This window comes from Taudactylus pleione, unplaced genomic scaffold (assembly GCF_031769625.1).
Source record: "Taudactylus pleione unplaced genomic scaffold, aTauple2 ptg001058l, whole genome shotgun sequence".
NCBI lineage: Eukaryota > Metazoa > Chordata > Amphibia > Anura > Myobatrachidae > Taudactylus > Taudactylus pleione.
In genome coordinates, this window is record NW_028285459.1 from 534,585 (window position 1) to 678,763 (window position 144,179).

General features: G+C 45.8%; 1 protein-coding gene and 1 long non-coding RNA gene across 4 annotated transcripts; one reads left to right on the forward strand and one right to left on the reverse strand.

Annotated features, from left to right (window-relative positions):
• Positions 1 to 1,569: 1,569 nt before the first annotated feature.
• LOC148453944 (presenilin-associated rhomboid-like protein, mitochondrial) lies at positions 1,570 to 99,738 on the reverse strand. Of its 2 annotated transcripts, XM_088461465.1 has the most exons (11): positions 99,638 to 99,738; positions 93,987 to 94,107; positions 66,999 to 67,185; positions 48,106 to 48,246; positions 47,779 to 47,827; positions 47,599 to 47,694; positions 28,795 to 28,944; positions 18,560 to 18,630; positions 17,207 to 17,308; positions 8,055 to 8,152; positions 1,573 to 1,920 (listed from the first exon to the last, which is right to left on the reverse strand). In XM_088461465.1, the coding sequence occupies exons 2-11, from the start codon at positions 94,046 to 94,048 to the stop codon at positions 1,815 to 1,817; spliced, it is 1,062 nt and encodes a 353-aa protein (XP_088317591.1). In that variant the 5' UTR covers positions 94,049 to 94,107; positions 99,638 to 99,738; the 3' UTR covers positions 1,573 to 1,814. The 2 variants fall into 2 exon arrangements, with proteins under 2 accessions (XP_088317592.1, XP_088317591.1); XM_088461466.1 differs by lacking the exon at positions 8,055 to 8,152 and having other exon boundaries at positions 1,570 to 1,920.
• Positions 99,172 to 119,104, forward strand: LOC148453945 (uncharacterized). 2 transcript variants are annotated; one of them, XR_015874856.1, is made up of 3 exons: positions 99,172 to 99,832; positions 100,597 to 100,718; positions 118,632 to 119,104. It is a non-coding gene; the product is annotated as an uncharacterized LOC148453945 (long non-coding RNA). The 2 variants fall into 2 exon arrangements; XR_015874857.1 differs by lacking the exon at positions 118,632 to 119,104 and adding an exon at positions 108,436 to 110,231.
• Positions 119,105 to 144,179: the final 25,075 nt, after the last annotated feature.

Genomic DNA, 144,179 nt, shown 5'->3' on the forward strand with positions numbered 1-144,179 from the left:
GTCCTAGTGGTGGAGCAGAGGACCGGGAAGACACTGAACCATTCCCTCCAACAGCCTCCCCAGCCAGAGGGGGTTCGCCGCTGTGTCCCGGGTCCCAGCAGTGCAGGGAGCCACACCAGCCCCTTATGCTCCAGTCACGGTTTGTCCCTGCTGTGTGCTCCAGGGACTAGTTAGTGTCACTGACTCTGGCCCCAGTGCACCGGCCACCAGAGCAGAGTGATGGAGCAGCCACCAGGAACGCTGTCTCTGCAGCATCACCATCAATTAAACCTTTTTAGTGCCTATAGTTCTCCAGTTCCACTTACACCTAGTGTACTCTCCAATATCCCCCATGGATGAAAGAGATTCAGAGAAAGATCAATTTTGCATAACTGTCACAAAAACCTCAAATGACAAGCATCCCATCTGACTTCCCATTCCCGCCATCCCTTATTCCACAGTTTGTAAATACATGTACAGTGACAACATACAGAATGATCAATGGGGATTATGTTTCTAAAGTTTTTGGTCTCCTTATCGGTCAAGAGCATTTATAAGCAACACATTTAGTAGCCCTATATTCAAGAAGCTAAAAATATCTGCTGTTATAATTCCATGCAAGTAACTATGGGAGTCACGGGAAAGGAGAATTGTGCCTTGGTTAAACATGTGATTGCAAACTGGATCCCTCCTCACCTTAAAGCCATGCTAGAAGTTGTCTAATGCACATAAACCTTTAACTACAGAAAACAAAATGTACTTAGTACACTATACTAACAAAAAACTCCTATCTGTACAACAAGAATATTATAACATACACTGGGGGTATACAATCGGGAAGCCGGCTGCCTTAATACCGACAGCCGGCTTCCCGACGAGGGTGAAATGCCGGGTGTCTATATCTAGACGCCTGTCATTTCCCCGACACCGGGAGACAGGTGCCCGGCATCCCGATTGAAGGGATGTCGGGCGCCGCGAGCGGACAGCCGCAGGGGGGAGGGTTAGGTTTAGGGCACCCGGGGGGGACTTAGGGTTAGGCACCCCCCTGGGAGGGTTAGGGTTAGGCTAGGGGGAGGGAGGGTTAGGCACCCCCGGGGGGAACTTAGGGTTAGGCACCCCCCCGGGGGATTTAGGTTTAGGCAGCGGGGAAGGGGGAGGTTAGGCACTTAGAGGGGGGATTAGGATTAGGCACAGGGGGGGAGGTTAGGGTTAGGCTCCCCTAAGGAGGGTTAGGGGGGTTAGGTTAGTAGATACTTACCTTAGGACGATCGGGATTTCTAGCGCTGTCGGGCTTCCGCTGCCCGGCTCTGCTGGTTTGTCGGCCTGCCGCTGCTGGGATTTGAACTCCCAGCCATGCGGCAGCCGGGATATCATACCGATACCACAGTGGGATAGGCAGAGGGAAAGCATTTTACCAAACACAATTAATTAATAATATGTAAAGATCTGCATATTCATCATGGTACAAATCATAGGGGAAAATAAAATGGTGTTGGTGTAACTGTTATGTGACTCCTGCTGCTCAGGTTCTTTTGCTATTTTCTATTATGAGCAAGGATCAAAAATACATACGACTATGGAACACGAACATTTTCTTTGCAACAAGCAAAAAATCACCAGCTCTTACTGCCAGCAGGGCAACAAATATTAACATACATATACTTTATAGACATTAAAGCTTTCTCAAATGATTGAACATTTACTTTATACATATACATTAAACAAAATGCCACATTACATCAGAATATCATATGTTGAGTATCCAAATGCATTCTATGCTGATAATACCAGCTAAAAGCTATTGTGACTGTATTATTGTTCTTCTGTAATGGCTGTCAGGATCCTCCAGTCCTTGGGGGGTTGCTACGGAAATCATGCCACATTTTTACTAAAGGTTCCCTCTTTTTCCATATAAGTTCATGGCCATACAAGGCATACCAACTGCAACACATTTAGTGGAAAAAGATGCAGGTTATTAAATGTGATGTACTTGTATTTCTGAGCAAAATTAAAAATCTAATAATTATTATTCAGATTTATAATCTACCAGAAATTACTTGTAATTCCATAAAAAGTAATTTATAGGAAGACCCTAATTTTCAGCAAATCAATAAATATAAATAAAACGGTCTGTAATTGTAATTCTTTTAAGGCATTGTCAACTTAGACGTATAGTTTACAGGAACAAATGTCAAGAAGAACAACAATTTTTAAGCAAAACTAAGTTGCCACCTATTGCTACACAGTCAGCAATGCAAGGAGTGCAAATAAAACATTTTGCATGTGGAGTAAATACTGGCTGCTTTTGCATGCAGCCCAAAAATGCTTGACAGCTTTATTTTTAAACTGAAATTTAGATTTCAGTTTAGACACACCCCTCCCAAATCTAAAGCTGGGTACACACTAGATGACCTGTGTACCCCGCCGTAGGCAGATGTGACGGCACAACATATCGTGTGTTCTGTATAGAACACACAATTTGGTGAACGACCACACGATAGGCCGCTCCCCCACCACATCCAAATGCATGGGGTCATCAGTCACATCTTCAGTTTGAGCAGCATGCACGGCAGATCTGAAGATGTTACAGACAACCTCGTCGGAGCGCGCATAGTGCGTACACAATGGACGATTTGAACGATTTGTCATTCTAATCCATAGGGAAAGCAACAAATTGTTTAACAAATCGTCTAGTGTGTACTCAGCTTTACATTTTAAATCTGCCCCACCTGCAGTGCAGCATGGTTTTACCAAGATACAGTCAGTGGCGGATCTAGACTTTTGATTTAGGGGGGGCAGTTTAATGATAATAACTGACTCCTTTTCTCTCCTGGCAACTCCCCTTTCTGGTCCCAACTCCTCCCCTTGGTGACTCAGTGTGCGGCAAGGGACTAACGCAGGATTCGTAGGAGGGGGTTGTGTGTGGGTGTATAGATATAGTATTGCACATTCATATTTTACATACACACATATATTACATAGGACACATACACACATATATTACATAGGACACACATATATTACATAGGACATATACACATATATTATATAGGACACATACACAAAATCACATACATACACTACATAGGAGACACATACTACCTAGGACACATGCACACACATATTACATAGGACCATATTTTTTATTATATATATATATATATATATATATAAATACACACATACATACACATATATATATATATATATATATATACACACACACTCACACACACACTTTCACTTACTTTGTGACCCTATTCTGAGATGCTGCAGCAGGTTGTTGATGAGGGCGATGCCGGCCAGACCCATCATTAGGCTCCGCCCCCCGCAGCAAAATCCCGCGATTCGCGGGTCTGGGTAATACTAAAATGATGCAGCTCTTATAAATGCTAATCATTTTGGCTCCGCCCCCTCCCCATAGACCCGCAAATCGTGGCATAGCGGGGCTATGAACGAGGGTAAAGCGAGGGTAAAACATTTTTTGTTTTTTCAAGGGGGGGGGGGGGTTTGAGTACTGTCGGCACCTGATACAAGCGGCAGGGCGGAAGAAGGAGTTGCTGCTCCTCTAGGAGGACTGGAGTGCTGTGCATATCTGTATGCATTGCCCCGACACAAGAGCAGGAGGGGGAGGAGCAGAGAGAGGCAAAACCGCTAGGGGGGGTTATCGCTCCAATCGCCCCCCCTGGATCCGCCACTGGATACAGTGTTACTTGCTCTTCTATTCCCAAATCGGAATCAGGCCCAAAGACTTTTGCCCTCAGCTCTCAAGAAGCTCTCGTGATGTCAGTAGTGGAATTCCGGCTCTATTAGAGCAGGAAGTCCACTCGGCACTGCGAGCGCCGAGACCCTACCTTAGGGTCTCCTCGCAATGCCGATGGTCGCGATAATCGCGACCATCGCCAGGCTGCTCGCAGAAGCTGTGGGTGGTCACCCACAGCTATGCGAGCGGCCTGGAGGAGGAAATTAAAAAAAAAAAACTCCCTGATTCAGAGCGAGCTTTTAATTGAGCTTAATCTCTTCCATTCTCTCAAGTATTTACTGTATATGTTCTTCCAGCCCTGGTAGGACATAAATGTTCATGATGGAGCCTGAAGGCCGTTTGGTGAGCTGTGTACTATAATCAAAAATATATAGCTCTGGGACATTTTGTAGCAAAATTTATCCAGAATTAGATTTGTAACATATAACTTGGGAGTTATTATATTAGGTTATTACATTGTAGTTGGGGATTTTTTCCCACTGAGTTACTCTTTCAGTTCATTGATGTTTGAGGGGAGTTTTTATGTACAGCTCTTTTAAGGTACCTACACGGCAAATCAAAGGGTGGGAGGTCTGCAATTTGACTTGGTAATTACAAAACCCTTGTTCTTTATAGCCATTCATTTGTAAATTTGCTTGTGTGCTTTATCCTATAGCATTATCCAGTTTTAGCTATGCTACAGTTGTCTGACAGATGGTCTGAAATTTCCAACTACATACTGGACCAAATGTACATAATTTTTCAAGTCTTCAGGTCGGATTTATATATTTTCAAATAACTAATCAAATAAGATCTGCTATGGGTTTTGTGTCAAATGATGCTAGATTTATCAACTTTTAGGATTTAGATCCTAGTTAAGAAGCCCAACAAATTGACTAATTACGGATGCATATCCTGGCTGGCATTAGAAGCAGACATGCCTTGATCAGCTCCTGCAACTGGGTTCTTTTTTGGGCAATTTAATGGGACTGTCCCATCCACAACACTATGTAGAAGTGCCCGCCACTACCTACAGCATCGTGGACCCCAGTAGTATTTGCAGCCGGGGGCCTACCTGTTGCTGAAGCTGCGGCCTCGAGTGCCAAACACGTGCTGCAGTGGTCCCAGAGACCATGAACCTGTGGAGACTTACTGATCTGCTGGGTGCGCGGTTCATGGTATTATAATATTGTTCTTTACAGGTGGCCTACAGGTCCCAGCAAGCCTGCCCCAGCACTTGGAGAACCACAAGTGCCCACACGCCTGGAAATTAAGGGCCAGCTGGCACCTGTGGCCTGTAAAGAAAATATTAAAACAAATACAAGAGACTTAACGTTTTAATAAAAGTTTATTACTCACCTAGGGGCAACCACCTCCCCAATGCTTCCAGCGTGTTCACCTGGGGTCGTCGCCTCCTCAGGGCTTCCGGTGTCTTTACCTTGGGGGGTGGAGGCCTTTAAGCTCTTTTACAAGGCTGCCGCCTCACCAGGGCTTCTGGCGTCTTCACTAGGGGGGCAGCGTCCTTTAAACTCCTTTACATGGTCGCCTCCCCAGGGTCTTCGGTGACTTCTTTCTTCGGGAGCTCTTGCACGCTCCTTTACCCCTGACGGACTTCCAGCCGTTGCCTTGTGCTTGGTTATATAAGCCAGCCAGAAGGGAAGGGACGATGACTTGGTGAGCCGTGATTGGCTCGCAGTGACCATCTTGAATTTAAAAAATTATGCTGAGGCACCATTTTTTAAATTGGAACTGATGCCGAACTCTGCAGAATGGCTGCAGAATGGCTGCCAGGCTCCACCGGGTCCTGCCGCATATGCCCCCAGTGACGACAGCGGATCCATCATTGGACAGCGGATCCAGTGATGGATCCGCTGTCCGATCACATATGCCTGACTGCCAGGGGCGTGCTTTCATGTGGGCTGAAGACATGTCCCTGTCAATGAGGCAATTGTATGTGTACCACTTTGCCCTATTTTTTTTATCGATGGTCTTTTACAGCTCGTAGCATGGCCCCGCCCACCCTCTTCATCTCCTCTACTATTGTCACCGGGAGGCAGCGCTATCACTCCTCCTCGGTTGATTATTCTAATAATTTCTGTAGTAATAATGCAAAGCAAATATTTATGACAGAATCTGTGTTATAAATATCTTCTTTGCATTATCTTAATCATTATGACAGGTGAGACTCTGCCTCCCCTAACTGCACGTCCCTGGATAATACAGATATCTCATTCAGTAGCTCCTAGTTACCGATGTGGGTATTACCCTACTGTCGCAAATATCGTCTTTCCTTGACAAACACAGACTAACTCCAACCCGCTTCCATCCTCTTCCAGATAGAGAACTTTAAGAGCCAAATCAACACTCTCCCATAGAGCTGCATTACTCTAAACTAACGCTTTTACTACAAAGCAGATAAAATAGACACTATGATGGCAGATAAATGGAGACAAAACCAGGACTTGGATATAATTGATAAAATGCACTCCAAGAAATCAGGATCGATCACATTGGAGTGAACTGCTCAGAGGATAGTGGCAGGTGGGGAGACTGACTGGGTCGGTACAGCCTGTCAAACCGTAATGCAGGTGTTCTAAGGCGAGCTCAGGGAGGACAGAAACCTCTCGTGGAGCAGAAGGAATTTCAAGGGTTTTTTCTTGTAACTTCCTAGATGACGTATCTGCATTATACCGCACACCATCAGCTATGTTCAAATCATGTTACCTCTTCTACCTTCGGGATCACGAATGCTACGCAACAAGGCTGTCTCCTCTCCCTTACTTTTTGCACTGGTCACAGAACCTTTGGCAGCAAGGATCCATGGCAACTGTAGTATCACTACAATTAGGGTCGGTCCCTCTGAACATAAAATTGTGTTATACGCGGACGTTTTTAACTATGTGTAGCGCGACTTGTAACAAATGGAGGATAGATGTATGTGGACACATCTGTACCTCCTCTTTCATATGGGCAGGTAGGCATTTGATTCTGATTTTTCATAAGCCTGACTTTCCTCAGGCAACTCCGCAAATGTATTTACTTAATAATGGCAGGTGACATCAGATACCTGAATGATCTTGTTCATGGTAACAATTACTCCTCATCTTCAGATATGCTATCTAAGCTTACCATATCTTCTAGGAACTTTTATCAATCCTCCAGCTTAGACACAATCACTTTAAAGTTAAACACCATCTCTCTCACAGATTCCTCACAACGATCAAAGCTCTTTGCCTTTGATGATCCTTGACAAAGCATCTAATCTCCCTCCTACACTCTGCGTTGATTGAGGCGTCCACTTCTCCATGTGATCCCCATGAGTCGGCTTGAGAAGCAGACTTGGAAGACACATTGGATAAAGATGATTGGTCAGAAATTTGGGAAAATACAGCCTCCAGTTCAATTTGTCTTAAAGTAAAAGATTGTTTATTAATGTCTGTACAGATGGTACTATGCGCAATCCAGTCTAAGTAAAATGTTTTCAGAAACATCCAGTAAATGTCATCTTTTTAATTTCTCACATTCTCCAAGACCCTGGCCCTGATTCAGAGCCGGACGCTCTGACAGAGCACTTGCTCTGAATCAGGGCGTTTTTTTTATTTTTTTTAATGGAGCAGCCTCATGGCCGCTCGCATTGCTGTGGGTTGCCACCCACAATTAATGAGAGCGGACAGGATGATCTTGACCATCGCGACCATCGGAGTGCCTGTCGCTATCCAGGTCTCGCGCATGCGCACGACAGAACTGGCTCAGTCATGCGTATGCGCTCAGCGCTTGCGACCGGGTCTGAATCAGGCCCCCTGTTCTATATAACCCTAAATTATTTTTCCGCTGGGTCTCTCAACTGCAACCCGGCACCAAAATAAATGAATACGCCACATATCTGCAATCTTGCATGTGGTGGCAGAAGGCGACCTACATCCCAACACTCAATAATATAAAAAACTTGGTAAATACACAGAATAGAACTAGTATAATTAATAACTCCTCTAATTCTTTTGATAAGGTTTGGAGCCACTGATTTGCATAACAAAACTCTCCCTCCCCATTTCAGTTAGGTTGGGTTACCCTGTTGGCTAGATTGGAGACCATCCACACAAATCTCTTCTTTTCCCCTCTTTTTCTTTCTGAATATGATCTTCTCTTTACTTCTTAACGTGGGTTGCCATGTATCTATCTCTCCCACCCTCTCCCTCCTCTTTGAAAAATTGGTTTTGTTTTGCCCATGTTATTCACTGTATATTGCTTTTCCCACTTATCATGAAGATACTCAACAAAGCTAATCAAGCACATAGTATGATTCAAAAAACTTAAAATAAAAAAAGGTTCTTACATTCCAAAGAGAGCCCCTCCTAGATGAGCTGCATGGTCAAACAATTTCCATCCCAGGAACAGACCAGCAGAATCCAAAGCAATGATAACTTTGAGAGCCTATAGGAGACACACAGTGATATCACTTATGAGGCATATTGTAAATTACCCATATACCCATATCCTATAATAAACAGACTATCCTTTTAGGTGCACTGTTTGCAGTAAGCCATAGCAACCAACTTACTTTGTTTACTTTCTACTAAACAAATAATAGTTGCTGATTGGTTGACGTGATCAGTTAAAATTTTGTATACAGATGCAATGTCCGTAAATGAGCGCTCATGATTGTTACAGAGCAGTGTTCTCCCCAGGCTGTTTTCTGCGGGCGCATCGCCCGGCAGAAAGAGCCTACCGCCTGGCACTTTCCCATACCGACCCCCGTTGTGGAACGCTGGCCTCCGAAGTGACCGGAGGCTAAAGAAGCCTCCGATCGCTTCAGAGGCAAGCGTTCCCAGTGATGCACTGTGCGGGTGATGTCATGACGTCACCCGCGACGTGAGGAGCCTACCCGCGCACCTGCTGGATCTAGTTAGATCCAGTCAGCACGAGGCAACGGGAGTGGGAGCGCGAGCGGCAAGCAAGTAAAGGCAAGTACTGGGCTGGGACCAGTGCCAGGACCAGTCTGGGGGCACTGCATAAGGGACACTATTTAAACCTGGGGGCACTGCATAAGGGACCAGCCTGGGGGCACTGCATAAGGGACACTATTTAAACCTGGGGGCACTGCATGAGGGGCCAGCCTGGGGGCACTGCATAAGGGACACTATTTAAACCTGGGGGCACTGCATAAGGGGCCAGCCTGGGGGCACTGCATAAGGGGCCAGTCAAGATAGCTATAAGATGATTGGTTGCTATGAGCAACTTCTCCACGTTTGCTCTGTATCTCCATCTATAATATCTGGAAGTCAGGTGTAGGTGATAGGATAAGGGGTTATTTATTAAAACTTTTATTATGTTATTATAAAGTGGACGGTTACTTCAGAAATGCTTGATTTTAAGTCCTTAGGCAAAATTGTGCGTGAGCCCACCCCCTTGGCTGAGAAGCAGCCCCACACATTAATGGTCTCAGGATGCTTTACTGTTGGCATGACACAGGACTGATGGTAGCACTCACCTTTCCTTCTCCGGACAAGCGTTTTGCGCCAAACAAGGGGATTCATCAGAGATAATAACTTTACCCCAGTCCTCAGCAGTCCAATCTCTGTACCTTTTGAAGAAAATCAGTCTGTCCGTGATGTTTTTCCTGGAGAGAAGTGTCTTATTTGCTGCCCTTCTTGACACCAGGCCATCTTCCAAAAGTCTTCGTCCTGTGTCACACCAACAGTAAAGCATCCTGAGACCATTCATGTGTGGGGTTGCTTCTCAGTCAAGAGATTTGGCTCACTCACAATTTTGCCTACGAACACAGCCATGAATAAAGAATGGTACCAAAACATCCTCCAAGAGCAGCTTCTCCCAACCATCCAAGAACAGTTTGGTGATGAACAATGCCTTTTCCAGCATGATGGAGCACCTTGCCATAAGGCAAAAGTGATAACTAAGTGGCTTGGGGAACAAAACATCAAAATTTTGGGTCCACGTCCAGGAAACTCCCCAGACCTTAATCCCATTAAGAATTTGTTGTCAAGCCTCCAGAGGCGGGTGGACAAACAAAAACCCACAAATTCTGACAAACTCCTAGCATTGATTAGGCAAGAATTGGCAGCCTGTCAGTATGTGGCCCAGAAGTTGATTGACAGCAGGCCAAGGCGAATTGCAGAGGTCTTGAAAAAGAAGGGTCAACACTGCAAATATTGACTCTTTGCATAAACTTAATGTATTTCTTAATAAAAGCCTTTGACACTTATGAAATGCTTGTAATATTACTTCAGTATATCATAGTAACATCTGACAAAAAGGTCTAAAAACACTGAAGCAACAAACTTTGTGAAAACCAATACTTGTGTCATTCTCAAAACTTTTGGCCATGGCTGTATGTTGTATTCATGTTATCATGCTATTATATTTATTGCATTTATGTATGATATATTTATAATCCCATACAAATAAAATCCCTTTGCAGAGTATGAATGCTCCTGCAGCTGCTGTTAAAAGAGTCTGCTACTCAAAAATAATCAAAGAGAAAGAAATAAAAGTGCGTATAGTAGCAAAATAAAAAGAACACGATGAAAACTTCAAAACAAAACTATAATCTAAAAAATCAAATTAAAAGCATTAAAAATTCATATACAAATTACAATTTCTTAAAAAAACCACACACAAAAAAAAAAACGCTATTATAACAGAAATGCCTGCAGACTAAATACAAACTATAAGATTTGCTGAAAGGCATTTATATTACAATTAATCGTGTCTTTTAGAAATTGTGATTCAATGTGTATTTTCATAGCTGTAATAATCTTTAAAATGTGAGTGTAATGAAAGCTAAGTTGTGACCATAAGCGCTGTTACAGATGTGTCCTCTATGCTGCAGTCGCGCCAAACAGCCCCTCTCAGCGCTACGTCCTGTAATACTCTGCTAGCGCCGGTCGTCTTTTTTGTGTCTTTTTACGATGTGACTTGTACACACCAGTAGACTTAAAAAGTGGGAGGCACATATAGAAACCGTTGTAATTCCTACAACGTTCACCTGATTTGGATGTAATTAACCTCAAATTAAATCTGAAAGTCTGCAGTTAAAGCACATCTTGTTTGTTTCATTTCAAAGCCATTGTGGTGGTGAATAGAGGCCAAAATATGAAAATTCTGTCAATGTCCCAATATTTATGCACCTTACTGTACCTCAATTTGGTAGTTATACAGAAATAACAGAAGACACATTGTAGGGTAAAGAATTGGATGACCTTTTAGATGAGAACTATGGGTCCGATTAGCCTAATCCAGAAATGTATGGAATGACAAAATTTACACAGATCGAGCAATTGGTAGCCAATACACATGCGTGAAAAGCGTACTACACACACACAGTGATTGGTTTGCTATTACGCTTGCACAGGGGATTCAATCGCAAAGTTAGTGACAGGTAATCAGTGTTTGGGGGAGGTAATGGGAAGTGGCTAGGCAAACGCAGACGTGTCTGACAATTTATATCATGGTCGTGCATAAATTAGCCATTGTGATCTCTTTCACAACATGAGAGCTCTCAGTGTGTCAGGAGATATGCAGTTTTTGAAACAGGTCAGACTTCACTCAGAAGCTGTGTGGCTGCACGATCTGCATCGATGTTCCGGATGTTTATGCTGATGAACGCTGTTGGACAGATATGGGGAGGCAGAAGTGGATGTCCATATGCTTGGGTAAGCTTTGGAAGACATTAGCATATCGTCGCATATATCATAAGAGATCACAGTTGTGAATGCATTAGCATAATTCTCTGAATTAGGCCCTATAACCTTAACTATGAATATAAAACCGAAAGAAACAGACTGACATTCATGTGACTTTTAGAAAGTGGCACAGTTAATTAGGAAAAACAGTCTGGCAGCTACATTCAAAGGTGCCAGTTTGGTTAATCCTGAAACCAGCAGCAGAGGAGTTCCAATAACGGACATGGGAAACAAGGCCATTAATTAGTATGTTAATGGTGTCCGTGCAGTAAAAGCAGAAGAGGGAGATATCCCTGAGTGGAAGCAAGGCTTTTTTTTTTTTGCAAAAAGTTGAACAACAGCTAGAACTACAAATTGGTTTGTGGGTAATTGTAGAGTTGGTCCCTCAAATAAAAGATTCCTATGTGTGGGGTGTGCTAATAGAAGGAGGAAACCTAAGACATGAACAGAGGAAGTTTCAGAAAGCAGGGGTGCATGAACAGAGACACAACAAGATTTTGGTTCTCACCTGTTAAATCGGTTTCTCTGACGCCGTGGGGACACTGGAGATATACAATGGGGTATAGCAGTTCCAGAGGAGCCTGGGAACTCAAAGGTTAACTTTTCACAGGGCAGCCCATGCCCCTCCTACCCTATACCCCAACTCCCTGCACATGCAAGGCAGTTTTCATTTAGCAAAGCCTGAGAGGTAGAGGGAAAGGAGAGGAGCAGAAAACCCAGTAACACAACTGAATCATGCAAGAGGGTGAGGTACCTGAGCAAATGCAAATCTGAACATACTCCAGGAAAGCCAGGAGCGAACAGGAGGATGTCCAATGTCCCCCATGGCATCAGAGAAACCGATTTAACAAGTAAGAATCAAAATCTTGTGTTTTCTCTCCACTGGATAGATACCATGGGGACGTCCCAAAGCTGTCCAATAAAAGAGAGAATGCTCCTGGGATGCACGGAGTACCCTTCAACCAAAACCTGCATCCCTAGAGGTGAAGGAGTCTAAGCAGTAAAAACTAATATAAGTGTTTGCCGAGCTGCCCAGGAGGACCAAACCGACCGAATAGAGTGGGCGGCAACCAAAAGAGGAACGGGAAAGTCAGCTAAGGTTTAGACAGGATACATAACTTCTCAAATTCACCGAGCAATGGTTTATCTGGAGGCAGGCCAACCTCTCAACTGCTGAATAGAGAACAGATAGAGTCTAAATGACAAAATGCTCTAGATCCATCCATGTAAATGCAGAGAACCCTCACAACGTCCAAGTACTTGAGATACAACTGTGAACCACTGGGCTCCTGAAAAGGACAGGACAACAATCTCTTGATTTACATGAAATTTAGAAATTAGGAAAGAACGGGTTCAGTAGTTCGCAACACTGCCTGGTCCGGATGAAAGATCAAGAATGAAGACCTATGAGACAAGGCACACAGTTCGGAAATTCGGCAAACTTAAGAAATAACCAAGAGAAAAACTGTTTTCCATGTAAGCCATTTAGGGTTGTCATACTACAAAGGCTCAAGGGTGAGCGCTGGAGAGCCCGGAGAACAAGTAAATCCTTGTTGGTGGTGTGGGAACCCCCTTGAGGAAAGTTTTAATAGCTGGAACGATTGCTTAGCACATCAGAAACTAAACAGAGAGAGCAGAAACCTGGACTTTCAAGGTGGACAGGCGAAGGCCCAAGTAAAACCGAATTTCAAAAAGGACAAAACCTTAGCCACGTGGAACATTTCTGGCTTATCACTCTGCCGAGCACCCTAGGAGAAATTGATTGTAACGCACAAAGGATGCTACCAATCACAGTGTCTGAAAACCCTCTGCTTTCAAGAGGGCTGTCTCAACAAACACCCCATCAAAACCAGATGCACTAGGTTCGGGTGGAAGCACGTTTCTTGAGAGAGAAGGTCCGGTTTGAGGGGATCTTGCGCACCACACGAGGCAGAAGTGACATCGGGGGAACGATGTACATCGGAGAAAAAGTCCAAGGGAATGAGAGAGCATCTATATGGAACCCCCTCAAATCCCTAGTTCTGGAACACTGAGGTGAGAGACCATGAACTGATTGAAAATGTCTCATGAAGAGACCATTCTCTGGGGTGGACGTCTTGATGGCTGAGATAGTCAGCCTCCCAGTTTCCGCCCCCAGGACGTAAACCACCGCCAGAGTCAGAAGAAACAGTTTCTGCCACTGCAGAATTTTGGCGACCTTCCACATGATCTGCGGGCTTCTTGTGCCACCTTGATGCTTTATGTAGGCGACACCCATCACATTTGGGGAAGGGGATGTGCCTAACACAAAACAGATCGCCCAAAGTTATAAAATGTTTATCGGAAGACTAGATTCCTTTTTCGTCCAACATCCCTATAAAATCAACTCCTGAGTGACTGCCCCCCCAGCCCCTGAGGTTTGCATCCTTAGTAAGAAGAGCCCACTGATGGACCAGGAAAGACAGACCCTTGTCCAGGTGAGACACCTGGAGCCACCATAGAAGGGAGTGCCGAGCTTTCAAGAACAACAAGATCATCTGAGACTTGATCTAAATGGAAGAGCCGATCCACTTGGCCAGAAGTTCTTCCTGGAAGATCTGAGAAAGGAACTGGGCAAATCCCACAATTTTGAAAGTAGACACTATCTTCCCTAAGACTTGCATGCATTGATGCACAGATAATCTCCAAAAGCGGGAGGAAGGATCATATCAATGTCAACAGCAAAACAATCTTGTCCCCGAGACCCATTGAAGCTGGGTATCCAAGATGGCTCAAAGTGTCTGAGCTACATACTGATTCAAACTCCAGTTGATGAGCCACCCATTAGATTGAAGCAGCTGAACAGTTAGGGAGAGATGGTCTCGCAGAGTGACCTTCGATTGGGCTGTCAGGAGAAGATCGTCCATGTATGGAATTATTCTGACTCCTTGAAGCCGTAGGGAAGCTGGCATCACCGACATCACCTTGTTGAACACCCAAAGAGATGTCGACAACCAGAAGGGTAAAGATCAGAACTGGCACCGAGAGGACAACTAAGCTCAGGAACTGCTGGTGTTCTGCCCAAATCAGGACATGTAAGTAAGCATCCTTGACATTCAAGGGCGCAAGAAAATCACCAGGTTCGAGAGACTGCATCATGGACCGAAGAGACTATTTTGAATTTTGGAATCCAGAAGAAAACAGTCTGGGTTTTAAATAGTCAGTGAACTAGGTGGGGTGCGGCATACCCCCTAGCAAGATTAAAACTCCTATAACTTTGTAAAAAATATTGCTTGCAAGTTGCCATTCCATGTAGCTGGAGTTGTGATGTTGCCAGCTTGCGTAGTGACTGCGTTTTCGTGCGCTGAGCGCTAGAGCTGGGAGTACACTTGCATAAAGTGCGTGTGGGCATCTCATACTCCACCTAGTTCGGCACCTGCCTTGATGTCAGCCAAGAGTGATCTCATTATGACTAAACTGCAAAGATTATTTCTAATAGTTCATAGCTTTAATTTTTATTAACAATTGTGATTCAAACTTGTTCCAAATAAAAAGTTGTTACTAGAAGACTTAGACGTTTAGTTCCTAAAAATTAGAGTTATTTTCTTGTTTTAAAAGATTAAAGAATTTATTCCCTTTTTATTATTTTGTTTTAATTTTATACCTTAAGAGACAAGAATCAATGTTATGACTGTCGTACTACATTAGTATACTTATGGTGAAGTACTGTATAGCATGGGGTATGGGATACCCCACATGGTTCACCATGTTTATTTGTTCACCTGGTTCACGGAAGGTTGAGTATTAATTGGAAAGAACAGTCTGGTTTTCCAATGAGGAATAGGATGGAATAGAAACTTGTGTCCCTTTGATGTGGAGGTACATGGGAAATAACTCCAGAGTCAAGAAGGGACGGAACACGTCATCGACTGGGAGGAGGCTCTTTGAAGGTAAGGGGTCATTGCCTCGACTCACCACGCTCCGAACCCAAACATTAGGAGGTGTCCTCTACCATTCCTCATAGAACAACTGCAGACAGCCTCCCACCTTGAGGGCCCCCAGGTGGGAGTCTGGCCCGTCATGCATTTTACTTTTCAGCAGGATTGGGGAAGAAACTCTAAAGCCTTTTTAGATTCAGTGTCAGATCAACAAGTGCGAAGTCAGGAGGGCTCTACTGGCTGGAACCGTTAATGCCGAAATCCGAGCTGAGAGAATACTGGAGTCCAAAGATGCCTGCCCCAGACAGGCTACAGCACAGCACCCCGGAATGAAGACCCTCATACAGAGAGTCAGCTCAACTCTCCTAAAGCCTTGGAAACCCAAGCCGCAGCTAGTGCAGGCCTCATGGAGGCTCCAGTGGCTGAAAAACTAGCGTCCTACAAAGAGGCCACTTACGGAAGAGTGTTGGCAATAGCCAACAGAGTTATGAGACTGTCCACAGGTGGGGGTGGGGGTGGGGATGGGGGGGGGGTGGAGTCTCCCATTTAGACCTATCTGAGGTTGGAAGCGGATAAAAACATAAGACGTCTGGAAATCTGGACCCTCTTGTTAGGAAGGGACTACTGTTTTGTGAGAAGATGCTCCAACTGCACCGAAGAAGGGAAAGTTATTGTTTCCTTTTTCTTGTGCTTGAAGTGGATACTGAGGTGGAGCATCGGCCAAGTCCTTAATGAGCATAACAGATTGAACCACTGCTATTAAGGCATTAACATTTACTGTACTAGTATGTTCCTCCTCCGTAACAGAGGACATTTCTGGACCAGTCTTCTGGAAGAGAGGAAGCCTCAGAGTCCGATTCATAGCCATACTGGAAGGGCGCGGGGAACGCACGCTTAAATGGCATGGATACACATCAGGATCCAACTTCTGTTGGAGAGAGGTGGACACTTGGACCAAGCCCTGAAGACAGAGAGAGACTGCGCCCACGGAGGTTCCACCATACGCTGCGGAGGAAGGCCCTGCAGGTGGATGCCGATGTGGTTGCCATGACAGGATAGGTTAGTTGCTTACGCTGGTTTGGGAGAGGGACTTACTACCTGGGATCTTGGTTGCAGCGCTGCGGTGGAATAAGAACCACAAAAATAAAAATAAAAAACTTTTGAAAGTTAAAGAATAGATGCAGAGCAGCCAAAAAACGTGGGCCAGCATTCAGGGCACTAAAAAAAGAAAAAGCCTGGCCTGTGCAGGGAGGCAGGGTATAGGAGAGGAGGAGCATGGGGGGATGTAGTCTGGAACCCGACGGTCTAAATGCCGACCATCTGCTTCCAGACTGCTTTATCCCGACTAGGGACGAATGACAGGCGTCTAAATCTAGACGCCTGTCAGTTGCGGCCAGCGGTAATAAATATCACATCCGAGCATGGGATGTCCTGTGAAAAGCTAAACTTTTTGTGCGCAGCCTCCCCCAGCACTGCTATAGCCCATGGTATCTCTCCATGACCGAGAGAGAAAGTCTAGAAACAAAGCTCCAAAGCCACAACACTCATGATTTGCTGCGTACCAATTAAATACATGTATAAGAGATCAACTTCACTAATAACTTATTAAATCTAACGATTTCATAAATAAAATTAATAATTGTTAACAATATTTACACTAACATTAGAAGCAACAAAATGCACTGCCAAATTTTGCAGTTGCTAATGTACACTTGTCCAGCTGGTGCACATTTATATCCATCACAGTATTTAACCACAGCATAAAGCAGTAGTTTTTTGAGTTTTAAAATGTATCTTGTACAGAATTTCCTACCCAATCATTTAAGGTCAGTGACCACTCTTCAACTACTAGGTAACACAACACTGTAAAAAGAGAGAGTGATACTTACATTCCCTGCAGTAAATGTGATCATGGGGAGGAAAATAATGGCCAATTTGGCTTCAGGCATCTTGGTACACACCATAGCCAGGATCGTCATGATTGCTCCAGACTGACAGCACAGAAAGAGGTTTGGTAAGAATAAGTAGAGATTTATACTCCCCCCCCCCCCTTTGGAAAATACTTAGAACAAATTGGATTTTGCAAATATAAGTGTAGATGTATAGATGTGTCCTCACAAACCTTTCCTCAATACGCCATGCAGAATTGTGTATTTTTTTTCCTGAAAATGCATTGTAGTCACAAACTGGTTTGACAAACCACTTCACGAAACTGATTAATTTCATGTGTGACACTTGTATATCTGTGACTGAATCTGTATACAAAGCACAATGGACCTTGAAGTCGAAAAAAGCTGCATCACAATTAAATGTCTGTCATATATCAAATTAATCAATGCAGTCTCATTAAGAGGTTTGTCATATCAGTTTGCGAATAAGACGCATTATTGGGCCAAAAAGACACTCCGCCATGCTGAGTCAGACTGGATCTGGCGTGCTTAGGAGGGCACAACTGCAGCAATAGTTTCTGAGGACACATTTGTATTTAGAATATATAATAATAATAATAATAATAATAATAATAAATAGTACTACATACCCAAAACTAGGTTGCTTCTTGACTTGCTTGTTAAGGCTTTATATAAATTGCTTGCATGTTTATTACAGAAAGGGTTTGAGTATTCTCTCTGCTATCCATAACTTGTGTAGAATTACCCAGCAGTTGGGTAATATTTGTCTGCTATGTAAGAGGTTAGAGCAGTGGTTCCCAAACTGTGCGCCGTGGCACCCTGGGGTGCCTCAGGACACTTGCAGGGTGCCTCAGGTTAGTGGGCCAGTACCAAATATAATTATTTATGGTCAATGTAATGCAAATATGTGGGCAAACAGAAGCGCAGACCTGTCCACTACCACATAACTGAACCTAAGGATGACAGGTAAGCACAATTTACTTCACTTTAGTACATTTTGTTCTGAATTTCTCAATATCAAACTTTTGGCTTAGGGGTGCCGTGAAAACAAAGCTGATACTCTAGGGTGCTGTGATTCAAAAAAGTTTGAGAACCACTGGGTTAGAGCAAGCCTACACTGGCAGTCTGCTGTTCCTATTACTAGAGTTAAAAAGTTTTACAAATGGTCAGTGATCATAAACTATACACGATACAGATCAGAAATACTGTACCTCTTACCTGCTTCTATGCAACAGAATAAATCTTCTATTATAGGCCAAATTCCTAGCAACACATTAGCATGAAATTTAAGCAAAGCATAGGAATTACTAAAAAAAAAAAAAAGATACATACAGCTCCAAGGGATGGGCCAAAGCGTCCTGTGGCTATTTTACAGACATAGCTTACAAATGTAGACACGACTCCTATAAAAACAAAGTGAGCCAATGAAAAACACATTAATTGGATAATGTACTATTAGATACTGTGAAAACTAAGCACGCCTTTAAACATTTTTGTGGGAATAATGTACAGCATCAGTACAGCATCATACCGTATTGTGAAACTTAATTTTACAGAACACTTTTTGGAAATAGGAAATTGAAAAACAATTTTTATAACCAACATTAAATTAAACAAACAATCATCTTTATAGTAAATGGTTAAACCTGGCGCTGATCTAATAACCAATATATGCTAAAACTGCTGCTCTCAAGATAGACAGTTTACTCAGACTGCCCTTGCAGACATAAGAAAAAGAATTAAATATAAAAGAAAGTGCTGAATCAGCTAAAGGTTTAATATATTTTAATATATCCCTATTGGTTTGAATAAAAATATAATGGTATTACAACCATGTACCAGATATAAGCCGACAATTATATATAAATTATTTCAACAAACATCACAGATAAGGGGCCCACAACACATGAATTATAAAATAAATAGAATCTCAATCTAACCTATATTACATAGCAATGTGCACATATCATTTAAATCTGTCTTCCATATAAACCTTGGATGTTCATTTAGTAGAGAGACCTCCACTTTTGTGTAGTTATACAGATACAATTGTAGCAATCATGTATTGAAATCCAAAATTGATACACAGCGTATAACTTCCCTGTCAAGATCAGTTTCTGGGCAGTGTGTTTATTTCAGACTCTCAACAGTCCTGATTCAGGTATAGTCATTAGATGTAAAAAAGACACATTATATTTGTGCAGTATATTTGTTCCTTTAAGCAGTATTATTCCCTGCTATTATAGGTACATTTAGTTCACACTCCTTCAGAGGCTTTAAGCTGCCTTTAAAGCCAAGAGATTCCTCTCAAAAAAATTAATAAAGTCTTGATCTTATGTCCAACATGGCCATGTAAAAATTAAAAGGAGTATAGCATAAAAATATATATAAAATATTCTTTTTACCGGGATGCACGTCTGCCGCGTCTGGGGATCTTCAGATCAGACAGCTTACTGCGGTTACACACCTCTGTTAATTGTGCTATTGCACCTGTGTATTATAAAGGTGGCCACGTCTGTGCTCCATTTTAATCCTCCGGACAATATGCCTCCTACGGCTTCCCTCGGTAAAGGCTATTAGTCTCTGCGGGTACCCTTGCAGATTACATTCAGTTGTGAATGAATGTGGATCCGTATTGCCGGCGTCTTTATAGTATCCTGCTTGTCATGAAAATTGTCCATAACTACAGCGTGAATTTTTTTTTTACTTGCGTTATATAAATTTCTTGTGTGATCACCATGGAATCACCATGTGGAACAGAGTGCAGTGACAGGTCCTTTGGCACTTTAAATTTACAGCAAAAAGCTACATCTCCTCCCACTTTATATCTCATTGGTTGCCTGGGGACTCATTAAATTTGAAAGTCTGAAGCGGTGTACTGAACACCCGGTGACTGCCAGCACAATTGCTCAGTAGAAGCCACATGCCACTCTGCCCAGGAAGCTCCTAATGCACACTCACATTATATGAATGGTCTGTCTTGGAGATGGGCAGCAGTTCTTATGGTCATCAAAGAATCAAATCAATAGAACAGCTGTCCTGGTTTAAACAAAAACTTTCAAGTGCCTTAAAAAAAAAAATCACAATACAAAGACCCTTCATTGTCTGGATTAAAATGTCCCAATTCAGACTGAATTTAGAGACCACAGTAAAGTGAAAGGGAGTTTTTGTTCAAAGAATAGCCACATGAACATGGAAACGTAGAAAAGGCGACTTACAAGACCACGCCCCCAGTTCCGGAACTCTCATAGCTGTGGAGATATATAACAGGTAGTCAAATAAGGAACTTAAACTCCATTGAACTCATAAGTTCTAAAGAAAATTTCTGCAAAGCTGTCAGCACCAGGTGGAGATATTGGGGGTGTTATGGAGGCTGCACATGCATAATTTCCTGTAAAGAGGTCTGCATTTCAGGTAAAAGAAATCCAGGTTTATCTGGAGTAAAATCAAAAGTCAGAGACTTAAAACTTGAGAGTTTAGGTGTAAACATTTGAAGTTTCAGAGTTAAAAAAAAAAAAAAATATATTTATATTGGCAGTACACCTGTCAAACCGTAACGCAGGGTCCTAAGGCGAGCTCAGGGAGGACAGAAACCTCCCGTGGAGCAGAAGGGCATAAGCTTTTCAGACTGTTCCAAAAAAATAGCACCCAGTCCAAGCTTAAAAAAAAATAAAGGAGTAGAATTAAATCCTCCAAACTAAGTGATAATTCTTGGCAAATATAGGTTGTTCAGTTACAATAGTTCTAAACCACAGGGTTAGAAAAACAGTATGTATAATATGGATCATGGCTACAACAGCCATGCCATTAAAGCCAGCTGAGAAAACCTCTGGTGATGAAAGGGGCCAATGGTCCATTCATCTGGAAATTTGCTTACTAATTTTAAACACTTGGGATGAAAACCATTGCAGTGTCTAAAATGTTTGTACCACCCAATGTATGATCTTGCTGGTCGCTCAAGCCCAGGGAACGCTTGATGCCCCCTAGGTGATTTATTAATGTCACAGTCATGGGATTGTCCAACTGGATCTAAAGGTCTCAAAAACCATCGCCCTAAGACTAGTGTTGAAAACACTCTGAATTTCAGCACATTATCAATTTAGAATCCTGTGGAGTTTAAAAACCCTGTAAAATGGGATGGAAGTGAAATGACCCTCTAGTATCAAAGGCTGGCAACTATGGTTGCAATCATCCTGTACCACGGTTTCATTTCAAAATTAGCTTGATTTGGAACACCTTTGAATGGGACCAAGCAAGTATAATCACCTCAGAAAGTGGACAATCATATTTCCTAGGGTCAACAAGCAAATTTGACACTTGTCTGTGGACTCACCAGGACATCTAAGGGTCCTGTATAGAGAACAGCTTTGCCCGATAGTAAAAACACCATTTCTGGTCTCAAAAAAGGATCACCATCAACTGGGAACGGATCGTATTACTGAGAGTATAGAAAAGGGGTCTCGAAGGTCTCCCGTTTCTCCAAATATGGAGCGTGTAAGAAGATCAGGGATCCTGTCTTGATCTGCCAATCTTCCAGGTAACATATGCTTGTCATCTCCCTGGGTTAAAGAATTGCCTGTTTCATACAGATGATGACCGATTTCCAGGGCTCCATCTAGAGCACAGGTTCTCAAACTCGGCCCTCAGGACCCCAAACAGTGCGTGTTTTCCAGGTCTCCTCACTGATCACAAGTGAAATAATTATCTCCACCTGTGGATCTTTTAAAATGTGTCAGTGAGTAATGACTACACCTGTGCTTGGTGACCTACAAAATGTGAACTGTGTGGGGTCCTAAGGACCGAGTTTGAGAACAACTGATCTAGAGGATAGCCATCCACAGTCTGTTTGGAATAGAATGGATAAAAAAAAAACTGTTTCTGCACCTTGAAGAAATTGAATAAAAAAAAAAAAAAGCCAAATCTTCTCTAAATCATTATGACAAGTATCCATCTCCCCTGAATGGACAACAGCAATACAGAAAACCTGTTCCTCTCAGAGAGTGAGAGTGAGAGAGGGTGGGATCAACAGGCAGACTTCCTCTACAAAATAGTGCAAAAAGTGTTTAAGTGCTTGTGGTGATCTGAGCGGACAAACAAAACAAACATACAAATAACACATATATGTTTATGCTCTTTTGTTACTAATGAGAGTGGCAGCTTGCTGGTATCTTATCAGCGTTGCTGTGGGTGGGAGTCCGTATGCCCGTTCCTCTCCTAACTGTCCCTTACTATACCTCAGAATGTCCGGTGATAGCGGCGGTCTTCTCCCTTGCACGGGGTGCCTTCTCACTCCGGAACATGACTCGGCTTGCAGCGCTGTAAGTGCGGCCGCGGCAGCCGGGTATCTGCAGGCTCTAGCGGTGAGGACTGTTCCACGTGACTCCAAACTCTCCTGCTCCAACGCGTTTCGGACCTCGCTGGGTCCTTTGTCAAGGATAGGGATTGGGCTGCTCATTGCCTCTATTTATACTGTTCTTTATTAAGTGCTAAGTTAAAACAGGAAGTCTGTACCTTGTGACTTCCTTATTTTTTTGGTGGCAACCATGTGTTGTCAAATTTTTTTTTTTTTTTTTTTTTAAATAAAATCCACTTTAAAATCCATATATTAGTCATTTGTATTTCTTGCCGGTTCGCAGCTCATTCTATAAATACTATGTGTGTGTAAAATTATTAAAAGGATATTGTGATGTATGAAGATATATACTAGGAATTCTATGTCATTTTTAAAAATTTATAAAAAAGCTTTTAGTTCAATGTCTATATTCAACCCATATGGGTCCAAAGTTCTCAACATATAGATCCATTTTGTTTCAATTTTTTTCAATAAAGTGATTATGTCCTCACCCCTCCAATTGGGGGTCACTTTTTGAATGCCCATAAATTTCAAGCCTTCTGGGTTTCTTCTATGATGTTGGTGGAAATGGGCTGATACACTGTGAGTCATTAATCCTTTCTTGATGTTATTGATGTGTTCGTAAATTCGTGTTTTGATTTTTCTCTTTGTTTGTCCCACATACTGTATGCCGCATGGACATTCCAGTAAGTATATGGCACCCTCTGTTTCACAGGAAATTGCATTCAGAATTTTGGGTTGTTTCTTTGTTGTTTTTGAAGTAAATTCCAGAATAGGTTTTGTACCTGTTGTTTGATTTCTACAACCTACACATTTTGTGCAATAGTAGAATCCATTTTTTTCTTTATTTCCTTTATTCAAAGTGTTTGTAGGTAGAAAACTTCTGGTCAGTTGTTGTTTTAGATTTTTTGCTTTGGTATATATTATTTTTGGTTTTTCCGGAAGTATTTTCTTCACCTCTTCGTCCAGAAGTAAAATATTCCAGTGTTTATGCAAAATCTTTTCAAAGATTGTGTGATTACTGTTATATTGTGTGATGAATGATAATGGTCCGTAATCTTCTTGTTTCTTTGGTTTGTACTTTATTAGATCTTTTCTATTGAGTTTGGACACTTTGTTGATTTCAGATTCCAGATATTCTTCTTTATACCCTTTTTGAACAAAATTACTCTTCATTTCTGTACTTTGTTATCTAAAGGTTGTGTCTTCCGTACAGTTTCTTCTAAGACGGCGAAATTGCCCCCCCGGAATGTTATTAATCCACTTCTTGTGGTGGTTGCTTTGGGCTGGTAGAATGTTATTTCCATTTACCTCTTTCAAATGGTTTCTTGTTTGTAGGTGGTCGTTTTAGACAAAAATTTCTAGATCTAAAAAGATAACCAGTTCTTTGCTGTGGGTCGATGTGAATTCTAGGTTAAGGGTATTGGTGTTCATCATTTTGAAGAATTCCGTTAGTTCTTCCTCCGGCCCGTCCCATATGAAAAAGAGGTCGTCTATGTATCTTCGCCATATTTTTATCTTGTCTAGAAACGGGTTGTTCTGCCATATATGACTGTCCTCCCACCAAGCTACAAATAAATTGGCATAGCTTTGTGCGAATGATGTGCCCATGGCGGTACCTTTATCAACCCTACAACTGGAGAAATTTCACCTACAATTAACCAAATCCATATAAAATAATAAGAGATTCCTACCAGAAGGGGACACTAGATGCAAAACAAGAAGAACACAACAACTACCGTACATTATTACAGACTATAGAAGATAAGAAAGACCAAACACTAAAAAAGAGAACATTAAAAAGAAACTACACAGAAGATTTGGAAAGTGACGATGATGAAACTTTTTTAGACATCAGCTGGGGATCAGGAAAACCGCCAGACCATATACCAACACAGTACAGAAGATACATAGACGTCCTTTTTTTCATATGGGACGGGCCGGAGGAAGAACTAACGGAATTCTTCAAAATGATGAACACCAATACCCTTAACCTAGAATTCACATCGACCCACAGCAAAGAACTGGTTATCTTTTTAGATCTAGAATTTTTTGTCAAAAACGACCACCTACAACCAAGAAACCATTTGAAAGAGGTAAATGGAAATAACATTCTACCAGCCCAAAGCAACCACCACAAGAAGTGGATTAATAACATTCCGGGGGGGCAATTTCGCCATCTTAGAAGAAACTGTACGGAAGACACAACCTTTAGACAACAAAGTACAGAAATGAAGAGTAATTTTGTTCAAAAAGGGTATAAAGAAGAATATCTGGAATCTGAAATCAACAAAGTGTCCAAACTCAATAGAAAAGATCTAATAAAGTACAAACCAAAGAAACAAGAAGATTACGGACCATTATCATTCATCACACAATATAACAGTAATCACACAATCTTTGAAAAGATTTTGCATAAACACTGGAATATTTTACTTCTGGACGAAGAGGTGAAGAAAATACTTCCGGAAAAACCAAAAATAATATATACCAAAGCAAAAAATCTAAAACAACAACTGACCAGAAGTTTTCTACCTACAAACACTTTGAATAAAGGAAATAAAGAAAAAAATGGATTCTACTATTGCACAAAATGTGTAGGTTGTAGAAATCAAACAACAGGTACAAAACCTATTCTGGAATTTACTTCAAAAACAACAAAGAAACAACCCAAAATTCTGAATGCAATTTCCTGTGAAACAGAGGGTGCCATATACTTACTGGAATGTCCATGCGGCATACAGTATGTGGGACAAACAAAGAGAAAAATCAAAACACGAATTTACGAACACATCAATAACATCAAGAAAGGATTAATGACTCACAGTGTATCAGCCCATTTCCACCAACATCATAGAAGAAACCCAGAAGGCTTGAAATTTATGGGCATTCAAAAAGTGACCCCCAATTGGAGGGGTGAGGACATAATCACTTTATTGAAAAAAACTGAAACAAAATGGATCTATATGTTGAGAACTTTGGACCCATATGGGTTGAATATAGACATTGAACTAAAAGCTTTTTTATAAATTTTTAAAAATGACATAGAATTCCTAGTATATATCTTCATACATCACAATATCCTTTTAATAATTTTACACACACATAGTATTTATAGAATGAGCGGCGAACCGGCAAGAAATACAAATGACTAATATATGGATTTTAAAGTGGATTTTATTTAAAAAAAATAATAAAAAAAAAATTTGACAACACATGGTTGCCACCAAAAAAATAAGGAAGTCACAAGGTACAGACTTCCTGTTTTAACTTAGCACTTAATAAAGAACAGTATAAATAGAGGCAATGAGCAGCCCAATCCCTATCCTTGACAAAGGACCCAGCGAGGTCCGAAACGCGTTGGAGCAGGAGAGTTTGGAGTCACGTGGAACATTCCTCACCGCTAGAGCCTGCAGATACCCGGCTGCCGCGGCCGCACTTACAGCGCTGCAAGCCGAGTCGTGTTCCGGAGTGAGAAGGCACCCCGTGCAAGGGAGAAGACCGCCGCTATCACCGGACATTCTGAGGTATAGTAAGGGACAGTTAGGAGAGGAACGGGCATACGGACTCCCACCCACAGCAACGCTGATAAGATACCAGCAAGCTGCCACTCTCATTAGTAACAAAAGAGCATAAACATATATGTGTTATTTGTATGTTTGTTTTGTTTGTCCGCTCAGATCACCACAAGCGCTTAAACACTTTTTGCACTATTACTATTTTAATTTTAAGCAGCTAATTAGTCAAGCGCATACACTCCATTTCTTCCAGACTTCCTCTACAATAGAGCCTAGACTAATGACATGCCCATCATGCTAATTTGTTCTATAAAGGGTTGAATTCTGAACAACTGTACAAAAATATTTAGTTCAGACTCAACCGGTTACTGTAACGCCATGGGAAGATCCATTGAAGGTGGCCATTTCTATTACATATACACACAGGGTATAGAATAAAGGGTCTGTAGCTTATGCGAGACCTCAAACATTTTATCAGGACTGATCCAAGCTTGCAAATAGTTCACACAAGATGAGAAAGATGAGAAGGAAGCAATCATTCTCCTCATCCTCTTAGTCCAGGAATTTGCAACATAACCAGCTCATTGTCTTCCTGAAGATTTAGGATAAGCCTTGGACTAAGGGGGTCATTCAGATCCGCTCATGAGCATCAGGACGCTCGCAAGCGGGTCGATGTTCCCCCACTGCGCATGTGCACGACGGAGGGAGCTCCGTCGTGTGCATGCGCGAGACCCGGCGAGCGACGGGCTCTCCATCGCTCCAGGTCTCGCACCAAAGGGGGCGTGCTGTCGATGTTGATTGACAGCATGCCCCCTTTGGTGGGCGTGTCGGGGGTGTGCCTGCCAGACGGAGGCGTTCCCATGGGAACGCCTACCGTCTGAAGCCGGCCCCACTGACATCACTAGTGATGTCAGTGGGAGTGATTTTGGCTCTGATAGAGCCAAAATCACTCCAGGGCTTGCGGCACGAGACCCTACCGCAGGGTCTCCGTCGCAAGCCCGATGGTCGCGATGGTCAATACCATCGCGATCATCATCATGGACGCTCGCATATGCTGTGGGTGGTCACCCACAGCTATGCGAGCGTCCAGGAGGACGCTCCATTTTCATAGAGGAGGGCCCTGATTCAGAGTGAGTGCTCTGGTCAGAGCGTTCAACTCTGAATCAGGCCCCAAATCCCTTAGGACTCAAACGCCCCCAAAAACAGATCTCCTCTAAAGATTGAAGTGCGGCAGGTGTCAGGCGCTTTTGCAGGTTTGGTTCTTTCTACCCATGATGAAAGACTGACAAGGTAATGCACAGACCAAATGGAAAAGTCGGCTTGTCTGATAATGCAAAAGCATGGCCCGAAAGGCTCATGTTGTGGTACAGGCAGGGAAGTTAAGTCCCGGGGCTTCGAAAGAGGAAGGAAGGATCCTACTAAGCATCTGAGAAAAAGCAGCAGATGAAAGAGCTCTGCTGGACACCCACCCAGGCAAATTCCATCATTTTGGTAGAACGCCGCCACCAGAAAGGAGGTTGCTGGACCTTAGCTGTGCATAGCACCCGGGTCATGAAAATATATTAAAGATATATCACTATTTCATCCCAGTCATATCCCTGGGCATACTCCACTAGTCTAACCTGAATGGAATGATGAGAGGAGTATGAAATGACAGCTGCATTGTACTGCAAAACCAACTCACAGTTTAACCACTGCTGCCACAGGAAGTGCATTCCCTCACCCAATGCATTACTCTGGAACAATTTCTGGCCTTCAGAAGCCATGGCATGCTATTACGATGGCCAAATCTGTACTACAGAAGAGAACGAGTAACAAAATACTGTTGGTAATCTGGGAACTGCTGTGTTCAATGGGTAGTGCAAGTATGATGGCATGGATACTAGTGGATTAGAAAAAGGAAAACGTTCCCCGAGCACTCTACAAAGGACCAGCAACGAGATTTGAATACTACATGGTAATAGAAATACCGGGATCTCAGTTCGCATATATTTGCAAAGATATAGTTAAGCCACCAGGCCGCGTCAGCTTCCCTGTTCTGGTGGTCCCTAACGATATGTGATATTAGCACCCAGTTTGGGTAATTTAATTGCGTACTGTGGTGCTACATGATAATAGCACATACATTAATATATCTAAATTGGGAGAAAACTCACCTGGTGAAACCCCAAAATCCTCCAAATGGCAGTACAGGAACCTGCACACCCTCCAAATGCTGGTCCCATCCATGCCTCTCAAAACAGTAATATAAAATGGTGGTTACTCAAAATCATATCTCTGCAAATATATGTGAACCGAGATCTCTGTATTTCTATTATCATGTAATATTCAAATCACATTGTTGGCATTTGCAGGGTGCTGGGAGAGCATTTTCCCTTTTTCTTGTCAAGATTAACCCCTCCCTTTTCATGCACATTTATATTACTAGTGGGTTAGTCATTTGTGTTTAAAAATGTTTAATGTACCCAAATCTGATAATTATTAGCATCCTTTCATAAATCTAACTTTTCTTTGCCCCTACCTAAATGCCACATACGGACATTGAATTTTTCCTCAGAGCTTGTTGGCACTTCACTTTGGTCATTAGTGACAATTATTGAGCAAATGTGTCATGAAAATGGAGTTAAACTGCATATATATAAAATTGTAATTTAAAGAATGAATAAATTGCTGTGAAGATACCAATGCATACTCACCTGCTGACATGTAGACTGCCAAAAACTGCTCCTGGCCCAGAAAAGAAACTATACTGGAGGAAAATGTCCACAGAACATACATATTTGCAGCCATATGGAAAAGAGAGAAGTGGCTAAATGTGGACAGAATCATGGGTAGGCAGAGGTACTCTGTAAATGAAAACAAACAATAATAATAATAATAACAATATTATTATTATAAGTATACAAATACAGAAACTGAAAACAGATAATGTGAAAGAACAAAAACCATAACTACACACACAGACAGACAATTAGGTGTAAGTTTACTAAGGTCGAATGACATTGAATGGGGCAAATTCGGCCGTTAAATGCATATTTGGAATTAACTAAAGGCTAAACTCCAAAAGCAAAACTCTGCCGACGTTGCTCCATTCGATGTCTAAAACTCTGCAGACAATACCTGTAACTCTGCCAGTAACATATTTTCGGATACAGACCATCAGAAAACCTTGGCAGCACTTTGCCATAGAAAGCAATAAGACCTGGAAATTTACTAAGGATTCATATTTGTTTTAAATAAATATAGTTCAAATCGGCAGCAAAAGACACAAAAAAGAAACCAAATAGAAAACTCAAATAGAACACCTTTTCCTATTCCAGTTTCACATCTGAACCTACAAAGATGCATGCACGGATCAAGGAAATCCGTGATACAAGCATCTGTGTGTAAATAAACACAGAAGCACGGACGGGATCACTTAGATCCATCTAGGCTTCTGTGTTAAAAAAAAAATGGAAACCAGTGTAAAATTAGAAAAAAAAAAAAAAAAGGCATGGCCCCCTCCCCAAAAGGACAACCAGCATCGGGCTTTGGAGACCCAGTACTGGTTGTGCTAAGTACAGCATACAAAATACATAGGGGTCCCCTGTATTAAGCACAACCAGCACCATGCTATTCAGAACAAGCCCTGGTTGCCAAAATACAGGGGACAAAAGACATAGGGGTCCCCTGTATTTAGCGCAACCAACACTGGGCTCTGTGCCGGTCCTGGTTCCAGAAATACGGGGGAAAAACAAATGTGTAAGGATCTCCTGTAAATTCCAGAACCAGCACCGGGCTGTTTCTAGTCTGTCCCCCAGCATTACCTCTGACCGCTAGTCAGCCCAGGCAGGACACCACAGGCCTGGGCTGATCGCCCGGGGCTATCCCCAGCAAACCTGGCCAGTGGGTGCCAGGTTGATAGTGTAGTGTGGTGTAAGAAAATAGATTAAATAATATTGTCTTTTGCTGAACTACAGGTACCAGCAAGCCTCCCTTGCATGCTGGTACTTGGAGAACCACAAGTACCAGCATTACAGGCCCGCTGCTACCTGTATTTCCACAGCAAAACAAATATATAAAAAAAACACAGAGCACACACCGTGACCAGTACAAGTTTAATTACACATACATGCACACACACATGTACAGTCAAACTCCCTATCTCAATAATGTATCCATGAAGCCATCACATCCACTTCTCCAAGTATATAATCCATAGGGTAAGTAAACAAACTATACTCACCTCCTCCTATGTGTGGATCATGTCCTCTTCTGTCCATGTAGGCATCCACGGGTTTGGCAAAACAAAAAACTAAAAATTGCGGACAGACGAACTTAGTACTGTCCTCGAAGGACAGTACTACCCAAATGAGCACACTGCCGCAGGATTTCAGTATAGAAATCCCGGTGCTGAGCTTTCATTGGCTGAGAGACGCAAGCCTTCCGCCTCTCAGCGAATGAATGGGTCCCACCATTGACTTCAATGGTGAGAACCGCAAGGGTTACTTAAAGTTACTTTGCGGTTCTCACCATATAAGTCAATGGTGGGACTTTAATGGGGTAGTACTGTCCTTAGAGGACAGTACTAAGTTTGTGGGTCCACGATTTTTCATTTTTTGTTTTGCCAAGCCCGTGGATGGGCAGAAGAGGACATTATCCACATATAGGAGGTGGAGAGTATGGATTTTTTATTACAGGTACCCTATGGATTATCTACTTGGAGAAGTGGACGTGATGACTTCAGGGATACATAGGTGAATATGTGAGATAGGGAGTGGGCGTGTGCATGTACTGTCACGTGTATGTTCTGTGGTTTATTAAATATTTATTTTGTTGTGGAACTACAGGTACCAGCGGGCCCGTAATGCCCGGCATGCTGGTGCTTATAGTTCTCCAAGGACGAGCATGAGGGGGAGGCTTGCTGTGACTTGTAGCTCCACAGCAAAAGACTTATCTTGTCTATTTTTTTACACCACACTACACTATCAACCTGGCACCCACCGGCCAGGGTTGCTGGGAAAAGCCTCAGGCTATCAGCCACGGGTGCCCTGGAGAGGAGGACCCCTATATTAGGGGTGTCCAGCTCCCCAGGGATCCCCCGCCTGGGATTACACCTTGACCACTAGCATTACCCTAGTGGTCAAGTGTAATGCTTTAGCTGAGGAACCTGGTGAAAGGGTTTCCATGGCTGTGACATTACCTCCCCCGCTAGAAACAGTCCGGTGATGGTTCTGGAATTTACAGGGTAACCCTACACATTTTTTTACCCTGTATTTCCAAAACCAGGACTGGCTCAGAGCCCAGTGCTGGTTTCGCTAAATACAGGGGACCCCCACGACTTTTGTCCCCTGTATTTTGGCAACCAGGGCTGGTTCTAAATAGCCTGGTGCTGGTTGTGGTTAATACAGGGGACCCCTACGTCATTTGTACCCTGTATTTAGCTCAACCAGTACTGGGTCTCCAAAGCTCGGTGCTGGTTGTTCTTTTGGGGAGGGGCATCACAACGGTTTTTTTCAAATTTGACACTGTTTTTCATTTTTTTAACACAGAAGCACAGACGGATCTCACCGATCCCATCCTTGCTTCTGTGTTTATTTATTTACAGACCATCGCGGATCACCATCTGTTCGTTCGAGTTAGTGAAAACCGAACACTAAATAGAAATGAATAATACGAATGATTACACCATCGAACAACACGAATGACAGGAACTCGGCAGCTTAGTAAATTCAGTAACCTGTTTGGAAAATGAAACGCATGAATCCGGATGATGTAATCCGAGATTGATCTCAGATGACATCGAATAGAAATTGTCATCACTGCCAATTACTAGAACATAACACACTACTCTACTGAAATGTTAAATGTGAAAAGATACTTTTCCTGATATAAAAGGTAGTCATTTGTGATATTTCAGAATTAATCAGAGCGGTCACGGCAACGTAACTAATGTAGTACTCAGTTTGTGCCTGCTGTGTTTTGTAAAGTGTATAACTTTGAATAGGTTGAGAGATCGTTTTCTATTATACTGAAGTGCTAAAAGTTATGGGATAGCAGTATGTAAAGGTAATGATAGGTGGCATCACCGTACTGTGACATCTTGGAAATGCCGAGACCTGCATCAGTTGTAATCTGACATCTCATGAGTCAGTTTGAACACCAGTAAGGCTGCTCATGGCAAGGTGACGTGAATTATCGAAGTTACACGGGGAATGATAGTAGGTGCCCAACGGATGGGACATTCCATTTCTGAAGTTGTGGGTACACTCAACATTCCTCGATCTATGGCGTTACGTGTGTACTGGGAATACCTCATGGCAAACGCTATGTCACAGTATCAGTGGTTGTAACACTGTAACGTAGTGTTTAGCATGCAAATACACCCGCAGACGCACAGAGAACATAGACATGCTGCATATCATTTAAATCAGCAGAAGCTGCTTGTGCTATCTATTCGCCAAATTCACAGGAGATTGGGAACATGAATTGCAACTCCAATTAAAAATACAAGAAAGGTTTTTGTCTTTTAGGTGGCGCACAAAATGTATCTTTATTTTTATAAAAAAACAACGTTTATTAGGTATACTTTAAAAATTTCCTTTTCTTTAGGACGTTAGCCAGCGAAATAGAGGTTAAAAATTATAAAGTGGTGACATGAAATATATTAAAGAATGTGTATTAAAATAAAAATATCCCTGCTGTGTGTCTGTGTTATTATGGCTTTGTGGTATATATTTAAATATTCAAGTTAAACTCTGAGTCATAAGAGCAATGAGAACGTGAGAATTACATTACACTCAATTATAGTTGATCATATGGAGCACAGTGATTGCATGACATTCAGTCATAGCTAGCGACATAAATCTTAATACATGAGATTCTGTATGAATATCTTGACTCCTCCAGTCAGTATGTTGATCACATATTATTCACTTATTTCAGTATAGCATGATACTTATTATTAGGGATGTGCGCCGACCCCCGTGTTTTGGTTTTGGATCTGGGTTTGGTCTTGCAAAACCACCCTCAAGTGTTTTGGTTTTGGATCTGGATGTTAAAAAAAAAAAAAAAAGATAAATGCTTTAAAAACAGCTAAAATCATGTAATTTATGCAATCCAACACCCAAAATTCGGGTTTAAAATCCGAATTCCGAATCACAAAAAGATCAGACCTGCGACCTGGATTTACGTGGATCTTCTCAGAAGATCAGAACTGCAACTAACATTTACCCAGATTCACGAAATTCGGGTGGATTCGGATTTATGGAGAACCGAACCGCACATCTCTACTTATTATATTACGTCTGGATAGATGTTCCACTTATTAATTTTATTTTTGCTATTTACCGTATATTAGCATTTGCAGAAATTGAGTGGATTCATTGGTCTCTCTCCCCTGACCATATGTTATTATTATATACATTAACTCAGACTTTATAATTTTCTTCAATATGTTTTTTCATATTATGACCTTTAATAATGTATAGGTCTATTATATTCACAGTCCAAGATCAACCTTCATCCATAATTTTTAATTAGTGTGCACCTCTCACTGCAGGCTGTGTTCACTTTCTCTTGTAGATACTGTCAGAATGTTCAAGAGAGATACATTGTTACACTGTTACCAAACACTATTCATTTTGTGTTACTGAAGGGCTCATTTACATATCAGTGTCCCTGTAATTAGGACAAATCCCACCAAGCTAGTTCATATTTTTTCTGTTAAGTATTCAAAAGGTTTGCCATTGTAGCATGTATATGCTTCCTCTAGTAGCTATTATTAAAGCAAACAAGGAAGAAACACTATAACAATACTGTTACATTCTATTCGGTTCAGGTTTATACGACTCAGAGACTCAGTTCCATGTCATGTCCCTGTAACTAGGACAGTTCCCACATAGCAGTTTTAAATTTTCACATTCTTTGTTAGATTATATCATCACAGGTCATAGTAAGACAGGCATGCAGACACACGTTTCGCTGATAAGCTTTCTCAAGGCAAAAAAGGTGAGAGCTTATCAGCGAAACACGCAGAAAACTGAAAATTTAACAGAGAAAATATGAAATAGCTTGGTGGGATTGGTCATTACAGAGACACGGATATAAATGAGCACCTGAGTAACACAGTCCAAAACGAATAGTGTTTGGTAACAGTGTAACAATGTATCTCTCTTGAACATTCTGACAGGTTCAATAAGAGAAAGAGAACACAGCCTGCAGTGAGAGATCACATTAATGCAAACTAATTAGAAATTATGGACGAAGGTTGATCTTGGACTGTGAATATAATATACATATAATATACATTATTAAAGGTCATAACATTAAAAAAGATTTTGAAGAAAATTATAAAGTCTGAGTTAATGTAAATCATAGACAAAAAAACTTACAGTTTCACATGTCCCATTAAGGCTGCTTGGACATGATCTGAAAATTCACAGAACCTATTGACTTTCTGCCACTCAAACTCCAAAAAGCAATGAAATTATGATCATTAAAGGTGACGCCTTAATGGACGTGTTCCTTGTGCAATACAGATATGGTATGCCATCACACCCTGTGGTTAACTGCAGATTCAGCACTCTCACAGAATGAAATTGCTGTCACTCACAAAATGGTGGAGCTGCTAATTCACAGAATTGTGTGCTCATTGGAATACACACATGCAGTCTATGCAACTGAGGTTTGAGCAGTTATGTGGCTCCCACATACCACTCAGTGCCCACAATCTTCCCATTTGATCACCATAACAATCTCCTGGCTTCTAACATCCTTCTCACTGCATACATTTATCTCATTTAGAATACACATTCAGCTCCCTTATTTTTAAAAATATAATTTTTTCCCTATATGCCTCCATGCTGCTATATATTCCCCAATCTCTACTGCTGTGTGGTCTCCCAACTGTGATATAGTCTGTGTTCCCTCATCTGCACCAATTTTTTCCCCAGCCACACCGCCCTGCATACTTGCCTTCTCCACAGCCACGTTGCTGTCTTTCTTCCTCCATCTGCACTACTCTGGTCCCCCAACCGTGCAACTCTGTCTCCCCCCACCACCTGCACCACTCTGTCTTCCTCCCCATCCACACCCATCTGTCTTCCCCAATCCCTACTGCTGTGTGGTCTCCGAACTATGGTAGTCTGTGTTCTCTCATCCGCACCAATCTATGTTTCTCCATCTGCACCACTGCCATCCCCTAAGCCATGCCGCTGTCTTCCTTTCCTCTGTGGCACTCTTTATTCCTCCATCTGCACCACTCTGTCCTCCCCAACTGTGCAACTCTGTCACCTCCTCCCACCCGCACTACTCTGTCTTCCTACCCATCCACACTAATCTGTCTTCCCCAATCCCTACTGTTGTGTGTTCTCCTATTTGTGCTACTCTGTATTCCCTTATCCACACCAATCTGTCTTTACCCATCTGCACTGCTTTGTCTTCCCATGTCCATGCCACTCTCTACCCCCATCCACGTTGCTGTCCCCCCAAACCGTGCCACTCTGTTTCCTACCATCCGCACCACTGTTTTCCACCCATCTGCATTACTTTGGCTACCCCCCCCATACTGCTTAACCTTCCCTCCTCTACATGCCTTTGTGTCTCACCTATCCACGCTGCTGTGTCTCCTCCCCCCATCCACACCACTTTTATCCCAACTGCACAGCTCTATTTTCTGCTTTGACCTCAGTTGCATAGACTGCATGTGTGTATTCCAATGAGCACACAATTCTGTGAATTAGCAGCTCCACCATTTTGTGAGTGACAGCAATCTCATAAGAGTGCTGAATCTGCAGTTAACCACAGGGTGTGATGGCATACCATATCTGTATTGCGCAAGGAACACGTCCATTAAGGCATCATCCTTAATGATCGTAATTTCATTGCTTCTTGAAGTTTGAGTGGCAGAAAATCAATTAATTTTGTGAATTTTCAGATCATGTCCAAGCAGCCTTAATGGGACATGTGAAACCGAAAGGTTTTTTTGTCTATGGAATTTCATAGCTTTTTTAAAATGTATTAACTATGTATTAACTATCAGGGTTTGGATGAGCAAGCCGGGCCACCTGCAGGGGAGAAGGGTAACAAAATGGTACAATAACGCAGGTGGAAGAGGGGACAGCACAGGAGGTTGGTTTGGGAGCTGCAGAGTGTGAGACGGCTGTAGGAATGTGGGGTAGCGGCAGCAGCAGTGGTGCAGAGCAGTGGCAGCGATGCGTGCAAAGGGGGCATCTGTGGGCGACAGAGGGCTCACTGGTAGTGCATATGCACTTGAGAAAATCAAATCAATAACCCACAGATGGACGAATGCAGCAGTGAGATCCATCTACGCATCATGTTAAAAATTGAATGTGCAAAAAATAAATCGTAGCCCCACCTTCCCCCCCCCAGAAAACAACCAGCGCCGTGCTTTGGAGCCCTAGTACTGGTTGTGCTAAATACGAGTTGACAAACGACATAGGGGTCCCCCGTATTAAGCACAACCAGCACCAGGCATTTCAGAACCTGTCCTTGATGCCAAAATATGGGGGACAAATGATGTAGGCATCCCCCATACTTAGAGCAACCAGCACTGGGCTCTGAGACAGTCCTGGTTCTGGAAATACAGGAGGAAAAAATGTGTAGGGCCCCCCTGTATTTACCAGAATCAGCAGGGGGGTGATGCCACAGCCAGGGGAGCCCTTTCACTGGGCCCCCAAGCCAAAGCATCACCCCTGACTGCTAGTCATCTCAGGCCGGGGATGCCTGGGGAGTTGGGGACTGCCCAATTAAAGGGGTCCCCCTCTCCAGGGCACCCCCCCAGGCCCAGGCTGATAGCACGGGGATATCCCCAGCACCCCTGGGCGGTGGGTGCTGTGTTGATTTATGTTGTGTGTAGCATATGAATATATAAATATTGTCTTTTGCAGTAGTACTACAGGTCCCATCAGGCATCCCCCGCATACTGGCACATGGAGAACCACAAGTGCCAGCAGGCGGGGCACTAAGGGCCTGATGGTACCTATAGTACTGCTGCAAAAGAAATATTAAAATAAAACAGACAGACCGTGTTTTAAAATATTTTATTTAGCGGGACCTTCACCTTAAGCTCTTTTACATGGCTGCCGCTCCCCCAGGACTTCACCTGGAGGGCGACGGCCTTTAAACTCTTTTTCCTGGCCATCGCCCATCCAGGGCTTCTGCCGAGTCTTCTGCAGCTCTTCTCTGCTGCCTCCCTGCCACCGACTGAGTGCATGGCAACTTGTGCTTACAGTATTTAAGCCAGCCAAGGTGGCGGGGCAATGATGTTGCAAGTCGTGATTGGCTCACGTCAGCCATCTTTGAATTTCAAAAATGGCGCTTAGGCGCCATTTTTGAAAAGGGCATTCAATTCAATGGTGAGAACCGTTCATTGGCTGAGAGGCGGAAGGCTCGCCTCTCTCAGCCAATGAGCGCTCCGCACTGGGATTTCTGGACTGAAATCCCGCAGCGGAGCTGTCATTCGGGTAGTAGTGTTCTTAGAGAACACTACTAATGTTCGTGGGCTCGGGTAATTTTTTATTTGTTTTACCAAGATCCAGGATTTGCCTACTTTGGAACGAAGAGGACAGATCCACGCATAGGATTGGCTACTGGGGAAGAGGACAGATTGGCTTCAGGGATACTAGTCGAGTATGTGAGATAGTGTATGCATGTGTGAGTATGTTTTAATAAAATTATACTTTTCTACGGTGTGTGTTGTGTTTTTTTAATATTGCTTTTGTTGTGGAACTACAGCTACCAGCACGCCCGTAATGCCACGTATGCTGATACTTGTGGTTCTCCAAGTACCAGCATGTGGGGGAAGGCTTGCTGGGAACTGTAGTTCCACAGCAAAAGACAATATTTTAAATTTAATTGCACCACACTTTACATAATCAACCCGGCACCCACCGCCCAGGGGTGCCGGGGATAGCCCCAAGCTATCAGCCTTGACCTCGGGTGCCCTGGAGAGGGGGACCCCTTTATTGGGGGGGTCCCCAACTCCCCAGGAATCCCCGACCTGGGCTGACTAGTGGTCAGGGGTGATGCTGTGGCTGGGGGGCCCGGTGAAAGGGCTCCACTGGCTGTGGCATCACCTCCTTCCTGCTAGAAATGGTCCAGTGCTGGTTCTGGGAAATACAGGGGGGCCCTATGCATTTTCTTCTTCGGGGTCCATGGGGTCCACAGCCATTACATTGGGGTATGAATCCCGGTCACCAAACAGTTAACACAAACAAGCTCTCTGCTCCCAGGATGCACCGGGTTTCCTCCTCATATACCCCACCCCCTGCCTCAGGTAGCCAGTTCTTCCTGTTTGGTGTGTTCACCACATAGACAGTGGGACTGCGGGAGCAGTCCTGCAGACGAGTAACAAAAAAAAAAAAAAAAAGAGAGAGTTGGTCTTAGCTGTCCTGGAAAAAGCCTCGCGCCTGATTGGAGGTGCACCGGCCACGTGCTGCAACTACCTCCTCCGGCGCCGCACCGCTAGCCTTGGCAGGTCCATGGCTGTGGATTCGGCAGGGGTTCTCATGCCCTGGACCGCAACCGGATCAAGGGGATGGCAGGTAAGCAGGTGGTTGCGGCGGCCGCTGAAGCCGGGACCACGTGGCAGTCCGGCCTCCGGCGATGAGACTGGCCGGAGACGCGCTGCAGTCAGGAGGCATACGGCTTGTTCTCCTAGCCTAGACCGCCGGGATTTGATGTTCCTGACCAGCCGTTGCTGATATCCTGTGTAGCCTGCAAGGTAGGTTTGTCCCCACAGGACTTTCTACAAAATGTACTTTGTGGGAACTGTTTCAGACAGCCACCACACCAATTAAGTTTGCCTGTTTCAGGCCCTGAGCCTCCTTGGGCATCATTTTGTCAGGTTATGGCTCAGGTGGCAGAACGGCTGGCTGCCCCGGTACCACCGGTTTGGGGTTTGCCTCTGCAGATGCATCCTATGCACATGGACCCTGGTGCTGGTAAGGTTATGGCATCATCCTCGGGGGTTTTTCAGCCTCAGGCTTCAAGCCAAAGCAGCCTAAATCTAGGCGCCATGTACCGCCTTATATGGGTGAGTACTCCAGTGCCTCCTATTCCGAGGAACAAGCACAGGACTCTTCGCAGGAGTCTAGCTCCGAGGGGGGTGATGATCATTTCCCAGTAGCCGATGTCCCTTTTCTGATAAGGGCTGTAAAATCGGTGTTAAATATCGAGGAAGGGGATCTTCTGCTTAGCAAAGCCCCCCTGTTCAAGTGCCAGAAAGTGGTTAAGGCAGAATCCCAAAGTCTGAACATTTATCAGAACTTATGGAGGAAGCCTGGGTCTGACCGGATAAGATAAGCCATTCGTCTAAAAGAATGGCGCTTCTATATCCTTTTCCAGCAGAGGACTGTGCCAAGTGGGAGAATCCACCATCAGTTGATGCACATGTGGCACAGCTGATTAAACGTACCACTTTGCTAATCCCAGCAGTTTTGCTGAAGGAAACCACGGATAGGAGACTGGAGACTTGTCTCAAATCTATATTTTCGCTGGCAGGAACGGCCACCCGCCCAGCTATGGCCACTGCCTGGGTAGCAAGAGCTATTGAGGAGTGGGCAAAAACTCTAATGGAGTCTTTACCAGATGCCTCTAAGGAGCAACTGGATATGATCTCCTTTATTAGAGAAGGGGCCTCTTATTTGGGTGATGCCGCCTTGGATGCAGGGATCCTTTCCTCTAAAGTTTCAGCTGAGTCCGTGGTGGCACGTAGGATCCCCTGGTTGAAAGATTGGAGGGGCAGATGCCGGGTCCAAAAAGGCCCTAGAATTCCTTCCATTCACAGGAGGTGTTCTCTTTGGTCCAGAACTGGACAAAATTGTATCCTCCATGGCAGCCTCAAAGACGGCAGGTTTGCCATCAGCAACCTCGTCTAAATTGAGGAGGGCATCCTTTCGGGGGTTTCGGCCACAGGGCAAGGTCAGCCCTCAGTGAGATTTCCACCAAGAAAGGCAGGACCCAGGAAGCCCTGGCAGAACAAACGTCCAGGATCTAGGGTCCAGGATAAACCAGTGGCCTGATGGGACAGGCCTCCCTTGGGAGATCCCAGGGTGGGGGGCAGACTGCTTCGGTTCTCAGAGCCCTGGCACCTCACGATGGAGAATGTCTGGGTTCTGGGAGTTGTTTCCCGAGGGTACGCCCTGACGTTTTGCAGGACTCCTCAAAGATTCTTTTGTGTAAACCCGCGGGTGGGTTCAGAAAGAGCTTTGGCCCTTCAGAAGGCTATTCTTGCTTTACTAGCATCAGAAGTAGTGATTCCGGTGCCAGAGAACCAGTTCCGAGAGGGGTTTTACTCCAATCTGTTCTTGGTTCAGAAACCGAATGGGTCATACCAGATTATTCTGAATATGAGAGAGCTCAACAAATTCGTTCGAGCCCCCGGGTTCAGGATGGAAATATTGCGATCGATTGTGTTGGCAATGGAGCAGGGGGACTATATGGTGTCCTTAGATATACAGGATGCCTACCTTCACATCCCAATCACACAGGCTGATCAAAAATGTCTTCGTTTTGCGGTAGGGGAGGAACATTTCAGTTCCAGGCCCTGCCGTTTGGCCTGTCCACAGCCCCTCGGGTATTCATCAAGGTGATGGCAGTGATGATGGCATGCCTCAGACGCCAAGGCGTCAGGATTTTGCCTTACTTGGATGACCTCCTGTTGCTGGGGCAGTCCCCACAGCAGTTACAGGATCATTTGAGGCCGACAGTATCATGTCTGTACAGTCACGGCTGGATCATAAACTGGCAAAAGTCGTCACCCTGTCCGGTACAGCAGATGTGCCATTAGGGAGCGAGATTGGACTCCGTGGTGCAGAAAATATATCTGCCGGAGGAGAAGATCCTTGCCTTACAATCACGAATACGCAGGTTGCTTTGCAACAGGCAGATATCCGTTCAAGTAGCCATGCAGGTCCTGGGGTCGATGGTGGCCACCTTCAGGATGGTGGAATACGCTCAATTCCACTCCAGACAACTGCAGCAATTTGTTCTGTCTCACTGGAACAAGGATCATCGCAGCTCAGGTCTCAGCTGCTGTGTCTCTCTCCAGAGGTACGGTTGTCCCTGACCTGGTGGTTGCAGACAAAGCATCTCAGGCAGGGTCGCCCCTTTTGGGTGTCGGATTGGACATTGGTCAAAACCGACGCCAGTCTTCAAGGTTGGGGATTGATGACGGGGTCACACACTTTCCAAGGAAAGTGGTCAGTGACGGAAATCCGGCTACTGATAAACATCCTGGAATTAAGAGCTATATTCAAAGCTTTAGTGCAGGCTCAGGAAATCTTAAAAGGCAGGTCGGTGCAGATACAGTCGAACAAACGCACCGCGGTCGCCTACTTAAATCATCAAGGGGGCACGAGGAGTCGGGTCGCCTTGGCAGAGGTATCAAAAATCCTGGTATGGGCAGAGACTCATCTGCCCACGATATCTGCCGTGTTCATTCCAGGAATCCTGAATTGGGAAGCCGATTTTCTCAGTCGGCAAGAGATAAATGCAGGGGAATGGGCCCTACATCCACAGGTTTTTCGGAACCTTGTGGACAGGTGGGGTCTACCAGAAATAGATCTGATGGCATCAAGAAGGAACAACAAGGTTCCCAGGTACGGATCCTGGACAAGAGATCCGAGAGCCGAGTTTGTAGACGCACTCACAGTAAAGTGGCGCTACAAGCTGGTATATCTGTTTCCCCCGTTTGCTCTTCTGCCCAGAGTTGTCAGAAAGATCAAACAAGAGGGCAGCACCGTCATATTAATAGCTCCGGCATGGCCGAGACGGCACTGGTTCACAGATCTACGGTCTCTCTCCATAGAGACTCCATGGCCTCTCCTATTGAGACCGGATCTGTTGCTACAGAGTCCCTGCTGGTACCCGGATCTTCATCGGCTATCTTTGACGGCATGGCTCTTGAGGCCTCCGTCTTGAGGAAAAAGGGGTTTTCCGAGTCTGTTATACGGACGATGCTGAAGGCACGGAAACCATCCTCAGCCCGTATATATTATAGGGTTTGGCATACTTTCTTTCAGTGGTGTGAACTGAAAGGGTATGATCCACATAAATTTCTGATTTCCAGAGTGCTTGATTTTCTTCAAAGCGGTCTGGAAAAAGGGCTCCGCCTGGCCTCTTTAAGGGTACATAATAACATAATGGCTGTGGACCCCGAAGAAGAAAATAAGAGTTATGGTATAACATACCTTTGTTAACTCTTTTTCTTCGAGGTCCATGGGGTCCACAGGACACCCACCCAGACGCACCTGTAGTTCTGGGGGAGGTTTTTCCGTAGTTTCTTCTCTTGAGAGTCTGGACTAGTAAGTATGGGTCTTTTCTTTCTTACCCTTTGTTTGTCTCTGCCTGCTTGAGCTTGGTAACGAACTGGCTACCTGAGGCAGGGGGTGGGGTATATGAGGAGGAACCCGATGCATACTGGGAGCAGAGAGCTCGTTTGTGTTAACTGTTTGGTGACCGGGATTCATACCCCAACGTAATGGCTGTGGACCCCATGGACCTTGAAGAAAAAGAGTTAATAAAGGTATGTTATACCATAACTCTTATTTTTTCCCCCTGTATTTCCAAAACCAGGACCGGCTCAGAGTCCAATGCTGGTTGCGCTAAATATGGGGGACCCTTATGTAGTTTGACATTGACATTTATATGATCTAGCAACTGATCTATATGTGTGAGCAATCTATTCATGATATGGCAATATGATATGGTGAGTGCCCTCTACATTGTATGTATGCATTTTGAATGCTATTGTGTTTAGGAGCACCACAGAAGTTGCTTAATAATTTGGATGTGATTGCAGGCACATGGAATATATTCTATACCATTCTATCATCTAGTGCAGGGATGGGGAACCTCAGTCCCAGAGGCCGTATAAGGTTCATGAAATCATTTGGTCTGACCCTCTGAGCTTTTTTCTGCTAGCCTCATCTGATTAGCAGGGTGCCTAGAATGGCACCCTGCAGCCAAAATCTATGCAGCAGTGCCGCCTTGAGCCTCCTTAGGATTGCTGTAATCAACGGCGATTGCAGCTGGGAGTTACAGGTATTTTTTTGACAAAATAACTTATCCACTTGCCTGGCATGGTCGCATTTATCCGACCACACCAGGCAGTGCGTTATCTGATCTGGTCGCAATATTTCGACCAGTCAGATAAACAGAGAATTTTCCTGCAGCTGCTGCTCTCAGGGGGACCTTCCTGTCCCTCCGATTGCCCAGTGTCTGCCGTGCTGCTGATCGGTCAGCAGAGAAGGACCCCCCAACCCAGCGGCTGCAGAGATTAGCAGCCGCTTGGAAAAAGTTAATTAACCCCCCCTCACCCACAAAAGTGTGTCTGGTGTCTGAAGCCACTGTGAAAAGGAAAGTCGCGATGGTCGTGATGTTATGATGGTGGTAATCCAATGTTAAAAAAATTTTTTTCAATATTTGTAAATAATAATTTTTTTCAAATGAAATCATTAAGTTGAAATACGTTCTTCACCTGATGCACTCAAAGAAAAAAATGCAATTTCTGACTGGTTTTTAGTAAAATAAAAAAAAAAAAAACTGTCAGTTAAGTCGTTAAAAGGACAAAAAAAAAAACCTTACATGCATGTTATGCATCTCAAATTCATATACAGCCTTTAAATTGCTGAAAAACATTTGTTTTCTATCATTTTAACTTTTAGTAGAAAAATGCAATAAACAGCTAGAACCCCAAATACTATGCTAATAGACACTAATAGCCTTTTATACAGTTATCCAATCCAGTTTCCCCTTTTTTGGAAATACAGGGCGACGTTCCCTCACCAATCATAGGTATTACCAGATCGAATTACTACGCAATCCCTGGGATAAGCACAGGGTTTGCAAAATATGCGCTATAGCGCGTATTTACGTGCTACAGGCTGTTGGGGACCCAATTTTTAAAACTAAGTAGGTCCCGCAGGACGCGCTGTGTGCAGCCAATCGTCGTCGCCGGCAGCGGCATCCTCACAACCAATAGCCGCCGGCTGAGTTTCCTCATCTAGTCTCTGCAACTCACCGAATCTCCAGGCAACTCCGACTAGACACCGGGACAGCCAGGCTCTGCCCACTCCCCGGAAGAAGCAGCAGTGCCTCCAGCCAATCACTGGCTTTGTCTCTTCAGCCAATCACAGCTTGCAGTGTCTTCCTCCCCCTCTCTGAGCCCGCCAGGGCAGCACGTCGAACTGCTGTTCTTTTTCCTCCAGCTCAGGTCGGTCTACTGCGCTGCCTCTGCATCCTCTACAGGGCGCGCCTTGCCCCCGGTAGCTGCCACAGAGACTGTCCCGACTCACCCAGTGCTGTGCAGCCACCCTCCTCTCTGTCAGTGCCCCATGATGTCTGGTCTGGTCTGTGTATGGGTAGCAAACCACCGTGTCACCCCATGCCTGCCTATACTCCCCTGCCTTGCATCTGTGCCCGGAGAGAATGTTAGGCTTATGGCTGTGACTCTGTATAGTAGGGATGTGTAGATGTGTATCTCCCATGCAGTAGTGTGTGTCCCCTGTGCTTGCAGAGTCTTAGAGCCTACCCCCAAGTACTGCCTGTCCCTAAGCACCTGCTTGCCCCAGCTAATATCAATCCATACCCCGTCTCCCCAGTACTGCTCCAGCTATCTACCCTTACCCTTTCCCTACTTCTAACCTAACCCCATCGCCCTCAGTCCTGCCCAGCTGCTATCTACCCTTGCCCCCTTCCTACCCCCGTAGTGCCTGCCCCTAACATAATCCTTGCACCCCAGTACTGTCCTAGTTGCTATCTACCTCCTCCCTACCCCTACAGCACTGTCTCCAGCACTGCCTGTCCCTAACCCCCTCCTTGCTCAAATGCTGCCCCAGATGATTTCGACCCTTACCCCCCTACCCATAGCACTGTTTGCCCCTAGCTCGATCCTTGCCCCCCCAGCACTTTCCCAACTGCTGTCTGCACGTACCTCCTCCCTGCCCCCAACACTGCCTGTCCTTACCCCCCACTTCTCCATGCCTCTATCTAAGGCTCTACCCAAAGAACTGCTTACCCTTAACCCCCTATACCCCAACTGCTATCTTTCCCCAGCATTGTACCATAATATGGGAATAAAACCCCAATTTTTTAAATTGAGGGGTCCCTGGGACCTATTAATTTTTTCGCTCACCGCGATCACTGAAGCATTTTAGAATTCAATAGCGCAACTAGAGGAGCCATGGGAAAACCAACATTAAATTCTGCCCTAAGAATCCACTAGATGTTTGAATTCCCCTGAGATTTCAGCTATGCATCAATATACTCACACACAAAAACAAACAGATAAGCAAGCTTTGGAATTCAAAAGAGAATTCTTAGAGCTCAGAAAATACTCAAAACACTCCCAAATAAAAGCACTCTAAAGCTTTAAAGATTGGAAAACTTGTTAATATAGACAGCAACATTTATTGTAGATCTGGACAAATCATGGAAGAGAACCTGCTTCAAGACACTCTAAACTCATTTTGGATTCCAGCAGGATAAATGACCCAAAGCATTAAACAAAAAAGGCACTTGGAACCTCTGGTCTAGGGGTGGATGCTCCGATACATACAGATGTGTACTCACTCATCTTTGCTGCAGATGCGCCAAACAGCCCCTCTTACAGCACCTGGTCCCGTGAGACACTGCTAGCACTGGGCGTCTTTTTTGCATCTTTTTTTGCAGCAAAATGCATCCAAGTCGCAATGTGATGCGTCTAGGACAAATCAGGAGTCTGTGTTGATTAATTTGATATGTGACACTTATATGCTAATTAAGAGACTCAGTCGCACAAAGTGCTAGGATGCAGCGGCCGCAGAGTCTCCTGGTGTGTCCAAGTCACATTGCAACTTAGACACATTTTCGGCAAAAAAAAGACGCTCAACGCTAGTAGAGTCGCACGGGACCTAGCTGCTCACTCACACCAGGCATATTGCACTGCATGGCGTATTGAGGCTAAATGAGCAAAGACACATCTGTATACTGATATGAATTTATGGTCAATTATAATGTAAAGATTTTTTTCTTGAATTTAAATTAGAAACCAGAAAAAAATAGTGAAAGCCACAAATGTTAGGCACTGCCTAGGGCCAGTCCCTGTGTGTTGTGTACACAGTACTCAAAAGTGCCGTAACCAATTAGCAATAAATCAGCATAATAAAATGTACACGCATAAAGTGAAAGTGCTGCCGTATACCCTGGGTAGTCTTACAGGAAAGATATCAAAAGAAACAAACGTAAAAAAATTTTTAAGAAAATGTGGCGCATGCAATGCAATGTATACTAACTGGCAAAGTAAGCCAAGGCTGATGCCAGAGATTTGCCCTTTATTGGACCTTTTATTACCTACTTGAGACTTTGGGCCTGATTCAGACCCACTCGCGAGCGGCTGTCCGCTCGCAAGTGCATGCGCCAGACGCGACGAGCGAAGGATTTTCCTTCGCTCGTAGTGTCTCTTCAAAGGGGGCGTGCTGTCGATGTTGACTGACAGCACGCCCCCTTTGGTGGGAGTGCCGGGGGCGTGCCTCCCTGACGGCGGCGTTCCCACGGGAACGCCTCCCGTCAGAAGCCGGCCCACTGACATCACTAGTGATGTCAGTGGGAGTGATTTTGGTTCTGATAGAGCCAAAATCACTCAGGAGCTTGCGGTTGAAAACCTCAACCGCAGGCTCCGGCTCGCAGTTTCGATGGTCGCGATGGTCACGACCATCGCGGCCATCAAAATGCACGCTCGTATAGGCTGTGAGTGGTGACCCACAGCTATACGAGCGTCCAGGAGGACGCTCCATTCTTATGGAGGGCGGCCCTCATTCAGAGCGTGCGCTCTGCTCAGAGCGTACGGCTCTGAATGAGGGCCTTTGTTCCATCAAAAACCTGGAGGATTACAAGCAAAGCCTTGCTTGAACCCTGCCACTTGGGAGCACTCTACAGCCAAGGGACTGCACAAGCTGCAGGTTATTCCAACCCTGCTGGATTTCTATCATTGCACCCTATAGGACTGAGCAGGCACCCGGTAATTATATTTGGAGCCCCACTGACTATTTACAGCACTTTTGCAAAAGATGGATGGGTCCTTATCTCTGGTGTTTTAAAATACCCATTTTACAGTATTTCTTCTGAATACTATGTACATAACCGTTTAATTGTGTGTGTTATAACATTTGGATTATGCATATTAAACTTACTTTTTATATATCTGGATAGGTTGCTCACACAGTATTTACTTATTTATTAATTGATACATTTTTTGGTTTTACTTTTCCAGTTAATATACATTGCATACGCCCCATTTTTTTAAAATTGTTTTTAGGTTTGTTTCTTTTTATTTAAATTATAGTATTTTGTGTTGAATAGCATAAGGAATTTCAGAATAAATCAATGTTGATACTATGATGTAAGAAGATTAAACTCATTCAGAAGAATGCCTAAGGAGTAAATTATTTTTATTGCCACTGTGATATATTACAAATAAATATAAATTCTTCATTCATTTACAATGTAACTATACTTACGAGATGCAGGGTTTGACGTGAAATATCGGATCATTGTACGTTGCATGGCAGGGACTCTCCAGAGACAGAACACCAGTATGTTAGCTGTAATTATGCCTGTGGAAGATAAAGAAATTATAACACACACACACACACACACAAGAACTAACAATTAGTCAAATGGTCAATATTAACAATTACCTGACACAGTCCTCTGGCCATCACTAAGCCCGTTCCACCACTCATTCACCTACAGAGACATATGCACAGTCCATGTTAACTGGAATCCTGCAACACAATGCCAGCTATTTTTAATGAATGGGCAATGCAAACACCACAGACTGACTGTCAATTTTAGATGGCATTCTATCACATACAAGGAGTTGATTCATTCTTCTTGAATGTATTCTAGTAACAAATTATCATCCATGCACTAGCAATATTAAAATAAATAAAAGAACAAAGCTATTAGTAAATGTACAAGGTACTAAATGTACTTTTTGTAGAGTGCATTTAAAACTACTGTACCCGCTTTCTGAGGTCCCCATGTTTCGGAGGCCGTAACTTCTCCAGCCAATCTGCTTGAACGTCATCTAGATAACTCTTCATCCGATTTTTTAATGTCTCGTATTGCCAAATAGCAGCAATTCCAAAAGAGCAACCTGAAAACTGATTATCAAACACCATATAAAAACAGTGTAATAGTTCTCTAAAATACAACTGAAAACATATTTTGTCTAATAATTTACATATGGGTAAATATGTATGTGTTAACCAGCTAAAATATGGAACTAATATCCCATTGTTTTTTAAGTATTAGATGTACTGTACATTTAGGTCATTTTAACCACATATTTTCATTCTGGTCAATTTACCAATTACACAGGTGTATATGACAATATTCCTTTCAGTACTGTAACAGTCAAAGGTGTCTATTTACTAAGCAGTGTTAGGACACAGAGCAAAAAGTGATAAGGTGCCAGCCAATCTGCTCCTAATTGCCATCTTACAGGCTGTGTTTGAAAAATGACAGTTGGGAGCGGATTGGCTGGCACCTTATCACTTTTCACTCTTTGTCCTAACACTGCTTAGTAAATAGACCCCATAATGTTCTCATAACAAGTGCCAGAAAACAAGAGGCATCATGTTCTAAGAAGCTGAAGCAGCTTGAAGATGGGTAAAGTAACTTTAACGTAATCCCCCAATTTCCTTGCACAAATGCATATTATTTCTACTTCTCCATCTTCTTTTTAGCTTTTCTGTATTTTCTGAAGTAAATTCTATTACAATGGAATTTCAAAATGAAGAGGAACAGGAGCAATAGAATATTTGCTACTTTTGTGAAAATCAGATACAAAGAAACCAGAAAGCAACAGGAGATGCCGGTGGTTTACTGTATGTCCCAAAACTATGTATGTTACAGTACAAATTTCTGATATTGAAAATGTTTTTTTTTTCATTGCACATGCGTCTAAATCACACCTCGCATGCGACACGATTGGGTGCATACAGAGACGTAGTTGTGAGTCAGACGCATGCAGAAGTGTAGTGCCAGGGAGGTAGCTAATCAGACGCATGGAGATAGTCTGTCTCAAGAGTGTGTTATAGGAGTGTCACTGAAGTTTTTGCATAGACTCCTACTGTATCCTAGGCCTGGTACAGGTCTCAATTGTGCAACTGATGGTAGCCTCTAAAGATGCACCAAGCATGTTTGCAGTGTCTGAGACACTTGAACTGGGTGTCTCAGACAGTGTACATTTATACGCACAGATGTACACAAGGGAAGGGCTTGTACGGGTATCAGCATAAAGTCGCAGATGCAGCGGCGTCTCTTGACAGTCGCACATCCAGCTCAGAATAAGGCCCTAATTGTGATGTCATCAGCATGAGCTCAAACACATACAGGAAGCCATTAAAGTTTCCCATTCTATTATATTATCGTGGATCTTGGAGACAGAACCTCTCATCATGAGCACATGCTGCCAATCTTACATGGTTTGGGGAAATGAGAGTTTATCATCTGAGTCTGCAACTCTTCTGATGAGAAGGGCAACATTTGGGTGGTACAGATGTGTCTGCATACATCTATCCTCCATGCGCTACAAATTGAGCCACACAACGCGGGAGCGCTGTGTGCCCCAGTAGCGCAGAGCGTCTTTCGTGCAACTTTTTTACCTTCAAATGCGTCTTATTTACGCAGTGATGTTAATAGATAACACAAGCAGTTTCTGCTGATTAAAATTATATTCAGCACGCCTATGTTCTGTGTGTGTCTGCGGGTGTAACTGCATGTGAAAACAAGAGATATGGTTAGAACTTACCTTTGTTATCTTTGTTTCTACGAAGTCCATAGGGTCCACAGGGTTGACCTTGGGGTATAGCTGGATCTGGATCCACGGGCACCACGCAGTTAAAGCTTTAGCTGCTGCCAGGATGCACTTGGGTCCATCCTCCTCTATACCCCGCCCCCGAGCCACATCACCTCAGTTGGTAAGCAGCCAAGGCCGGAGGAGGAGACTAAACAGAGAGAAGGAAGACTGGAACACACAAGAAACCATACTCACAGAAATGGGAGACGGAAAATCCGGTAACCAGCCACACAGCCCATTTGAAGCCAGGTGCGTCAGGGCGGGCGCCCTGTGGACCCTATGGACTTCGTAGAAACAGAGATAACAAAGGTAAGTTCTTACCATATCTCTTGTTTTCTACTTCAGGGTCCATAGGGGGTCCACAGGGTTGACCTTGGGGATGTCCCAAAGCAGTTCAACTAAGGGCGGGGACGCTCCTGTGCTGAAAGGAGCACCTGGCGCCCGAAGGATGCATCCTGAGAGGCGAAGGTGTCAAACGCATAGAATCTCAAAAACGTTTGAATTGAAGACCAAGTGGCCGCCTTACACAGCTGAACAGCAGAGGCGCCACGTCTAGCAGCCCAAGAGGGACCCACAGAACGAGTGGAATGAGCCTTAACAGAGGCTGGCACAGGTAAACCCTCCGGTGCATAAGCCTCACAAATAACTGAACGAAGCCAACGGGCTAACGTTTGCTTGTTGGCAGGCCAACCCCCCGAAGAGGATAAACCATGAATCAGACTTCCTAACCGAAGCAGTCCGGACCACATAGATTCTAAGCGCCCGGACAACATCTAAGGAAGCCTCACCAGCTGAAAGATCAGGTGACTGAAACGCTGGCACAACAAGTTCCTGATTGATGTGGAATTTTGAGACCACTTTGGGCAAAAACTCAGGACGAGTGCTGAGCACCGCTGTGTCCTGGTGAAAAATCAGAAAAGGAGGGCGACAGGAAAGTGCCCCCAACTCAGACACCCTCCTGGCAGAAGCAATTGCCAGGAGAAAAACGTCTTAAACGCCAGCCACTTGAGGTCCACCGACTCAAGCGGCTCAAAAGGAGGACCTTGCAAGACCGGTAGCACCACCGCCAAGTCCCAAGGAGCCACAGGAGGCAGAAAGGGAGGCTGGATCCTGAGAACACCCTGGAAAAAGGTGTGAACATCTGGCAGTGTAGCAATCCGTCGTTGAAACCACACGGACAAAGCAGACACATGAACCTTCAGAGAGGCCAGGCGTAAGCCGAGGTCCAACCCCGATTGAAGGAACTCCAAGATTCTGGAAACCCGGAACACCTGCAGATCATAGTTTCTGGATTCACACCACTGAAAGTAAGTGCGCCACACCCTGTGGTAAATCCGTGCGGAAGTAGGCTTGCGTGCCCTAAGCATGGTACCAATGACCGAACTGGAGAAACCCCTAGACCTCAAGACGGCTGTCTCAAGAGCCACGCCGTCAAAGACAGCCGACCCAGATCCGGGTAAAGACAGGGCCCTTGAGACAACAGGTCCCGACGCTGAGGAAGAAGGTACGGAGCGTCGATGGAGAGGCACCTCAGATCGGAGTACCAAGGACGTCTGGGCCACGCCGGAGCTACCAGCACGAGCGTGCCGCCGTCCTGCTTGAATTTCCGCTGAACCCGAGGAAGTAGGGATATCGGAGGAAACAGATACGCCAGGTGAAACGTCCATTTCACCGACAGAGCGTCTACCAGACAGGCGCCTGCGTCTTTTGTCCTTGACCCGTAAACGGGCTACTTGTGATTGTGACGGGAGGCCATCAAGTCCAGCTCCGGCAGCCCCCACCTGTCTACGAGTAGCTGAAACACCTCTGGGTGAAGCGACCATTCCCCGGGATGCACGTCGTGATGGCTGAGGAAGTCTGCCTCCCAATTGAGGACTCCGGGAATGAAGACTGCCGAGATCGCTGGAATGTGACACTCCACCCAAGCAAGAATGCGAGACACCTCCGACATCGCTGCCCGACTGCGAGTTCCTCCTTGGTGGTTGATGTACGCCACCGTGGTGGCGTTGTCGGACTGCACCTGAATCGCCCTTCCGTGAAGAGCGGGGCCGGACAACTGCAGGGCCCTGTATACTGCCCGCAGTTCCAGGATGTTGATGGGGAGAAGTGCTTCCTCCGCAGACCAACGACCCTGAAGCGACAATGAACCGGTCACTGCCCCCCAACCCCGTAGACTGGCATCCGTCGTGAGCAGGACCCACAGTCCGGGATCCAAAAGGGGCGCCCCTTGACCAGATGCGCTGTCTGAAGCCACCAAGCCAAAGACTGCCGAACCTCCGGGAACAACACCAGCATCTGAGAGCGGATCCAGCGAGGTAACCCTTTCCATTCCGATAGAATCAGCCCCTGCAGGGGCCGGGAATGGAACTGGGCAAATTCCACCATGTCGAATGTCGACACCATGGAACCCAGAACTCTCATAGCCGAATGGACCGACAGGCGGCAACTGCTCAGGCAACTGTGTATCTGCAGCTGTAGGGAGGACACCTTCTCCGGAGTCAGGAAAATCCGTTGCTGACGAGAATCCAGCAGGGCTCCCAAATGAACCATCCGCTGTGATGGAATCAGGGAGGACTTTTTCCAATTTATCAGCCACCCGTGCGCTTGCAGGCAAGTGATCGTCAGGTGGAGATGTTGAAGCAGTACCTCCGGGGGGCTCGCCAGCAACAGGAGGTCGTCCAGATACGGCAGCAGCCGTACATTCTGGTTCCGAATATGTGCGGCCATGACCGCCATAATCTTCGTGAATACCCTCGGTGCCGTGAAGAGGCCAAAGGGTAGCGCCCGGAACTGAAAATTATGTTGAAGGATAGCGAACCTCAGATACCGCTGGGGTGCGCTATCGGAACATGGAGGAAGGCGTCCTGGATATCCAGGGACACCATGTAATCCCCCGGTTCCATCGCCAGAATGATGGAACGTAACGTTTCCATCCTGAACTTGGGAACCCTGAGGAATTTGTTCAGAGACTTCAAGTTGAGGATAGGGCGATGAGAACCATTGGGTTTCTGCACCAGAAACAGAGATGAATAGTACCCCGTCCCTCGTTGTAATTGAGGAACGGGAACAATGACCCCTGCTTTCAGCAAGGACTCTATAGCTTCCTGAATCTGTAAAGTCTTGGTCATGTCCTGAGAAGGACTCGTGCAGAAAAATAGGTGGGGCGGCCTGTGCCGAAAAGAACCCTGGGAGACCACTTCTCGAACCCATGCATCCGTGGTGGTATTGTGTCAGCACTGGGCAAATTGAAGAAGTCGGCCTCCCACTCTGGGGTCCCCCAGAGGGAGGCCCGTCCCATTAGGCAGAAGGTCTATCTTCCTGCTTGGAAGAAGGGTGCCTGGCACTCCAGGCCTGCTTCTTGGGCTTAGAAGCGGCCTTGGTCGCCGACTGCCTCGGGAAGGACTGACCTTTGGCCTTGCTCTGAACCCGAAAGGACCGAAAGGCAGAGCTCCGTACCTTAGTGGGTGCAGAAGCCGAAGGGAGGAAGGCAGATTTAGATTTAGCCAGAGTATCCACTATTTTGTCCAAGTCCGGACCAAATAGTAGTTCCCCATTGAAAGTCAAGGCCTCCAGGCCCTTCTTTGAATCAGAGTCCGCTCTCCAGGACCCCAGCCATAAGGATCGGCGGGCAGAAACTGCTGCAGCCGATACCCGAGAAGTCAGCAGACTAGCATCCAAAGACACTTCTCCAATGTAGGAAGCAGCATCCCTCATCTGTCCCAACAACGCCCTCTGGACATCCTGAGCGTCGTCTGGAAAGGTATCCTCCAAGGCGTTGGCCCATCCCTCAATGGTCTTGGCCACCCAGGAGATGGCCATGGACGGTCGGGCCACTGCACCTGAGAGGGAGTAAATAGACTTCAAGCAAGTCTCCACTTTCCTGTCCGTGGGATCCTTCAGCAAGGATATAGACGGCAATGGCAAAGTAGCGCTCCGTATTAAACGGGTGACGTGAGAATCCACCGCCGGTGGAGTTTCCCATTTCTTACAATGTGCCTCAGGAAAGGGGTAATTAGAAGCAAACCACTTCTGAGGTAGGAATCTCTAACTGGGCGCCTGCCAAGCCATCACCATATGATCCGTCAACTGATCAGACAGGGGAAACACCGCAGAAGCCACCTTAGTTTTTTTAAAACTACGATACTTCGACTTAGGAGCTGGGGCCTCATCCTCTATCAAGAGAATGGCACGCACCGCCCTAACCAGTGCTCGCACATTAATGGACGATTTGGTATCCACTTCCTGGACCGATGTGTCTGAGTCCGTCATGCACCTCCCCATCATCTGAGGACCCCTCCGAGTCCGATACTTGTGCCGCCTGCGCCATTAGTGGGCATTTTGATGCCCTGGAAGGCACGTCAGTCTGCAACATTGACTGAAAAGCCGAAGACGCGGCCGCCAACTTTTGTACGGAGCTGGAGAGCACATCCACCCAGGGTGGAGGAGCCGCCAGAGGGGCCTGGAAAGGCACCACAGACTGCTGCGTCACCGGGGAAGCCTGTACATACATAGGCAACCCCGCATAAGGACCAACAGACTGAGACCCTGGGGGGCTGCGCAATAAGGGGGTCATTCAGACCCGCTCGCGAGCGGCAGTACGCTCGCAAGCGGGTCGATGTTATCCACTGCGCATGCGCACGACGGAGGGAGCTCCGTCGTGCACATGCGCGAGACCCGACGAGCGACGGGCTTTCCATCGCTCCGGGTCTCGCACCAAAGGGGGCGTGCTGTCGATGTTGATTGACAGCACGCCCCCTTTGGTGGGCATGCCGGGGGCGTGCCTGCCAGACGGAGGCGTTCCCATGGGAACGCCTACCGTCTGGAGCCGGCCCCACTGACATCACTAGTGATGTCAGTGGGAGTGATTTTGGCTCTGATAGAGCCAAAATCACTCCAGGGCTTGTGGAAGGGAGACCCTACCGCAGGGTCTCCGTCGCAAGTCCGATGGTCGCAATGGTCAAGACCATCGCGACCATCTTTTTGGACGCTCGTATATGCTGTGGGTGGTGACTACAATCAACCTGCCCAGATTCAGTGTCTGGGAGGGCTATAGTGCTGTGTACACTGTCCTTGTTGGGGGAGAGGTACACAGGGGGACCGGTCCGCATACTCCTTGAGAGTATCTGCGCTGCCACCGAGAAAATGGCCTCCAGAGACCTCAGAGGAGGAGTGGCCGAGTAATCTGCAGCTCAGCGACGCCAGACTACGAGCTGAAAGGCGCGCTGAGCTGAGGGGAGGAGCCGCTATACATGGAAGGCTTCCTCCCCTGGCTAGCCATTAACCCCCGGGTTGCCGGCATCCCGCTTGCCAAGAATTAACCCTGGTGGTCTAGTGGACTGACGGGGTATTCCTCATCAGAGGGGGAGCCCGCCGCCACCGCTAGCGGCCCCCGGTCTGTCCCCTAGAACCGGTGGCAAAGGACTGCATATTCTGGTAAGACCCACGAGCCGCCGCTAATCGGCGACTTGCGGCTTACCTTGTCCCCGGCAGCAGTCCAGGGAGGTACCCAGAGTCTGGCTAGTACGGACTCTAGCCTCCCGCCGCGATCCCCAGTGCAATACTGGCGTCGCGGTGCCAGCGGGGAAGAAGAGCGTCAGCGTGGGCGTCTGTATAGACAGCCCTTCGCTGCCGCTACAGAGCCAAGTTATAAGAAAAAAACCTAACAGGCTCTTTTTTTTTTTTTTTTAATAAATGAAAAAGCTTTTGGGGGCTGCTCCTGCAGCCCCCCTGCGCAGGGTGACCCGACTCTGGCCGGGCAACAACTAAAACTGAGGTGCTGTGGCTCGGGGGCGGGGTATAGAGGAGGATGGACCCAAGTGCATCCTGGGAGCAGCGAAAGCTTTAACTGTGTGGTGCCCGTGGATCCAGATCCAGCTATACCCCAAGGTCAACCCTGTGGACCCCCTATGGACCCTGAAGTAGAAATGCTACGTTACAGTGTCAGCGGCTATAACACTAACATTGTGCGTCTGCAGATGTATCTACATGTGAAACACTGAGGGCCTGATTCAGCAGTGAACTGCTGAACGCAGATTCCGGATGTTCGGGAATCTGCGCAGACGCAGGACCCATTCTGTGGGTGTGAAGAATGGGCCGTACAAATACACTCGCAGACTGGCAGCAGGCTGTGAGTGATTGACAGTCTGCTGGCGTTTGTGGGTGGGGAGGGGGCAGTGATGCTCTCCGTTTCCGTTGCGAGGAAGGGAAGAAACCAGATTCTCCGTCGGCTGATGCAGACTACCTGGCATCTTCCTCTAAACTACGACGGCCGGCTGCGGGTCCCCATGTATTTTCGCAACCAACATCGGCTATGAAAAGCCCGGGGCTGGTTGTACTTACAAGGGGGGGGCGGCGCACGCCGTTTTTATATTAATTTTACACTTTTATACATTTTTCCCCGTCCATGCACCTTCGTCAAGTAATGACGTCAGGCATTGTGTGGGTCCGGCCGACAGATCGTTCAGACATAAATACTGAACGATATGTCGCGGATCGTGTACGAGATTGACAGATCTTACCTGCTGTAAGAAAGATCTGAAGATACGACCGACAATCCGTGGGTACGCGCATCGACATCGTTATCATAAGTGGACACTCACGATTTGCACATTTTATTATGAATGATCTGTCATTCCGATGAGTCAGAAACGCCCAAATCGTGCAGAATATCGTCTAGTGTGTAGGCACCTTTAGAGACAGGATTAATAGCCCCGAACTCAGAAGGCTCATATACAGGTGCTGGCACCAAAAATACGGGTTGTCTTGTCCCAAAGCCTTTGTTTACTATGCACTTAAAGAATGCTCCATAGAACTCAATTAGATAATACCAAACTTTAACGCATATAAACGTTTGTCGGAAAGAGTGTGCGCATATTGCTGGCTTTTCTTCAGGCAGCTTTATTTAATTTTTAGTGATCAATGTAGCAAGAGCACTTACAAGGCCTCCTAGGCGCATTTAAGGACACTGGGCACTATACCTACTCTTTTAGAACTGTTCAACACAATTTATAGATCCCTACCTGAATATCCGTCTATTACCAAAGCGAACACTACGCTTATTCTAAAACCAGGTAAAGAACCCTTGGACTCATATAGACCTATTACTCTACTAAATGTAGATTTATAAATCTTCTGAAAGATATTAGCTAACAGATTACAGCAAATCCTTCCCAAATTGTTAACATCACATCAATTGGATTTTGTTCAGAGGCACCACTTGGTAAAAGCAATACATTTTGCCATTGCTGCGTCAAAAGCCTGTGTTGGGAAAAGAGGAGCACATGCCACTCAATCTCAACACCCATAAGGCATTTGACAGTGGCATGTTCCCACTTATTTAAAGTGTTGGAGTGCAGAGAGTTCGATGAGAATTTTATCAAACTCATATTTTTACACAATGCCATCTACCTCTCTTTAGGTTAATGGCTTGAGAGGAAAGCAATTGGTTATGCAGCGTAGAACAAGACAGGTGTTCCCCCTCGTCGCCGCTACTTTTTCATTTATCCAATCAATCCCTTACTTCGTATTCTACAAGCTTCATCTGTGTTTAAGCGTATACAAATTGGTAACAGAGGTTAAGCTTTCTGCATTTGCAGATGATGTATATGGGTGATCCTAGAACCTCTCTTCTTAAGGTTCCAGATTTGTTATGACATTTTGGAAGGGTATCAGGATACGAGGTGAATCTTTCAAAATCAGTGGGCATGTACTGTACTTGGTCCCGGGGGTTACTCAGCCAACAACCCCCGTTTAAATGGGCCAAATACTACATTGTTTACTTAGATATCAAACTTCCAATAAACCCCTTGGAACCATACCGTATGAATATAGGAGAGGCGGTTACAGCCATTTCATCTGAATTGGAAGGATGGAATCAGCTAATGCTCTCCTACATTGGCAGAGCCAATTTAATATAAATGTCAATTTTCCCACGTCTTTTATATTTGATGCAGTCATTGTCTCTGTTAATTAGCCATACTGACTTGGCTAAAATTAACACAATGTTCAGAAAAGAAAGAGGCAGAGAATAGCATTGACAAAACTACAGCAACCCAAATTTAATGGGGGCATCAACTTTCCGCAGATTCTTTATAAGCATGCAGCAGTGTTAAGATATTTGTGTGATGGCTTTCCAATAGCAAAATGTATGCAAACACTACGTTGGAGTCTCAGTTTTTTTTCAGAAGGTAACTTGATCGCTTTCCTCCATCGTTTTGAGGCTGAGATTGATCAAGAGATCAGGGACAACCCTTTGCTATGGTCAGTATATCACCTGTGGCATTTTTTGAAATGCAAAGCAAATTTAAATGCATATAAATCTTTATTCTTTCTGGGTAATGATGCATTTCAACATGGGGAGGCAACTTTTCCATTCACAATTCTATGACGGGGGGGGCTCAAAAATATTGGTGAAGTAGTGGACTCTTCTACTAAAAAAACTAGAAAGTTTTGCAGAGGCCACACAAACCTTTCCTATCCTTCAACGTTATCCACTAGCATTCTTTCAGATGCAACACTACGCTCATTATTTAATTTAAGGTTTTTCAGAGCTAGACTGGACAGGTCGAATTCGTTAGACTGTGTGTTGTGGTCTTCGCCTGCCTCCAGAAAAGCCATTTCTACACAATATTCTTTCCTGCGGTCCTTAATAGACCACAAAACTACTCAAAACGGGTGTAGAGCAGTGGCTTACGAACTTTTCCATCATTTAGTTGCCCCATATTACTTAAAAATTAAGGGCTGTATTCAATTTGAGGCAAAATGTCAGAATCAGCGATAATTTAATCGCCAATTACGTCATTTTTGCCTATTTTGATTATCCCCGTATTCAATTACATTGACTTTTCACCGGTGCGAAAAGTCAATGTAAAAAACCGGGGAGAAGTTTTCACCAGCCTTTTGCTGGCGAAAACAAGTGCAGAATTGGGATTTAGGGGTGCAGCCTTAAAAAAAAAAATAGCCTGCACCCCTGGGAATGTCCCCTAAAAAAGATGTGTCAAAAAATAAAAAAATAAATAAAAAAATGGGGACACCCCAAAAAATGACCTTTACATTTGGGGTGAAAAAAAAATAAAAAAAATAAAAATACAGAACACACTTATACAAAAGCCAAATTAAATCCAGAGGGGTAACCTTATATGAGGCAACTGTTTTCTTCATTGCCGAAGTAGCGGCAGATGCATTTTTGAAGAATTATTTTAAGTAATTTTAGGGACTTTAAAATATGCGAGCACCCATTTTCATGTACCCCAAATTTGATGGGGCTTTGATAAATATACTTAAGCAGCATAGACTCCAACTATGTTGGTACCTAAATAAAGTTTATTAAAATACAATTCTAAAAATGCCGACCATATGTACTATAACCGTAACCTTAAAGTGTTTTAAGAAAAAATGTAATATTACATCAATGTGATGTGTATAAAAAACGTGCTGTTAACAATTACAGTATGTGCTGATTAATGTATGGCAACACATATTTGCCAATGTGATGTAATGCCAACCCTTAACCACAAGATGGCATTTATATATACAGGTTGAGTCTCCCATATCCAAAATGCTTGGGACCAGGGGTATTTTGGATAACGGAATATTCCGTATTTTGGAATAATTGCATACCATAATGAGATATCTTGGGAATAGGACCCAAATATACACACAGAATGCATTTGTGTGTTATATACACCTTATACACACAGCCTGCAGGTCATTTTATACAATATTTTCAATATTTTGTGGCTCAAGCAAAGTTTGTGTACATAAATTAATTTCATGTATGTTTCATATACACCTTATACACACAGCCTGAAGGTAATTTTATACAATATGTTTAATAATTTGTACCTTAGACAAAGTTTGTGTACATTGAACCATCAAAAATCAAAGGTTTCATTATCTCAGTCATGCCAAAATTATTCCGTATTTCGGAATATTTGGATATGGGAAACTCAACCTGTATATGAAAAAATATAGTATCAAAAAGTGTCAGTGTGAATGAATAAAAATAGTGAAATAAACAACTGTGAAAAATATGTGGAAAAAAGGCAAAAGAATTTAAATGAAAAAGTGAAAAACTAGACATAATTATACTAGACATCTAAAATGTGAAGATATAAAGGAAAAATATTCAAGTATAAAATATGTTGTTTTTTTTTAAAAAAAAACAACAACTTGTGGACATATGCTCCACATAAGCTTACAAAACCAAAAATATTTTCATAATACATAAGACACATGAAGAAACTACCCTACAAAAATCTATTGATATATGCATCACTATTTATAAAAAAATCTACTGTACAGAATACCTGCCGATAATGTATTGCCTTTAATAAAGAAGGTGTGGCCATAATGTCCCTTAAATACTGAAAGCATGTATCTATTCTTATATAAGATATAGTAATATGATGTCAACTATCTGCCTCATAGATAGTGTTTTTGGTTACATAGAGTTGTTTAATATAGGACTGACATTAGCTTGTTTGACATTTCATATTCAACATGAATTGTAATATGATCATACTATTAGGCAACTTCAGGCAACTATACTATGTCTAGTATAATTATGTCTAGTTTTTAATTTTCTCATTTAAATTCTTTTGCCTTTTTTCCACATTTTTTCACAGTTGTTTATTTCACTTTTTATTCATTCACACTGACACTTTTTGATATATTTTTTCATATATATATATATATATATATATATATATATATATATATATATATATATATATATAAATGCCATCTTGTGGTTAAGGGTTGGCATTACGTCACATTGGCAAATATTTGTTGCCATACATTAATCAGCACATATTGTAATTGTTTACAGCACGTTTTTTATACACATCACATTGATGTAATATTACATTTTTTCTTAAAACACTTTAAGGTTACAGTTATAGTACATATGGTCGGCATTTTTAGAATTGTATTTTAATAAGAAAATTCATTTGGGTACCAACATAGTTGGAGTCTATGCGGCTTAAGTATATTTATCTTCAGTGTTTGTGTTATTAATGTTCTGTTATGTTTTCACTTGTTGGTTACAGGGTTACCATGACAACGCGTTGTCTGGTATGTCCCTGCTCTGTCATCCTGTGCGCCTGACTGCGTCACGGATGCGCCGGTCACCTGGTGTCCACCGGCACGTGTTGGAACTGGACTTCCGGGACCCGGGCTGGCGTGTAGGATGGGAGAAGACGTACGGTGGGGTAAGGTATTTAAGTTTGTTTTTTACAGTTGATATGCATTCTTGTTATCCTGATGAAGGGGTGAGAGGCCCCGAAACATCGATGTACTGTATGTATGATTGATTAAATCTACACGTCTTTAACTTGCTACCCAGACTCTGAGTGCCGCCTCCTGTGTACATTATATATATATATATATATATATATATATATATGTATGTATATCTCAAAATAACGCCGACACTCCACAAATAGATAAACTGTACATGCCTGGGTGCCCTCTGATGGTCCAAACAGGCCAGATATATATACAATAACAGCGGCACTCACAGGACTTGTAAACAAGACTCATATATATATATATATATATATATATATAAGCTTGCCACATCTTGCCCCTGGGATTTTTGCCCATTCCTCAAGGCAAAACTGCTCCAGCTCCTTCATGTTGGATGGTTTCTGCTTGTGAACAGCAATCTTCAAGTCTGACCACAGATTCTCAATTGGATTGAGATCTGGGCTTTGACTAGGCCATTCCAACACATTTAAATGTTTCCCCTTAAACCACTTGAGTGCTGCTTTAGCTGTATGCTCTGGGTCATTGTCCTGCTGGAAGGTGAACCTCCGTCCCAGTCTCAAATCACAGGCAGACAAACAGGTTTTTCTCAAGAATATCCCTGCATTTAGCACCATCCAGCTATCCTTCGACTCGACTCAGTTTTCCAGTCCTTGCTGCTGAAAAACATCCCAACAGCATGATGCTGCCTCCACGTTTCACTGTGGGGATGGTGTTCTTGGGGTAATGGGAGGTGTTGGGTTTGCGCCAGACATAGCGTTTTCCTTGGTGGACGAAAAGTTACATTTTAGTCTCATCTGACCAGAGCACCTTCCTCCATACATTTGGGGAGTCGCCCATGTGCCTTTTGGCAAACTCAAATCGTGTCTTCTTATTGTTATCACTAAGTAATTGCTTTTTTCTGGTCACTCTTCCATAAAGCCCAGCTCTATGGAGTGTATGGCTTACTGTGGTCACATGCAGATACACCAGTCTCTGCTGTGGAACTCAGTAGCTCCTTCAGGGTTACCTTTGGTCTCTGTGCTGCCTCTCTGATTAATGCCCTCCTTGCCCGGTCTGTGAGTTTTGTGGGCGGCCCTCTCTTGGCAGGTTTGTTGTGGTACCATGTTCTTTCCATTTGATGATGATGGATTTGATGGTGCTTTTGGTGGATCATCAAAGATTTTGATATTTTTTTTTAGAACTCAACCCAGAATTGTACTACTCAACAACTTTGTCCCTGACTTGTTGGAGAGCTCCTTGTTCTTCATGGTGTGATGCCTCTTGCTTAGTGGTGTTGCAGCCTCTGGCGCCTTTCAGAAGAAGGTGTGTTTATACTGACAGATCATGTGACACTTAGATTTCACACAGGTGGACCTCATTTCACTAATTATGTGAAGGTAATTGGTTCCACCAGAACTTATGAGGGGCTCCATAGCAAAGGGGGTGATTACATATGCACATGCCAATTTTCAGAATTTTATTTATAAAGATTCTTTTTTAAATATATTTTTCTCATTTTACTTCATCAAATTAGACTATTTTGTGCATATCCATCACAAAAATTCAGATTTAAAAAATAAATTACAGGTTGTAATGTAACAAAAAGGGAAAAAGCCAAGGGGGTGAATACCTTTGCAAGGCACTGTATATATTTTTATATATATATATATATATATATATATATATATATATATATATATATATATATATATATATATATATATAGAGAGAGATCCAATGCGATCGGCACTCCCTTTAATTCTGTAACGACCGTGGTGCCTGCCAGACCAATACATACTTCCATCCACATGTAGCGGCACTCGTCGGACACAATTTGAAACAGAAGAACGGAGACTGCAACTTCAACGTTTCGAGTTTATTCAACTCGTCATCAGGATGACGAGTTGAATAAACTCGAAACGTTGAAGTTGCAGTCTCCGTTCTTCTGTTTCAAATTGTGTCCGACGAGTGCCGCTACATGTGGATGGATGTATATATATATATATATATATATATATATATATATATCTACAGGGGTATAGAAAATCCTTCTATAGAAACAAATAGAAGACAGGGACAGAAGAGAAGGGAGGAAGTCACACAAAGTACTCCTATGCACTTAGCAACAAACTTGCTCACCGAATATTCAATGCAAAAAAAAAAAAGTGGCAAATATTGTTCTACAACCAAGCTCCAACAGGGGAGAGAAGAGCTTAATATAACCTGACTGCAGGAGTGAGGTTAAAATGGGAGGCAACTCCGGTGTCTCTTTCCGTAAAGCTGAATACCGGAAATTATGTAAAATGGACGCACAGCATTGAAGGGTGGGAGAATTTACAAATGGCAGGTGTCCTGCAGGAGGGGATGCACTAAGGGTTGGGGGGGAGGATCCAATAGTGAAGGCTAACCTCCTCAGTCTGACCAAAACCCCAGGAATATGGTCACCGTTAATAACAATGTCACATTGCCCTGGTGGTCTAGTTTGGGTGCAGAGACTACCTGACCCCCACTGTTAGTATAGCCTGTGGCCCTCTTCACCAGCGGTAACAGCTGCTCAACACGTGGCTCCCTGCAAGCAGGGAGCCTCCTTACCTGTCCCCAGTGTGTCCGGCTGCGGCTCCCTATCAGTGTGCTGGAGTCGGGCCGGGGTCACTGACCCAGTCAGTGCTCTGACAACCAGCACTGGGGATCAGTGGAGCGGAAGTGAGGACGCCCCTGAGACGCTGACTCACTGACTGCTCAGTAAATAAAAGAATAAATCGAAAAACGGGTTGGCTGGTTTAAACCAAATGACCACAGGAATGGCGGCGTAGCTCCTTAAAAAAAAAAAAGCGTACTACATAAGGATATCCCCCTGGTATTATTCCACATTAATGTTGCTTGTGGACTTCATTTGAGTGAGCTGAACAAATAGAGTAAATTCACATACAACAGAGAAATAGGGAGGGTGAACCAGATCAGAGAGGTATTAGATCTGCCTAGCATCAGCTAAGACTCCATAAACAATCCTATAGGACAGGAGAAAACCACAACTAACATTCTCAATCTTAAAGGGCGAACAACTTAAACACATTAAAGAGGCAATACACATAGAAACACCTCATGGTTTACTCTCCTTCATGTTTATTTCAATTCAAAACATTCAGCCCTAATGAGATGAGAGGAAGAAAGAAAGACTAAAGGCGGGTATCCATTACCCGATTAAACAGACCAATTGAACGATAACGACATCGATATCGTTAAATTGCTTATTTATCGGGCAGCTTAATGTCAAAAACGACCAGAGATGCGCACTCCCGCTAGTGGTTTTTGACATCTATCATCGCCCGAACATGCCGCTCAATCTGCCGATAACAGATTGGTCATGTTCGGGAATGAGCGTACACTGAACTACTGATCGTTCAGTGTAGGCACAGCACAGACTGTGAAATGACTGCACGATTACAATGTCGGAATCGTGCAGTCGTTTCACAGTCTGCTAGTGGATGTGCCACTTTATACACCTTTCACACTGCCAATCTGGGTCGCATCCAGGATTTTGTAGACGGCTCCACCCCGGGTGAGATCCCTTTCAGACTTGCGGACCGCCCCGGCCTATTGCCGGGTCGATGACGACGACGCCATCACCTGCTGAGCCGGGTTGAACCAGTGTTTAACCCTGCTCGTTACCTGGGTTGAAATGCTGGGCCACTCGGCCCGGGTTATTTCAATGGGGTCCTTTCACACAACACAATAACCCGGGTTGCTGCACAATTACGTGTAATAATCAGGGTTATTGCTAGCTGTATGAAAGGGGTATTAGTCTGGCTCTCTTCTGATGAGACAGAAATCCTAATAACTGTGGATTGTTAATGTTAGAAAGTATTATATGGTTGATCAAGGTTTCTAATTCATAGCACTGTTTCACAGTTTTAATATAATGAGTAGGATTCCATTTTTTTCCATTAAAACAATAATGCAAAAAAAATAAAAAAAAATTTAAAAAAATTGGTTCATTTGTTTTTTTTCCACCTTGAAAGAAAATAAATTGAGGCTGCTTAATAGCAGCCCCTTAAAACCATGACCACTCCTTGGCCACCAAACGAAAACTGGTCCCCCTAGTGTTGGAGCCAGGGTATAGGGGAGAGGGAGACTGTGCTGCTGGGTAAAAGAATGTAACCATTTGGTGCCCAGACTCCTCCTCAGCAGCCTATACCCAACGTGATCCCAGTATCCCCCATGGAGGAAAGAGAAATGTTATATTTGTACTTAAATTTAATTATTTTCTCAGAGTTACTTACATCTAAAAGCGGAGAAATGGAACTGGGACGTAATGGGGCATAATCATATAGGCAAAGTTCAAATTTACACAAATGTAGGCTATGAAAACCTGGACGTACAGATGCGTACTCATACATCTAGTGGCATATCCAATTGAGAGCACAATTTTCGCAGCAAGAAAATGAGAGCATATCATGCCCATTTCATTACCGCGGGTATGCACACTTGCGATATCTGTAGTATCCAATTAAAAAAAATACGTCATGTATCGTAATATGCCTGACACGAGTGAGCTGCCAGGCCCCGTGCAACTCTCCTAGCGCTGGTCACAATGTGAGAGAGAACTGTGCAGATTAATTTGATATGCGACACTTGTATATGTTTGTACGTCCAAGTCTGTATACGAAGCACAACGGAACTTTGCATTTAAAAAAGCTGCAGCATCTTAGCATTTCGTATATAGATTCAGTCTCGGTCGCTCACAGATATACAAGTGTCGCATATCAAATTCATCAGCACAGTCTCCTGGTGCGTCCTATTCGCATCACATTGCAAGTTAAATGCATTTCTAGCAGTGACACACGGGACCTGTCACACAAGAGGGGCTGCTTGGCTTGACTGCAGCAAGATTATATGAGGTCACCCCCTGCCCCTTACCCCTCTACCTACCCCTTCCTGTGACTATGGTATAGGTCACTGGTTGAATCCACATGTAGAATATGGGTGGACATTTCTCCAGAAGAACACACTCAGATTATACCTGGCATGAAATTCTATATTTTTCCTTCAAGTCCTGTAGTGATAAACATCGGACACCAAAGTAATGTTAGCTTGAGTAATGTTAGTCTAAAGGTGCCTACACACTTGGCGATGTGCTCACGATTTACGATTTCCTTTGAACTCTCCCCTGGCAGCTCCCAGGCAGTCCTACACATGATTTGGAGTAAAAAATGTCCAATCTGACTTAAGATCTATCGTGCATCCAGTGGATTTTGCCCCAGATTGGCAAATATGCCCTACAGCACAGCAGATCTGAAGATGCGATGTGCGACCAGCGGGGACGAGCATCGCATCGTTATTGTGATCTCACGATTTGGGCATTTTTTTACACGATCTGTCATTCCGATGTGTCGGAATCGGCCACATCGTGTATAAAATAAAATAAAAAAATCGGTAAGTGTGTAGGCACCTTAAGTTAATGTCACTGTCTGTGTATAGGTTTATAGGAATAAAAGTCAATCTATGGTGAAATTTAAGAATATGAGGAGTCAAAGACTGTGGAAATCTGTGTCTGGTCTTGGCTTTCTGACTATCAGATCCCATCATAGTGTCTTGTTAAAGATATGGGAAAAGTTGCAGATGTCTAACGGAGTAGGAAGATAATTAAACAGAATTGCAGTGGGATGTAAATACTGAATAATATTTACATTTCCTGTTCAATATCTGAAAAATAAAATTATAAGGGTTAGTAGCCATTTAACTTAATTAACACCTTTAAAAAGGTAGAAATATAAATTTATATCAGTAGTAATAAAGTTTACATACCCCAACAGTGAAGAGAAAAGGCTTGTAAAGTTGTTTAAGCATGTTGGTACGTATGGGGTAGACAGGTTCTGCCACAGATGGTGTAAAGCTACTTTTAACTGTCCCACTGCCATTCCGAACCTCAGATTCAACTCTTTCTGGCTTCTTTGAAACCCTTCTGAAACCACTCCTCTGTTCAATCAGAAGCCTAAATAATGTAAAAAGGCACAGAAATTAGCACAGACCACATGCCAATGAATAGAAGTTTAATTTTAATAAAGCCATTTAGTCAGAGAAAACCAAAAAAGGGGGGGTTCCCTAAAGACTGGGTTCGTAGATTTGCTCTCTGCTCTGTTGAACAACTGTGGAAAGACAGTAAAACATTGTTTTCCATTCACGCTATACGTGGGAGGAATGTTTATTCAAGGAGCGAATGTCCCAAAGCGGACAACCCCTTTTAATATTTCTAAAAAAAAGGGCTATCTTAAAACTAGCCTGCTACATGTACACCTCAGTTTAAAAAGGACCCATCCACTGGCTGCACACAATAGTTGCTTACAGTCCTCACACACTATTCCATTAGTTTTAACAGGACAAATGTATATGGTTTTGCATGGCCTCATGTTTCATCCACCGTTAATGTTTATTCTTTTGATCTACCAAAGCTAATTTTGAACAAGATTACTTTGGTCTTATATGGAACTATTTTATTAACATGTTGAAATAAAATATCTACAGTATGTGTCAATCAACTAGAAGAAAAAAAAAAAATGCAATCCTAGAATATTAAATAAAATAAAATTTGTCTCCTCTCGTGACTCCTCTTCCGCCCCACTTCCGCTTACAGTAGGTGTTCTCCAAGGTTCTGTTCTTGTTCCTCTCTAGGTGAACTCATCAGCTCCTTTGACCTCCAATATCATCTCTATGCTGAGGATACTCAGATATACCTTTCCTCCGCTGACCTTTTCTCCCTCTCCTCACTCGTATCTGCAACTGTCTCTTAGCCATCTCTTCTTGGTTGTCACAGCACTTTCTTAAACTTAATATGTCCAAGACTGAGCTGATCATCTTCCCACCCTCCCGTATCACCTCACTTCCCACAATTTAATTATCAATTGACGGCACAACTAGCTCCTCTACCCCCAAAGCGCTGTCTTGGCAGTTATCATGGACTCTTCCCTCTATTTCAAACCACAAATTTATCACCTCTCGCAGTTCTGCCATTTCCATCTCAAAAATAGATCCTCTCTCACCCAGGATGCTACTATGCTACTCAAACCCTTATGCTGGCCATACACATACGCGATTTCTGGACGATTCCACGATTTTCGACACACCGTACGATCAATCCTGTAGAAATTGTGCACTTTTTAACTTTAATACCATCCGATGAGCACCCCCGCAGCGCTTTTAATTGGATCATATGATCGGATGTGCAGCACATATTATCCATCGTAATCCTATGTTGATCGTGCCATGTTTTTCAGCATGCGATGCATCGTACGTCCGAGCCCTGTCACTTGTAATCCTGCTTCGACAAGTGTTCTCTTTTTACAGACTTCAGATATCCCCAGCAATCCGGACCTACACAGTGGAGAAGATAGTGTTGCGACTCGAAACCCCACCCCACCAATTTCCATAAAACAAAGGCAGAAAGCCAAAAATATTAATAAGGAAGAAGACCCACTATTTCGCCAGGCCAGAGAGGCCTTATTGAAACCACCGGATGAATAAGACAGCTTTGCGGCATATGTCAGTGCAGCGGTGCAAGGAATGGTCCAGGACCAAAGAATACAATTTGAAAGACTGATGTCTGACCTTATATTTAAAGCAAGGCAATGCTACAGCCCTTATTTTAATGTTTTCCTACTTTACTGTCATTTTACTTCGCTGATTTTATATTATTTGTGTGTTTAAATTTATATTGAATAAAAGTTATGTTTTAATATTATAGTATTCAATGACACATTAGTGCATTCCATTATATGGACTACTTTCTCTCCTTTTTTTGTTGTTTGCTTTTGTGTTATACCTTTTTTCTAACAATGTGATACACCTATCATCTATCTGTCATATTGAGCTGTGCGTTCTATTTGCCATATGCTGCTGTAACATTTATTGCTTCAATAAAAATAAGTTTAAAAAAAAAAAAATCCTTTATATGGTGCCACAAGTGTTCCACAACGCCTTACTACAGGGTTCGACAAATGTTGGGGGCCAGGTCGCCATGGCTACCAGAATTTGCTGCCTGGCTACTAGATTTTGCAGTGAGGGAGGAAGCAGATCCTCATCAGCTCCGGCGGAGATTTGTGCCTATAGTATTGCGTGTTCATATCATGCACAAGAGTGCATGTACTGAGTGTCACCTGCGGTGACTGCTGTGCCACTGTCCGTCCCGGCCAGCATTGACGACTCCTCTCCATCCTGGTCTGCTCTGATCTCTGCTGTCTGTCCCAGTTTATGCTGATCCTCCTGTACGTCCCGGCTGTCTACTGTCTCTTATCGCCGGCTGCATAGAGCTCTCCGGTAGTAGGGTCTATTCATGGCCCGGGATTGCAGGGGGGCTTCAGAGGGATAGTGGTGTGACCACGAGGGGAGGGGGTTTTTGTTGTACTTTTTGGCATAATTGTTTTATGTGAAATGTATTCCGTTATTACTGGAGGGTGGGGGGTGGAGCAGGGGAGCTGTGCAGAACAGTGAGGAGGCCTCCATTTTACTGTATCCATTCAACTGTGACCATTTTGTGGACTAGTATAGTATGTATAACAGTTGCATAACACAGAGCTTTGCTCCTCACTCCTGTAATTTTTTTTTGGGGGGGACGGTGGTCTGGCTCCTACACTTTCTTCCTGGATCCTAGAATTTAGAAAAATTAATCAAGCCCTGCCTTACAAATAAGTCAACAAGCAACAGGTGACTTAAAATACAATGAAGGACAAGGTCTATATACAATGCTGCATTAGTCATAACACTCAAATAAGCAACAGGGCATAAGTAACCAGGTGTTAGGCGCCCGAGTGAGGAGTAGATGATAGTATAAGGATTAGCACAAGAGGGTAGAGGCCCTGCTTGTGAGAGCTTGCATTGTAAAAGGACGGGCCAGCCAAACAGGTGTGACACAGATGGGGTAGACTGGGAAGAAGGAGAAACTAGCAGAGGGTTAGGATGAGAGCTGGAAGGCTTTGATGAAGTAGTGGGCCTTGGAGCCCGTTTGATTTGTAGAGAGGTGGAGAGTCTGATAGGCAGAGGGAGAGCATTCCAGAGGTAGGGAGCAGCATGGCCAAAATCTTGGAGGTGGGAGTGGGAGGAAGTAATCAGTTGGCATAAGAGGTGACATGCATTTGTTGAGCATAGAAGGCGGACGGGGGATTGAAGGGAGATGAGGTCAGAGATGTAAATGGGAGAAGAATGGGTGAGGGCTTTGTAAGTGAGTGTAAGAACCTTGAATTGGGATCTGAAGGGGAGCCAGTGGACCGGTTGTAGGAGAAGGGAGGCAGATGTAGAACCTTTTGGAGAGGAAGATGTGCTGAGCAGCAGCATTGAGGACAGATTGGAATGGGAAGCAGGTAAGCCATATAAGAGGAGGTTACAGTAGTCCAATCTGGAGATGACCAGTGTATATAAAAGGTGACCATACACTAGTGCGAGATCAAATTCATCATACTATTTCCCTTGAATTCCCCGGAGCTCCCCGGCAGACCTGACCAAATGATTTTGTGCTTTTTTTTCACACACGATTTACATGAAATCAGTCGTACGATCACGCGTCACTATATGACGGATTGTGATAGGGTTGATCATGCGCCTCACCCAAAAACATGCGATAGATTGGCCCCAAATTTAAATAGAGGGTTGTGCTTCACTGGGGGGGTGGGGGGGGATATAAAAAAAATGCCTGCCTCTTCAGCTCTGTGCACTCCTGTTTGATCTTTGAGGCTTGGTTTTTACCCTGCTGAACGCACCACATTGCTAGCTACTGTGCATTGCTTTGTATTGCCTGGTTTTACAAAGTGCTTCTTGCTCTATTTCCTGTGGTCTCTTTTCTGCTTTTTTTGTGGTGATGGATCCCTGCCGTTATAGAGCACTTCTGCCCTATGCTGTGGTCAAGCTGAGTGAGGAGAGGGAGAGGGCCCAGCATAGGAGGAGGATGAGGCCCTGCTGGACCAAGGATTGGATGCTGGAGAGGGAGAGTCAATCCTATATGCCCATGCTGATGGAGATGCGGTAGTCATCCGGATTGTTCTCCCTCAACTTCCTGCGAATGGATGACACCATCTTCCAGGAATTGCTGCATCTAGTGACCCCTTATATCCGGAAGCAGGACACCAAATTTCGGTTGGCCATCATGGCTGAGGAGAGGCTCGTGGCTACGCTGAGGTACCTGGCTACGGGACGCCCCTTTGAGGACCTAAAGTTTGGGACCTGCATCTCTGCTCAAGCTTTGGGATGCATTATACCGGAGACGTGCAAGGCTATCGTGAAGGTGCTAAGATAAAACACACACCACACTTTTTTTTTTATAGTCAAACCAGAGAAATGTATTGTTTTAACTTTCTATAGTTTGTTTGTTATGTGAAAAATTAAACACAAAAATAAGATTTATTTTGGGTTTTTGTGCAGTTTATGCTGCCAACATGGGCTATAAAATGTGTAAAACAAATACTTATGTGAAACTTTATTTGTATATATGTATGTATGTGTGTGTGTGTATATATATATATATATATTCTAAAATGTTAAAAGTATCACCAAGTTACCCAATCCCTGATAAGTATGGTGTGGCATGAGCTTTGGTGTTTGGGGCACAAATACATGCAGAAAGTGCAAAGTCAGTGGTGCCCTGCCCCACTGACATGCACTTCCAGCATGTGCTCCTAGCCGCCTGAGAGTCTGGGTCACAAACACCATGCTGCATTCAGCACCATACTTCTCAGGGAGTATGAAGCTTCATTAGTACCAAACAAGTTTGTAAAATAATTTGGGAAACACATAACAATTTATGATAAATCCTGATTGTTCTCACATGCTTTGCGTAATAGTGTGAAAAAATTGGGTGGTGAGGGTGTAGAAGTAGTTTGGTAGGAGGCGGCGGATGGAGTATCCTGCTCGGGGAGTAAAATGGTAGGAGGAGGTGGATGGGGGATGAGGTTGGTAGGAGGATGTGGGTGGGGGCTGAGTTGTTTGGAAAGAGGAGGTGGTTGGGGGAGCAGGAAGGCAGGAGGAGGTTGGTAGGAGGAGGTGGGTGGGGGCAGAGTTTGGAAGGTGGAGGTGGCTGGGGTATCAGGAGTGTAGGGTGGGTAGTTTGCCGTTGGTGGGTGGTTTGTTTGGGATGAATAGTAGGTGGGTGTTGCTGTGGTGAGTGTAGGGGGGGTTAGAACTACTTGCGGGGTAATAATGGTAGTGTCTGATGTAGCAGCATGCAGCACTCTTGCCGCAATCAGACCCCGTAGCCACGGTCAGCTATTAGCCGTTACTATTGCCGGCTAGTCTCTGCCTAAATGCTGTCAGTCACAACGTGCAGCACTAGTGCCGCGGTCAAACCCCCTTAACATCGGAGGTTAGTAGCGGCTTGTACATTCACAATTTAAGACACATTATAGTATATCAGTACTTTCTCAATTTAACTGGGCACAAATATTTATACTACAGCCTAACGCCGAAGCGCGTTTCGCTGTAGCTTTTTCAATAGATAAGCCGACTGTTACCTTTCCCGGGTTTTTTATACTTCAGTCCACCAATCAGTAACTGTCACTGATTTGAAAAAAGAGAAGAGGCAAATCTAATTGGTCTCAAATCATTCAACTTTGAAGACAATGTTTGGCAAAAGCCATAGATCTTATATAATAATATCTAACACTTCCTATTTATTATATATATATATAATATATACCACAATAATAAATCATACATAATAAATATTATATAATAAAAATTAATTATAACTATAAAAATAATCATAGATCTACCAGTGAATAATAAATTTTATATATTAATAATCATATTATTAATAATTAATATCTACAATATTCGTTTAATAACCATATTAACCCTAAATAGCCCATATTATTAAATAAATAACATTGTTGTTTTAATCCATAATCTAATTGTGTAAAATAAATATAAATTATAAATATATGTAGTGCCTAATATAAACCTATACATTAATCAAATAATGACTAGATAATAAATTAAATACCCATTATTATCCCTATATAATATATCAAATACCATAAATAAACAGTGTCTCAAAATATATAAATAACTATAGCATTTAATATTTGTGAATTAGTGTATACAATAATGTTAACAGTGATACATCTCAATTACATAAATAAATAAATATTACCATTATAAAATATCTAAAAACATAAAATATTTATACTTGTGTAATAATAAAGTAATTATTGACTACAGATTATGCCCAACAGTAAAGTATTATAATAAACAATAAAATCCTTCCTTATAATAAAGTGCATAACTAATACAATAAATTATATTATAATAAAACTTAACCTAAATTAATAAATAGTGTTAACGTAATATGTGGCATAAAGAGAATAATTTATATATAGGTAAAGTACATTTATATATAGGTAAATTTATATATAAGAGAAAAATTCATATTTTATAGAAACATGGAAAAGTTTATATTTTCATTAAAACCTTGGGGTGTCACACTATCCATTAGAAATATCAATCTAGCCTCTCTTTTAAGGAGTTCACAAGTAATGTCTCCCCCTCTTAGGCCCAACTGAATTTTCTCCATTCCAAATGCCTGCAATCCTTTACTTTTACCCTCATGAAACTTCAAAAAGTGTCTCGCCACACTTGTGAGGGTCTTCATTCTCCTCTCATCTTTCTGTGCATTATTGATGTTGTAGACATGTTCCATTAGTCTCTTGTTTAATTGTCTCTTAGTCATGCCCACATATATCTTATTACATGGGCAGGTCAAACAATATATGACCACAAAAGTGGAACAATAAAAATTTTTATTATGCACTTATTATCATATCTGTCTTTAAAATGGCTTTTCTTTACCATAAATTCACAGGCCTTGCAATGTCCACCCTTATAGGAACCGATGTTTTAGTCTTTTGATTTCTTTTTAGAACCAAAATGACTATGTGTCAAATGGTATTTCAAGTTTCTTGATCTCCTCCAGCTTATATCAATTTGGGGACCTAATATAGTCGCCAAATCTTTATCTGTTTTAAGAACATAAAAGTATTTCTGGAGAATATGCCTTAAATCTCTCCACTGTCTCTCCCATCATGCAGAGCGGTCCGGCGCGGGAGGATGCTGGACGGAGGAGCGGACGCCGGAGCGGGGAATAAGGTAAGTGGAATTTTTTTTTCTTCGTGTGTGTGTGTGTCTGTCGGGCACTGCTGGAAGGGGGGACAACTGGGGGCACTGCTGGAAGGGTGGAGGAGGGGGGGGGGGGACGACTACTACTACTAGGGGCACTATATCTATGTCTGTTATATATATATATATATATATATATATATATATACATACACATACACACATATATACATACTAGGGGTGTGCACCGGCCACTTTTCGTGTTTTGTGTTTTGGCTTTGGATCTGGATCTTTCTTCGTGTTTTGGATCTGGATTGGTTTTGCCAAAACCACCCTTCCGTGTTTTGGGTTCTTGGTTTTGTGTTTTGGATCTGTATTTTTTTTTTAAAAAGCATAAAAACAGCTAAAATCACAGAATTTGTTGGTTTCTCTGCTCCTATGCTATTATTAACCTCAATAACCTTAATTTCCACTCATTTCCAGTCTATTCTGAACACCTCACACCTCACAATAGTGTTTTCATGTCCAAAAGGTTGCACCGAGGTAGCTGGATGACTATGCTAAGCGACACGAGTGGGCGGCACAAACACGTGACCCATCTAGGAGTGACACTGCAGTGGCAGACAGGATGGCAGTTAGAAAAACTAGGCCCCAAACTGTACATAATGCAAAGAAAAAAAAGAAGTGCAAGATGGAATTGTCCTTGGGCCCTCCCACCCACCCTTATGTTGTATAAACAGGACATGCACACTTTAACAAATCAATCATTTCAGCGCCAGGGTCTGCCACACAACTGTGGCTGAAATGATTGGTTCGTTTGGGCCCCCACAAAACAAGCTGGCAATTAATGTGTCCCTGCACAAACTGGCTCTACGGAGGCAAGATGTCATCCTCATCCTCCTCATCCACCGATTCCTCACCCTCTTCAGTGTGTACATCCTCATCCTCACAAAGTATTAACTCGTCCCCACTTGAATCCACCACCACAGGTCCCTCTGTACCTTCTGGAGGCTGGTCTCCCTGGAAGAGCTGATAATTCATTTTGATGAACATCATCTTCTCCACATTCTGTGGAAGCAACCTCCTACGCCTTTCGCTGACAAGGTTCCCGGCTGCACTAAACACTCTTTCGGAGTACACACTGGAGGGGGGGCAACTCAGGTAAAATAGAGCCAGCTTGTACAGGGGCCTCCAAATTGCCTCTTTTTCCTGCCAGTACAGGTATGGACTGTCTGACATGCCTACTTGGATGCTGTCACCGATGTAATCCTCCACCATTCTGTCAATGGTGACAGTATCATATGCAGTGACAGTAGACATGTCAGAAATTGTTGCCAGGTCCTTCAGTCCGGACCAGATGTCCAAACTTGGTCCTGCCTGCCCTGCATCACCGCCAGCGGGTTGCTTAGGATACCTAAGTTTTTTCCTGGCAGCCCCAGTTGCGGGAGAAAATGAAGAAGGAGCCGTTGACGTGTCACGTTCCGCTTCAGCTGACAGTGTGTTCACCAGCAGGTCTTTGCACCTCTGCAGGCTTGTGTCGGCCGGAAAGAGAGACACCACATAGGCTTTAAACCTAGGATCAAGCACGGTGGCCAAAATGTAGTGGTCTGATTTCAACAGATTGACCACCCTGGAATCCTGGCAAAGCGAATGAAGGGCTTCATCCACAAGTCCCACATGCCGAGCGGAATCGCTCCGTCTTAGCTCCTCCTTCACTTTCTCCAGCTGCTTCTGCAAAAGCCTGATGAGGGGAATGACCTGACTCAAGCTGGCTGTGTCTGAACTGACTTCACGTGTGGCAAGTTTGAAGGGCTGGAGAACCTTGCACAACACGGAAATCATTCTCCACTGCGCTTGAGTCAGGTGCATACCCCCTCCTTTGCCTATGTCATAGGTGGATGTATAGGCTTGTATGGCCTTTTGCTGCTCCTCCATCCTCTGAAGCATATAGAGGGTTGAGTTCCACCGCGTCACAACCTCTTGCTTCAGGTGATGGCGGGGCAGGTTCAAGAGTGTTTGCTGGCGCTCCAGTCTTCGGCACGCAGTCGCTGAATGGCGAAAGTGGGCAGAAATTTTTCGGGCCACCCAAAGCGTCTCCTGCACGCCCCTGTCGCTTTTCAGAAAATTCTGCACCACCAAGTTTATTGTGTGAGCAAAACATGGGACGTGCTGGAATTTGCCCAGATGTAATGCCCGCACAATATTGGTGGCATTGTCAGATATCACAAATCCCCAGGAGAGTCTAAGTGGGGTAAGCCACTGGGCGATGATTTCCCTCAGTTTCTCTAAGAGGTTGTCGGCGGTGTGCCTCTTACTGAAACCGGTGATACACAGCGTAGCCTGCCTTGTAACGAGCTGGCGTTTCTGAGATGCTGCTACTGGTGACGCTGCTGCTGTTGCTGCGTAAGGTGATACATCTACCCAGTGGGCTGTCACAGTCATATAGTCCTTAGTCTGCCCTGTTCCACTTGTCCACATGTCCGTGGTTAAGTGGACATTGTGTACAACGGCATTTTTCAGGACACTGAGGACACTTTTTCTGACGTTTCTGTACAGTCTCGGTATCGCCTGCCTAGTGAAGTGGAATCTAGACGGGATTTGGAACCGGGGACACACTACCTCCATCAATTGTCTAAATCCCACTGCACTAATGGCGGATACCGGACGCACGTCTAACACCAACATAGCAGTCAAGGCCTCAGTTATACGTTTTGCTTCAGGATGACTGCTGTCGTACTTCATCCTCCTCGCTAAGGACTGTTGGAGGGTCAATTGTTTAGTAAAAGTAGTGGTGTTCCTACTTCCTCTCTGGGATGATGAACGACTCCCAGCAGCAGCAACAGCAGCAGCGGCAGCAGTAGGCGTAGCAATGCAGGATCCTCCAGAGGAATCCCGGATAGGAGAGTCAGTCATGCCAGTGACATGGCCTGCAGGACTACTTCCGATCCTGACTAAGGAGGAAATTGACGAGGAGGGAGTTGACGGTGTGGTTTGCAGGCGCTTGGATACAACAGGACAACGGGATTTAGGTGTCCCTGGACTGCTTACGGTCTTAGCCAAAGTTTCTGAACTTGACAGTAACTTTTTATGAACGCGCTGCAGGTGCCGGATAAGGGAGGATGTTCCTAGGTGGTTGACGTCCCTACCCCTACTTATTTCACCTTTACATATGGTACATATGGCAAGACAGTTGTTGTCTGGATTTGGATAGAAATATTGCCAGACCAAAGAGGTGGAATGTTTGGTCTTCTGCCCAGGCATGACCGTGATGGGCTTTTTCATCCCACGGACAACAACTGTCTCCCCCGGAGCCTGATTTAAACAAACCACATCACCATCAGAATCCTCCTCGCCAACTTCCTCCTCAGCGCCAGCTACACCAGTATCCTCATCCTGTTGTACTTCAACAGTGACATCTTCAATTTGCATATCAGCAAGTGGACTGTGGGTGCTCCTTTCAGCACTTGCAGGGGGCGTGCAAATGGTGGAAAGAGCCACCTCTTCCCGTCCAGTGCTGGGAAGGTCAGGCATCGCAACCACCACCACACTTGGACTCTCCTTGGGGATTTGTGATATCTTCTTAGAAAGCACAGTTCTTCGCTGAGCTTTTGCCAGCTTAACTCTTTTGATTTTTTTAGTGGGAGGAGGGCTTCCATCGTCATGTGAAGCTGAACCACTAGTCATGAACATACTAGGGATCGACCTTAGCCGTTCCTTGCCACTCCGTGTCGTAAATGGCATATTGGCAAGTTTACGTTTCTCTTCAGCTGATTTAAATGTCTTTTTCAAGGTCATTTTCCTGAACTTTGCCATTTGGGATTGTATGTGCCCTCTACTATGACATTGGGCATCGGCCTTGGCAGACGACGTTGATGGCATGTTATCGTCTATGTCATGACTAGTGGCAGCAGCTTCAGCACTAGGAGGAAGTGGTTCTTGATCTTTCTCTATTTTATTTTTATCGGAGAAAGTTTGGTCCTCCATTTATGTTATATCGATTTGATATATACGTGCGGCTAAACACAGAAAATAATTTTTTTTTTGGTTTGGACTGGAGTGTACTTTGTGGGTTACAGCACCCTTTAACGGTCAAGCCAGCCGGCCCTTTACTTATGACACAGGCGCACTCTTGGCACTACTTTGTTGATGCACGTGCGGCTACTGCGCACACAATTCACAAACACAGAAAATAATTTTTTTTTGGTTTGGACTGGAGTGTACTTTCGGGGGTTACAGCACCCTTAACGGTCAAGCCAGCCGGCCCTTTACTTATGACACAGGCGCACGCTTGGCACTACTTTGTTGATGCACGTGCGGCTACTGCGCACACAATTCACAAACACAGAAAATAATTTTTTTTTGGTTTGGACTGGAGTGTACTTTCGGGGGTTACAGCACCCTTTAACGGTCAAGCCAGCCGGCCCTTTACTTATGACACAGGCGCACGCTTGGCACTACTTTGTTGATGCACGTGCAGCTACTGCGCACACAATTCACAAACACAGAAAATAATTTTTTTTTTGGTTTGGACTGGAGTGTACTTTGGGGGTTACAGCACCCTTTAACGGTCAAGCCAGCCGGCCCTTTACTTATGACACAGGCGCACGCTTGGCACTACTTTGTTGATGCACGTGCGGCTACTGCGCACACAATTCACAAACACAGAAAATAATTTTTTTTTTGGTTTGGACTGGAGTGTACTTTCGGGGGTTACAGCACCCTTAACGGTCAAGCCAGCCGGCCCTTTACTTATGACACAGGCGCACGCTTGGCACTACTTTGTTGATGCACGTGCGGCTACTGCGCACACAATTCACAAACACAGAAAATAATATTTTTTTTGGTTTGGACTGGAGTGTACTTTCGGGGGTTACAGCACCCTTTAACGGTCAAGCCAGCCGGCCCTTTACTTATGACACAGGCGCACGCTTGGCACTACTTTGTTGATGCACGTGCGGCTACTGCGCACACAATTCACAAACACAGAAAATAATATTTTTTTTGGTTTGGACTTGAGTGTACTTTGGGGGTTACAGCACCCTTTAACGGTCAAGCCAGCCGGCCCTTTACTTATGACACAGGCGCACGCTTGGCACTACTTTGTTGATGCACGTGCGGCTACTGCGCACACAATTCACAAACACAGAAAAATATGAGATATGGTAAGAACTTACCCTTGTTATCTCTATTTCTACGAAGTCCATAGGGTTCCACAGGATACCTTGGGTATAGGTGTGACGTCAGTCGCAGGGCACCAAAGAGTTAAGCTTTCAGCCTCCCAGGATGCACTAGGTCCCCCTCCTATACCCCGCCCCCGGGCCAAGGCACCTCAGTTAGTTACCAAGCCATAGGCCGGAGGAGGAGAAGGAAGAGAGAGAACAAAGATCTGGACACATACAAGAATCACATTCTCACCAGAGGGAGACGGAAAACCGGTGACCAGAGCAAAGCCCATCTGCAGCACAGGTGCGACAGGGCGGGAGTCCTGTGGAACCCTATGGACTTCGTAGAAATAGAGATAACAAGGGTAAGTTCTTACCATATCTCATATTTTCTACTTCAGGGTCCATAGGGTATCCACAGGATACCTTGGGGATGTCCCAAAGCAGTATCCTTTAAGGGTGGGGACGCTCCTGTGCAGAAAGGAGAATCCGCCGCCCGAAGGAAGCATCCTGAGAGGCGAAGGTGTCAAACCTGTAATACCTCACGAAGGTATGGACAGAAGACCACGTAGCAGCCTTGCAGATCTGAACTGCCGAGGCACCACGTCGAGCTGCCCACGAAGGACCCACAGACCTAGTGGAATGAGCCTTCAGAGAAGGAGGGACCGGTAGGCCTTCATGAAGATAAGCTTCAGAAATAGCCATACGGATCCAGGCTGCCAAAGTTTGCTTTGAAGCAGGCCAACCCTTTTTACAGAAGCCATAGAGGACAACAAAGCGTCCGACTTCCTAAACAAAGAAGTGCGGTCAACATAAGTCCTTAAGGCCCGCACAACATCCAAAGAGGCCTCACCCACGGAAAGACCCGGTGAGTTAAAGGCCGGAACAACTATTTCCTCGTTAACATGAAACTGGGAAACAACTTTGGGAAGAAACTCGGGCCGAGTGCGGAGCACTGCCCTGTTCCCATGAAAAACCAAGAAAGGGGGTCTACAAGAAAGAGCCCCTAACTCAGAAACACGTCTGGCTGAAGCAACGGCCAGAAGGAAAACAGTCTTAGCTGTTAGCCATTTAATATCCACTGCGCCCAGTTGTTCAAACGGCGGTCCTTGGAGAGCCCTCAGGACCACAGCCAAATCCCAAGGCGCCACAGGTGGAACAAAGGGCGGCTGAATACGGAGAACACCTTGCATAAAGGTGCGCACATCCGGGATTGTAGCAATCCTACGGTGAAACCAGACAGATAGGGCCGAAACCTGTACCTTCAAAGAAGCAAGGCGAAGCCCATGATCTAGTCCCGCTTGCAGGAAGGCGAGAATCCGAGACAGACGAAACTCCCGCGGTGCATAACCTCTCGGTCGACACCACTGGAAGAACGTATGCCACACGCGATGGTATATCCTCGCGGAAGACGGTTTCCGAGCTCGTAACATGGTACGCACCACAGAGCTGGAAAACCCCCAGGACCTCAGTATGGCCGTCTCAACAGCCACGCCGCCAAAGACAGCCGAGTCAGGTCCGGGTGAAGACAAGGACCCTGAGACAGAAGGTCCGGTCGTAGCGGCAACCGCAGAGGACTGTCCACGGACAGACCCTGAAGGTCTGAGAACCAGTGCCATCTGGGCCACGCGGGAGCTATCAACAGGAGCGTCCCTCCTTCCTGTTTGAATTTCCGGATTACCCGTGGAAGAAGGGAGACCGGAGGGAACAGGTATGCGAACCTGAACGTCCACCAGACGGACAGAGCATCCACCAGAGACGCCCCTTCGTCTCTTGTGCGAGACCCGTACACCGGCAACCTGTTGTTGTGCCGGGACGCCATGAGGTCGATTTCTGGAAGACCCCACCTGTCCACCAGTAGTTGAAAAACGTCCGGGTGCAGGGACCATTCCCCTGGATGAACGTCCTGGCGACTTAGAAAGTCCGCCTCCCAATTTAGCACTCCCGGGATGAAGACCGCTGATATGGCCGGAAGATTGCGCTCCGCCCAAACCAGGATCCGAGAGACCTCTACGAGAGCCGCCCGACTGCGAGTTCCTCCTTGCCTGTTTATGTAGGCCACGGTGGTAGCATTGTCCGACTGGACCTGCACCGGGTGACCCTGGAGAAACCGCTGTGCCTGCAGGAGAGCATTGAAGACCGCACGGAGTTCCAAGATATTTATTGGAAGCTCCGCTTCTGTCGGTGTCCACCTGCCCTGGAACAAGTGTGGACCCGAAACTGCTCCCCAGCCCCGAAGACTGGCGTCCGTTGTCAACAGGACCCAATTTGGAACCCAGAACGGACGTCCCTTGTTGAGGTGGGTCGTCTTTAACCACCACGCAAGGGACAGGCGAACCTCCGGGGTGAGCACAATCGTCTGGAACTTCAGAGACTGAGGCAGCCCGTTCCACTTGGACAGGATCAGGTGCTGCAGAGGTCTGGAGTGAAACTGGGCGTATTCCACCATGTCGAACACCGACACCATGGAGCCCAGTAACCTCATCGCCGAGTGTAAGGACACCCGGCGGCTGTGCAGACAACTGCGCACCCTTGACTGTAAAGCAGAGATCTTGTCCTCCGTCACGAAGATCCTTTGCTGTCCCGAGTCCAATAAGGCTCCAAGATGCAGAATCCTCCGAGACGGGATTAGAGTGGACTTCTGCCAGTTGATTAGCCAGCCGTGCCGTTGCAGCAGTGCAATGGTCAGGTCCAAGTGGTGTAACAGGAGCTCTGGAGATCCTGCCACCAATAACAGGTCGTCCAAGTACGGCAACATGCGGACTCCTTGCAGCCGCAGAGAAGCCGCCATGACCGCCATAGCGTCCTGTATGTCCAATGACACCATGTAGTCCCCAGGTTCCAGCGCCAGAATGATGGACCGTAGGGTCTCCATCCGAAACTTCGGGACCCGCAAAGACTTGTTGAGTGCTTTGAGGTTGAGAATCGGACGATATGACCCATTGGGTTTCTGTACCAAAAATAGATTTGAATAGAAACCCTGGCCCCTCTGGGAGAATGGAACAGGCACTATAACTCCAGCCTGGAGCATAGTGTGCAATACCTTCCGCAGCTCCGTAGCCTTGTTCCGGTCTGACGGTAGACCCGTGGTGAAGAATCGAGCCGGGGGTCTGTGCCGGAAGGAGAGGGCGTACCCGTGAGAGACCACCTCCAGAACCCAAGTGTCTGTCGTAGTGAACGACCAACACCGGGAGAACTGCAGCAGGCGGCCTCCCACCCTGGGATCCCCCAAGGGGAGACCCGGACCGTCAGGCCGCAGGCTTGTCATCTGGCTTGGGGGCCGGACGTCTGGTACTCCATGCCTGTTTCCGGGGCTTGACCGATTTCTTAGGGCCAGCCTGTCGAGGAAACGACTGTGGTTTGGGCCTGCCCTGGGCCCTAGATGACCGAAAGGACGATGGTCCAGAACCAGAAGGAGCAGCGGCCGACGGGAGACAAGCAGATTTGGCTGCCGCCAGCGTGGCCACAATCTTATCCAGATCCGGACCGAAGAGAACTTCTCCGGTAAACGGCAACGCTTCCAGACCTTTCTTGGATCTGCGTCCGCCTTCCAGGATCGCAGCCACAAGGTGCGACGAGCAGCTACCGCTGCTGAAGAAATTCTAGACACCAGAGTACTAATGTCTAGAGCCGCCTCGTTGATGTAGGTGGCCGAATCACGGAGATTGCCAATCAACTCTGCCTGTTCGGCCGGACAGTCGGATTCAAAAGAAGCCTCTAATGAATCCGCCCAGCGCTCCATCGCTCTGGCAACCCAGCAAATGGCCATAGCCGGCCGTGCTGCCCCCCCTGCAAGGGAATAAGCGGACTTCAGGCAGATTTCTACCTTGCGGTCCGTAGCATCCTTAAGGGAGGACATGGATGGCATCGGCAATGTGGCACTACGGACAAGACGGGTCACGTGAGAATCCACCTGTGGAGGGGATTCACACTTCGCAAAATAATTATCCGCGAACGGATAAGCCACCGCCAGGCGTCTCTGCGGCTGGTATCTTTTGCCAGGTTGTTTCCACGCCTCCTCTAAATGGTCCACCAACTGACCCGAAAGAGGAAAGACTGTGGCATCGCCCTTCACATCTTTGAAAAAGGCATACTTAGATTTAGCCGCTGGGGGAACTTCGTCCTCAATCACCAAGGCTGTGCGGACCGCCCGAATAAGTCCAGGAATATATACTTTGGACTTAGCATCAGCGTCCTTAGTATGGAAAGGTTCCTGATCGTAAGGATCCAGAATCTCCCCATCATCAGACGTCCCTTCGTCATCCTCATAAGGAGCGGACAGAGACGCCACCGGCCTTTTATGAGGCCGCATCACAGACTCCCCTTGCAACACATCCGACAAGTGCTGTACAGAACTCGTCAGGGAGTTAACCCACGCTGGCTCCTGAGAACCCGGGAGCGGGGAAATAGGGAGACTGTGGGGTACCACCAATTGTCGTGGGAACCCCTGCATGGGTGACGACACCACAGACTGCTGGGACAAACCCATCGGAGTAAACGCGGGCTGCGGAGCTAACTGGCCCACAAAGCTGTTAACGCCTGAGCGAAACAAGCCCAGGGCGGCTCCTGTACCGGTGCTGTAACCGTAATAGGCCGCGCCATGGACAAACACTGCCGGCAAAGGCCCTCCGCGCTACCCTCCCCCTCCGCTAACGGTACTTTGCACGTGGTACACTGTAGCCGGAGGGGAAAATCACTTTCAGACATTATGGCACCACGTATGTGACCTCTCTCACCAATTAAGTATTAAATAGGCGAGAGACCACCCTGCAGCACCGCACCGCAAGGGCTTTAGCAGAAAGAACAGGGACAGTAATAAAGCTGACAGTTTAGAGAAGAAAAGTTACAGGCAGCGCTAGCACAGTCACATACAATGCAGAGAAATAACAATTCCTGCACTAACAGCGCTGATCACTCAACTACACAGACACAGGGCCTGGTAGGACACAGCGCTGCATACACAGACCTGAGCCACAGCGGAGGAGAGGTATGCGGGGGGACCCAGACCACGATGCTTCCTTCCAGACTTCCAGCAGCGTTCACCATGCGTTGCAGAGAAGATGGCCGCCGAGGAGCAGAGAGAAGCTGGCCTGGGGGAGGAGCGCTGACACAGGACCAGTCAGCACAGTGCAGAGAGGGCTGTGTGCAGCGGGGGAGGCGCCGGCTGTGAGACAGGGAAGGCGCGCTCCCCTGGCATGCATTTAACCCCTGGGACGCCGCAGCGCTACCGCTCTGCTGCGGTCTGCTGTCCCAGGGGGTAGTGGAAGCGCAGGTTGGTCGCCTGGCTCCACGCTGCAGCCAGTCCCCAGGGAGCCCCCTGCCTGGGGACTTAGGACCATGTGATCAGCGGGGACCCACCGCGGGACCCCGCTGCTTACCTCTGTCCCCCTTGAATCCGGCCATGGTCCGGAGCATCTGGGGTCACCGCTAGCTGTGACCCCAGACGCCCACCAGCATCCCCGGATCAGTACCGGCGTTCTGGTACCGGCGGGGTGTAGGGAAGACAGCATGGACGTCAGGACTGACTGTCCATGCTGTTCATGCAGATGTGCAGCCACCGCTGCATGAAGAAAAAGCTTCAGGGGCTCTTCTAGCCCCCACTCCAACAGGTGCACCCGACTCCGGCCGGGCACCAAACTAAACTGAGGTGCCTTGGCCCGGGGGCGGGGTATAGGAGGGGGACCTAGTGCATCCTGGGAGGCTGAAAGCTTAACTCTTTGGTGCCCTGCGACTGACGTCACACCTATACCCAAGGTATCCTGTGGATACCCTATGGACCCTGAAGTAGAAATAATTTTATTTTGGTTTGGACTGGAGTGTACTTTGGGGGCTACAGCACCCTTTAACGGTCAAGCCAGCCGGCCCTTTACTTATGACACAGGCGCACGCTTGGCACTACTTTGTTGATGCACGTGCGGCTACTGCGCACACAATTCACAAACACAGAAAATAATTTTTTTTTTGGTTTGGACTGGAGTGTACTTTGGGGGCTACAGCACCCTTTAACGGTCAAGCCAGCCGGCCCTTTACTTATGACACAGGCGCACGCTTGGCACTACTTTGTTGATGCACGTGCGGCTACTGCGCACACAATTCACAAACACAGAAAATAATTTTTTTTTTGGTTTGGACTGGAGTGTACTTTCGGGGGTTACAGCACCCTTAACGGTCAAGCCAGCCGGCCCTTTACTTATGACACAGGCGCACGCTTGGCACTACTTTGTTGATGCACGTGCGGCTACTGCGCACACAATTCACAAACACAGAAAATAATATTTTTTTTGGTTTGGACTGGAGTGTACTTTGGGGGTTACAGCACCCTTTAACGGTCAAGCCAGCCGGCCCTTTACTTATGACACAGGCGCACGCTTGGCACTACTTTGTTGATGCACGTGCGGCTACTGCGCACACAATTCACAAACACAGAAAATAATTTTTTTTTTGGTATGGACTGGAGTGTACTTTGGGGGTTACAGCACCCTTAACGGTCAAGCCAGCCGGCCCTTTACTTATGACACAGGTGCACGCTTGGCACTACTTTGTTGATGCACGTGCGGCTACTGCGCACACAATTCACAAACACAGAAAATAATTTTTTTTTTGGTTTGGACTGGAGTGTACTTTCGGGGGTTACAGCACCCTTAACGGTCAAGCCAGCCGGCCCTTTACTTATGACACAGGCGCACGCTTGGCACTACTTTGTTGATGCACGTGCGGCTACTGCGCACACAATTCACAAACACAGAAAATAATTTTTTTTTTGGTTTGGACTGGAGTGTACTTTCGGGGGTTACAGCACCCTTAACGGTCAAGCCAGCCGGCCCTTTACTTATGACACAGGCGCACGCTTGGCACTACTTTGTTGATGCACGTGCGGCTACTGCGCACACAATTCACAAACACAGAAAATTATTTTTTTTTGGTTTGGACTGGAGTGTACTTTCGGGGGTTACAGCACCCTTTAACGGTCAAGCCAGCCGGCCCTTTACTTATGACACAGGCGCACGCTTGGCACTACTTTGTTGATGCACGTGCGGCTACTGCGCACACAATTCACAAACACAGAAAATTATTTTTTTTTGGTTTGGACTAGAGTGTACTTTCGGGGGTTACAGCACCCTTTAACGGTCAAGCCAGCCGGCCCTTTACTTATGACACAGGCGCACGCTTGGCACTACTTTGTTGATGCACGTGCGGCTACTGCGCACACAATTCACAAACACAGAAAATATATTATTTTTTTAGCACTTGGGGGGAGCACCCCTGATGGACAGAGCACCCCCTGGACAACACTACAGCACTCCTTTAGGACTGGGACACTGCACAGGACTTTGGAGTGGACACAGCCCCTATGGAGAACTGACTGCACAACACAGTCCAGCCAGCCCCTATGGACTTTGAAGTAGTGGACACAGCCCCTATTAACAACAGCAGCACAGCACAACACAGCCAGCCCCTATGGACTTTGAAGTAGTGGACAACAGCAGCACTACACTACACTACACTACACAGCCCTAACTCCCACCCTCCGTCTTCACTGTCCACAGCCGAGTGAGAAAATGGCGCCGACGCGGGTACCTTATATAGGATCCAAAACCCGCGAGACTCGGAAGGCGGGATGATGACGTTTTGCCTCGATTTCAGATCCGAGTCAGGCGGGAAAAGTCGAGCCTGACTCGGATCGGACTCGGATCGGGGGGGCTCGGGGGGGTTCGGATTTCAGAAATCCGAACCCGCTCACCCCTAATACATACATATATATATATATATATATATATACATACATACACACACACACACATACATACATACATACATATATACACATACATACACACATTCAGCCAGACGATCTGGATACATTTACCGAGCTGAACAGCCCCTCAGGAAAAAAACATGCGGCACTCCTCAGTAGTTGTGACAAAGTGATATTTTGTCACAAATCACATAGGTTCAGTTGATGTTTCAAGACCCATTGGTTTTCTCATCAAGACATGTCCTGATGAAAAGACAGATGGGTCTTAAAACGTCGACAGCACCTACTGAGGAGGGCCACCTGTTTGTTTCCTGAGGGGCTGTTCAGCTCGGTATGGGAAGTTGTTGGGGGCACCAGTCAAAATTTTGCCTAGGGCTCCAAATGGGCTAGGGCCGGCTCTGCAGATGTGTCCTCATTCATCTAGCCTCAATACACCATGCAGCGCGGCTTGCCTGAGGCGAGTGAGCCGTCACGTCCCGTCCTACTCTACTATCGCCGGGCATCTTTTTTGCAATGCGTGCAACAAGGATGCACCAGCAGAATATGTCGATTAATTTCATATGTGACACTTGTATATTTGTGCGCACCGGAGTCTTTATATAAGCTACAGCGGAAGTCGGAATAAAAAAAGATGCGGCTGCTACATCGTAGCACTTCATATACAGCTTGAAAGACTCAGTTGCACACAGATATATTAAAGTGTCACTCAGCAAATTAATCAGCATAGTCTCCTGGTTTGTCCTAGTCGCATTGCATTGCTCGAATTCAATTGGAGGCGAAATTTATCGCCGATTACGTAATTTTCACCTATTTCAAATATTCCCATATTCAATTACATTGACTTTTCGCAGGAGCAAAAAGTCAAAGTAAAAAAAACACGGTAATAATTTTTCACCAGTCTTTAGCAGGCGAAAAAAAAAAAATGCATAATTGGGGTTCAGGGGTGCAGGCTTAAAAGGGAATGCCACCTTAAAATGAAATGTGTAAAAAAAAAAAAAAATTCGGGACACCCCAAAAAAATGTAAAATTTTGGGCAGAAAAAAAAATAGGGGAATAGTGTTTAAAAATAGCGAAATAGGTTCAGGGGTATTCTGTAAGTATGCGGCAGGTGTATTCTAGAATAGGCTACTAGCGGCAGGAACTTTTTTGCAGAATATTTTAAAAATTAGTTTAGGGACTTAAAAATTTGTTAGTACCCATTTTCATGTACCCCAAATTTGATGGGACCACTTTTAAAAACAAACAAAAAAAAAGCTTAGTGCTCTTCTGCATCACTTCTTCAATGTCGGGAAAACACACCTGCCGCGGCTATTTAAAAATGCAGAACACATTCTGCAGGGCTAAATGGGGGTACCCAGACTGAACCCCCATGTCTGGACATCTTTAGGGGGTTCCTAGGAACAAAACCCGAAAATTGACATGACTTTTCGCCGATCCAGGTTTTGCCTACTTTGGAATTGAATATGGGGAATAGCAGGCACGCGCCCGATACTTTTTTGCCTGGAAAACAGGTGAAGGAGGCGAAAAGTCTGGACATTTCGCCTCAAATTGAATATGGGCATGATGCATTTTCGGAAAAAAAGATGCAAGGCGCTAGCAGAGTCTCAAAGGACCAGGCGCACCATGAGTAGCAGTCTGGCGCGACTGCAGCAAAGACGGGTGAGGACACATCTGTATATCCACAGAAGTCCTTCAACATTATAATATGAAGCAAAGACAGCTAATAAGTTTTTCACTTAATAAGAAACAATCTTAAAAGAAAATTGATTCAGTTAATTTAATTCACTATCATAGGGTAGAATTATGTTGCAAAGTTAATAATAAATTTCACAAAATAACTTGTCTAATAAAGGCTAACTTTGGTAACACTAACATTTACACTAGAGGAAAACAATCTGTACAGATGTGTCCTTGCTCATCTAGCCTCAATACGCCATGAGAAAGTCACGTGAGCGTGACTAAGCGAGTTAAGGTCTCCACCCACACCTTTCCCTGCACGCAAGTGAACATAGCATCATCCTGCTCCGATATCAGCCCAGCCAGGATTAATACAGCCGCCTGGAGAAATGCCGCTGAGGACGCTCGGACAGACGACCCGTGAGATGCCAGCAGCTGCCGTGGTCATTTTAAATTAAGCAGCTATACCTGACCTCACTACCAGCAGTGTTAATATACGTATGTGTTGGAGCGTCTACTTATAATTCCAAAATCCAGATGGAATCAAAGGGTTCCTGAGTAATACGGACACAGGATTACAGGAAATCCCTGTTTTTTAAGAATCTTCTTTGCTTATTTTACATAGCCCATACGATATACAAGGACTGCTTGATTATACAAATATTTATACATGATTACCAAGTGGTCTTTGAGACTTTGATACCTTTTTTACTCTGCTTGATTAAGCGAATACTGACAAATATTAACAAGCTGTCTTCACCAGTAGACTTGTCGAAGCTGGTTTAGTGGCTGAGACAGAATCAGTGTAAAAATAGCTTGGAGCGACGCCATCTTGCGAATGGCAACCAGACTCCATCTTAACAATAAGAATCTGCACGACGCCATTTTGCGAATGGCCCTCCAGCACCATTTTAAGTTATAACTCACGATCTAAGTACAGATGGCAATGTTTTTGGTAATCCTTTTAGAAGCCATGACAAGCCCATTCTGGGGACAACCTTGCATAGAAAAATACCAAAACCACTAGAAAAACAGCTTTCTGAGAAAAGTAATTAGAAAAGACAATACACCAGGAACTGTGGGTGTTTTTGCATGTAAATGGAGAGACCCCACATGTGGACAGGTGTAGCTGTGGCAATTGTAATATGGCCCAGACACTTGAATTTGACTGAATGAACGGGTTTGAAATCTGCTTGAAAAGAACTGACACAGGTATCCTAATTAGGCAGAAGAAAACTTTTAAACTCACTGTCAGACAGGATGGCACCAGCAATCGGCTGGGGGTCTCCACCCTGTTTGAGAGTGAAGCTCACTGCCCATAACACATTGCATTGCAGTTTAAAAATGTTAGTAAGGGATGATATATATATATATATATATATATATATTAAATCCATCATAAATAGACTAAAATGCATAAACACCGCACATTACGCACAGTTGCGCTGTTAACATAACGCACATTAGCGAATGCATGATATCCTGCATGTGAACGCTGTTTATTAGCTTCATGCGTACGCATCTGCCACAAGTTAACTAGCGTCTTTTCCCAAACCCATAATACTTACACACTGCACACTCAAGTAAAAGGTTCCATAGCTTCAAAGTGTAATATCCTGGGTTTATTCATTTATTGCTAATGTTGTGAAATAAAAGATTATTTGGTATCTAAGATTTAGTACATGATAAGCAAACAGTGTTTGGTGTTGTACTGATCGACTCTTTCTCATCAGCTTTCCGGTAGCATCGGTGAGAAGATCGCAACCTGCATTCTCAACTTATGAACAGTAGAGATATAAAACACTAAAATGTACTTTGTAAAATTAACAGCTTAGATTTGCATGCAGGGGGGATAGAGGAGACAATAGGCTGTCGGAGGCTGACCTGTGTCCATTTGAATCAACCTGTTAAATATCCTGTAACAGATGCACCCGCACTGGGAACCAATGAACCATGCCAAACTTTTCTATTGTATTGCTTATCCCTGTAAGGGTATAAATGTGCTTACAGACTCCAATCTGGAGTCTTCATGCTGATGCTGTTGATGGAAGTTTTTTAAGGATGCCGGTAAATGGTCCCAGTGCGCGTGCGTATGTATAACTGTACCTTGGGTCTGTATAATTTCTTTGCGCTAAATTGTCTTTAGTTCACAGCGTGTAACCTACTGTTTTTATGTTGAATAATATACTTTGTGCTTTGGAAACACATTTTCAAGGTCTGAAGGCTTTTATTTTACTGTATGACTGCATACGCATATAGCGTCAATTTTAGAAGGTATAGGCAGGTTTTAGAAGGTATAGGCAGGAGCGTATAGAGGTTTAAATTCAGTATCCTTAGACTTTTAATACCTTTTTTGATACTTTGTCTCCAACAAATGGATTAAAAGCCACATTGGATTTTTTTAAAAAGCAAACAGGATTTTATGTGCAATAAGACATCGGTGTTATAGTTATTGATTTTTTTTCTATATATATATATATATATATATACATACATACATACATACATACACACACACACACACACACCACGTGTACATGAACCGGCACTCTGCTGGCAGCTGGCACCAACTGAAACTGGCTAGAATGCCTTCCTCTAAGGGAACAAAAGCCCATACATAATCCGATAAGAACAAACAGGCGGCACTCCCAGGCTGGTGTAAAAATGATTGCTAAATACACTCGTTTTTACACCAGCCTGGGAGTGCCGCCTGTTTGTTCTTATCGGATTATATTATTGTTTTTTACGCTGTTTATATAGAATCAATTGCGCAGCTCATGTTTTTCTATATGCTGTTTATATATATATAAACCTTCACAGGAGGTTTCTATTTAGCTGAAGCTAATTGTATACAGAAGTCACACCTTATGGGAAGAAGTTCAGAAGCACTTGGGAGTTAATTGTTGATGCAGTACAGTATGGCTGGCGTGAGTGAGTTGCCAGGTCCCATGCAACACAGCTAGCGTAAGATGATTATTTTGCCGAAAATGCGTCTATGCCTAACCATGGTTTTCCATTACAGACATTAAAAGGGTGAAAATATACGGACCAGTGCCCTAACCATTCAGGGAATTAGGTCCAAGCAATTGGTGATTTATGTTGCCTTAAAAGGGGAAAAATTCTCCAACAGAATCCAAATGCTAAACAAGGTCCTTTCTGGCGCAAGTTTCCCCAATTGAGTAGTCAGTTAATAGTTATTGAAGATTCGTATTATGTCATTAATACAAAACATGTCTTGATTGTCTGGTACAGCATGTGAAACTGCATAAACCTTGTTACGCATTTCACAGGACTGCTGCCACCGTTTTTGATAAGCAATTATGCTAAGAGATATCTGTGTCATCTATGTTCAACCTTTTAGGTTATTTTTATTATTCAGCTTTGTTTATCACCACATGTGATCCGCAGCGCTGTACAGGGGGCCAATGACAAGACAGTACTGGTTAATACAATAAGCCACTGGTTCTCAGTCCTCAGGACCCCCAACAGAGCATGTTTTCCAGGTCTCCTCACAGAATTACAAGTGAAATAATTAACTCCACCTGTGGAACTTTTAAAATGTGTCAGTGAGTAATGAATACACCTGTGCACCTGTTGTGTGACCTAGAAAGCATGACCTGTGTGGGGTCCCGAGGACAGAGTTTGAAAACCTCTGCAATAAGAAATACAATATACAATTAGCATATAACACTACAACTCTCAACATAGTTACTGATGCCAGTGAGGCAAGGGGAATATTCATTACAAGCTGAAACCTGTACGCAAAGGCTAGGGCGCAACTAAAAGGTTAAGAGCCACTAGAAGAGGATACGAAGGAAAGACAAAGATGAAGTGAAGTCTCAGGCAGTGTCCAAGGAGTAAAGAGTGTAGTTTGTGAGCAAGAGTAGTAGATGCTGAGACCGGAGGGACCTGCTCATGGGAGCTTACTTAGTAAGGGGTCAGGGAGACAAACAGATGACAGGGGAGCTGAGGGTGGAGTGGGGGAGATGTAGGATGAAAGAGGGTGAGGTGAACTTTGTGACAACATAGTTAAGCAGTGAGCTGATATGCGTTTATGAACAAGTGGGTTTTCAGCACCCATTTAAAGCTATGCAGGTTAGGGGATAGTCTAATAGAACGAGGGAAAACATTTCAGTAATGGGGGGGGGGGGGGAAGCACAGGAGAAATCTTGGATTCGCGAGTGAGAGATGGTAAAAAGACGGGAGAAAAGGTGATGGTCATTGGCCGACCGGAGTGGGCGAGAGGGAGTATGTAGGGAGAAGAGGTTAGAGATGTAGGTAACAGTGGAGTTGGAAAGGGCCTTATACGCAAGAGTGAGTAGTTTGAAGAGAGTTCTGTAGGGGAGAGTAAACCAGTGTAGGGCTTAGCAGAGAGATTTGGCAGATGTGGAGCATTGGGAGAGGAAGATCAGTCTAGCTGCAGCGTTAAGTACAGATAGGAGAGGAGCGAGACTGGAACAGGGGAGGCCAGTATGGAGATGGTGGTAATAATAGTCGAGACGAAAAATGATCAGTGAGGTTGTTTTACTTGTGCATAATATATTCATGTTAATTAAGTTTTATTTCATACACTGGTCCAGTAATCATCTTTATGTGTATCTAATAGCAGTTCTCTTTCCTTGTTCATTGATACTATTGTGGGATTGACGTAGTTCCCCTTTGCTGCTTGTAGGCACCATTATTTAAATCATAATCTCTATAGAGGTCATCACGCACTATAAGGATTTTCTTTTTCATTATTATCTCAAGCCTAATAAGACAGTAATAATGGACTTGTGCATATGAATATAACGATGCAATGGTAACGGACCATCACATCAAAAGAAATTGATGGAGGAAAAATCACAATGGTTCACAGATGCGCAGTGACTTGTAACATGTTACATGTAGTACAAGCCAAGCTTAACGAATTCAGCTTAACGCTCTCATACCATCTCATGGTGACAAACATCGGAAAGCCAACAAATGGTAAAAAAGCTACCATCAGAAGAAAATCATTTATAGTCTCAAACCATCAATGTCCATCACTACAAAACAGTACAGGTCACTAAACTAATATGAAGGATCCTCGAATTTACTATAATGACTCTACACCTGTACACAGACCTTCGTCCTGTACAGCAGTGTCTCCCTGTAGATGCTCTCCATATCCAGAAAGGTGACGTCATTTTTATCCTCTGTGACCGGGAGATTCAGACTCCTCTTCCGATGTGCGTAACATATATATCTGAAGTACAAAGCACATGTATTACCTACCAAGTAGGAGTCGCATTTTGTCATTGTCAACAAAATAACATAAATTGCTGTTGCCTAATAAAATAAAATCTGCAACTGTGTTGCAGCTAAACTAAATCCCATAAAAAAATATTAAAACTTTTATCATTTAATTGTTAAACATCAATGACCAAAACAATATGAATGTAATAATCATTCTATCTTCCATATTATGCTATGGAAGCAAATCATTACCGAAACCACTGCTATCAGCGTAAGCAGTTACAAAGCAGGGTTTTAATTTCATTGCAAAGAGCCAAATATATGAGGGATAATAGAAGATATTTCAGACTGAAGGTCACACCTCCATATCCATGCTGTCACCTTTTATCTCTCCTTACTTCCTCAACGAGTATCTCTTTACCGGTCACTTTTCTGACCAACAGCCGGCCCCGAAGCCAAAACCAAGATGACCAATCACACTTCCCTTCCACTGCTCTTCCGTCAGCGCAGTGGAAGGGAAGCGACGTCACATCCATTTCTCCTGAATGCGTGCCGTTGTCCCGCCTATAGAACGCTGAACGTAGTAAACTCGTCAGGGCCCTGTGTCTGTCGTGTAGGTTCGCTGGGTACGTGCACTATTTTTCATGGATGTAGAAGCAACCTTTGCTATATGTTAGAGATAGCGGCCACCACCTATACTTACATGTTCGATTCCTTATCCGGTGCAGCAGATACTGGGGAATTAGTATATTTCCTATAAACAACGGAATATGCGACTTGTACCCTTTCAGCTTCTGCTTCCATCTGACCCCGTGCAACTCTCTCCCCTGTCTCCATGGCCATATTAATAATGGGGCGTTTGGAGCTACAGCAACAGACCTCCACATATAAAAAATAGGCCCATAGTCATGACAGCATGATGTTGACAGGCCATTTGATATAAATCATAAGAGGTACAATTGTATTTCTATTTCCCACACAAAAATTAGTTTTTATTTCTTCTACCTATAAAGGGAGACATTGGGGCTGAGAGAATAGGTGTGTACACGCCCACATGGCATTGGCCACACCCACACAAAAATGGTCGCACTTCTCAGCTTTTCATAATAGGCCCTTGATCTTTTCAGCTCCAGGCCCATGTAATCCTAAATCCAGCCCTGCCTGTCTCACCCCCTGCCCCTCTCAGTAAACCACTTTCAGATCGTAAATTGTGGGTCGCACCCGGGTTTTGTGCATGAGTCTATCCCAGGTGCAACCCGCCTGAAACCCCTTTTAGACTGGCGTAGCGGTGTTACATGATAAGCCGGTGCTTGGAGAGGATCTCATCTCCAAGGGCCGGCTCTCTCTATGCAGTGAACGGGACCCGGGTTACCCATTCACACTGCACCATTAGCCGGATTGAACTCATGTTCAACTCTGCTCGTTACCCAGGTTGAAATGCTCAACCCAGGATATTTTAATTTGGCCCTGTCACACTGTGCAGTAACCCGGGTTGCTGCGCGTTCATGTGCAATAACCCGGGTTAATTGATGACAATGTGAAAGAGGTATTAACGATTCACTCGCACTCTCACCCCCTGCACCACTAAATTGCCTGTTTACCTCTCTCACTCCCTGCCCATCTCTCTGAAGGCAGGTACTCACTAGACAATATGTCCGATATTGCGGATTGGAGTGACATCTGGTACATTGTCTAGTGTGCACCCATAATATGCGCGCTCCCGCAGGTCATTAGTGACATTGCCTGTTGACCCTACTGCAGGCCGACAGGGGACGTCCCTTACATTGTCATGCTGCAGTATGCAGATTGTCCTGTAAACCCCTCGTTGGAGGCGGCATTGACAAGTGTGTATTCACTTGCCACATGACCGGTCCCTTTACCCATGATGGCGCGCTGGGTACATATCGGCTAATGTGTACCCAACTTAAATGATTCCCTCTGTCACCCCCTGCCCATTTCTCTAACAGATTACCTCTCTCACACCCTCCACTCTCATTGGGGCGATTCAATTCAGCGCGATGCTGGATAGTCCCGGGAAGGAGTTTGTCTCTGCCTGCTTGAGCTTGGTAACACCCGTGGATCGGGTAACTCGTTTTTTTGTTTTAAAACACCCATGGATTACTGCGGAGACCAGCGCTGGATGTAGGCGAGTATGAAATCATTCTTGCAGAGCCATGTTTTTGGGAAATCCTACTGGAGAAGAGGACAAACTCATCTGGTATAGGTAAGTATGTGTGAATGGGTAGGTGTGTGTAATAAACTTATACTGGACATGGTGTGTGTGTTTTGTCTTTTTTTAACTATTTATTTTACAGTGAAATTACAGGTGCCGCATGTCTGCTGGCACTTGTAGTTCCACAAGTGCAAAATGGCAGGCATGCTGGCACTTGTAGTTCCACTGTAAAGTACAATAGTGTGACATTATTTGGCCCCCCTATTACCCCCATTCCCACCACTCCAGGGGTATGGGGATGAGCCCCAGGCTTTAGCGTAAGCCTGTGGTGCTCGGGAGAGGGGGACCCTTTTTTGGGGGGTCCCCGACTCCCCCGAGATCACCGGCTTGTGCTGACCGACTTGGGGTGTAATGCTTTGGACCTGGAGCCCCGGTGATTGGGTCTCCGGGCTGTGGCATTACACCCCGGTCGGTTGGGTCTGGTGCTGGTCTTAAATATAGGGGGTACGCCACGTCTTTTTTGCCCCCTATATTTAAAACCAGCACTAGTCCCTGTAGCCTGGTGTTTGTTTCTAAAATACGGTGGAACCCTACACATTTTGTTCCCCGTATTTTTAGAAACCACCACTGACTGGCAAGCCTGGGGCTGGTTTGGCTTTTGGGGGGGAACCTTATGTTATTTTTTTTGTAAATTTTTGCTACTTTTTTTTACAGGTTCGACAAAAACGGGAATTTTCGGGACATATTCTAGGGACCCCCTAAAGATGTGTAGACATGGGGGATCACTATGGGTACCCCCATTTTTAACTACTGAAGGAAGTCGGGTTTCTAATAGGCGCGTAAAGTGCATAAATGTGACTTTGAAGAAAATGATGCAGAAGAGCATTTAGAATTTTTTTTGGGGAAAAATAACTATGTCCATCAAATTGGGGGTACTTGGAAATAGGGGTCAGCATATTTTAAAGTTGCTAAAGTGACTTGAAAAAATTGTGAAAAACCCACCTGTCGCAAGCAGCTGCAATGAAAAAAAAACACCTGGGGCATACTTGGGGACGCCCCCAGAGTCAAATTCGCTATTTTTTAACTTTGTCCCCCAACTTTTTTTTTTTTTTTGGCCCCCAAATTCAAAGTGCTTTTTTTGGGGTGTCCTGATTTTTTTTATTTTTTTTTTACACATCGTTTCGAGGGGTCATTCTGAAGGGTGCAGGCTATTTTTTTTAAGCCTACACCCCTAAACCCCAATTCTGCACTTTTTTCACCACCTATTCAGTGGTGAAAACTTATCCCCCTTTTTTTTTTCAAAGACTTTTTCGAACCTGAGAAAAGACTTTGAAATTGAATACGGTGTAAAACCAAAACCTCCTAAAATGACGTCATTGGTGCGAAAACATCGCAAAAATTGAGTTTTCGCTCCATATTGAATACCCCTACAAATGTACTGTTAGATTATTAAACCTATGTAGGAAAATCTTTCCTTGAAGTAATTTGCTTATACACCCTGAACAATGCGTTCCCTGATCTATATTATAGTATTTATTAGGTAATCAGATTACCTCTTGTCCTGCACTGCAATATATATACACTCAATAATGTACTCACTGACATGATTTCTAATGCATATACCAATCCAATCATACAATTGATCCGCATTGTACTGTATATTATGGCCCCCATTTAGTAAAAAGTTTTTATCACCAAAACAAGTGATAAATTTCACTGTATTATAAATGGTACTCCAGCCAATCAGCTCCCAACTATCATTTTTCTAACAGTCGACAGCTGGGAGCTGATTGGCTGGAGCACCATTCATCATACACAGTGAAATTTATCACTCATTTTGGTGAGGCCCTAAATCACTATTATGCCTGACTCCCTAATATATATACACACCGCCATGCAATCACTGCTCCGTATTATCCTGTATTACCGCTATACCTGTAATATCAATTAACACACAGCCATGTAACCCTTGATCTGCATTATATTGTATATTAACCTTAGTATAACCTACTCACCCCCAGCAAAGTAAATCCCGCTCTGTATTATACTGTATATCTTTTTCTATTATACCACATACACTGAAATATGTACACACAGCAATGCGATCCCTGATCTGTATTATACTGTAGATTATACCACCTCCTGCACTGTAAAACATACAGTATACATACGGTCAGGGCCGGATTAAGGGGAGGGCGACAGGGGCTGTCGTCCCGGGGCCCGCACACATAGGGGGCCCCCCACACAGGGTTGATGTAACCGTGCCAAGAACAGGTGTCCAGCGGCACCTGTTCCCGGATGGGGGTCGGGCTCAGAAGCCGGGGCTGTTCTATTACATGCAGCTGCACTGTCACTGTCAGTGCTGCTGCATGAAACAAAGACTTTAAATGGCTCCTGAGTCCCCTCATAAGCATCATGTGACACATGTCCGTGACGCTGAGGAGGGAACCCAGGAGCAGCTCTGCCGGAATACATCAGGTAAGAGGGGCTGGAGGGAGCTGGACATAGTCGCAGGTGCTGCGGGGTGGCATTAGTAGACAGGGCCGGATTAAGGCCTGTGGGGGCCCCTGGGCAACAAATGTGTTGGGGCCTCTAGCAATAATATATATATATATATATATATATATACACATATATATATCTATCGGAGTCTATGGGGGGTTTTTGGAAAGGCAAAACTCAAGTTAGGTGTGGAATTTAGACTTGTTGCGCAGCCACAGTAGGAGCCTCCAGCAGGGGGTGTAGGGTGAGTGGCTTCACTTGGGTGTTCAAACATGGCTGCCTTTTAGCCCGCACAAAAGGGTGAGCCCTGCTGCTACCCAGGTGAGCACCATGCTGCAACTTCCGTCACTCAGGAATCTGGGAGGAGGAGGAGGAGGAGGAGGGGGGTTATTTCACCAGTCGGACGGGACTCCCAGATACCTGCGCTGCGCTCCTTGTCAGGTGTAAAGCCATGTGCGGTGCTGGAGGTGGGGGGAGAAGAGGGTGATGATACCCGCCCTCCGTGCCCACTGCTCGGCGACCTACACCGGCATCAACCCCATCCCAGCCTCAGCCGTTTTTGTCTGCTGACTCCAGGTCACTCTGCAGCTACCGCACACAGCTCCTTTAACCAAGCAGCGTAAGGGACTCTGGGAGTTGTAGTTCCTGACACCGCCGGCTGCTCCCGTCGGAGTGTGAGGGGAAGTGGCGGTCGCGAACTGCATTCAATGACCCCCCACACCGCCAGCGCACAGGCAGAGCGGAGGAGGAGGCGCCGCGGGCACAGCTGCACTCAAAGCCACCATCAGGAGTGGAGTCCCGGGCCCGGACAGTGTCAGAACGGGAGGGGGCCCACATCCCCTCCTACCCCGATGCACACCCTCACCTTTCCCATGGGCCGATTCCACTCTTCCACCTCTTACCGGAATGGGGGCGAAGTCAATGCGACAATCCTCGCCCACTTACAACTGGGAATTACGTCATCGTGGAGGAGGCGAGACCTAATGTCTGCCTCCATGGTTGCTGCTATTTCCGATGTGGCTAAACCCTGCCTCCATTAGCATCCTGCTGTTGCATCAGTGTAAGTAATAAGAACTGTATGTATGTGTCTGTATTTATTATTGTGTATGTATGTGTTAGAGTGTATATATGTGTCTGTATGTGTTGTTGGGTATGTGTTATTGTATATGTATCATACTCGGGGCCGGATTAAGGTCTGTGGGGGCCCCTATTAAATGTGAATAACTAACTGGGGGTATGCGCAGTGGGGACCCCAGTAGTGTCAGTGCCCACAGTGGTAGTGCCCTGTATGCAGAGCCCACAGTAGTGGTGCCCTTTATGCAGTGTCGCCAGGAGTGGTGCCTCTTATGCAGTGTCCCCTATGCAATACTCCCATTAGTAATGCCCCCTGTGGTTGTGTCCCCAATAGTAATGCCCCCTGTATAACTACCCCCAGTAGTAATACCTCTGTAGTTCTGCCCCCAATTGTAATGCCCCCAGTAGTCATGCCCTCTGTGTGCCCAATAGTAATGCCCCCTGTATAAATGCCCTCAGTAATAATACACCTGTAGTCATGCCCCCTGTGGTAGTGGCCTCTGTAGTAGTACCCCAGTAGTAATGCCCCACCTTCAAAGTAAAGTAAAGCCCCCAAGAGTAGAGCCCCCAATATTAATGCCCCCAGAATTGGTGCCTCCAATAGTAATGCCTCCCGTAGTTATGTGTTAGCGTGTATGTATGTGATAGTGTGTGTTAGTGTGTATGCATGTGTTAGTATGTATATATGTGTATGTATGTGTTAGGCATTTGCCCCTGTCTTTGTCCAATATTTATTTTTTTCCATTGGAGACGGCGCATGTGGCGGCATGACATCACGCCATGCCGCTGGAGGTCAGAGGAGTCGTGGTGTGTGAGGAGCAGCGCCAGCCAGACCTGGAGCAGAAGCAAGGAGCATTCTTCAAGGCAATAAGGTAAGTGATGACTCATGAGATGTAGCCGTGTGTGTGTGTGTGTGTGTGTGTGTGTGTGTGTGTGTGTGTGTGTGTATATATATATGTATATATATATATAATGTTCATTCTAGCTCCGGCGGCAGGAGCTAGAGAGGGCAACTTTGTGCGCGTGCCTGAAAAGGGGGCATGTCTATAAGACGCGTCCCCTTTTCGTCATACTTGGGGGCATGCCGGGCAGCCCCCAAGCGCTGCAGAAAGGGAGAATAGATGCCGGGCGCATGCGCCCGGCGTCTATTCTCCGGCGGTGCCTGGGTCATCGCATGTTTCTCCACCCGCGGGACACTGCGTCCCGCAGGTGAGAACGGCACCCGCAGGCTTTGAGGGTAGGGTGCTTTTTGCCCTCCTCCTGGAGGGCAGGGTGCTTTTTGCCCTCCAGAAGGAGGGCAGGGCGCCGCGCCCCGCCAAAACAGCCTAGCGGGAAAAAAAAAAAATAGAGATATATATCTCTATCTACACTGCTCAAAAAAATAAAGGGAACACTAAAATAACACATCCTAGATCTGAATGAATGAAATATTCTTATTAAATACTTTGTTCTTTACATAGTTGAATGTGCTGACACCAAAATCACACACAAATTATAATTGGAAATCAAATTTATTAACCCATGGAGGTCTGGTTTTGGAGCCACACTCAAAATGAAAGTGGAAAAACACACTACAGGCTGCTCCAACTTTGATGTAATGTCCTTAAAACAAGTCAAAGTGAGGCTCACTAGTGTGTGTGGCCTCCACGTGCCTGTATGACCTCCCTACAATGCCTGGGCATGCTCCTGATGAGGTGGCGGATGGACTCCTAAGGGATCTCCTCCCAGACCTGGACTAAAGCATCTGCCAACTCCTGGACAGTCTGTGGTGCAATGTGGCGTTGGTGGATGGAGCGAGACATGACGTCCCAGATGTGCTCAATTGGATTCAGGTCTGGGGAACGGGCGGGCCAGTCCATAGCATCAATGCCTTCATCTTGCAGGAACTGCTCACACACTCGAGCCACATGAGGTCTAGCATTGTCTTGCATTAGGAGGAACCCAGGGCCAACCGCACCAGCATATGGTCTCACAAGGGGTCTGAGGATCTCATCTCGGTACCTAATGGCAGTCAGGCTACCTCTAGCGAGCACATGGAGGGCTGTGCGGCCCCCCAAAGAAATGCCACCTCACACCATTACTGACCCACTGCCAAACCGGTCATGCTGGAGGATGTTGCAGGCAGCAGAACATTCTCCTTGACATCTCCAGACTTTGTCACGTCTGTCACATGTGCTCAGTGTGAACCTGCTTTCATCTGTGAAGAGCACAGGGTGCCAGTGACGAATTTGCCAATCTTGGTGTCTCTGGCAAATGCCAAACGTCCTGCACGGTGTTGGGCTGTAAGCACAACCCCCACCTGTTGACGTCGGGCCCTCATACCACCCTCATGGAGTCTGTTTCTGACTGTTTGAGCAGACACATGCACATTCGTGGCCTGCTGGAGGTCATTTTGCAGGGCTCTGGCAGTGCTCCTCCTGTTCCTCCTTGCACAAAGGCGGAGGTAGCGGTCCTGCTGTTGGGTTGTTGCCCTCCTACGGCCTCCTCCATGTCTCCTGATGTACTGGCCTGTCTCTTGGTAGCGCCTCCATGCTCTGGACACTACGCTCACAGCAAACCTTCTTGCCACAGCTCCCATTGATGTGCCATCCTTGCACTACCTGAGCCACTTGTGTGGGTTGTAGACTCCGTCTCATGCTACCACTAGAGTGAAAGCACCGCCAGCATTCAAAAGTGACCAAAACATCAGCCAAAAAGCATAGGAACTGAGAAGTGGTCTGTGGTCACCACCTGCAGAACCACTCCTTTATTGGGGGTGTCTTGCTAATTGCCTATAATTTCCACCTCTTGTCTATTCCATTTGCACAACAGCATGAGAAATTGATTGTCAATCAATGTTGCTTCGTAAGTGGACAGTTTGATTTCACAGAAGTGTGAATGACTTGGAGTTACATTGTGATGTTTAAGTGTTCCCTTTATTTTTTTGAGCAGTGTGTGTGTGTGTGTGTGTGTGTGTGTGTGTGTGTGTGTATATATATATATATATATATATATATATATATATATATATATATCCATCACAAAAATTCAGATTTAAAAAATAAATGACAGGTTGTAATGTAACAAAAAGGGAAAAAGCCAAGGGGGTGAATACCTTTGCAAGGCACTGGATACAGATATATATATATATCTCTGTATATATATCTGTATCCAGTGCCTTGCAAAGGTATTCACCCCCTTGGCTTTTTCCCTTTTTGTTACATTACAACCTGTAATTTATTTTTTAAATCTGAATTTTTGTGATGGATAGATATTTATTATACATACTGTATGCATACATGTAAATATATGTACACACACACACACACACACGGGAATGTTTGGTGGCACTCAAGGCGTATATGAAATATAAGATCCACAAGACTTATCTAGCTCAAGATTTCAGTTCCTGACTAAAGTCTATAAAGAATGAAATGTTATATATGCCATGAGTTCCGTCAACCATTCACTGCTGTGATCGCTCCCTCCCCTGTGACAGCCTGACACCCTCCTCACCGCTCCTGCCACTTCCCCTCCATGCCCAACACATCACCTTTACTGATTCCGCCCCATTCACGACACCCCCTCCCGCCCTCCCCTCCCCCACACAGGTCACTTTGCTGATCCCCCTCACAGCTCCTAACACTCCCCCCTCCCCCAATCATGGCACCTTTTTTCCCACACAGGTCACCTTTACTGATCTCCCTCACAGCTCCTAACACTCTCCCTTCCCCCCCTACCCGTGGTACCCTGCCCCCACTACCCGCTCTATATCTCTGCACCCCCTCTTATCGGTGTTACTGACACCTCTATTGTCCCCTCTCCTCTGTGTCCCTGCCTCCTCTAGGCCCCCCACCTCTTTGCCCCTGCTGACACTACCTCTTATCCTCTGTGCCCCTGCCCCCATTAGCTCCTCTATACTCCTGCACATCCCCTCCTTTGTGCCCCTGCCCCTACTACCCCTCTATAACCTGCACCCCCTTCTGTTCTGTGCTCCTGCTTACACTTATCTCTTTACCCCTTCACCCCTCTCTCCTCTGTCCCCTGCCTCATCTATGCCCCCTCCTCTGTGCCCCTGAGCCTACTGTACCACTGCACCCTCCTTGCCTTTGTGCCCAGACACCTACTACCTCCTCTATACCCCTGCAACCCCCTCTGCTCCTGCCCCAACCCTTTATATCCCTGCACCCCCCTCTCCTCTGTGCCCCTGCCTCCTCAATGGCCCCCTCTCTTCTCTGTCCTTGCTCCCACTACCCCCTCTATACCCCTACACCTCCCTCTCCTCTGTGCCCCTGACCTTAGCTCCTCTATACCCCTTTACCCCCTCCACTATACCCATGCCCTCACTACCCCCTCTATACCCCTGCACCCCCCTCTTTTCTGTGCCCTGGCTCCCTCTACCCTCTCTATACCCCTACACCCCTTTCATCTTCCCCCACTACCTCCTCCTCTGTGCACCCCTCTCTCCTGTGCCCCTGCCTCATCTTTGCAACTTCCCCCACTACCTCATCTATCCCGCTGCACCCCCTCTCATCTGTTCTCCTGCCCCCACAACCCTCTATACCCCTGCACCTCCCTCTCCTCTGTGCCCCTTGCCGCCACTACCTCCTCTATACCCCTGCACCTCTCTCTTCCTGTGCCTCCTCTATGCCCCTACCCTCACTACCTCCTCTATATGCCTGCACCCGCCCTCCTCTTTGCCACTGCTGACGCTACCTCTTATATACCACCAGAACCCCCTCCTCTGTGACCCTGCCCCCACTACCCCCTCTATACCCCTGCACCCATCTCTGTTCTGTGCTCCCCCCACTACCGTCTCTCTACCCCTTTACCCCCTCTCCTCTGTGCCCCTGTCTCATCTATGCCTCCTCCTCTGTGCCCCTGCTCCTCCTCTATTCCCCTGCAACCATTTCTGCTCCTGCCCCCACAACTCTCTATATCCCTGCACCCTCCTCTCCTCTGTACCCCTGCCTCCTCTATGGCCCCCTGTCTTCTGTGCCCCTGCCTCCACTACCTCCACTATACCCCTGCACCCCCTCTCTTCCATGCTCATGCTCCCACCACCCTATCCTCTGTGCCCCTGACCCATTAGCTCTTCTATACCCCTGCACAACCCCTCCTCTGTGGCCCTGTAACCCCCTCCTCTATGCCCATGCCCCTGCCCCCATTAGCTCCTCTATACCCTTGCACACGCCCTCCTCTGTGCCCCTACTACCTCCTCTATACCCCTGCACCCCCTCTCATCTGTGCTCCTGCCCCCAGAACAAACTATACCCCTTCACCCCTCTCTCCTCTGTCCCCCTGCCTCATCTATGCCCCCTCCTCTGCGCCTACTATACCACTGCACCCCTCTTGCCTTTGTGCCCAGACCCCTACTACCTCCTTTATACCCCTGCAACCCCCTCTGCTCCTGCCCCCAACCCTTTATATCCCTGCACCCCCCTCTCCTCTGTGCCCCTGCCTCCTGTATGGCACACTGTCTTCTGTGCCCCTGCCCTTACTATACCCCTGCACCTCCCTTGCCTCTGTACCCATGCCCTCACTACCTCCTCTGTGCACCCATCTCCTGTGCCCCTGCCTCATCTATGACCCTTCCCCCCCCCACTACCTCCTCTATACCCCTGTACCCCCATCTCCTCTGTGCTCCTGCCCCCACAACCCTCTATACCCCTGCACCTCCTCTCTTACCTGTGTCCCTGTCACCTGTATGGCACACTGTCTTTTGTGCCCCTGCCACCTCCTCTATACACCTGCGCCACCCTTTCCTCTGTGCCCCTGCCCCCTCTCCTCTGTGCCCCTGCCCTCTGTGCACCCCCTCTCCTGTGTCCCTGCCTCATCTTTGCCCCTTCTCCCACTACCTCCTCTATACCCCTACACCGCCTCTCCTCTGTGCCCCTGCCCCCACTACCTCCTCTGTGCACCCCTCTCTCCTGTATCCCTGCCTCCACTACACCCTCTATACACTAGCACACCCCTCTCTTCTGAGCCTTTGCCCCCATTAGCTCCTCTATACCCCTACACACACCCTCCTCTGTGCCCCTACCCCCTCTATACAATGCACCTCTCTTTTTTGCCCGTGCCTCCTCTATGCCCCCTCTCCTCTGTGCCCCTGCTACCACTACGTCTTATATACTGCCGCACCTCCCTCCTCTGTGCCCTTGCACTCCCTCTCCTCTGTGCCCCTGCCTCATCTATGGCCCCTCCTCTGTGCCCCTGCCCCCGACTACCTCCTCTATACGCCAGCACCCCCTCTCTTCTGTGCCCCTGCTCCCACTACCCCTCTAAACCCCTTTGCCCCCTCTCCTCTGTGCCCCTGCTCACCCCCTTCCTCTGTGCCCTACCCCATATATACCCTTGCATCCCCTCTGTTCTGTGCTTCTGCTGACACTGCCGCCTCTATAACCCTGTACCACTCTCTCCTCTGTGCCCATGCCCCCATTAACACCTCTATACCTTTGCACACACCTTTCTCCTCTGTGCCCGTCCCCACTAACTTCTCTATCACCATGCACCCCCCTCAGTTCTGTTCCCCTGCTCCCATTACCCCTCTAAATCCTGCACTCCCCTCTCTTCTATGCATCTGCCTCATATATGCCCCCTCCTCTGTACCCCTGCCCCCACTACCTCCTCTATACCCTGTTACCACCCTCTCCTCTGTGCTCCTGTCCCCACAACCCTCTATACCCCTGCACCTCCATCTCCTTTGTACCTCTGCCTCCTTTATGGCCTCCTGTCTTCTGTACCCGTGCACCCCTTTCATCTGTGCCCTTGTCCCCTCTCCTCTGTGCCCCTTCCCCTACTACCTCCTCCTCTGTGCACCCCTCTCTTCTGTGCCCCTGTATTATCTATGCCTCCTCCTCTATACCCCTGCAACACTCTATGCTACTGCCCCCACAACCCTCTATATCCCTGCACCCTCCTCTCCTCTGTACCCCTTCCTCCTCTATGGCCCCTGTCTTCTGTGCCCATGCTCCCACTACCCTTTTATACCCCTAAACCACCCTATCATCTGTGCCCCTGACCCATTAGCTCCTCTGTGCCCCTGCCCCCACTACCCCCCTATACCCCTGCACCTCTCTTCTTTGCCTGTACCTCCTCTATGCCCCTCTCTGTACCCCTGTCACCCACTACCTCCTCTACACCCCTTCACTGGTAGAATCTGGTAGAGAGTCTTCCAATGCCCCCGTACATTCTTCAACGGCTTGGCTACCCAGGCTCCAGCCATAGCTGGATGAGTAACAGCTCCCGATGATGAAAATATTACCTTAAGACATGTTTCGATTTTCCTATCTGTAGAATCCTTAAGAGAAGATGCTAACGGAATAGGCAACGTAGCATTTCTGACTAAGTGCGACACATGAGCATCCACAGTAGGAGGAACCTCACACCTCAGTACATTCAGATTTTAGTTGCAATGGACTGTGAGTCAACTACTCAAAACACGATGCTTGGTAGAATATAGAGCACCATATACCTGACCCATGGGAGAGGTATACAGGGAGACTGACCCGAAAACCTCCTGACACCATCAGCTGCAACAGCACACTGATAGTGGACTGTGAGAATCTCATTTACACGAGGCGGGTAGGAGCGACCCAGATGCGCAAAAACCTTTGATGGGACCGCGACTGGGTCAAGAGAGGAGCTGCCGTGGGAGCACCTACCCCCCTTAAGCTGCATCAAACGGCTGGGTACTCTGGCCTCGTGGCAGCAGAAGCGTCTGCTGCCTTTCCCCAGCGTCAGACAATAAGGCCCCGGCGGTCTAGTGAGGATGCGGGCACACCGGGCCCTGACTGCAGCGGTGTTTTCTACTGGTTTTGTGATCCTTGTCCTGGTTGCATAAAAAGTGTGCAAAGGCATAAAATTATGCCTTGCTCTTTAAGTTTACAAATTGAACCCTGGTCCACACATTTATGAGAATTTTAGACTTCCCAGAAAATATTATGCAATTAGGTGTTTTTGCATGTATCTTATGATAGGTGTAACTAAGCACATTGGCCCTCATTCAGAAGCACTCGCAAAATGCGAGCGCTCGTTCTGAATGAGGGCGGACACTTGGCTTTTGAAGTGCGGCCCCCTGGTCTCTAGCTAAGCTGTGGGTTACCACCCACAGCTTTAGCGACCGACCAGGTTGATGGTCGAGATGGTCAAGACCATCGCGACCAACGGGGCTTGCGACGAGACCCTAAGGTTGGGTCGCTGCCCACAAAATGGTGACACCACCCCCCCGCCATGCCTACAAAACAGGTTGAGCTGTCGATCAACATCGACAGCCGCCCCTTTTGTAGTGAGCTCCAGAGCGAGAGAATTTCTCTCTCGCTCCGGGGCTTGTGCACTCGCAGTGCGGCCGCTGTGCATGTGCAGTGCCTAAACATTGACCCTCTTGCGAGCGGGTCTGAATGAGGTCCATTATGTGAAATTTACCTTTTGCATAAATATACATATAAACCATAATAGATGATTGGGATATTAATGTAGAGTGATCTAAGCACCAACCTCATAGCCTGGGCTGGTTGCTGCTAAAATAGGGAATAGCAACAACCTATGAAAGGGCTAGTTACGCTGTATCACAATTCTAGCCCGAATTGCAATAAACTTTTCTTTTTACAGAGGTGGATGATAATCCCGTCACCACTGCATAGCCGTATGCAGCGATACCACAAAATATGACAAAGCCACAAGGGCTTGGACAGAGAGACTCATCGGTGGTGTGTCTGATATGCCACTTGCACACAAAGATGCACCACCAAGCATCTAAGCAACTCTATGGTTGCTCAGAATTTTCATCAGAAGTAAGCCGCTGGAGCCGGTGAAGCTTTGTACACAGATGCAGTTGCTGGCCAATACATGCCCAAGAAATGCTCCCCTCGTTACAAAATGCTCAATGACTGTCACTCACTCTGCAACCACCATTGGTAATTGTGGTGTATGCGCAGTGCAACTAATACGCATGCGCAATACAAAGGAAAACGCCCATCTGCATCGTGTCCATCTCTGATTCAGGCCTTAAAATGCAACTAACACATCATGGTGACTTTTTCATTCTCAGACCAAGCAAATTAAGCTATTATGTATTGGCCAGTCAGTTATGTCAGGAGATCTGCAAAGAAATTAGGGCCCGATTTATTACGGATCACTATTGCAATCGCAGCTGCAAATACGCATGCAAGTCCACTGCGAAAAGTTCTGACCTTACTCAGAAATTACTAACCTCACTGCACGCAGTGAAAGCCCAAGCTGCGTATGGCATCGCAGTGGCTAATTTATGCACGCCTCTGTAATGGCGTTTCTCCAACCACCCCCATCACTACTCCCAAACACTCACTTCCTGTCAATCACTCTGCGATGGATCTGCATACTCACTACGATCTCAGCTAGACCTTCATGTACGCGCACTGCGATGCATGTGCAGAATACAACAATCGGCCGTCTGCATGCGTAATGGCAGTTGCGATCACTAATGAATCAGGCCCTTAGGTAATTTTTATTCTCTGTGGATTCAAATATGGAACATGTCTGAATGCAATTGTTACTATGGAAATTTGTTGTTCTGATAAATGAGTATTGTGAACTAAGGGCCTGATTCAGACCCGCTCGCAGATTGCGGCCGCTTGCTGTCAAAAAGTGGCCGAATATTTAAATTAAGCGCTCGCACTGCGTCTCGTAAGGACGCTCTCTATGTCTTAGCGAGCCCCGGCAATAAGCGCTCGCTAGTGTAAAAAGATGCCCCCTTGCCACTCGCAACACACGTCATCTCTGGTATTTGAAGGATTAATCGGTAACATCGAAAGCCATCAGAGCTACTCGTAGAGGTAGACCTGCGAGCATTTCAGGGTGAAAAACAACCAAGTGACATGTTAAATGACACTGCTTTGCTAATTATGCACACCCATTAAACTCCGTTCTGATGGTTAGACACGCCTGTGTTCGCAGCACCACTCCCCCGTTCACAACCACCTTCCCCTGTTACCACCCACAAACGGCGCTGTCACTCATTCCACAGGGCAGTATTTTCAGGGCGAGCGAGCAAATCCCATCGCTCGTACTAGTTTGCGCACGCGCACTGCGACATACGCATGCGCAGACAGGCAACCATCACTCAGAGCGAGTGCAATTTAGCGTCCGGGTCTGAATCAGGCCCTAATATCTTTAGCAAAAATAGAAAGTATGGAAGATGGCAGAGGATCCCCATCAAATTAGGTGAATAGTACATTTGTGGAGGTATATGGTGAACTTTTATTAAATCATTTTTTGTAACTGTGTCTGTTTTCTTGTCACAGATTTTTTTTTTTAATGTGATACTACAGATCCCATGTTAAGGCATGCTGGCACTTGTATTTCTACAAGATTATCAAAGCAGTGCATGGCTGCAAATGCTTATGGGTGTTTTTGTTTCCTTTTCATGATGTCCACGACTCCAAAGAGTTTGGCCATGCTGAAAACGGGATGTAGTTATGAGACTGGTGGATGTAAGTCTCAATCCCGACAAGGGAAATACTGACACTTAACTTAATCCCAACGCCGGAACACCGAGGACGTCATCCCGAACAAAGATAAGTCTGGGGCCATAGTGGGGGAGGGTTAGGATTAGGGAGTCTAGCGAGGTTAGGTCTGGGGGGGGGGAGATTAGGTCTAGGCACCTCCAGGGGGAGGGTTAGGCACCTCCAGGGAGAGGGAAGGGTTAGGCACCCCCGGAGGGAGGTTAGGTTTAGGGAGTGGTAAGAGAGGCGTTAGGGTTAGGCACCCCCGGAGAGAGGTTAGGGTAAGGCACTAGGGGGAGAGGTTAGGTCCCACTAAGGGAGGGTTAGTGGGGGGACAGGGGAGGGTTAGGGTACTTATCTGCCCCAGTCGGGATCTTCATCCTTTTGGGCATCCGCTGTCGGGATTTGAACTGGTATTTCAGTCCCATTCCGCTGAAAACACAGCATGTCCCTACTATATTGGTTTATAAATTACGGACCTGGGGTCTGATTCACTACGGATCGCAACCGCTATTGCAAAAACGATTATTCACGCAGAATCTCTGCGATGTTATGCTAATCATCTGCAATCGCTATTCTGCCGCAGCACAACATAAGGACGCCCACCTTACCTTACACACATCCATAATACTTAGCAAGACTGCGAAACCATTGCTAACATCGAAAACCATCGCAGCCTCACGCACATTTGCACAAGGTATGACCGTACTCAGGATCTGCTAACCTCATCGCGTGCAGTGAGTACACAAGCTGAGTATGGCATCGCAGTGGATAATGATGCGTTTTACCGCCCCCCCCCCACCCAGTCACCACCCCCACACGGTACTTTCTGTTAATCACTATGTGATGGGTCTGCGTAGTCACTGCGATTGCAGTGGAGTGTTTGCGCACGCGCACTGTTATGCATACGCAGAACCCAACAATCGGCCGATTGCATGCATAATCTCAGTTGCGATCCTTGCAGAATCAGGCCCCTGATTTGTAGCTGTACGCATTTAGCATCATTACTGCATCTTTGGATGCAGCAGCAATGCTAAAATATGATGTTGCAGGAGGAATCTTGTGTAAAGAGACTCTTCCTGTTAGACTGTGACCTGCTGCTGCAACCAAGAATGCAGCCATTGTATAATGTGCCTGAACATCGGCCATCTCTGTAACCCCAGGTTACTCAGGATGGACAGTGTCAGTGGCGTAACTACAGCCCCCGCGGTGGCTTGGAGGCGCTGGGTAGCGACGGGGGCAGTAGTTACGCCACTCAGTGGCGGAACTCCCGTAACTACGGAGGGTGCAGGGGGTGCGGTCACATTATGACATGCTAAGTGGCATTACTTAGTGTGTCATAATGTGTAAGGCACATTGCTGTATCATGTAACCACACACCTTAAACGTATGCTTTGGGTGCGTTTGATCTTTGGACGGGGGGGGGGGGGCGCCTGAAACTTTTTTGGCATGGGGGAGCAAAATTTATAGTTACGCCACTGGACAGTGTTCTCACACAGCAGGGGGCCAGTGAAGCTGCCTCAGAAGAAGCAGGCACCAGCTCTGGGACACGCCCAGAAAATAGACCATGCCCCCGTTTTCTGGGGGCCCGTGTTGTGCGTTTCTTGCTGGTTCCCCCAATACCCACAGCAATTGACTTGCACACAGCAGTGGACTATCTGACAATATTTTGATGAGAGTAATGGGCATATGCTTTTTAATGTTTACCCAGGACTGAGTCATTAATCATTTTAACGTATACTGAATAAATGTTCTGCAATAGACATCAGTATATAGTGTCTAATTCCAGACTATAACAGCACCTCTCACTAGTATATAAAATTAACTAGGGATGTGCACCGGACCATTTTTGCCGGGTTTGGTTCTAATCCGTCGTCCGGTTTTGGATTTGCCAAACTTCGGTGACTGGCTTTGGATTTTTTTTAAAAATTGGCAAAAAAAGCTAAAATCACATAAATTGGGCTTTTTTTTCTTCCTAGAGTGTTATTAACCTCAATATCATTAATTTCCAGTCATTTCCAGTCAATTTAGACCACCTCACAGCTTAAATTATAGTTTTCACCATTATTGGCCAAAGGTTGCAGCTCACAACCTTTGGCCAATAATGGTGAAAACTATAATTTAAGCTGTGACTGGTTACCAAGCGTTAGAGCAGTGGCACAGACACCACAGTTTAAAGCACATCTATGAAACATTGTCACACAGCAGTGGCAGAAATGAAAGGTAGTGCAAGATGGAATTGTCTTTGGGTCCTCCCACCCACCCTTATGTTGGATCTTAAAAAGGACATGCACACTTTAACAAACCAAGCATTTCAGCGACAGGTACTGACACTTTGTGGCTGAAGTGCTTGGTTTGTTTGGGCCCCCACAAAAAATCTACCAATCTACTAAAGGCAACAGGTTTACAGTGGCAAGATATCACCATCATTGCCATCCTCGCCCTCATCAGTGTGTACATCATCCGATTCCTCACACAATGTTAATTCATCCCCGCTGGAATCCACCATTACAGAAGACTCTCTACTGTGACGTGATTGGTGGGAAAGGTTTTCCTCGTGAAATTTCCAGTTCATTTTAATGAACATCATTTATTCTACATTTTGTGGAAGTAGCCTCCTACGTCATTCGCTCACAAGGTTCCCGGCTTTACTGAAAACTCTCTCCGAGTACACACTGGAGGGTGGGCAGCTTAAGTAATGCAAAGCCAGTTTATACAAGGGTCTCCAAATTGCTTTTTTTCTTCAAATATTTGAAGGGACATGTCTACTTGTACGGTGTCCTGAAAATAATCCTCCACCATTCTTTGGATGGTAATCGTATTAGATGGAGTTATGGTAGAGGTGTCACTGGTGTTGGGCAAATCTTTTAGACCTGACCAGATGTCAAAATGTTGACTTGCCTTATCTGCATCACCACTGGGTCTTTTGGAAAAGGTGATTTTTTTTTTCTAGCTGCTGCTGGAGAAACTGAAGGAGGAGACGTCATCGTAGTGCCGTGTGTCACTTCAGCTGCCAACTTGCTCACCAGGAGCACTTTGGTTCTTTTAAGATCTGGGTCAGTTGTAAAGAAAGACACAGCATACGACTTGAACCTAGGATCAAGCATGGTTGCTAAACTATAATGATCAGATTTCAAGATCTTGGCCACCCGTGGATCCTGGCGAAGCGAACAATGGACTTGATCTATCTGTCCAGCATACTTTGCGGAATCACTTTGTTTAATCTCATCCTTCAATTTCTCCAGCTGCTTTTCCAAAAGTGAAATCAGGGGAATCACCTTACTCAAGCTAGCAGTGTCAGCACTCACTTCACATGTGGCAACTTCAAATGGTTTGAGCACCTTGCACAAGACAGAAAGTACTCTCCACTGTGCTGGGCTCAGGTACATTCCCCCTCCTCTCCCAATGTCATGGCTTGTTGTATAGCTATGGATGGCTTTTTGCTGCTCCTCCATCCGCTGAAGCATATACAGGGTTGAGTTCCACCTCATTACCACTTCTTGCTTCAGTTGATGGCAGGCAAATTAAACTGCTCTTGCAGGTGCTGCAATCTCCTGCACGCTGTTGCTGAAAATGTCCTGAAATTTTTCGGGCCACAGGCAGCATCTCCTGCACACCCCTGTCGTTTTTTAAAAAATCCTGCACCACTAAGTTGATTGTGAGCAAAACAGGGGATGTGTTGGAATTCACCCAGCTGTAATGCTTTCACTATATTTGTAGCGTTGTCAGAAATCACAAATCCTGAGGAGAGTCCAAGTGGGGTAAGCCATGTTTCTATGACATCTCTTTTTCTAAGAGGTTGTCAGCGGTATGCCTCTTATTGAATCCAGTGATGCCCAGAGTTGTCTGTCTCTGAATGAGCTGGTGTTGTTTGTTAGATACTGCTGCTGCTGAAGGCGATACACCCACCCAGTGGGCCGTCACAGTCATGTAATCTTTAGTTTGTCCACTACCGCTTGTCCACATATCTGTGGTTAAGTGGACAGTGGGTACAATAGCATTTTGCAGGCCATTAATTAGGCTCTGTTTAACATCCTGGTACAGCCGTCACTTTCGGGTAAAATGAAACCGAGATGGAATTTGGTACCGGGGACACAGGATCTCAATTAACTGTGTAAATCCCACTGCATTAATTGCAGATATTGAATGCAGATCTAATATTAGCATAGCTGTCATGGCGTCAGTGATCCGCTGTGCGACAGGGTGAGAGTTGTCATACTTGCTTCCCCTTGCAAGAGATTCTTTAACAGTTGTTTTTTTGGTATACTACTAGTAGTCTTCTTGGTCCACTTCTGGGATGAAGATCCACCAGCAGCAGGCCTAGCGCTCAAAGATTCAGTTTCTTCTGAGGTGTCCTGGAAAGTGGAGGAGTCACCGTGACTTATAATTAACAAATTGGATGCTGGGCTACCACTGATCATTCCTGAGGATATTGAGGAGGAAGGTGTTGTCGGCGGAGATTGCAGGTGCTGGGATTTTGTAGAGAGAAGGCATCTAGCTAATGCTGGACTGCTTGTTCTTTTTTTAGCAGTAGTTTCTGTTATCAAACACCTGTCATGAGCTCGCTGCAGATGACGTAATAGCGTGGAGGTTCCTAGATGCTTAACGTCCCTACCTCTGTTAACTCTGGGCCTAATTCAGACCAGCTCGCAAGTGCTATGCGCTCGTAAGCGGGTGGATGGTGGCCCAGTGCGCATGTGCGCGACGGAGCCGGCTCCGTCGTGCGCATGCGCGAGACCCGGATAGCGACTGGCAAACTGTCACTCTGGGTCTCGTACCAAAGGGGGCGTGCTGTTGATGTTGGGTGACAGCACGCCCCCTTTGGTGGGCGGGCCGGGGAAGTGGCTGCCCAAACGGAGGCGTTCCCATGTGAACACCTCCGTTTGGGGGTGGCCCCACTGACATCATGAGTGATGTCAGTGGGAGAGATTTCAGCTCTGTGAGAGCCGAAATCTCTCTGGGGCTTGCGGCAACGAGACCCTACCACAAGGGTCTCGTCGTAAGCCCGATGGTCGTGATGGTCTTGACTACCAGAGGCACTATATCTATGTCTGTCTGTATATATATATTCACTCACTCACTCAGCCCGACACTCTGGATACATTTACCGAGCTGAACAGCCCCTCAGGAAAAAAATGTGCCACTCCTCAGTAGTTGTGACAGTGATATTTTGTCACAAATCACATATGTTCTGTTGATGTTTCAAGACCCATTGGTTTTCTCATCAAGACATGTCCTGATGAAAAGACAGATGGGTCTTAAAACGTCGACAGCACCTACTGAGGAGGGCCACCTGTTTGTTTCCTGAGGGGCTGTTCAGCTCGGTATGGGAAGTTGTTAGTGGGCACCAGTCAAAATTTTACCTAGGACACCAAATGGGCTAGGGCCGGCTCTGCAATGTCTCCTCATACATCTAGCCTCAATACATACACCATGCAGCGCGGCTTGCCTGAGGCGAGTGAGCCGTCACGTCCCGTCCTACTCTACTATCGCCGGGCATCTTTTTTGCAATGCGATGCAACAAGGATGCACCAGTAGGCTATGTCGATTAATTTCATATGTGACACTTGTATATTTGTGCGCACCGGAGTCTTTATATAAGCTACAGCGGAAGTCTGAATAAAAAAAGATGCGGCTACTACATCGTAGCACTTCATATACAGCTTGAAAGACTCTGTCGCACACAGATATATTAAAGTGTAACTCAGCAAATTAATCAGCACAGTCTCCTGGTTTGTCCTAGTCGCATTGCATTGCTCGAATTCAAATTGAGGCGAAATTTATCGCCGCTGACGTAATTTTCGCCTATTTGAAATATTCCCATATTCAATTACATTGACTTTTTGCAGGAGCAAAAAGTCAAAGTAAAAAAAACACGGTAATAATTTTTCGCCAGCCTTTAGCAGGCGGAAAAAAAAATGCATAATTGGGGTTTAGGGATGCAGGCTTAAAAGGGAATGCCACCTTAAAATGAAATGTGTAAAAAAAAAAAAAAAAAAAATTCGGGACACCCCAAACAAATTTAAAATTTTGGGGAGAAAAAAAAATAGGGGAATAGTGTTTAAAAATTGCGAAATAGGTTCAGGGGTATTCTGTAAGTATGCGGCAGGTGTATTCTAGAATAGGCTACTAGCGGCAGGAACTTTTTTGCAGAATATTTTAAAAATTAGTTTAGGGACTTAAATATGTTAGTACCCATTTTCATGTACCCCAAATTTGATGGGACCACTTTTAAAAACAAAAAAAAAAAGCTTAGTGCTCTTCTGCATCACTTCTTCAATGTCGGGAAAAAACACCTGCCGCTGCTATTTAAAAATGCAGAACACATTCTGCAGGGCTAAACGGGGGTACTCAGACTGAATAGCAGGCACGCGCGTGATTCTTTTCCGCCTGGAAAACAGGTGAAGGAGGCGAAAAGTCTGGACATTTCGCCTCAAATTGAATATGGGCATGATGCATTTTCGGAAAAAAAGATGCAAGGCGCTAGCAGAGCCTCAAAGAACCAGGCGCGCCATGAGCGGCAGTCTGGCGCGACTGCAGCAAAGACGGGTGAGGACACATCTGTATATCCACAGAAGTCCTTCAACATTATAATATGGAGCAAAGACAGCTAATAGGTTTTTCACTTAATAAGAAACAATCTTAAAAGAAAATTGATTGTTAATTTAATTCACTATCATAGGGTAGAATTATGTTGCAAAGTTAATAATAAATTTCACAAAATAACTTGTCTAATAAAGGCTAACTTTGGTAACACTAACATTTACACTAGAGGAAAACAATGTGTACAGATGTGTCCTTGCTCATCTAGCCTCAATACGCCATGAGAAAGTCACGTGAGCGTGACTAAGCGCGTTAAGGTCTCCACCCACACCTTTCCCTGCACGCAAGTGAACCTAGCATCATCCTGCTCCGATATCAGCCCAGCCAGGATTAATACAGCCGCCTCGAGACATGCCGCCGAGGACGCTCGGACAGACGACGCGTTATCATAGAGCAGTTATATCCATGCAAGGAGCAAGAGTGAGTTGCCAGCAGCTGCCGTGGTCATTTTAAATTAAGCCACTATACCTGACCTCACTACCAGCAGTGTTGATGTATGTATGTGTTGGAGCGTCTGCTTATAATTCCAAAATCTAGATGGAATCAAAGGGTTCCTGAGTAATACGGACACAGGATTACAGGAAATCCCTGTTTTTTAAGAATCTTCTTTGCTTATTTTATATAGCCTATACGATACACAAGGACTGCTTGATTATACAAATATTTATACATGATTACCAAGCTGTCTCTGAGACTTTGATACCTTTTTTACTCTGCTTGATTAAGCGAATACTGACAAATATTAACAAGCTGTCTTCACCAGTAGACTTGTCGAAGCTGGTTTAGTGGCTGAGACAGAATCAGTGTAAAAATAGCTTGGAGCGACGCCATCTTGCGAATGGCAACCAGACTCCATCTTAACAATAAGAATCTGCACGACGCCATTTTGCGAATGGCCCTCCAGCGCCATTTTAAGTTATAACTCACTATCTAAGTACAGATGGCAATGTTTTTGGTAATCCTTTTAGAAGCCATGACAAGCCCATTCTGGGGACAACCTTGCATAGAAAAATACCAAAACCACTAGAAAAACAGCTTTCTGAGAAAAGTAATTAGAAAAGACAATACACCAGGAACTGTGGGTGTTTTTGCATGTAAATGGAGAGACCCCACATGTGGACAGGTGTAGCTGTGGCAATTGTAATATGGCCCAGACACTTGAATTTGACTGAATGAACAATGGTTTGAAATCTGCTTGAAAAGAACTGACACAGGTATCCTAATTAGGCAGAAGAAAACTTTTAAACTCACTGTCAGACAGGATGGCACCAGCAATCGGCTGGGGGTCTCCACCCTGTTTGAGAGTGAAGCTCACTGCCCATAACACATTGCATTGCAGTTTAAAAATGTTAGTAAGGAATGATTATATATATATATTAAATCCATCATAAATAGACTAAAATGCATAAACACCGCACATTACGCACAGTTGCGCTGTTAACATAACGCACATTAGCGAATGCATGATATCCTGCATGTGAACGCTGTTTATTAGCTTCATGCGTACGCATCTGCCACAAGTTAACTAGCGTCTTTTCTCAAACCCATAATACTTACACACTGCACACTCAAGTAAAAGGTTCCATAGCTTCAAAGTGTAATATCCTGGGTTTATTCATTTATTGCTAATGTTGTGAAATAAAAGATTATTTGGTATCTAAGATTTAGTACATGATAAGCAAACAGTGTTTGGTGTTGTACTGATCGACTCTTTCTCATCAGCTTTCCGGTATCATCGGTGAGAAGATCGCAACCTGCATTCTCAACTTATGAACAGTAGAGATATAAAACACTAAAATGTACTTTGTAAAATTAACAGCTTAGATTTGCATGCAGGGGGGATAGAGGAGACAATAGGCTGTCAGAGGCTGACCTGTGTCCATTTGAATCAACCTGTTAAATATCCTGTAACAGATGCACCCGCACTGGTAACCAATGAAACCATGCCAAACTTTTCTATTGTATTGCTTATCCCTGTAAGGGTATAAATGTGCTTACAGACTCCAATCTGGAGTCTTCATGCTGATGCTGTTGATGGAAGTTTTTTAAGGATGCCGGTAACTGGTCCCAGTGCGTATGTATAACTGTACCTTGGGTCTGTATAATTTCTTTGCGCTAAATTGTCTTTAGATCACAGCGTGTAACCTACTGTTTTTATGTTGAATAATATACTTTGTGCTTTGGAAACACATTTTCAAGGTCTGAAGGCTTTAATTTTACTGTATGACTGCGTACGCATATAGCGTCAATTTTAGAAGGTATAGGCAGGAGCGTATAGAGGTTTAAATTCAGTTTCCTTAGACTTTGAATACCTTTTTCTGATACTTTGTCTCCAACAAATGGATTAAAAGCCACATTGGATTTTTTTAAAAAGCAAACAGGATTTTATGTGCAATAAGACATCGGTGTTATAGTTATTGATTTTTTTTTTTTATATATATATATATATACATACATACATACACACACACACACACACACCACGTGTACATGAACCGGCACTCTGCTGGCAGCTGGCACCAACTGAAACTGGCTAGAATGCCTTCCTCTAAGGGAACAAAAGCCCATACATAATCCGATAAGAACAAACAGGCGGCACTCCCAGGCTGGTGTAAAAATGATTGCTAAATACACTCGTTTTTACACCAGCCTGGGAGTGCCGCCTGTTTGTTCTTATCGGATTATATTATTGTTTTTTACGCTGTTTATATAGAATCAATTGCGCAGCTCATGTTTTTCTATATGCTGTTTATATATATATATATAAACCTTCACAGGAGGTTTCTATTTAGCTGCAGCTAATTGTATACAGAAGTCACACCTTATGGGAAGAAGTTCAGAAGCACTTGGGAGTTAATTGTTGATGCAGTGCAATATGCCTGGCGTGAGTGAGTTGCCAGATCCCATGCAACACAGCTAGCGTAAGATGATTATTTTGCCGAAAATGCATCTATGCCTAACCATGGTTTTCCATTACAGACATTAAAAGGGTGAAAATATACGGACCAGTGCCCTAACCATTCAGGGAATTAGGTCCAAGCATTTGGTGGTTTATGTTGCCTTAAAAGGGGAAAAATTCTCCAACAGAATCCAAATGCTAAACAAGGTCCTTTCTGGCTCAAGTTTCCCCAAATGAGTAGTCAGTTAATAGTTATTGAAGATTCGTATTATGTCATTAATACAAAACATGTCTTGATTGTCTGGTACAGCATGTGAAACTGCATAAACCTTGTTACGCATTTCACAGGACTGCTGCCACCGTTTTTGATAAGCAATTATGCTAAGAGATATCTGGGTCATCTATGTTCAACATTTTAGGTTATTATTATTATTCAGCTTTGTTTATCACCACATGTGATTCGCAGTGCTGTACAGGGGGCCAATGACAAGACAGTACTGGTTAATACAATAAGCCACTGGTTCTCTGTCCTCAGGACCCCCAACAGAGCATGTTTTCCAGGTCTCACAGAATTACAAGTGAAATAATTAACTCCACCTGTGGAACTTTTAAAATGTGTCAGTGAGTAATGAATACACCTGTGCACCTGTTGTGTGACCTAGAAAGCATGACCTGTGTGGGGTCCTGAGGACAGAGTTTGAAAACCTCTGCAATAAGAAATACAATATACAATTAGCATATAACACTACAACTCTCAACATAGTTACTGATGCCAGTGGGGCAAGGGGAATATTCATTACAAGCTGAAACCTGTACGCAAAGGCTAGGGTGCAACTAAAAGGTTAAGAGCCACTAGAAGAGGATACGAAGGAAAGATGAAGTGAAGTCTCAGGCAGTGTCCAAGGAGTAAAGAGTGTAGTTTGTGAGCAAGAGTAGTAGATGCTGAGACAGGAGGGACCTGCTCATAGGAGCTTACTTAGTAAGGGGTCAGGGAGACAAACAGATGACAGGGGAGCTGAGGGTGGAGTGGGGGAGATGTAGGATGAAAGAGGGTGAGGTGAACTTTGTGACAACATAGTTAAGCAGTGAGCTGATATGCGTTTATGAACAAGTGGGTTTTCAGCACCCATTTAAAGCTATGCAGGTTAGGGGATAGTCTAATAGAACGAGGGAAAACATTTCAGTAATGGGGGGGGGAAGCACAGGAGAAATCTTGGATTCGCGAGTGAGAGATGGTAAAAAGACGGGAGAAAAGGTGATGGTCATTGGCCGACCGGAGTGGGCAAGAGGGAGTATGTAGGGAGAAGAGGTTAGAAATGTAGGTAACAGTGGAGTTGGAAAGGGCCTTATACGCAAGAGTGAGTAGTTTGAAGAGAGTTCTGTAGGGGAGAGTAAACCAGTGTAGGGCTTAGCAGAGAGATTTGGCAGATGTGGAGCATTGGGAGAGGAAGATCAGTCTAGCTGCAGCGTTAAATACAGATAGGAGAGAAGCGATACTGGAACAGGGGAGGCCAGTATGGAGATGGTGGTAATAATAGTCGAGACGAAAAATGATCAGTGAGGTTGTTTTACTTGTGCATAATATATTCATGTTAATTAAGTTTTATTTCATACACTGGTCCAGTAATCATCTTTATGTGTATCTAATAGCAGTTCTCTTTCCTTTTTCATTGATACTATTGTGGGATTGACGTAGTTCCCCTTTGCTGCTTGTAGGCACCATTATTTGAATCATAATCTCTATATAGAGGTCATCACGCACTATAAGGATTTTCTTTTTCATTACTATCTCAAGCCTAATAAGACAGTAATAATGGACTTGTGCATATGAATATAACGATGCAATGGTAACGGACCATCACATCAAAAGAAATTGATGGAGGAAAAATCGCAATGGTTCACAGATGCACAGTGACTTGTAACATGTTACATGTAGTACAAGCCAAGCTTGATGTTTAACAGCCGAATTCAGCTTAACGCTCTCATACCATCTCATGGTGACAAACATCGGAAAGCCAACAAATGGTAAAAAAGCTACCATCAGAAGAAAAACATTTAAAGTCTCAAACCATCAAGCATCAATGTCCATCACTACAAAACAGTACAGGTCACTAAACTAATATGAAGGATCCTCGAATTTACTATAATGACTCTACACCTGTACACAGAACTTCGTCCTGTACAGCAGTGTCTCCCTGTAGATGCTCTCCATATCCAGAAAGGTGACGTCATTTTTATCCTCTGTGACCGGGAGATTCAGACTCCTCTTCCGATGTGCGTAACATATATATCTGAAGTACAAAGCACATGTATTACCTACCAAGTAGGAGTCGCATTTTGTCATTGTCAACAAAATAACAAATTGCTATTGTCTAATAAAATAAAATCTGCAACTGTGTTGCAGCTAAACTAAATCCCGTAAAAAAATATTAAAACTTTTATCATTTAATTGTTAAACATCAATGAACAAAACAATATGAATGTAATAATCATTCTATCTTCCATATTATACTATGGAAGCAAATCATTACCGAAACCACTGCTATCAGCGTAAGCAGTTACAAAGCAGGGTTTTAATTTCATTGCAAAGAGCCATAATATGAGGGATAATAGAAGATATTTCAGATTGAAGGTCACACCTCCATATCCATGCTGTCACCTTTTATCTCTCCTTACTTCCTCAACGAGTATCTCTTTACCAGTCACTTTTCTGACCAACAGCCGGCCCCGAAGCCAAAACCAAGATGACCAATCACACGTTACCTCTTCCGTCAGCGCAGTGGAAGGGAAGCGACGTCACATCCATTTCTCCTGAATGCGTGCCGTTGTCCCGCCTATAGAACGCTGAACGCTGTAAACTCGTCAGGGCCCTGTTTCTGTCATGTAGGCTCGCTGCGTACGTGCACTATTTTTCATGGATGTAGAAGCAACCTTTGCTATATGTTAGAGATAGCGCCCACCACCGATACTTACATGTTCGATTCCTTATCCGGTGCAGCAGATACTGGGGAATTAGTATATTTCCTATAAACAACGGAATATGCGACTTGTACCCTTTCAGCTTCTGCTTCCATCTGACCCCGTGCAACTCTCTCCCCTGTCTCCACGGCCATATTAATAATGGGGCGTTTGGAGCTACAGCTCCAGACCTCCACATATAAAAAATAGGCCCATAGTCATGACAGCATGATGTTGACTGGCCATTTGATATAAATCATAAGTAGTAAAATTGTATTTCTATTTCTACTTCAGGGTCCATAGGGTATCCTCAGGATACCTTGGGGTATAGGTGATGACGTCAGGCATCGGGCACCATAAAGTTAAGTTTCAGCCTCCCAGAATGTACTAGGGTCCCCCTCCTATACCCCGCCCCTGAGCCAAGGCATCTCAGTTTAGTTTGGTGCCCGGCCGGAGTTGGATGCACCTGTTAGAGTGGGGCTATGAAGAGCCCCTGAAGTTTCTTCAATGCAGCTGTGGCTGCACATCTGGAAGTACAGCATGGACTGTCAGTCCTGACGTCCATGCTGTCTTCCCTACACCCCCGCCGGGACCAGAATGCTGGTACTGATCCGGGGATGCTGGTAGGCATCGGGTCACAGCTAGCGGTGACCCCAGATGCTTAGGACCATGGCCGGAATCAAGGGAAACAAAGGTAAGCAGCGGGGTCCCGCGGTGGGTCCCCGCTGACACATGGTCCAAAGTCCCCAGGCAAGGGGCTCCCTGGGGACTGGCTGCAGCGTGGAGCCAGGTCCTAACCTGCGCTTCCACTAACCCCTGGGACCGCAGCAGAGCGGTAGTGCTGCGGCGTCCCAGGGGTTAAATGCATGCCAGGGGAGCCCTGTGCCCTGTGTCAGCGCTCCTCCCCCAGGCCGGCCTCTCTGCTGCTCGGTAGCCATCTTTGGAGAAAGCATGGTGAACGGTGGCATCGCGGTCTGGGTCCCCCTGCATACCTCTCCTCCATTGGATTAAGGTCTGTGTATGCAGCGCTGTGTCCTACCAGGCTCTTAGTCTGTGTAGTTGAGGATCAGCGCTGATAGTGCAGGAATTGATTTCTTTGCATAGTATGTGACCTATGCTAGCGTCTGCTGCCTGTACTTTTTTTTTGTCTGTCAGCATTTAACTGTCCCTGTTCTTTCTGCTAAAGCGCTTGCAGTGCGGTGCTTGCAGGGTGGTCTCACACTATACTAATGAGTATCAGTGAGAGGGGTCACATACTTACCATTTTGTCTGAAAGTGACTTTCCTCTCCAGCTTTTATGTACTGCATGCAAGGTACCTATAGCGGAGGGGGACGGTAGTGCGGAGGGACTATGTCGGCAGTGTTATTCGTTGACGCTGCCGATTACGGTCACGGCTCCGGTACAGGAGCCGCCCTGGGCTTGTTTCGCCAAAGCGCTTACAACCCTCGTGGGCCAGTTAGCTCCGCAGCCTGCCTTCACTCAGATGGGATTGTCCCAGCAGTCAGTGTCACCCATGCAGGGTTTCCCGAGACAATTAATGGTACCCCACGGTCTCCCTATTTCCCCTCCTCAGGTCTCTCATGAGCCTGCGTGGGTTAATTCGTTAACAAGCTCTGTACAGCAGTTGTCAGACGTGTTGAAGGGGGAGTCTGTGATGCGGCCGGTGGCGTCTCAGTCTGCTCCTTATGAGGAAGACGACAGGACGTCCGATGATGGGGAGATTCTGGATCTTTCTGACCAGGAACCTCCTCGTCCTAAAGAGTCGGACACTAAGTCTAAGGTCTATATACCTGGCCTTATTCGTGCAGTCCGTACTGCTTTAGTTATTGAGGATGAGGGGCCTCTGGTATCAAAGTCCAAATACGCCTTTTTCAAGGATGTTAAAGGAGATACCACAGTGTTTCCTCTTTCGGGACAATTAGTTGAACACCTAGAGGAAGCGTGGAAACAGCTAGGCAAACGATATCAGCCTCAAAGGCATTTAGCAGTGGCGTATCCGTTTGCGGACAATTATTTTGCCAAGTGGGAATCACCTCCAAAGGTGGATTCTCATGTGACACGCCTTGTCCGTAGTGCCACATTGCCCATGCCATCCATGTCCTCCCTTAAGGATGCTACGGACCGCAAGGTGGAGATCTGCCTGAAGTCCGTCTATTCCCTTGCGGGGGGGGCAGCGCAGCCAGCTATGACCATTTGCTGGGTTGCCAGAGCTATGGAGCGCTAGGCTGATACGTTGGAGACGTCCCTCGATCCCGACTGTTCGGCTGAGCAGACGGAGTTGATCGGCAATCTCCGGGATTCGGCCACTTATATCAACGAAGCGGCCTTAGATATTAGTACCCTGGCGTCTCGAATTTCTTCGGCAGTGGTTGCTGCTCGTCGCACCTTGTGGTTGCGATCCTGGAAGACGGACGCTGATTCCAAAAAGGGTTTGGAGGCGTTGCCTTTTAACGGAGAGGTTCTCTTCGGTCCGGACCTGGACAAGATTATAGCCACGCTGGCGGCAGCTAAATCAGCATGTCTCCCGTCGGTTCCTGTTCCTTCTGGTTCAGGTACATCGTCCTTTCGGTCTTATAGGGCCCAGGGTAGGCCTAAAGCACAGTCCTTTCCCCGACAGGCTGGCCCCAAGAAATCGTCCAAGCCCCGGAAGCAGGCCTGGAGTACCAGACGTCTGGCCCCTTTGCCCGGTGTTGGTCGGTCACCACGACAGACACTTGGGTTCTCGAGGTGGTCTCACACGGGTATGCCCTCTCCTTCCGGCACAGACCCCCGGCTCGATTCTTCACTGCGGAAGGTCTTGCACACTATGCTCCAGGCTGGAGTTATAGTGCCTGTTCCATTCTCCCAGAGGGGCCAGGGTTTCTATTCCAAGCTCTTTTTGGTGCAGAAACCCAATGGGTCGTTTCGTCCGATTCTCAACCTCAAAGCTATCAACAAGTCTTTGCGGGTGCCGAAGTTTCGGATGGAGACCCTTCGGTCCATCATTCTGGCGCTGGAACCTGGGGACTACATGGTGTCATTGGACATACAGGACGCTTACCTGCATGTCCCTATTTTGCGCCATCAGCAGTTCCTTAGGTTTGCAATCCGCAGCGACCACTTTCATTTCCGGGCGTTACCTTTTGGCCTGGTGACAGCACCACGTGTTTTCACCAAGGTGATGGCGGTCATGGCGGCTTCCCTGCGGCTGCAGGGAGTCCGCATGTTGCCGTACTTGGACAACCTTCTCTTAGTGGTAGGATCTCCGGAGCTCCTTCTGCGCCACTTGGAAATTAACATTGCGCTACTGCAATGGCACGGCTGGTTAATAAACTGGCAGAAGTCCACCGTGGTCTCGTCTCAGCGGATTCTGCACCTCGGAACCTTATTGGACTCGGGACAGCAAAGGATCTTTGTGACGGGGGAAAAGATCTCTGCCTTACAGTCGAGGGTGCGCAGTTGTCTGCATAGCTGCCGGGTGTCTCTACACTCAGCGATGAGGTTACTGGGCTCCATGGTGTCGGTATTCGACATGGTGGAATATGCCCAGTTTCACTCCAGACCTCTGCAGCACCTGATCCTGTCCAAGTGGAATGGACTGCCTCAGTTTCTAAAATCCCAGACGATAGTGCTCACTCTGGAGCTCCGCCTGTCCCTTGCCTGGTGGTGCAGACCACCCATCTCAACAAGGGTCATCCGTTCTGGGTGGCGAATTGGGTCCTGTTGACAACGGACGCCAGTCTTCGGGGCTGGGGAGCAGTTTCGGGTCCACACTTGTTCCAGGGCAGGTGGACTCCGGCAGAAGCAGAGCTTCCAATAAACATCTTGGAACTCCATGCGGTTTTCAATGCTCTCCAGCAGGCACATCGGGTTCTCCAAGGTCACCCAGTGCAGGTCCAGTCGGACAACGCTACCACCGTGGCCTTCATAAACCGGCAAGTAGGAACCCGAAGTCGGGCGGCTCTCGTAGAGGTGTCTCGGATCCTGGTATGGGCGGAGTGCAATCTTCCGGCCATATCAGCTGTCTTCATCCCGGGAGTGCTAAACTGGGAGGCGGACTTTCTCAGTCGCCAGGACGTTCATCCGGGGGAATGGTCCCTGCACCAGGACGTTTTTCAACTGCTGGTGGACAGGTGGGGTCTTATCGACCTCATAGCGTCCCGGCACAACAACAAGTTGCCGGTGTACGGGTCTCGCACAAGAGACGAAGAGGCGTCTCTGGTGGATGCTCTGTCCGTCCGGTGGACGTTCTGGTTTCCTTATCTCTTTCCTCCGGTTTCCCTTCCACGGGTAATCCGGAAATTCAAACAGGAAGGAGGGATGCTCCTGTTGATAGCTCCCGCATGGCCCAGACGGCACTGGTTCTCAGACCTTCAGGGTCTGTCCGTGGACAGTTCTCTGCAGTTGCCGCTCCAACTGGACCTTCTGTCACAGGGTCCTTGTCTTCATCCGGACCTGACTCGGCTGTTTTTGACGGCGTGGCTGTTGAGACGGCCATGTTAAGGTCCAGGGGGTTTTCCAGCTCTGTAGTGCGTACCATGCTCAGAGCTCGGAAACAGTCTTCCGCGAGAATATACCATCGCGTGTGGGTCCTTCGAGGGCAGCTCGACGTGCTGCCTCTGCAGTCCAGATCTGCAAGGCTGCTACGTGGTCCTCTGTCCATACCTTCGTGAGGTATTACAGGTTTGACACCTTCGCCTCTCAGGATGCTTCCTTCGGGCGTCAGATTCTCCTTTCAGCACAGGAGCGTCCCCACCCTTAAAGGATACTGCTTTGGGACATCCCCAAGGTATCCTGTGGATACCCTATGGACCCTGAAGTAGAAAATATGAGATATTTCTACGAAGTCCATAGGGTTCCACAGGACTGTCGCACCTGTGCTGCAGATGGGCTTTACTCTGGTCACCGTTTTTTTTCCGTCTCCCTCTTCTCCCTCTGGTGAGAATGTGATTCTTGTGTGTGTCCAGATCTTCTCTCTCTTCCTTCTCCTCCTCCGGCCTATGGCTTGGTACCTAACTGAGATGCCTTGGCTCGGGGGCGGGGTATAGGAGGGGGACCCTAGTGCATCCTGGGAGGCTGAAACTTAACTCTATGGTGCCCGATGCCTGACGTCATCACCTATACCCCAAGGTATCCTGTGGAACCCTATGGACTTCGTAGAAATAGAGATAACAAGGGTAAGTTCTTACCATATCTCATATTTTCCCACACAAAAATTAGCTTTTATTTCTTCCTATAAAGGGAGACATTGGGGCTGAGAGAGTAGGTGTGTACACGCCCACATGGCATTGGCCACACCCACACAAAAATGGTCGCACTTCTCAGCTTTTCATAATAGGCCCTTGATCTTTTCAGCTCCAGGCCCATGTAGTCCTAAATCCAGCCCTGCCTGTCTCACCCCCTGCCCCTCTCAGTAAACCCCTTTCAGATCCTAAATTGTGGGTCGCACCTGGGTTTTGTGCACGAGTCTATCCCAGGTGCGACCCGCCTGAAACCCCTTTTAGACTGGCGTAGCGGTGTTACATGATAAGCAGTGAACAGGACCCGGGTTACCCGTTCACACTGCACCATTAGCCGGATTGAACTCATGTTCAACTCTGCTCGTTACCCAGGTTGAAATGCTCAACCCAGGATATTTCAATTTGGCCCTGTCACACTGTGCAGGGTTGCTGCATGTTCATGTGTAATAACCCGGGTTAATCGATGACAATGTGAAAGAGGTATTAACGATTCATTTGCACTCTCACCCCCTGCACCACTAACTTGACTGTTTACCTCTCTCACTCCCTGCCCATCTCTCTGAAGGCAGGTACTCACTAGACAATATGTCCGATACTGTGGATTGGAGTGACATCTGGTACATTGTCTAGTGTGCACCCATAATATGCGCGCTCTCGCAGGTCATTAGTGACATTGCCTGTTGACCCTACTGCAGGCTGACAGGGGATGTCCCTTACATTGTCATGCTGCAGTATGCAGATTGTCCTGTAAACCCCTCGTTGGAGGCGGCATTGACAAGTGTGTATTCACTTGCCACATGACCGGTCCCTTTACCCATGATGGCGCGCTGGGTACATAACGGCTAATTTGTACCCAACTTAAATGATTCCCTCTGTCACCCCCTGCCCCTTTCTCTAACAGATTACCTCTCTCACACCCTCCACTCTCATTGGGGCGATTCAATTCAGCGCGATGCTGGATAGTCCCGGGAAGGAGTTTCCAGAGCTATTCAACACCGCGCTGATAAGCCTGACTAAACAACTTAAATTTGAGAAAGGCTGCGCATTTAGTCGCGCTAACCGCGACTAAAGTTCCGGCTGCAAGGCTGTTAGCAGCGCCCTAAGCTGAAAAACAGCATTGCGGGCTGCACTTTAGTTGGATTTCTGCTCCTGTAGTCGGGCTAACAGCGCGGTGAATTGAATAGCTCCGAAAATTCCTTCCCGCTTCTATTCAGCATTGCGCTGAATTGAATCGCCCCCTCTGATTCCCTCTCTCACATCCTCCCTGCTTTCTATCCGCCCTGGGAAGGAGCCGGGAGCATCGGGTCCTGGCTGCATTGCAGTGTAAAGTTCGCACCAGCCGCCAGCCAATCCTGACTCGCGGACCGGCTGCCAATCAAAAGAAGGGGCGGCTTTTGAAATCTGGCGCCGGCCGCGAGCCACTGAGAAACTGCCACCAGGCAGCATCTCATTGGCGGTCCGCGATTTGCACGCGGCCGGCACCAGATGAAAAAAAAAATTGGCAGCTGGTTCCTGATCGTGGCTATAATGACTCGATTCAGTGGAAAATTGCATCGTGACCCCCCCTCTGAACACCCACTGTCAGTAGGTAGTAGCGGGTGACTTGCCCTCTCTTGTGGGCGACCAGGAGCACCTTACGAATTTTGGGAGCCACCTAGCCATGCCTTGAGAGATGGCAAGTATGCCATGAACAGAACATTTTGTCCATCCTAGAGTTGATCATGTTTGGAGGCATGCACTATGGTGGTTATGACTTCTACATTCACATGGGTTTGGTATGAAATACCGGCAGTTCAAATCCCGACAGCGGGGTAAGTATCCTAACCCTCTCCCCCTGACCCTTTTATTGGTGCCTAACCTACCCCCCTAGTACCTAACCCTTACCTCCCCCAGGTGGTGCCTGAGCCCCCCCCTCCCTAAACCTATACCTCCTGGGGGAGTGACTTACCCTAACCACCCCTTCCCGTAGCCTAACCCTCCCCGGGGGATGCCTAATCTCCCCCCCGAGTGTGCCTAAACCTAACCCCTTATCTCCGGGAACAGTGATACTTACCCGGCATCCAGACGTTCGGGATTCCGCCGCCGCTATCCTGATCTCATTCGGGATAGCGGCGTCAGCTTCTTAACTACTTCTTCATTCACATAATTGTGGCACAATCTGAGGTGGAAAGAGCCACAGATACCTCTGCCAAGATCAGTAGCTGTTGCTATTACTCAGGCTCTGGGCCTTGGCGCAGTACATGTACAGTATGACAACCATAATTCTTACATGAGCGGTAGTCTGGTACATTTAATTTTAAATAGGAGTGTCAGATGGTTTGTAGTCATAATGTCGACATTCAGAAAATTTAGTGCAGAGAAAATACCGCTTGCTCTGCCTTTTCTTTTAGAATTCAATGGGGGCTGCACACAAATAATATTTATATAGAAAGAAGCTAAGCACTCCAAAAACTAACACCATCTCTTCCTTGGGAACATTCTGCGCATGCGTGAGTATGCATTGTGCACTGCAATTAAAGTATGTGTTGAGCATCTGCTGTAATAGCTAAGTTAACTAAACAGGCCCCATAATCCTGAACCCATACATTTTAGTGCAGAACCATGAAAGTAAAAGAACAGTGCAATAGTGTATACTGGGCATGATTCAGAGATTGACGCTATTTGTGAAAATATGCTAATGCTGTAGAAGGCGCCGGAGGACAAAAGAAGCCCACTGCTGGCATCGCATATCTGAGTTCTGTGTCAGGAGATGCCTCATTGGATCATCATCGTGACCATCTGTCATGGCATCATCCATCTAAGTAAGTTTAAGGCTACTCAGAATGGCCGTCTCATCTCCATAGGCGAGGCCTCTAAATCGGAGTAAGACGCAGACACTGTCCTCTGCAGTTGGGAAACGGTCCTCGTTGCCGCCCCAAAATGGCCGCATCATGTCAATTATGCTGCTGCTTAGGGAATACTGCACAGACATTGGAGATGTATGCAAACCTGAATCAGCCCCATTGTATGATATAATTATTGAAATGGCGCAAATGCATTCACCTTAGACCAGGGATGGGGAGGGAGGCTGCTGTTGCTGAGCAGCAAAAGTCTCTACACTCTCACTGCCTGATGTGTCGCTGCGCTGCTATATAGCGACCAGCAGAAGTGTTACTAGGGCAGTCGTCCTGATCCCTTTCCCCGCCAGGATAAAATTTATCACACCGACCAACATTGTCAGCCTGATACCAAAACATATCATGGCCAAACACTGAGATATTTCACAGTGTATTGGCCACAAAATCTGGCTTCCTCCCCTGGGGAGGAGACTTTTCCCCGTTCCACCACTGTGAAGGTGCGAGGGAAATGTCTGTTGGTTGGCCACAGCAGTGCATGCACTGCCCATGCAGCCAACTTGTAATTTAAAAATATCACACGGACATGCTGGATGTTTTGTCATGCCCGACTAATCAATTTTCCTTTATCGTCCATCTGGGGGATGCCATTACCTGTGGGTTATGTCTTAGGTGGGTTGGAGGCGTGCACTAACTAGTTCAAACTGACTCCCACCCCCTATATAACCCCTCCCCATAACCTGGATCCGCAGTCTTAAAATATAGAGAAATTTACTGAAAATTAGGATGCGCCGATGTCAAAAACAATCAACAAACAAACAATTGGGTGTGATGGGCACTGAAAAGGCATGTTGGGAGCATTGAAGGGCTTGCGTTGTGGTCTATACAAGGTTTCATATATTTTAGTTGGAGTGATGGTCTGTCTCCAACACTTTAGAAAAATTTGTTGAGCCCTGTTTTAGACAATACTAATATAAGGAAAAAATGTGGTGCGCTTTGGGGCACTAATGTTGATCTTGATTGGTAATGTCCTATTTATAATTCCTCACATTGATGGTGTTAAATGTTTGAGGGAGTTAAATAGCCTCAGTGAGATCCTTCTTACTATATCAAATGTATAGTCCTGACCTATAGTCCGAAAACCTCCTTATTGGTATACAGATAATGTCCAAAAATACTTCATATAATCCCAAGACTTTAAATCACTTTATAGCTATAGGATGGGTGTTCTTATTATATTTGATGATGTTGTAGTGAATCTTTTTACTCTCCTCTCCACCTCAAATATAATACATAGGGACCCATTTATCAAAGTTAATTTGAGGTAAATTCCCCGAAAACACCTGTTTTCGGGGGTTTACCTCAAATGCTAAGTATCCCCCGGATGTATGAAGGAGGGACTGCAGCAGGTTTCTATGGGGGATGCGATGCAATGCTGCCAAATGTATCAATATTGAGAATGCGAAGCATTCCCGATATTGGCCCCAGCAGCTAGCGCCATCTGAAGATAGCATTAGCCGCTGTAGTCTATGGGGATTTACTGCATTTCAGCCGGCGGAGGGATCTCCCAGATCCCTCCGCCGGCAATGGGCGCTGCTCATGTGCAGTCTGCAGGACTGCGCATGCGCAGCAGTCCCGCATGCACTCCGGCCACATCGCAGGGACCTTTCAGAGCCCGTCTCCCTGCATGTGCCGGTACATACATTCAGCCCGTATGATCGCATTTTGCAATGCGATCATGGGCGGTACTGGATGCCCTGATCGCATTGCAAAATGTGATCATTAATAAATGGGCCCCATAGCACAGTATCAGGAACTTGGTAAACTATTGTGCAGGATAGGTAAGAAAGTGTGTAATTACCCAATACTGCTGAGTGTTTCCTGTTTGTTCCCTCAGTCCTGGTGCTTTGCAGAGGTGGGTGTGTGAGTTAATATTAGAGATGAGCGGTTCGGATTCTAAGGAATCGGAACCGCTCCAAACTGGTGGAATCCGAGTCCACCCGAACGCAAGTTCGGGTGTTCCCGCCTGACTCGGATTCCACCTCGAGGCCGAACGTCACCCGGCTGGCGTCGGATTCTCGCGAGACCCGGGTGACGTTCGGCCTCTATAAAAGGCGCGGCGCCAGGCAGTCGGCACCATTTCGCGTGACAGTCACACGTAGTAGTTAGTGCACTGTGCTAGTGTTAGATTAGTTAGAGAATAGAGGAGAGTGGACTCTAGTGAGACTACAGTTAGAGAGAGTAGGCAGTGTTCTTGCCGCTGGCATTAATATATAATTATATATATTATCAATATAACACAATCATATAAAAAATAACCTCTGTGACTTTACTGGGCATAACCCAATGTGTGTGCTCCGTGACTGGGCATAAGCCCACTGAGTGTATACAAGCTCCATGACAGGGCATAGCCCACTGAGTGTATTATACAAGCTCTATTACAGGGCATAGCCCACTGTGTGTATACAAGCTCCGTGAAAGGGCATAAGCCTACTGAGTGTATTATACAAGCTACGTGACAGGGCATAGCCTACTGTGTGTATTATACAAGCTCCGTGACAGGGCATAAGCCCACTGAGTGTATTATACAAGCTCCATGACAGGGCATAGCCCACTGAGTGTATTATACAAGCTCCGTGAAAGGGCATAAGCCCACTGAGGGCCTGATTCAGACCCGCTCATGAGCGCTGGGTGCTCGCAAGCAGGTCGATTGTGGCCCAGTGCGCATGTGCACGACAGAGCCGGCTCCGTCATGCGCATGTGCAAGACCTGGATAGCAATGGGCAAACCGTCGCTCCAGGTCTCGTACCAAAGGGGGCGTGCTGTCGATGTTGAGTGACAGCACACCCCCTTTGGTGGGCGGGCCGGGCGAATGGCTGCCCAAACGGAGGCGTTCCCTTGGGAACGCCTACCATCTGGGGCCGGCCCCACTGACATCACGACTCTAGGGCTTGCGGCAACAAGACCCTACCACAAGGGTCTCATCACAAGCTCGATGGTCTTGACCATTGCGAACATCTTCCTGGCCGCTCGCTTTAGCTGTGGGTGGTTACCCACAGCTATGCGAGCGGCCAGGAGGCCGCTCTAAAAAAACAGAAGGCCGGTCCTGATTCAGAGCGAGCGCTCTGTCAGAGCATCCGGCTCTGAATCAGGCCCTGAGTGTATTATACAAGCTGTGTGACAGGGCATAGCCCACTGTGTGTATTATACAAGCTCCGTGACAGGGCATAAGCCCACTGATTGTATTATAGAAGCTCTGTGACAGGGCATAGCCCACTGAGAGTATACAAGCTCCGTGAAAGGGCATAAGCCCACTGAGTGTATTATACCAGCTCCATGATAGGGCATAGCCCACTGTGTGTATTATACAAGCTCCGTGACAGGGCATAAGCCCACTGACTGTATTATACAAGCTCCGTGACAGGGCATAAGCCCACTGTGTCTATTATACAAGTTCGGTGAAAGGGCATAAGCCCACTGAGTGTATTATACAAGCTCTGTGACAGGGCATAAGCCCACTGTGTGTTATACAAGCTCTGTGAAAGGGCATAAGCCCACTGAGTTTATTATACAATCTCTGTGACAGGGCATAAGCCCACTGAGTGTAGTATACCAGCTCCGTGATAGGGCATAGCCCACTGTGTGTATTATACAAGCTCTGTGACAGGGCATAAGCCCACTGAGTGTATCCAAGCTCCGTCAAAGGGCCTAAGCCCACTGAGTGTATTATACAAGCTCCGTGACAGGGCATAAGCCCACTGAGTGTATTATACAAGCTCAGTGACAGGGCATAAGCCCACTGAGTGTATTATACAAGCTCCGTGACAGGGCATAAGCCCACTGAGTGTATTATACAAGCTCAGTGACAGGGCATAAGCCCACTGAGTGTATTATACAAGCTCAGTGACAGGGAATAAGCCCACTGAGTGTATTATACAAGCTCTGTGATAGGGCATATCCCACTGTGTGTATTATACAAGCTCCGTGAAAGGGCATAAGCCCACTGAGTGTATTATACCAGCTTTGTGAAAGGGCATAAGCCCACTGAGTGTATTATACCAGCTCCGTGAAAGGGCATAAGCCCACTGAATGTATTATACAAGCTCCGTGAAAGGGCATAAGCCCAGTGAGTGTATTATACAAGCTCTGAGAAAGGGCATAAGCCCACTGAGTGTATAATACCAGCTCCGTGAAAGGGCATAAGCCCACTGAGTGTATTATTCCAGCTCCGTGACTAGGCATAAGCCCACTGAGTGTATTATACAAGCTCCGTGACAGGGCATAGCCCACTGTGTGCATTATACAAGCTCCGTGACAGGGCATAGCCCTCTGTGTGTATTATACAAGCTCCGTGAAAGGGCATAGCCCACTGAGTGTATTATACAAGCTCCGTGAAAGGGCATAGCCCACTGAGTGTATTATACAAGCTCTGTGACAGGACATAGCCCACTGTGTGTATTATACAAGCTCCGTGACAGGGCATAAGCCCTCTGTGTGTATAAAAGCTCCGTGAAAGGGCATAAGCCCACTGAGTGTATACAAGCTCCGTGAAAGGGCATAAGCCCACTGAGTGTATTATACAAGCTCCGTGATAGGGCATAGCCCACTGAGTGTATTATACAAGCTCAGTGACAGGGCATAAGCCCACTGAGTCTATTATACAAGCTCCGTGACACGGCATAGCCCACTGTGTGTATTATACAAGCTCCATGAAAGGGCATAAGCCCACTGAGTGTATTATACAAGCTCTGAGAAAGGGCATAAGCCCACTGAGTGTATACAAGCTCAGTGAAAGGGTATAAGCCCACTGAGTGTATTATACAAGCTCTGTGACAGGGCATAGCCCACTGAGTGTATACAAGCTCCATGAAAGGGCAGAAGCCCACTGAGTGTATTATACAAGCTCTGTGAAAGGTCATAAGCCCACTGTGTGTATACAAGCTCCATGAAAGGGCATAAGCCCACTGAGTGTATTCAAGCTCCGTGACTCCAGTTCAAAGTGATAAATTAATATAGATCACGAGAATGAACCAAGAGGAGAGCAGAAACAACAAGAAAATGCTAGCACTGCAGCGGCTGGAAGTCCATCAGTTTCATCTAAAGCTGATGCTCAAGGGCGTAGAGGCTTTAAAAACTTAGGGAACCTGAAAACAAAAAATCTAGATTTCACAGGGGTAAAGACAAAAAAAAAACCTCTAAAGACTACTACTATTGCAGAAAAACAGAAAATTGGCAACATACCATTCACCACACATAGTGGCAAGGAAAGATTCAGGCTTTGCCCTTTATTTCTGAATGGTGGTTCTGCAACTGTCAGTGAGGCTACTTATGCCTCTCATGATGATAAAAGACCTTTTCAATCTTACTATAGAAGTGTAAAAAATGTAAACCCAATAAGGCAGTAGATCAAACTTTTTTGAAACACAAATGTCAGAAATCCCTGAGAGTCTAAGTGGGTCCACGAGTGGTGTCACACGCCGCTCTGGAGACCCCAGAATCAGACCCCGTCACTTACCTTTGCGTGCGCTGACCTGCGCTGTCTTTTGACTCCTGCGCTGTGCGCTGCTTCCTCCTCTTTCAGGGCGGTCTCCACTGTTGTCATCTGGCGGGTCCCGCTGCTGTGCTACTTCCACGCCGGCTCCTGCTGATCGCTGGTCTCCGCTGACTACTTCCACGAAGTGCTGTCCTCTGGTCCATGGGTGCGGCCATCTTGGATTGCCCATGTGACTCCACTACCACCAATGAGGAGTCTTCTTCTCTCTCAGCCTGTCAGCTCCCAGCGACCACTATAAAAGGATCCTCAATGCTGACACAAGTTGCTAGTGCAACTAAGTGAGCCTTCCCACTGAGCTCCAAAGGTCTTTACTGCTATCTAGCTTAGTATTCATCTTCCGGCTATCCAGCCGCTCCACGTAGCTTCCCAGGTACCAACCTCTCCACACGGCTACCCAGCCACTCCACGTAGCTTCCCAGTTACCAACGTCTCCACACGGCTACCCAGCCACTCCACGTAGCTTCCCAGCTACCAACATCTCCGCACGGCTACTCAGCCGCTCCATGTAGCTTCCCAGCTACCAACATCTCCACACAGCTACCCAGTAGCTTCCAAGATGCCAACTTCTACCCACAGCTATCCAGCCGCTCCACGTAGCTTTCACGCTACCAACTCCTCTACTCGGCTATCCAGCTGCTCCAAGTAACTTTCCCACCATCTGCATCCCTATACGGCTCCTAAGCCACACTATGGGCCTGATTCAGACCCACTCGCGAGCGGCAGTCCGTTCGCAAGTGGGTCGATGTTCTGGACTGAGCATGCGCACGACGGAGGGAGCTCCGTCGTGCGCATGCGCCAGTCGCGACGAGCGAAGGAAAGTCCTTCGCTCGTTGTGTCTGATCAAAGGGGGCGTGCTGTCGATGTTGATTGACAGCACGCCCCCTTTGGTAGGCATGCCGGGGGCGTGCCTCCCTGATGGGGGCGTTCCCACGGGAACGCCTCCCATCAGAAGCCGGCCCACTGACATCACTAGTGATGTCAGTGGGAGTGATTTTGGCTCTGATAGAGCCAAAATCACTCCAGAGCTTGCGGTTGAAAACCTCAACCGCAGGCTCCGGCTCGCAGTTTCGATGGTCGCGATGGTCACGACCATCGCGGCCATCAAAATGCACGCTCGTATAGCCTGTGGGTGGTGACCCACAGCTATACGAGCGTCCAGGAGGACGCTCCATTTTCATGGAGGCCGGCCCTCATTCAGAGCATGCGCTCTGCTCAGAGCGTACGGCTCTGAATGAGGGCCTATGTTCCTACCACATTACTTCAATTCCCTAACAGCCTTCTGCACACTTTCATGCGGAGAAACTTCATCAAGCCTAGTCTCCTCCAGCGAGTCCCTGTACTGACTAATACTGATCCAAGTCCCAGCCGGGAACACAGTCTCAAAATCCCACGATTGTGACAAGTGGTATTGCTATGTATAAGCCTGACCTTTCTGAGAAGCCGACCTCCACAGTTTCTTTTCCATCTGTAGTTGTGGGGATGAGCATTATTGCCGAGGAAATAGAAATTGAGGATGACACCGAGGAATTGCAAGAGGATGAGGGGAATATATGTGCAGCTGACGCTGGCACTAATGAGGATGTTGAGGATGAGGATATTATTTGTATAAGTCAAGCACCAGTGGAAGCAGCTCTTGGCCAAGATAAGAAGGCCATTGCCATGCCGGGCATAGAACCAACAAATCCACGTCTTTTGTGTGGAATTACTTTTACCCAAACCCTGACAACGTTTTTCAAGCCATTTGTAGCCTCTGTGGGACCACAGGCCCTGATTCAGAGCCGGACGCTCTGACAGAGCGCTCACTCTGAATCAGGGCCGGCCTTCTTGTTTTTTAGAGCGGCCTCCTTGCCACTCGCATAGCTGTGGGTGACCACCCACAACTATAGCAAGCAACCAGGAAGATGGTCGCGATGGTCAAGACCATCACGAGCATCGAGCTTACAATGAGACCCTTGTGGTAGGGTCCCATTGCCGCAAGCCCCAGAGAGATTTCGGCTCTCACAGAGCCGAAATCTCTCCCACTGACATCATTCATGATGTCAGTGGGGCCGCCCCCAAACGGAGGTGTTCACATGGGAATGCCTCTGTTTGGGCAGCCACTCCCCCGGCCCGCCCACCAAAGGGGGCGTGTTGTCACTCAACATCAACAGCACGCCCCCTTTGGTACGAGACCCGGAGTGACGGTTTGCCAGTTGCTATCCGGGTCTCGCGCATGCGCACGACGGAGCCGTCTCCGTCGCGCACATGCGCACTGGGCCACCATCCACCCGCTTGCGAGTGCATATCGCTCGCGAACTGGTGTGAATCAGAGCCAGAGTTAGCAGTTAGCAGAGGTATGGACGTAAAGCATCTAGGTACCTCCACGCTATTACGTCATCTGCAGCGAGCTCATGACAGGTGTTTGATAACAGAAACTACTGCTAAAAAAATAACAAGCAGTCCAGCATTAGCTAGATGCCTTCTCTCTACTAAATCCCAGCATCTGCAATCTCCGCCGACAACACCTTCCTCCTCAATATCCTCAGGAATAATCAGTGGTAGTGCAGCATCCAATTTGTTAATTCTAAGTCACAGTGACTCCTCCACTTTCCAGGACACCTCAGAAGAAACTGAATCTTTGAGCGCTAGGCCTGCTGCTGCTGGTGGATCTTCATCCCAGAAGTGGACCAAGAAGACTACTAGTAGTATACCAAAAAAACAATTGACTGTTAAAGAATCTCTTGCAAGGGGAAGCAAGTATGACAGCTTTCACCCTGTCGCACAGCGGATCACTGACGCCATGACAGCTATGCTAATATTAGATCTGCATTCAATATCTGCAATTAATGCAGTGGGATTTACACATTTAATTGAGGTCATGTGTCCCCGGTACCAAATTCCATCTCGGTTTTATTTTACCCGAAAAGCCACTCCTCGGCTGTACCAGGACGTTAAACAGAACCTAATTATTGGCCTGCAAAATGCTATTGTACCCACTGTCCACTTAACCACAGTGGACAAACTAAAGATTACATGACTGTGACGGCCCACTGGGTGGGTGTATCGCCTTCAGCAGCAGCAGTATCTAACAAACACCACCAGCTCATTCAGAGGCAGGCAACTCTGGGCATCACCGGATTCAATAAGAGGCATACTGCTGACAACCTCTTAGAAAAAGAGATGTCATAGAAACATGGCTTACCCCACTTGGACTCTCCTCAGGATTTGTGATTTCTGACAACGCTACAAATATTGTGAAAGCATTACAGCTGGGTGAATTCCAACACATCCCCTGTTTTGCTCACACAATCAACTTAGTGGTGCAGGATTTTTTTTAAAACGACAGGAGTGTGCAGGAGATGCTGTCTGTGGCCCGAAAAATGTCAGGACATTTTCAGCAACAGCATGCAGGAGATTGCAGCACCTGCAAGAGCAGTTTAATTTGCCCTGCCATCAACTGAAGCAAGAAGTGGTAATGAGGTGGAACTCAACCCTGTATATGCTTCAGCGGATGGAGGAGCAGCAAAAAGCCATCCATAGCTATACGACAAGCCATGACATTGGGAGAGGAGGGGGAATGTACCTGAGCCCAGCACAGTGGAGAGTACTTTCTGTCTTGTGCAAGGTGCTCAAACCATTTGAAGTTGCTACATGTGAAGTGAGTGCTGACACTGCTAGCTTGAGTAAGGTGATTCCCCTGATTTCGCTTTTGGAAAAGCAGCTGGAGAAATTGAAGGATGAGATTAAACAAAGTGATTCCGCAAAGTATTCTGGACTGATAGATCAAGTCCTTTCTTTGCTTCGCCAGGATCCACGGGTGGCCAAGATCTTGAAATCTGATCATTATATTTTAGCAACCATGCTTGATCCTAGGTTCAAGTCGTATGCTGTATCTTTCTTTACAACTGACCCAGATCTTAAAAGAACCAAAGCGCTCCTGGTGAGCAAGTTGGCAGCTGAAGTGACACATGGCACTACGATGACGTCTCCTCCTTCAGTTTCTCCAGCAGCAGCTAGAAAAAAAAAATCACCTTTTCCAAAAGACCCAGTGGTGATGCAGATAAGTCAAGTCAACATTTTGACATCTGGTCAGGTCTAAAAGATTTGCCCAACACCAGTGACACCTCTACCGTAACTCCATCTAATACGATTACTATCCAAAGAATGGTGGAGGATTATTTTCAGGACACCGTACAAGTAGACATGTCCCTTCGAATATTTGAAGAAAAAAAGCAATTTGGAGACCCTTGTATAAACTGGCTTTAAATTACTTACGCTGCCCACCCTCCAGTGTGTACTCGGAGAGAGTTTTCAGTAAAGCCGGGAACCTTGAGAGCGAACGACGTAGGAGGTTACTTCCACAAAATGTAGAAAAAATGATGTTCATTAAAATGAACTGGAAATTTCATGATGGAAACCTTTCCCGCCAATCACGTCACAGTAGAGAGTCTTCTGTAATGGTGGATTCCAGCGGGGATGAATTAACATTGTGTGAGGAATCGGATGATGTACACACTGATGAGGGTGAGGATGGCAATGATGGTGACATCTTGCCACTGTAAACCTGTTGCCTTTAGTAGATTGGTAGATTTTTTGTGGGGGCCCAAACAAACCAAGCACTTCAGCCACAAAGTGTCAGTACCTGTCGCTGAAATGCTTGGTTTGTTAAAGTGTGCATGTCCTTTTTAAGATCGAACATAAGGGTGGGTGGGAGGACCCAAAGACAATTCCATCTTGCACTACCTTTCATTTCTGCCACTGCTGTGTGGCAATGTTTCATAGATGTGCTTTAAACTGTAGTGTCTGTGCCACTGCGCTGCTGCTCTAATGCTTGGTAACCAGTCAGCTCACTGCAACCTTTGGCCAATAATGGTGAAAACTACAATTTAAGCTGTGAGGTGGTCTAAATTGACTGGAAATGACTGGAAATTAATGATATTGAGGTTAATAACACTCTAGGAAGAAAAAAAAGCCCAATTTATGTGATTTTAGCTTTTTTTGCCAATTTTTAAAAAAAATCCAAAGCCAGTCACCGAAGTTTGGCAAATCCAAAGCCGGACGACGGATTAGAGCCAAATCCGGCAAAAAAGGTCCGGCGCACATCCCTAGTTAATATTATATACTAGTGATAGGTGCTGTTATAGTCTGGAATTAGAAACTATATACTGATGTCTATTGCAGAACATTTATTCAGTATACGTTAAAATGATTAATGACTCAGTCCTGGGTAAACATTAAAAAGCATATGCCCATTACTCTCATCAAAATATTGTCAGATAGTCCACTGCTGTATGCAAGTCAATTGGTGTGGGTATTGGGGGAACCAGCAAGAAACGCACAACACGGGCCCCCAGAAAACAGGGGCATGGTCTATTTTGTGGGCGTGTCACAGAGCTGGTGCCTGCGTCTTCTGAGGCAGCTTCACTGGCCCCTGCTGTGTGAGAACACTGTCCAGTGGCGTAACTATAAATTTTGCTCCCCCATGGCAAAAAAGTTTCAGGCGCCCCCCCCCGTCCAAAGATCAAACACACCCAAAGACTACGTTTAAGGTGTGTGGTTACATGATACAGCAATGTGCCTTACACATTATGACACACTAAGTAATGCCACTTAGCATGTCATAATGTGACCGCACCCCCTGCACCCTCCGTAGTTACGGGAGTTCCGCCACTGAGTGGCGTAACTACTGCCCCCGTCGCTACCCAGCACCTCCAAGCCACCGCGGGGACTGCGGGGGCAGTAGTTACGCCACTGACACTGTCCATCCTGAGTAACCTGGGGTTACAGAGATGGCCGATGTTCAGGCACATTATACAATGGCTGCATTCTTGGTTGCAGCAGCAGGTCACAGTCTAACAGGAGGAGTCTCTTTACACAAGATTTCTCCTGCAACATCATATTTTAGCATTGCTGCTGCATCCAAAGATGCAGTAATGATGCTAAATGCGTACAGCTACGAATTAGGGGCCTGATTCTGCAAGGATCGCAACTGAGATTATGCATGCAATCGGCCGATTGTTGGGTTCTGCGAATGCATCACAGTGCGCGTGCACAAACACTCCACTGCAATCGCAGTGACTACGCAGACCCATCACATAGTGATTAACAGAAAGTACCGTTTGGGGGTGGTGACTGGAGGGGGGGCATCGGCAAAATGCATCACTATCCACTGCGATGCCATACTCAGCTTGTGTACTCGCTGCATGCGATGAGGTTAGCAGATCCTGAGTACGGTCATACCTTGTGCAAATGTGCGTGAGGCTGCGATGGTATTCGATGTTACCAATGGTTTCGCAGTCTTGCTAAGTATTATGGATGTGTGTAAGGTAAGGTGGGCATCCTTATGTTGTGCTGCGGCAGAATAGCGATTGCAGGCATGCTGGCACTTGTAGTTCCACTGTAAAGTACAATAGTGTGACATTATTTGGCCCACCTATTACCCCCATACCCACCGCTCCAGGGGTATGGGGATGAGCCCCAGGCTTCAGCGTAAGCCTGTGGTGGTCGGGAGAGGGGGGACCCTTTTTTGGGGGGTCCCCGACTCCCCCGAGATCACCGGCTTGTGCTGACCGACTTGGGGTGTAATGCTTTGGACCTGGAGCCCCGATGATTGGGTCTCCAGGCTGTGGCATTACACCCCGGTCGGTTGGGTCTGGTGCTGGTCTTAAATATAGGGGGTACCACACGTCTTTTTTGCCCCCTATGTTTAAAACCAGTACTAGTCCCTGCAGCCTGGTGTTGGTTTCTAAAATACGGTGGAACCCTACACATTTTGTTCCCCATATTTTTAGAAACCACCACTGGCTGGCAAGCCTGGGGCTGGTTTGGCTTTTGGGGGGGACCTTATGTCATTTTTTTGTACATTTTTGCTAAATTTTTTTACAGGTTCAACAAAAACGGGAATTTTCGGGAAATATTCTAGGGACCCCCCTAAAGATTTGTAGACATGCGGGATCTCTATGGGTACCCCCATTTTTATCTCCTGAATGAAGTTGGGGTTTCTAATAGCCACGGCAGGAAAAAAGACCTGGCGAAGCTATTTAAAAACCTGACTTTATTTTGCAGGCAAAAACAGGGGTACTCATAGTGATCCCCCATGTCTGGACATCTTTAGGGGGGGTCCCAGGAATATTTCCCAAAAATTCCCATTTTTATTCCTTAATGGGGTCAAGGGTCATTTTTAAAAAAAACAGGGATAATTTTTCAAATCACTACAGCAAGTGAAAAAAAAAGTGCAGAATTGGGGTTTGGGGGTGCAGGCTTATAAAAAAATAGCCGGTACTTTTGGGAATGTCCCCTTATAAGGAAATGTTCAAAAAAAATTGTTTAAAAAAAAAAAAAAATCGGGACACCCTAAAAATAAAAAAAAATTGTTGTGAAAGTATAAAAAAACGAAAAAAAACTGCCAAAGTAACGAAATTAATTCTGGTGGGGTCCCCAAGTATGTGGCAGGACGTTTTTTTCATTGAGCGTACTAGCGTCAGGTGCATTTTTGCTGAATTCTTGAAAAATAACTTTAGGGACTTAAAAATATGCTAGTACCCATTTTCATGTACCCCAAATTTGATGGGACCACTTTTAAAAATGAAAAAAAAAAGCTAAATGCTTTTCTGCATCACTTCTTCAAAGTCGGGGAAAAAACACCTGCTGCGGCTATTTAAAAACCCCGACTTTCTTCTGCAGGCAAATACGGCGGTACCCATAGTGAATCCCGAGGTCTGGACATCTTTAGGGGGGGTCCTACAATTATTTCCAAAAAAATCCCATTTGTTTTCGCCAATCCAAGTATCGCCGGGTCCCGTTTTCAAAAATTTCATATTGGGGAT

Bases quoted from the DNA above. Each gene is read 5' to 3' on its own strand.
- LOC148453944 (XM_088461465.1), bottom strand. From the start codon at position 94,048: ATGACGTCACCTTTCTGGATATGGAGAGCATCTACAGGGAGACACTGC. The intron at 8,153-17,206 runs GTAAGTATCACT...TGTCTCCTATAG, and splicing joins TCACATTTACTGCAGGGAAT to GCTCTCAAAGTTATCATTGC. The intron at 1,921-8,054 runs GTAAGAACCTTT...AATGTGTTGCAG, and splicing joins GGAGGGGCTCTCTTTGGAAT to TTGGTATGCCTTGTATGGCC.